Source organism: Schistocerca piceifrons, chromosome 4 (genome assembly GCF_021461385.2).
Source record: "Schistocerca piceifrons isolate TAMUIC-IGC-003096 chromosome 4, iqSchPice1.1, whole genome shotgun sequence".
Classification (NCBI taxonomy): Eukaryota; Metazoa; Arthropoda; class Insecta; order Orthoptera; family Acrididae; genus Schistocerca; species Schistocerca piceifrons.
In genome coordinates, this window is record NC_060141.1 from 825,292,257 (window position 1) to 825,436,435 (window position 144,179).

Here is a 144,179-nt window from a genome sequence, read left to right on the forward strand (position 1 = left end):
CGCTTTCGGTAGAAATGCTGCCTGGGATTTGGAATCAAGTCTTTGCATTCAACCACGTAGCTGCGTTGCATCCTGTGGAGAAGTCCTTTAATGATTACAGCCACTAGTGAATCATATTTCTGGCACTCTCATTTCTCGTAACGAGTCCCCTTTCTTGATCCTATATGCAACTGTAAAATTCCAACCTCGTTTCAGGTAGTCCCTATGCATCTACCAACTGCTGGCATTTCTGCGGCTTTACGCATGTAATCTTCCAATTTAGATCGGAACTGAGTAGAAGTCAGAGAAAACTATATCTATCATCACCTTCGGCAACCCATGCAGAAACAGGCTCAGCTGCGTTCCTGTGACAGAGCTGTGTTTTGACCTTTCAAGGGAAACGGGAAGGGAAGGAGGAGGACGAGGATTTTTGCTACTGCGCTGTGGTGCGTCCCCAGATTACAAGCAAGTACTACAGATCCGCGTCCCTCAGGGCCCATTCGCATCTATCACCCCGACTTGCTATCATCGTTACTCTGTACCATCCAACAAAGAAAAATTACAAAGTATAAAATCTCCACTAGCTTCATCTGATGGAGAACGCCATAAGATTTTCATCCCATCTCTCACCTATCATATATCGAAAACAAATACTGCATGCATCGAGCACATATGACGATCCTATGAAATATGCAGGTATCGATCAACTGCACAGACCAGTTTAAAATTCGATCACCTCTACTGTAGGACGATGATCGTATCCCGCGGACTATACTGCAAGTCGCAGGAGACTCTCCGTGTGAACATGTCTCATTGTTTGAAACATTGTTTTGTTCTGCTGTAACACGCTTTGTACACTGCCATACATTTTGTTTCTCCACCACACCTTTGAGGTCTGTGCCAGATTCTAAATTGCCATTAACACATCCTGATCCATAGCCCCTCTCCGAAAGCTATGAGTCACATGTGTAAGTCATGTTGTTACTGCTGTTGCCGTAACACACCACACACGCTGGACGATTTTGAATAAAAATCAGTTACAACATAAGGAAACTGGAAGAGTTTTGCGGCGTAGTGGAGAGTTTCCAAGCTGCCGTCCAAAGGTGATTGATGAGCTCTACATTTAAACTCATCTGTCACAGTGACAGAATAGCTGATGGCTCTGCATTTTATTTCGACTGATATGAGAGGTTCGCCATGAGCATCAGGTTTAAAAGTATGTGTTTGTATTCCGACATGTGCAAAGGAGATGACTGTCCAGTCGTAGGAAAGGTATGGATTTGACGTGGAGTACTGTGACAGCAAAGGGAGGAGCATGTCAAGTCATAAGAATGATACTGATGTTTCTGTTTCACTGAGCCACAGCTGTCAACAGGGTGTATATAAGATACTTTGCTCATTGTTGAATGTCATTCAACTGAAACCCCAATCATAATATTTAATTGTGAAAAAAGTGGTTCAAATGGCTCTGAGCGGTATGGGACTTAACATCTGAGGTCATCAGTCCCCTAGACTTACAACTACTTAAGCCAACCAGGATTCGAACCTGCGACCATAGCGTTTGCGCGGTTCCAGACTGAAGCGCCTGGAACCAATCGGCCACACCGGGCGCCCATCTATTAGGAAGTATAGCGATGAAGTATATATGTGTGACTGAGACCGTTGAATGATTCTATCTATGCATGGCCTGTGGCGGGAATGATTCGTACGAATGGAGAAGCCTGTTCCAATAAGGGAATGTAGTTGACTTAATCGTGTAGTCCTTTAGACTTCCGATTAGCGAACTAACAATATGTGTTGGACAGCTTTCGCGATCAAGTGGAAATTTGAGAAGATTCAATACGGACGTTGGTGTTTGTGCTGGGAAACTATTCCCTCCCATGACTGTTTGGATGACTGCTTCTTCACATTTCACGTCTTTTTTAAGCGACACAAGATTGATTGTGGTGTGTGGATCTTGCAGGTGGAAGACACGTTCGGTGGATCTCTAGATGTAAGAAACTCCTTATGTGACGTTGTAAGTTGTAGGGGTGATTATGAATCTCCACATCACCGGCATCGGTATTAGTGGGCAGAAATAACGGCTCCTTCTATTTTCTTTTTCGAGTTTCCACGTAAATGTCTTCGCAGACGGGACAAGTCTCTCAGTCGAACGTAAAAATCTGTATGGATTTTGTTGATAAAAATAAATGAAACTGGAATTCGTCTATTTTGGTAGAAGCATGACATTTATCACCATCGCGAATGTCTTCTTTCCCACTTGTTGATAGTTGCTTTATTATAGGAGTCGAGCTGATGTTAAATAATGCCTTGTAGGACAGCAGTTGAGTTCTCTACGAGGCTGGCTCTTGTGCGGCCCTGCCGGAGCGTCCTACGTGACGTTAAACAAAAGTATTTTCCATCCCATAACGAGTGGCCTATTGGAGGCGTTGAGGGCCTGTCTAGTCTGTGACGGGTCATTGCCGCAGCGGCGCCGCCTAACCGTTATGGGCGGCTGTGCCACTATGCTTCAGACGACCAAGATGCATTTGGGAAAGCCGCCCATTTATCTGTATACCTGCTTTTGTGTTGTCGGACGACGGCCAGCACGAGCCACGAGGTTGTCGGTGGAGTAGCTCCCTTCTTCCATCACGTAGGGTGGATTCTCAGCAGTTTGTACATGGCGGAGAACACACGTTCACCTGCAGTCTTTTAGGACAACGATTATCCCCAGTACACGTGATGCACTATGACCCATTCAGTAAAAGGGGTGTTATTTTTCACGACCATTTCGAAGTGTAATTAGAAGTGTGACGCATTTTTTCCATCAGCTGTGATAGCGAGTATTGTCTTCAGTTAGCTGGGCAGTAGGGTGAGATTTAGTAGGTGTGTGAAGTGAACTCTGACGTCAAACAGCGACAGATGCTGTATGCTTGCTGGTAATGTACTTCTTTAAACTCCTCTCTGTCCAACACCAGCATCTAGTCAGTTCAACGTATTTCCCACCAACAAGAATACAGATTTTACTTTACATCCGAGCCTTTTTTCCCCTCTGGCTTGTAAGTGTAGGGTAGAGTTTGAGTGTTTCTGTCGCTGGTCGCGAGTGGTATTGGGAAATTTTTTCCCAGCAGGATAAAACCAGTTGTATGGTATCGTCATTTTTTGAGCTGTTTTGCGATTTTAAGCTGTCCTTGTGTAGCTGTGCAATTACAACCGATCTTTGCGATAAATACGTAATTAGGATCGACATTTGAGTCAGTTTACGAGCAAAGTAAATAAACTACACTAAGATAACCTTCCTCTCCCCTATCTGGACTGTTTCCATGTGTTAGTCGGTGCACTTAGGCTTGCCATCCAGTCGAATCAGGGTTAGAGTCGCGTTTACGTTGCATTTTTGTTTTTTATTTGTACTGAGAGTGTGTGTGCACTGCATTATTCAAGGTTGTTTAATCGTTGTGCGCGTGATAGCAAGCTTTACTTTGGTGTTCTACGAGTAGATTGGACGTCTGTTTGCTGTGTACTGGATTGTTTAGGTAATTCGTGAGTTGTTTGGGTACGAATAGTTTCCAGGTCTGTGAACTGTATATTGTCAGTTCAAGCACGTCAGGGTGAGTGTTTTGTATCAGCGTAATAAATAAACTACGTGAAATCTGTACCTAAATAAATTTTTCCAAAAGTAATACACTCCTTCCTCCCTCTCTCTCTCTCTCTCTCTCTCTCTCTCTCTCTCTCTCCAGCAGCTGCTAACGGGTTGATTTCTTTTCCCACCAAATTCCCCCACCAGTCCGCCAGGGGGGGAGGGGGGGGGATAAGGAAGCTGGGGCACACATGCAGCTGGGAAAAGCACGTGACGTCATCACGATGCTGTACTCCTATGGGGTGAACCACACGATCGCGTGACCTTTTGCAGCACTCCCAGCGGTGAACACGTGAATTAGTTCTGTTCTTTTTTCTGGTCGATCAGAGGCAGTTGTCTCTTGTGTGGTGGGAGCTTATATGTAGGTTTTAGAAACGACAGACAATTCCAGCAGAGACAGAGGATTCCATGCGTTGTGTGTAATGCATCTTTAATGAAAATCATTTATTTCTCATGACCGTGTTCTTCCCCTTCATATTTCAAGCATTAATGCTCACTTCCATTTTTCATGCTGCGGATGCACTCCTCGGCTGAATGGGTGCATGTAACGCAGCTATTGAAACTCCTCCTGTCTGGCACCCGCATTTCCTCATGCTCCTTCCACACCGACAGCTCAACAAGCACTGATATCACAGCCGCTTGTGGCGCTAACACCACACTAAGCCCCTAATGCTGAATGTAGATAATAAATTTAGACAAATGTAAGCAAATCCGAACAAATTTTAACTAATTTAAACAAATCATTTTCGAATAGAATGACATCATGAGCAGCCTCTAGTGGGCGCAATACCATACCAACTCCCCTCAGCTGCAGGAATAAGCTCATAGAGCGAAATTTTCTCCAAAATTCGGAATTCCAGCCCATTTTCCAAGAGGATGAGGCGCCATCATGGAAAAATCCCTGAAAAGTGGGGCGGGGAACTTGTAGAAGCACATAATTAAATTTCTCGCCACATTTCAAGCTTCCTGCCAAGGGGGCGTGGCACTTTCATGCCAAAATTCGAACTTCCCGCCAGAGGGGGCGTGGCACTTCCATGCCAGAAGACGCCATCTAGGATAACGGTACACGCCTCATTATCTGACGTTACGTGACGACACGGCCGCCATCTTGGATGACGTCACTGGGGCCTCGCCGCCCTAGCCCCCTAAAAATGCGTGTTGCTGCCAGGGTCGGGTAGATAGTTGTCGCTCGTTGTTCAGTCAAGAGTAACGTTTCTCTGTCTCGCTATCATGTCGTCACACAACACTAATGCATTGGGGAAAGTGTTAAACTCGCAGTTGTTAACATTTCACGCCGTATTAATTGTTTATGTGGTACACTGGTTTCTTTCTGTTAGAATAATGTGCTGTAGTGCTGGTTAAATATTTGTGTCACATATATGTTAGAATGGAGGTCTGGGCATTTGGAGAAATTCTAGCATTTAGCAATGGGAGGTTATGAAGTATCATGGCATCATTCTGTTACAGAACTTTGAAATGTCAAAGCGGCTTGTCTCAGAAATATTTACTGCCATTGTGTATGTAGAATTGCTCTGCTGCTGAATTTCCATCTCACTACATTGTATAGACTGGACTCATGAGGGCGTTAAGGGTTGACAAACATTGTTAATAAATGTGATATTAAATTGTTATTATTTACAAGAAATGCCTACATCCTCATCCCAAACAAACATGCTCCTTTCCCTGTGGCATGCAGACAACTAACGATAATTGTATTTACAACGAATCTGGGGGAGGAGAAGTAGTTCATTCCTATTGGGCAGAGGATCGCCATGCACACAGGTGACCTTAGTTTTATGGAGCAACAGACCGTCTGTCCCACTACTGGCCGTGGTTCAGCGACCTCGACTCGTATTGGAGAGATGGGAGAGGAAACGAGTGGGTCTCGAGATAAGAGTGTGCCCATTGAGGTCGAACTCCTTCTGTCCAATTACTGACGTACACATTTTTTACAGCGTCAATGCCATGATTCCATAGTCGCTGCAAACGTCTGTTTAGCACTCTGGTTTGACCACTGGAAAGTGGTTGATGCATTTGCGGCACAAATAGTTACTTTACGACCATACTGTCTTTCACTGCTGGAGACGGAACCAGTTTGGTGCTGGCTCGATCTGGAGAGCGACGGCTCGACTCGGTTTTACGTGTGGTGTCATTTCCCTGAAGTTGGCAGCGGCCGCTCTAATGGTGAGGTTTATTTTAGCGGTGAGCTGGGGGGCTCACAGCGAATCAGCCCGTGAAGCAAAACAGTCAAGTTCTGCCCCTCGACTGTGACTTGTGGGCTGCATCAATGTTAATCTGTGGAACTGGGCACCGAATCTGTAAGGAGTGTAGGGGCAGCCGCCTGCTAGGTGCAAGGGGCAAACCTCATTCTCGCTCAGCTGTGGGCAGCCTGCGTACCCTCGTGCCCGCCATAACTTGTGAATTGTGGGACTCGATGGTGCCTGGGTACAGCTGAGCCATTTGTCGAACGTCGAACACACTTGTTAATTCTGGTATAAGGTGTGAGTGGTACACTAGGCGGTATGGTGGCTGCACAGGAGGGGGTCGCTCGCTGAAGCTGTTGCCCCAAACCGCTGGAAACATCGTTTGGCAGGGTGCCGTTCGCAGAAGGTGTGCATCGCGTGTGTTCGATGAGCGAGCTGTTCTCCTGAAAATAAGCTGTTTGCCTGGGCCACTTCCTCCGCATGTTATTTGTCGTAAGGATTCACCTTGAATATGATTTGTGTATTTTTTGCGTTTTTAATTATCATTTTATTTGTTCTCTGCTTAACTTCGAAGTTGTTGAACACTAATTTTGCCACGAATTGTAAGTCGAACTCCACTTTCTTTTTTACCTCGTTGTGAACTGCTGTGCACTATCACAAGTGCGTATGCCTTTTGCTATAAATAATTTATCGGCTGTGGTGCACAACAGAGTTACTGAGCATTCTATATATTTTACCTTAGTTAAATGTATGAATCTGAAGTTTTCCAGTTGGCCATTCTTATTTAAACTTTCTTACAGAGCTCGTTACGTGAAGTTGTGGTCACAAGACTTAAATTTTACTTGTAGCTGCGTTTCTTAAGGGTTTTGTTTAAAGATTTTGAATTATCTACAGCCAAACTTAAAGGTTTCATTATTTAAAGTCTTCTTGCCCAGTTGCTAAAAGGAATCTGTAGGATTTTAGTGTATAGGTTATTTGTTGCCAGTGGCAGATGGATTTATGATTTTACGTTTTGCATCTTTAACAATGTACTCTTAGTTGTGCCGTAATTACCAAAGGAGCCAGTCCAGGAATCCGTACCCTCAGAGTCCGAACTGCATGACTATAAAGTTAAGTCCAAAGTGTTCTTCCTGTTGCGGAATGCTGAATTTGGCAAACACATTTTACCTTCTTTTTATTGATTCTCTTTGCAACCTAAACCATCGCTTCACACCAGAAACCGCCAGAAGTCGCTGGGAGGTAGGTCGGGTGATGAGGGACACGAGGATTCACTCCAACATTGTTACCATAAAGCAGCTGAAGCTTCATGTTCTCACTGTGTATTGGTATTTTGTCTTGGTGAAAGAGCACATGTGTAGTGTTTACAGGCCGTTTTCCCTGCAATGTTTGAATGAGCTTGTTGCCAAAAATATCTTGGCAGGATGCGACTGTAGCCGTAGTGTCCTTCAGAATGCGATAAGAAGGGATTATGCCATTTTTTACAGTACTGGTGCTTTCCCGAGAACCTTTTTTGGTGCCTCTGAGGATGTGTGTTTCCATTGAGCTGACTGGTGCTTCGTTTCAGGATTGAAAAACGGCACACGTCCCATGCCTTGTCACAGTCGAAGAAAGTCCCATTCATTGTCCGGCAGCGTGTTAGGTGTGACTACTTGTATTCGTCCGTCAGCATACATGGCACTCACCTGGAAAACACATTTTCTGGTCTTCGTAAGGGATTGTGTGCACAGATCCCACGGAAATGCTACCTTCAGAGGTGATGTGTTCCACACTATTTCGGCGATCCTCTAAAAAGAAGTTTTCCCCACTCGCTCGATCATGTCGTCAGACCGACTAATGAAACTATCTTGGTTTTTCATCACACGACGTCGACCTTATTTAAAACTCCCGGACACACGATCGCATATCAGACACATCCACGAGACCGTTACCACTTCTTTCTCTCAATTGGCGATGAATTCCAATCTATGTCACTCCACGCAAATGGAGAAGACGAACGATTACGCGCTGTTCTGTAAGGAAAACCCGGTCGTGCACTGCTGCCATCTCCGTCACGCACTGACAATGAGTGCAAGAGTATTTTGAAACAAACCACGCGTTTCTGTCTTCTGTCGCGAGATGTCTGAGATATAATAACTGAATGCACCTCGTATACGGTTTTTGTTTTCGTCAGTCGAGTTTTTTAAGGATCTCTCTGCATCAGCTGTCCCTGGTCCCTCTGCGAGTTGTGTGCAGTACATCGGAAATAGACCTTCATACAGCTAAATGTCCATGTAACATCGAATTTACTGAAGTTTCGAACAGCCCTAAGAATGCATCTGTGGGTACGACATATGCTATCTCGTCAATCGTATGGGGGCCCAACGTCCACGTTTTTTTGGAAAAACCGATTTTGGCCGCTTTCCAGAACTTCCGTAGCGAGAGGACGAACAGGGTGAAATTCTGCAAATCAGTGGTAAACACAATTTTCTGAAGGATGTTGATTACGAAACGTTCGAGACATTATTGTTCGGTTAAGTCTTTACGAAAATCGTAGAAATCATCAAACAACGTTCTTCAGGTAGATTCAATTTTTTTCTGGCCACTTTCTAGTGAATGCCATGGGAAATTTTTCATAAAGTCTAACGGATCTCGCTTAAAAATGTGAACTGTTACCGCGGTGAAAATTGTTAGACAATACGATTCTCTCTTGGTGAGGAATATTTTATACACTGTTAATTACATAATTTCCTATGTTCATTATTTTATGGTTTCTTATGAAGATCATTATTTTTTTTCCTGATCTGCACTTTGGTTCTATGCATGAACTATATCAGTCAGTTAACAGAAGGTTTAAGTATATATTAATAACATGTCTGTCTAAAAAAGTAGACTAATCATAATTATTTGAGTTAAAGGTTTCTATGCTTCAAATATTTATTTCTGCTCAAAATAAGTTTTTTCTTGTAATTAGTATTTTCCTCCTGTTTTCAACACGTTACTATCTCAAGTCCACAGTTCTCCAAGGAGTACCCTGAAACATCCTGAAAATTTCAGATCTGTCGTTCGGTCTTCTTGTACATGAAATGAAGATAGCCGAAAAACGTAATCGCCTGGAAATTTAACTCACTTCTGTTGCCGTTAGAACATTCCAGATGCGCATTCTTCATAATTTAGATGTTGCTGCGCAGCTGATCTTTTCCTTTTCTTGCTTCTCCTTGTCTCTCTCTCTCTCTCTCTCTCTCTCTCTCTCTCTCTCTCTCTCTCTCTCTCTTTCTTTCCACTTTTGCCCATTCCAGCGCAGTAAACTGTAAGTAGTAATTGTTTCATATTGAACAGGAAATACTTGTAGGAATTCTAAGACTCCACACTTGCTTGCTGCCCCGTTATTAAAATATATTACAACATGTAACATATGTAACGGCACTGTTTAAATAAAACATTCGACAGGCGTTACCATGTCGAATGACTGAAACGGTTATTCTCATTCGTTTTCCCATGTAAGCACCACGTCAGTAGTTGTAGCTTAGGTCAGTTTATATGGGCTTCGTAGCTTCGTGTACTGCAAATGTCAACGACTAATGTAGCGTACATAAACTTCAGCATTTGAAGATGCTTTTCTGTACCCACACTAGCAGTCTACAACACTTTCACACAGACTACGTTGTGGAATGTCGAATGTAGAAGCTTCATGGACGAGGGCAGTCCAAACTGCTTTCCTTATGGCTTCTATATCACCTTGATTCCTTTTTATGCCTGACCCATAATACCTACAACCCGTCGGCTTCTTCCTTAGTGGGGCGAAGCTTATTCGCACTTGTATCCCTTATCTTTTATATAAACCTGTGCCCAGCCTCTTTCGCACATTTTCAACACACCTTTCCAGTTTTTACACTGTTTCCATAAAGTTCATTTTCTAACATATTAGTAAACCCTTTTAAATCTACATCTCACAATCAGAGGCAAGTCTCATACTGTGCATCATAATTCTCTTCTGGGCTTTGAAAGATTCTGACAGTTCCAGGACTGAGCCACAGAGAAATACTGATCACGTAGATGATCCTGGTTGCTTCCTTTGCACCCATGACAGAACTTCACCAAACATTCAATGTCCATCATCTTTCCATTTCTAAACTACGTTAGTACGACAATGCAACAACAGAAAGAACCAACCACAACTCTTTCGTGGATACGCGTGTGGCGAGCACAGTACCCCGAGCTAGTGCAGCCCTCTTTCCTTTCTGGGCTGCATACCTTCCTTTTCCACATCCTTCCCCATCCCCATCCCCCCCCCTCATCTCCACACCTCCGCCTCTTCCCTTACCCTTCACCATCTTCGGGAGTATGTTTCGTGCCTACGTCAGGAGATGGACGCTTGTAACTGTAAGACATAGGCTCTCTTCTTTGCTCTCTATGCTGGAAAGTCTCTGTCCTCCCTTTGTCCTTCTCTTTTCCCTGTCTCTTCTCTTTGCCCTCTTCTCTGCTGCGGCGTTTGAGACATCTCTTCTTTCCTTTTCTTTGTTCCTCCCTTTCTCTCTCTTTCTTCCCTGTGCGTGTCTGAAGGCCGACACACGCGTTCCGACGCATAGCCGGTGACGGGATAACGCGTAATTCCCCACCCTGGGTAGACAGGTAAGGACACGCATGTACCCCCTGGAATGGCCAGGCCCAGGGAGGGGTGATTACCCGAGCTGGTACCTTCCGAACTTGCCGATTGGTCCCTCCGTCCGTTTTTCGGGAGGTGTGACCTGAGGTGTGAACAATCACCTAAGGCGGGAGTGCCCTCAGAGAGGGCCCCCACAAGGGAGGAGTGCGCCATCGGAGACGCCGGTAATCATGGGGGATACTATCGCAATGGTTTCCTCTACAATTTCTGCTCACAAGTGAAAGTTAGATGAGTCTCAGCCACGGACAATTCTTCCATCAGTGCCACAGTTCCTTGTCGTTTCTCGATCGAACGAATGTCAAGACTACTCCACAGTCAACCCTTTCATTATTCAGAAAGGTGTCGACGCAATTGCAGGTCCTGTAATGTCTTGTTTCCGATTACGAAGTGGCACCTTGTTAGAAACAGTCAGTGCCCTCCAGGCACAAAAATTGCTGCATACTTCACTGCTTCACACCTTCCCTGCCGGGTGGAAGCGCACCGCATTTTAAATACATCAAGCGGGGTGGTTCATACAAGCTCACTCGACGGATTGTACTACGAGGAAATTCAAAACTGCTTGTCCGACCAGGGCGTAACGGCTGTACATGCAAAGGGTTGACAAGGACTTGGTACCAACCCATACTATCTTCTTGACATTTGACAGAGTTCAACTTCCATCGAACATTGAAGTGGGCTATGAAATAATTTCAGTTCGCCCTTACATACCCAACCTTACGCGTTGCCATTGGTGTCAGCCGTTTAATCATACCAGCCAGTCGTGTTCCAATCCAGCCAAATGGATTACGCGTGGCAAGGATGCCCATCAGGGTGCTTGTCCACCTCCATCTCCTCGTTGCATCCACTGTATGGGCGACCACGCTGCTTCGTCTAGAGATTTCCCCATTTTCAAAGGTGAACGACTTATTCAGGAAATCAGAGTGAAGGAAAAGGTGTCTCCATTTGCTGTTCGTAAGTTATTCGCCAGTCGAAAACCCACTGTGCCTCCAGCAGATGAATATAGCGCTGTCCTTGCATCTCCACAGCCTACAAAGGAGGCGGCCACGCAGGTTTGTGATCCCGCCTTCGGTGGCACGGTCGTCCGATCGGCCTGCGCAAAGATCGCTCGTTCAACTTCCCCACTATCACCTGCTCACTCTACGGCTCACCCTTCATCGATTCCTGCTAAACAACGAGCCCCAAAATCAGACAATCGGACTTCCAAAAAAGAGCCTACTCGTGAAGATTTTTTTTTTACGTGCCCCGACTTCACAACCATCGATTCTTCCCTCATCTCAACGTCCTGTTTCCAAGACGGCTCATAAGAAACCAAGTTTCTCTCCTTTTCGCCACGGCGTGTCTCATCTACAGCGCCACCTGGCGGTAACCGCCCGCGGCCGTCTTCCGTGTCGCCGAGGCGCACTACTGGTGGCCGATCAACCAGCCGATCGCTGCTGGCAGGAGCTGCCCCAAACAACCTATGGATCAGGATCTTCTTTCTTTTGCTGAATGCCGTTCCATGCTGTCGGCCGCTCTCAGTTGAGAGCAACCGTGGCAAGGTTCTTTCGTTTTCTGTCCACCCTATGTCAATTATCCATGGTTTATCCGCGGCATTAGAGCCAATCGGGATGGATTGTCGATCCCCTTACGATCCTACTCCCTGGTCATCTTCTGTCTTCAGGAAACAGAGCTGCGTCCCCACGTTTTCCCTAATTTCCAGTCAGTCTGGTTTGATCTCCGCTCTGTTGATGGCACTCCAGCACAAGGGGACTTACCGATTCTTCTCCATGATTCCATTGTCACCCAACCTTCTTCAACAGTTTCTTCCAAGCTGTCACTCTCCGTCTTTCCCTCTCTGGATACACCTTCTCTCTTTGTTCTGTATACATTAGATCGTCCACACCGATGGCAAGAGCTGATCTCCTTTAGCTCCTTGGTCAGCTCCCGCCGACCTACATTTTTGTCTGCCTCCACGACAAATTTCTCTCGTTTGGACCTTTCGGCCGGTACTGTTCAGCTAGCTCGGCGCTTTGAATGGTTCGCTCTTGCTGATACACACTAGAGTGACCACTTTCCCTGTGTCCTTCGATTGCAGCCACAACTGCCATCTATGCACCCGAGACGCTGGAAGTTTGCCCAATCTGACTGGACACTTTTTTCCTCTTTAGCGACATTCGATGAACGTCACTTTCCTAGCGTCGACGATCATGTCACTCATGTTGCAGAAGTTATTCTTACAGCCGCGGAACGTTCAATAACTCGCACCACCGATTTGCCCCAGCGCACCTCATTTCCTTGGTGGAACGAGGCGTGCCGTGAAGCAATATGCGTGCCGAGACGTGCTCTTCGCGTTTTCCGCCACCATCCTACTTTGGCCAACTGTATCCGCTATAAGCAGTAACGTGCGCGATGCCGTCGCGTCATCCGCGATAGCAAGAAGGCAAGCTGGGACTTTTTTTACTAGCTCTTTTAACACCTTCACTCCCTCCTCAGAAGTTTGGAGTCGAATTCGACGGTTATCTGGCGCGCTTAGTTTCTCCCCGATCTCTGGGCTCACTGTCGCGCATGATACCTTAGTGGACACCATCGCAATTTCTAACTCATTGGGTCACCCGCCAGCCTTTCTCCCGAAGAGCGTGCAGCGGAAGTGCGACCTCTAGCTTTCTCCTCTCAAAATAGCGAAAGCTATAAAACTGTGCTCTCCATGCGGGAACTCCAACACGCACTCTCTTCTTCTCGCTCTTGCGCCCCAGAAGCGGATGGCGTCCACGTCCAAATGTTGCTGCATTTATCATACCACAAGTCTGTGTTACCTCCTTCGCCTTTATAATCGAATTTGGACCGACAGTACCTTTCCCAGAAGATGGCGGGTAGCTGTCGTCGTTCCTGTTCCGAAACCTGGAAAGGTCAAACATCTCCCCTCTAGCTATCGCCCCATATCTCTCACGAGTAGTGTATGTAAGGTTTTGGGGCGGATGGTGAATTGCCGTTTAGCTTGGTGACTGGAGTCCTGCAGTCTTTTAACACCTGCCCAATGCGGTTTCTGAAAGAATCGTTCTGCAGTTGAGCATCTTGTTGCTCTCTCCACTTATATCATGAACAATTATCTCAGGAAACGCCAAACAGTAGCAATATCTTTTGATCTGGAGAGAGCTTACGATACCTGTTGGAGGACAGGCATCCTCCGCACACTGTTCTTTTGGGGCTTTTTATTCGTGAACTTATGACAGAGTGCACATTTAAAGTGCGGGTGAACACTATTCTCCCGTGCTTTCTCCCAAGAAAACGGGGTGCCCCAGGGCTCTGTGCTAAGTGTTGTGTCGTTTGCCATCGCCATAAATCCAATTATGATGGATTGTCACCTTCCCGATGTCTCGGGCTCCCTCTTTGTAGACGATTTTGCGATCTACTACTGCTCTCAACGGACCAGCGTTCTTGAACGACGTCTTCAAGGATGTCTCGATCGCCTCCACTCTTGGGAGTATCTAAACCGGCTTCCGCTTTTCTCCCGGTAAGATGGTCTGTGTAAATTTTTGGCGTCGTACGTCCTTCCGCCTTCCCTACATCTAGTCGCTGTCGACCTTCCGTTCGTGGACGTCGCTTTATTCTTGGAACTTATGTTTGACAGAAAACTATGCTGGTCCTCCCACGTTTCCTATCTTTCGACTCGCTGTCTGCGATCCGTCAACGACGTGTTCTGAATGGTACCTCCTGGGGAGCGGACCGAGTGGTCCTTCTCCGCCTCTATCGTGCCTTAGTGGGCTCGAAATTGGACTATGGAGGCATAGTTTACTCCTCTGCTCGGCCGTCTATTCTTCGGCGCCTCGACTCTGTTCACCACCGTATATTGCGTTTAGCGTCTGGAGCTTTTTACGCCAGCTCCGTGGAAAGCCTTTATGCTCAGACTGCTGAACCTCCGCTGTCCAATCGGCGAGCTGTCCTGAGTCGTTACGGTAGCCAACTGTCTTCCATGCCTGCTAATCCCACCCATGACCTTTTCTTCGACGCCTCCTTGGATTTAGGGTATGTAGGCCGCCCTTCCTCTCTACTACCACCAGGAGTCCGCTTCTGTCAACTGCTACATTCTCATTCCTTCCTCTTTCGTAAAAGTTTAACAAAGGAAGGGGGGGGGGGGGGTACAGCACTACCTTGACTTCGTCCCCCAGACCTGCCTGCTCCCTAACCTTTGTTAGCTTCACAAGGATGGCGCCCCTTCTCTCTTTTATCTTCGGGCATTTGCTGCTCTATGCGCACAAATGAAGGATGCCACATTTATTTGCACTGACGGCTCAAAAACATCATTCGATTTTGGGAGTACCTATATTGTTGGCGACACCCCGAATAGATTTCGGCTTCCCGACCACTGTTCGGTTTTTACTGCGGAGCTTTACGCTGTTCTCCAGGCTGTCGAATACATCCGCCGCCATTAGCGGATACAGTATCATATACTCAAATGTGCTCAGCTCTCATGTCAGCCTCCAAGCTCTCTACCCTGTCCAGCCTCTGGTCCACCGGGTTGAGAACTGCCTCCACTTGCTCCACGTGGGGGGCGTCTCTGTGGCATTCCTCTGGACACGTTGGTATCCGTGGAAGCGAGGCGGCCGATATAGCGACCAAGGCTGCAGTTTCTCTTCCTCAGTTTGCTGTTCGCATGGTTCCCTCCCACGATCTACAGAGTGTTTGCCGGCGTGTTGCACTTCTAGGGCACGCACATTGGTCTACAATTCCCGATAATAAAGTACGGCACATAAAGCCTCTTCCCTGTGCTTGGACCTCTTCCTCACGAACTCGTCGTCGGGAGGAGGTAATTTTAACTAGACTCCGTACTGTCTTTTTAGCTATCGACATCTTTTAAGTGGCGATCCTCCGCCGCTTTGTCCCCACTGCTCTCAACTGTGGACGTTGAAACACCTTTTACTTGAGTGCCCCTATTTTACTCCGCTACGCGCTCGTTTACAGGTTTTCTAAGCTTTCCTATGCTAATGACCGTAGCAGTTTTGTGCCCTGAAACCATAACAAAAAAACCAGAGAAACAGTGACGAGTGCAATATCTTTATTAGTCATCCAGTCTGGTTTTGTGTCCCTTTCAGGTCAGATGCTCAAGAACCTGTTGGTTAGACACAAGTACAATAAAGTATTATTTAGTGTTCCTTCGGTAAGAGTCCTGCAGTGGATTGCCTGCAAGGCTATGCGCAGTTTTTCCGCACTTCGTTAACTTGAAGTACTGATCTCTTGCCTGCGCGGCTAGCCGCGCGGTCTAACGCGCTGCTTCCCGAGCGGGAAGGCGTGCCGGTCCCCGGCACAAGTCCGCCCGGCGGATCAGTGTCGGGGTCCGGTGTGCCGGCCAGTCTGTGGGTGGTTTTTAAGGCGGTTTTACATCTACCTCGGCGAATGCGGGCTGGTCCCCCTTATTCCGCCTCAGTTTCGCTATGTCGGCGATTGCTGCGCAAACACTGTCTCCACGTTTTACTCTACCACGCCAACATTGGGGTTTCACTAGTCTGGAATGAGATGTTCCCGGGGGGTCCATTGGGGGCCGAACCTCACAATAACCCTTGCTTCGGTGTCGGGTGGCGGCGGTGTAAGTGGACAGCTGTAGCTTGTTGTGGATTGCGTACCGCTGAGGGCTACGGCGGGGACGAAGTCTCTCCGTCTCTCCGTCGTTTCTAGGTCCCCAGTTACATACATACACATACATACATACATACTTACTGATCTCTTCCGTTGTAATGTCCCAGATTAACAACAGAGCTGTATGTTAAGATGGTGGACTATGGCGTCCAGCCATACAGATAAAGTTTCTTCGTGACTTCTGTAAATCGCTTGAAGTAAACGTCGAGTTGATTGCTTCGAAAGAGCGTGGCAGAGTTTCGTCTCCATCACTGCCCTGTCAGAGCAGCTTCTGCGTCTCCAGTCAGCTATGCGCCCTCGCCGCAGTCCACACTAGCGCCGTTAGCGGCAGACGCACGAGGCTGTCAATCGAGGAATGCTGCGCTTCTCATCGAAGCTTTAGCCGGCGTCTCTTCCCCTGGCGCTAAAGGGCACCCGTTCACAAACGCTGCTTGGAAGAGGTATAGAGATATTTTTACTGTCAATCTCTCGACTGTTAGTATCCTATACCAATCTCTGCACCCTTCGGGTAGGCAAATAAAGTTCTCAAACCTCTTGGGACAGTAAACAACTAAAATGTTACTCCAGATCACTTTACAATGGCTCTTCCAGTCACTGTTACGTGTCCTCATTTTTCTTCGAACAACTAGATGGATGGTACTTGTCATATAACATTCGAAACAAATATACTCACGGCACCAAGAACATCTAATGAATGCAATCTTTCGACAGCTACACTGTTCCTCTCGAAGAGTCGGAGGAAAACGAACTTGGTTTACATTTAAAAATGTCTTTTTCGGGAACTTTGATGCGTACCACGCATACGGTATCATTGCCCGAAAAATTGGTGCTGAAAGTTCGTTATGAATTATACCGTGCCGGCCGAGGTGGCCGAGCGTTTCTAGGCGCTACAGTCTGGAACCGCGCTACCGCTACGGTCGCAGGTTCGAATCCTGCCTCGGGCATGGATGTGTGTGGTGTCCTTAGGTTAGTTAGGTTTAAGTAGTTCTTAGTTCTAGGGGACTGATGACCTCCGATGTTAAGTCCCATAGTGCTCAGAGCCATTTGAACCATGTTTTGAATTATACCGTTAATAGTTATTGCATCCGTGCGGTTGTGCAATTCCCGCTGGGTTTCCAGAAGCACACTGCAATTCTGAAGCCCGGAAATAAAGTTTTTAACCTGGCGATAGAAATAAACATCACGCGGCTGGCACACATGTGTGCAGCTTGGCGGTATTACTTTTACTGTGCACGTCGGCTGACCTACCCCTGCGGGTCCGGGGTAAGAATAGGCCCGAGGTATTCCTGCCTGTCGTAAGAGGCGACTAAAAGGAGTCCATCCCCCTCACGGGGGTAGTTAGCGCCTGCGTCCGGAGACGGACGGTTTCACGACCTATAATCGTGGTCTTTTTGGTTTTTCACTTCTCGTTTCTTCCTTCCTTTTGTTGGTTCCTTACTTTGCTCTTCTCTACTTCACTGTCTTCCTTACTCTTTCCCTTGACTTCTCCTTGCCTTCTCATTGCCTTTTTCTCCTTGCCTTCTCATTGCCTTTTTTTCCTTGCCTTCTCATTGCCTTTTTTTCCTTGCCTTCTCATTGCCTTTTTTTCCTTGCCTTCTCATTGCCTTTTTTTCCTTGCCTTCTCATTGCCTTTTTTTCCTTGCCTTCTCATTGCCTTTTTTTCCTTGCCTTCTCATTGCCTTTTTTTCCTTGCCTTCTCATTGCCTTTTTTTCCTTGCCTTCTCATTGCCTTTTTTTCCTTGCCTTCTCATTGCCTTCTTCTCCTTGCCTTCTCTGGTCTCCGCCTTGGCGTTTGAGACAGTCTGTCCTCTTTCTCCCTCTCTCTCTTCTTTTTCCTCTTCTTCCTTCCTCCCTGTGCGTGCCTGAAGGTCGACCCACGCGTTCGCACGCGTAGCCGGTGACGGGGTAACGCGTAATTCCCCGCCCTGGGTAGACATGTAAGGCACGCGCGTACCCCCTGGTAAAGGCCAGGCCCGGGGAGGGGTGATTGCCTGAGCTGATACCTTCTGACCATGCCGATTGGTCCCTCCGTCTGTTTCTCGGGAGGTGTGACCTGAGGTGTAAACATTCACCTAAGGCGGGAGTGCCCTCTGAGAGGGTCCCCACAAGGAAGGAGCACGCCATCGGAGACGCTGGCAATCATGGGGGATTCCTCCGCAATGGATTCTACTCCATCGCTTTCGACTTTGACCCACAAACGGAAACGTGACCAGCCAACAGTGACAAAAGTACTACCGCCTGCCCCACAGTTCCTCGTAGTTTCTCGATCTGAGGACGGAAAGGATTTTTCCTCTGTCAACCCTTTCGTTATCCAGAAGGGCGTAGATGCCATAGCCGGATCTGTCAAATCTTGTACCAGGTTGCGTAACGGTACCTTATTACTAGAAACTGAGAGTGCCTTTCAGGCACAAAAACTGCTTCGGGCCACACTCCTGTACACGTTCCCTGTCCGGGTGGAGGCCCACCGAACTTTGAATTCGTCTCGTGGTGTAGTATATAGTAGCTCTCTCGACGGATTGACTGACGAGGAGCTTCAATCTTTCCTCGCTGAGCAGGGCGTGACGGCTGTCCATCGGGTCATGAAAAAGGTCAACAATGACCTTGTACCGACCCGGACACTTTTCTTAACCTTCGATAGTGTTAAGCTGCCATCGCGCATCAAGGCGGGCTACGAGGTTATTTCTGTTCGCCCCTATGTCCCGACCCCTACGCGCTGCTACCAGTGTCAGCGTTTCAATCACACTCGACAGTCTTGCTCCAATGCGGCTAAATGTGTCACTTGTGGCAGGGATGCCCATGAGGGTGACTGTCCACCTCCGTCTCCTCGTTGTGTGAACTGTCAGGGTGACCATGCCGCATCCTCCCGCGACTGTCCTGTCTACAAGGAAGAACGCTGTATCCAGGAAATTCGAGTCAAAGAGAAAGTGTCCACCTCGGCTGCTCGCAAGCTATTGGCTAGTAGGAAGCCCACGCTGCTCCCAGCGGGGAAATACAGCACTGTCCTCGCCTCTCCTCGGACTACCCGGGAGGTAGCAACCCAGACATGCGATCTGACCTTCAGCACCACGGTCGTCCGTTCGGCCAGTGCTAAGATCGCCCGGTCGACGTCTCCTCTTCCTCCCATCACCCCACAGACACCAGCCACTTCCTCAGCTTCTGCTCAGTCGAAGACCCCGAAGTCAGATGCACGGGCCTTCAAGAAGGAACCATCCCGTGCAGACTTCCTCCGTCCCTCGACCTCCCAGCCTTCGACCGGTACTTCCACCAAACGTCCTTCTAAAAAGGCGCATAGGAAGCACAGTTCTCCTTCTCCGCCGCGGCGCCTTTCTTCTCCTGCGCCACCCAGCGGTTGCCGCCCCAGGCCGTCATCCGTTTCGCCTGGCCGCACCGCTGGTAGCCGAACATCTGGCCGTTCACCGGCGGAGGAAGCTCCCCCTCCCGGCCATCCTCCCGAGATGGCCGATGGCCCTATAGACCCCATGGACGACGACTGTCCGCCTCCTGCTAGCGGCGGCAGTGCTCGCTCGAAGCCAGGCCCTAAGCGGCCTTCGAGGTGACCCCTTCTCTCATCTTCCTTTTCTTACGATGGCACTTATTAACTGGAATATTCGCAGCATTCGCTCCAACCGAGAGGACTTGAAGTTGCTGCTCCGCTTGCATCGTCCGCTCGTCGTAGCCCTCCAGGAAACGAAGCTACGCCCATGCGATCAAATTGCCTTGGCACACTACACCTCTGTGCGTTTTGACCTACCCCCTGTGGTAGGTATCCCAGCTCATGGAGGGGTTATGTTGCTGGTCCGGGATGATATTTACTACGATCCCATCACGTTGCACACCGGCCTGCAGGCAGTTGCCATCCGCATTACTCTCCCCACTTTTACGTTTTCCTTTTGTACCGTTTACGCTCCATCGTCATCTGCCGTTACCAGGGCAGACATGACGCAACTTATTGCTCAGCTACCTGCACCATTTTTGTTAACTGGAGACTTCAATGCCCACCATCCTCTTTGGGGCTCTCCAGCATCCTGCCCGAGGGGCTCCTTGTTAGCAGACCTTTTCAACCAGCTCAATCTTGTCTGCCTCAATACTGGCGCCCCTACTTTTCTTTCGGACACATCTCATACCTATTCCCATTTAGACCTCTCTATATGTACTCCCCAACTTGCACGCCGGTGTGAGTGGTATGCACTTGCTGATACATATTCGAGCGACCACTTCCCGTGTGTTATCCATCTCCTGCAGCATACTCCTTCTCCGTGCTCCTCTCGTTGGACCATCTCCAAGGCAGACTGGGGGCTCTTCTCTTCCAGGGCGACCTTTCAGGATCAAACCTTCACAAGCTGCGATCGTCAGGTCGCACACCTCACGGAAGTCATTCTCGCTGCTGCTGAATATTCCATCCCTCACCCTACTTCTTCTCCACGTCGCGTACCGGTCCCCTGGTGGACCGCAGCATGTAGAGACGCTTTACGTGCTCGTCGACGTGCTTTACGCACCTTTAAACGCCACCCTACAGTGGCGAATTGTATTAATTATAAACGATTACGTGCTCAGTGTCGTCGTATTATTAAAGAAAGCAAGAAAGCCAGCTGGGCTGCTTTCACAAGCACCTTCAACAGTTCTACTCCTTCTTCTGTTGTCTGGGGTAGCCTGCGCCGGCTATCTGGCACTAAGGTCCACTCCCCAGTTTCTGGCTTGAAGGTCGCGAATGAAGTCCTTGTGGCCCCTGAGGCTGTCTCCAATGCCTTCGGCAGCTTTTTCGCCGAGGTTTCGAGCTCCGCTCATTACCACCCTGCCTTCCTCCCCCGCAAACAGGCAGAGGAGGCTAGGCCACCTGACTTCCTCTCCTCGAATTGTGAAAGTTATAATGCCCCATTCACCATGCGGGAACTCGAAACCGCACTTGGCCGATCACGGTCTTCCGCTCCAGGGCCTGATTCTATTCATATTCAGATGCTGAAGAACCTTTCTCCTGCGGGTAAAGGTTTTCTTCTTCGTACATACAATCGCATCTGGATTGAGGGACATGTTCCCGCATGCTGGCGCGAGTCTATTGTTGTCCCGATTCCTAAGCCGGGGAAGGACAAGCACTTGCCTTCCAGTTATCGACCTATCTCGCTTACCAGCTGTGTCTGCAAAGTGATGGAGCGAATGGTTAACTCTCGATTGGTTTGGCTGCTAGAGTCTCGACGCCTACTTACCAATGTACAATGTGGATTTCGAAGGCGCCGCTCTGCTGTTGACCATCTGGTTACCTTGTCGACCTTCATTATGAATAACTTCTTGCGGAAGCGCCCGACCGCGGCTGTGTTCTTTGATTTGGAGAAGGCTTACGACACCTGTTGGAGGGCGGGCATTCTCCGCACCCTGCATACATGGGGCTTTCGCGGTCGCCTCCCTCTTTTTATTCGTTCCTTTTTAATGGATCGACAGTTTCGGGTACGTGTGGGTTCTGTCCTGTCCGACACCTTTTGCCAGGAGAATGGGGTGCCACAGGGCTCAGTTTTGAGCGTCGCTCTCTTCGCCATCGCGATCAATCCAATAATGGATTGCCTCCCAGCTGATGTATCAGGCTCCCTTTTCGTGGACGATTTTACCATCTATTGCAGTGCGCAGTGTACACGTGTCCTGGAGCGCTGTCTTCAGCGTTCTCTTGACCGTCTTTACTCCTGGAGTGTCGCCAACGGCTTCCGTTTTTCTGCCGAGAAGACGGTCTGTATTAACTTCTGGCGCTACAAAGAGTTTCTCCCACCGTCCTTACGACTCGGTCCCGTTGCTCTCCCACTCGTGGAGACAATCAAATTTTTAGGCCTTACCTTTGACAGGAAACTTAGCTGGTCTCCACATGTGTCATATTTGGCCGCCCGTTGTACCCGTTCTTTAAATGTCCTCCGTGTTCTCAGTGGTATGTCGTGGGGAGCGGATCGAACCGTCCTACTTCGTCTATATCGGTCGATCGTCCGCTCCAAGCTGGATTATGGGAGCTTCGTATACTCCTCTGCACGGCCATCCATCTTACGCCGCCTCAACTCCATACAACATCGGGGTTTACGACTTGCGATCGGAGCATTTTATACCAGTCCCGTAGAGAGTCTTCATGCTGACGCTGGCGAATTGCCACTCACCTACCGGCGCGATATACTGCTTTGCCGGTATGCCTGTCGGCTACTGTCAATGCCCGACCATCCATCTTATCGTTCCTTTTTTGACGACTCTCTTGACCTTCAATACGGGTTGTATGTCTCTGCCTTGCTACCCCCTGGAGTTCGCTTTCGTCGCCTCCTTCAACACCTTAATTTTTCACTCCCTGCAACCTTTCGAGTGGGCGAGAGCCGCACGCCACCTTGGCTCCAGGCTCAGGTCCGCGTTCACCTCGACCTCAGCTCGCTCCCAAAAGAGGTCACCCCCGGTTCGGTCTACCACTCCCGTTTTTTGGAACTTCGTTCGAAGTTCAACAACATGACTTTCATTTATACAGATGGCTCTAAGACCAATGACGGGGTCGGGTGTTCCTTTATTGTCGGGGCACAAAGTTTCCAATACCGGCTCCATGGCCATTGTTCGGTCTTCACAGCTGAGCTCTTTGCCCTCTACCAGGCTGTTCTTTACATTTGCCGCCACCGACATTCTGCTTATGTCATCTGCTCAGATTCCCTGAGCGCCATCCAGAGCCTCAGTGATCCGTACCCGGTTCACCCTTTCGTACACCGGATCCAACGCTCTCTTCAGCAGCTGGTGGACGTCGGTACGCCAGTTAGCTTTATGTGGGTTCCTGGCCATGTCGGTATCCCTGGGAACGAAGCTGCAGATGCCGCGGCCAAGGCTGCGGTCCTCCAGCCTCGGACAGCTTCTTGTTGTGTCCCTTCGTCCGATTTTAGCAGGGTCATTTGTCGGCGCGTTGTGTCGCTGTGGCATGCCGATTGGGCTGCACTTACCGACAACAAGCTTCGGGCCTTAAAACCTCTTCCCGTGGCTTGGACGTCCTCCTCACGCCCTTCTCGGCGGGAGGAGGTCGTTTTAGCAAGGTTAAGAATTGGACACTGCCGGTTCAGCCATCGCCATCTGCTGACGGCTGCGCCTGCGCCGTTCTGCCCATGTGGGCACTTGCTGACGGTTAGACATATTTTAATGTCCTGTCCAGATCTTACCACATTGCGCCTCGATCTTAACCTGCCTAATAGTTTAGATGCCATTTTAGCGGATGACCCACGAGCAGCTGCTCGTGTTCTTTGTTTTATCAATTTGACAAACCTCGCTAAGGACATTTGATGATGTTGTTTTAATCTTATGCCTGTCAGTCTGTCTTTTATTGTGTTTTCCCTTTTAGTTGTTGTTGTCAACTTGTGCCTCGCGGTGCATTCTTAGAGTAGTCAGGGCGCTAATGACCATTGACGTTGTGCGCCCGAAAACCACAAAAAAAAAAAAAAAAAACGTCGGCTGACCGTCGCCATCTATAAACATTGTGTCATACATTGTAGTATTAATTTGTTCACTCCAGGAATCCAATATTAGACAAAACTTGTTATCAGAAACGTATGGTTTTAAAACATTCTCAAGAAATATTCTGTAAACCGCATTCGTCAGTGTCCCGGATTTGGAGCACTTAATGTAAAATTTTTTCTACGAGTCGGTTAAACGATTGACCTGTTCTTTAACTCGAGGACCAAATGTAACATTCGTTTCTTGTAAACACAGGAAAACCTTAGGCAACACTTTTCCAGTGGCTGTGATGGCTTATTGCACCGTGTACAAATGTGTTAATTTTTTACTACCAACTGCGACAAGGGTTCGTTTTCCCCCTTATGCGATAACGTGCGTCGAATGTTCACCCGATACTCGCATTCTGTTTGATCGGTGTTGATCAAGTAATCACGATTAAAACCGGTCATAAGTGACGCCGTTTGCGTGCTGAAAAGAGCCGCCACTTTCTATATATCTTCTATATTTTGTACCTCCTTATGAAAGACGTATTTAGTGACGTGCCGTTGACGAATTTTATACTCCATTTTGAAATTTCTTGCTAAAGATAATGACTCAGTAAACGTAAAATCCTTGTTGGCCGTATATTGATGCGCTGCACCTGCAGCCCACTTCTGAAGTATTTTCGTTGTTACATTCTCGTTACAACAAGATTCGACAAATCGGTCGTATGTCCACTTACCTATCGCCTGGTATTTGCCGTTGCTTGTCCCTCCTTTAACGATATCACTTTCCCACAATTTAAAGTCCTTCTTACTTTTCAGGGCTGTTGTTGCTCCATTCTTTTGCAGTGTTCGAAAGTTCCAATTTGAATGATTCCTGGCTAGCGCTACCGCCTTTGCTTTTGCTTCAAGGGGTATAGCGCCGTAGATCAATCGTTTAGTAACCGGTTCGTAATACTCATCGGGAACAAATGAAGCACATATTCCCAGTAACGTGGAGATTTCCACAGTGTTATGACCATTTTGCGATTCACTAGTCGGGATGTCTTCCACTGAATCACCTTCTGCGTCGTCTTCGTGGTATAGTACTTCAGTATCAACAAAAGTCATTTCGTTCGTCAGCTCCAAAAATCGCTCGACGATAGCCGCTCCTATCAATCTGGAACGCCGAGAAACAGAACTGCCTGCTTCCGATAGTGCATTCATAATGCATCTGTCTAGCAACACTTCTACAAACCAAAACACAGCGTCGGTAACTTCCCGCATGCCACCGTCTGTGACAGGCTCCCAACTATATATTACAGCGCTAGTCGAAGGGTGTACATCCTCCATTATTCGGATTACGCACTTGAAAACAATAACTAGTTACTCCGGCATAAACAGACGAGCTAATTACTACAAACTACATACACTACTCGCCATATGTTAGTTACGGAAGAACACTGTATTCATTCACAAAACGTATTTAATTCGGCGCATTAACGATGGAAAAATCACTACATGTATCCGCGAGGTTCGCGGCAGCCTAATGACGAAAAACAACTCTTTCCGATTGACTTCTATAAGGCTCGTGCTCGACACCTTCACTCTTCCAGGTTCACAACTATGATATGACGAAGAGGCAACCGGGACAACATAACTTTCCCCGCGTGCATTCTGTCCCTTGCCTCGCTGTAAACAAGCGTCGCGCGCTTGGCTATCTGTGATCCCTCGTGAGGAATTCGCAGCACTCTTACTCGGAGTTGTTTTCATGTGACAACTCACGGCGTTTGGGAAATTGGTTTGCCTACCTTATTATTGTCATCATTCCTTATTGATTTACTTACGGTATTAACCTTCCTATCCCTATCAGTTGAGATATTGAAAAATACAAACGAAAAGAATAACATCCGCTAGGTTTCTTCGAGATTCGAACGCGGATTTTTCGAATCCCACCCAGTTACCATGGCCGTTGAGCTACCGGCTCTGTCGGCGGAAAGTGTTTACCATATGGGTACAAAAGGGACAATTTCTGGAAAAGTATGCACTTGCGGGCCCCACACCTGATGATGAAAAATGCTCTATTTACAATTATCTGTCGAAACTGGCGTTCTACGGATCGGAGCGTGGAATGTCAGATCCCTTAATCGGGCAGGTAGGTTAGAAAATTTAAAAAGGGAAATGGATAGGTTGAAGTTAGATATAGTGGGAATTAGTGAAGTTAGGTGGCAGGAGGACCAAGACTTCTGGTCAGGTGACTACAGGGTTATAAACACAAAATCAAATAGGGGTAATGCAGGAGTAGGTTTAATAATGAATAGGAAAATAGGAATGCGGGTAAGCTACTACAAACAGCATAGTGAACGCATTATTGTGGCCAAGATAGATACGAAGCCCACACCTACTACAGTAGTACAAGTTTATATGCCAACTAGCTCTGCAGATGACGAAGAAATTGAAGAAATGTGTGATGAAATAAAAGAAATTATTCAGATTGTGAAGGGAGACGAAAATTTAATAGTCCTGGGTGACTGGAATTCGAGTGTAGGAAAAGGGAGAGAAGGAAACATAGTAGGTGAATATGGATTGGGGGACAGAAATGAAACAGGAAGCCGCCTGGTAGAATTTTGCTCATAATCATAACTAACACTTGGTTTAAGAATCATGAAAGAAGGTTGTATACATGGAAGAACCCTGGAGATACTAAAAGGTATCAGATAGATTATATAATGGTAAGAAAGAGATTTTGGAACCAGGTTTTAAATTGTAAGACATTTCCAGGGGCAGATATGGACTCTGACCACAATCTATTGGTTATGACCTGTAGATTAAAACTGAAGAAACTGCAAAAAGGTGGGAATTTAAGGAGATGGGACCTGGATAAACTGAAAGAACCAGAGATTGTACAGAGATTCAGGGAGAGCATAAGGGAGCAATTGACAGGAATGGGGGAAATAAATACAGTAGAAGAAGAATGGGTAGCTTTGAGGGATGAAGTAGTGAAGGCAGCAGAGGATCAAGTAGGTAAAAAGACGAGGGCTAGTAGAAATCCTTGGGTAACAGAAGAAATATTGAATTTAATTGATGAAAGGAGAAAATATAAAAATGCAGTAAGTGAAACAGGCAAAAAGGAATACAAACGTCTCAAAAATGAGATCGACAGGAAGTGCAAAATGGCTAAGCAGGGATGGCTAGAGGACAAATGTAAGGATGTAGAGGCCTATCTCACTAGGGGTAAGATAGATACCGCCTACAGGAAAATTAAAGAGACCTTTGGAGATAAGAGAACGACTTGTATGAATATCAAGAGCTCAGATGGAAACCCAGTTCTAAGCAAAGAAGGGAAAGCAGAAAGGTGGAAGGAGTATATAGAGGGTCTATACAAGGGCGATGTACTTGAGGACAATATTATGGAAATGGAAGAGGATGTAGATGAAGATGAAATGGGAGATATGATACTGCGTGAAGAGTTTGACAGAGCACTGAAAGACCTGAGTCGAAACAAGGCCCCCGGAGTAGACAATATTCCATTGGAGCTACTGACGGCCGTTGGAGAGCCAGTCCTGACAAAACTCTACCATCTGGTGAGCAAGATGTATGAAACAGGCGAAATACCCTCAGACTTCAAGAAGAATATAATAATTCTAATCCCAAAGAAAGCAGGTGTTGACAGATGTGAAAATTACCGAACTATCAGCTTAATAAGTCACAGCTGCAAAATACTAACACGAATTCTTTACAGACGAATGGAAAAACTAGTAGAAGCCAACCTCGGGGAAGATCAGTTTGGATTCCGTAGAAACACTGGAACACGTGAGGCAATACTGACCTTACGACTTATCTTAGAAGAAAGATTAAGGAAAGGCAAACCTACGTTTCTAGCATTTGTAGACTTAGAGAAAGCTTTTGACAACGTTAACTGGAATACTCTCTTTCAAATTCTGAAGGTGGCAGGGGTAAAATACAGGGAGCGAAAGGCTATTTACAATTTGTACAGAAACCAGATGGCAGTTATAAGAGTCGAGGGCCATGAAAGGGAAGCAGTGGTTGGGAAAGGAGTGAGACAGGGATGTAGCCTCTCCCCGATGTTATTCAATCTGTATATTGAGCAAGCAGTAAAGGAAACAAAAGAAAAATTCGGAGTAGGTATTAAAATCCATGGAGAGGAAATAAAAACTTTGAGGTTCGCCGATGACATTGTAATTCTGTCAGAGACAGCAAAGGACTTGGAAGAGCAGTTGAACGGAATGGACAGTGTCTTGAAAGGAGGATGTAAGATGAACATCAACAAAAGCAAAACGAGGATAATGGAATGTAGTCAAATTAAATCGGGTGATGCTGAGGGGATTAGATTAGGAAATGAGACACTTAAAGTAGTAAAGGAGTTTTGCTATTTAGGGAGTAAAATAACTGATAATGGTCGAAGTAGAGAGGATATAAAATGAAGACTGGCAATGGCAAGGAAATCGTTTCTGAAGAAGAGAAATTTGTTAACATCGAGTATAGATTTAAGTGTCAGGAAGTCGTTTCTGAAAGTATTTGTATGGAGTGTAGCCATGTATGGAAGTGAAACATGGACGATAACCAGTTTGGACAAGAAGAGAATAGAAGCTTTCGAAATGTGGTGCTACAGAAAATGCTGAAGATAAGGTGGGTAGATCACGTAACTAATGAGGAGGTATTGAATAGGATTGGGGAGAAGAGAAGTTTGTGGCACAACTTGACTAGAAGAAGGGATCGGTTGGTAGGACATGTTTTGAGGCATCAAGGGATCACAAATTTAGCATTGGAGGGCAGCGTGGAGGGTAAAAATCGTAGAAGGAGACCAAGAGATGAATACACTAAGCAGATTCAGAAGGATGTAGGTTGCAGTAGGTACTGGGAGATGAAGCAGCTTGCACAGGATAGAGTAGCATGGAGAGCTGCATCAAACCAGCCTCAGGACTGAAGACCACAACAACGACAACAATGTATGTCTCGAGTCTCTTAGACAGTACAAACAAACTTGAACACTGGTGTAGGAAAAAATTTAAAATAAAAAAGCAACGCACTGCACATCACATTTTATCGATTTTACTCTGCTCCATCCGTAGATAATGCAACCCAAGGTAAGCCCCCAACTTTCGTACGTAACCCATTGTAACTGAATTAATTTTAAAATAGCTGCAACTCCTTCGTTGCAGGCATAGGTTTCCGGAAGTTTCCTTTAGTTCTATGAAATGGCGGAACTAGAGACCCCTCTCTAATGTACCCAACTGGTTTGCTGTCTGCTGTGGCGTCCCCGCGCTCCAGCCGCGTGCTGATACTGTCGACGCCGTAGAGCTGCTGCTGCCACAGCTCTCGCAGTCGAGTTGAGACGCGGTGCGCGATGACGTAGGTCCCGGTTGGTGAACGGGAGTCAGAAATGCGAACTCGTACGGTGGATGCTGCTTCTGATTTAAGATTGAATGATTCATTGCCGGGATATGCAGTAGTTGTTAAATCTTATGTCATCCGCATGGTACACACCACCAATTGCGAGGAGAAATTGTAATTATCAGTCTTCTCGTACGTTGTTGGTTCGTTGCTATGGAATTGTTGAACCTGTATGAAGCGAAATCCACAGATACTCTTTGATCACGTCTGAGTGAACCTACGCAGTAATGTTAAAAAAAAATGTTCAAAAGTTCTCTTTTCCATTAATGAAGTAGGTATTTTGATATTGAGATTAAATTGTCCCTGCTGAACAGTCGTTGGTTAACTATCATTGATTCAAACACTTAATAATGTAGTCCACGCTTGATATTTCACTTGGAACGAACAGTTTATTGTTCCTTGGCCACTAAATACTTTATAACTTTCGCACCACACGCACACGCAGTTGTTTGTTAAAGTCAGTTCTGTTAAAATGAAGTTTCTTGACAATTACGACAACTTGACTCTTCAACATAATTGCGATATCTTCGTGAAGTCGTGTAATTGTCCTACTCGAGACTAATTGAGTGTAGTCATTTGATATACTATCCACTCTTCTTTTAGTTCCAACTATTTGAAAGTCAAGTCCAATATTCACTAGTTTCGTCAATAAAGTTCAATTAACCCGTTATGCACGGTTAACCGCGTCTATCAGTTCCTGTCTCTGCTTAGAAAATCAGTTTCCGAAGTTCGTGAATCACGTCACGCAAGAAACACTTTTGAACGCAAAACAATCTGGTCGCGTTCCGTACTCTCAATAACTAAGACAAGAATTGTTCTCGCACGTCTTTACAGGACGAGAACCAGCAAGCGACTTCTTCTATGAAAGAGTGTTGTAGGCGCATTGAATTTCTTCGTTGCGCTTACAACTCTCTTCCACATAAAAGTTATCTCTGACTAACATCACCTTGGACTTGGCTTTCAAGATATTAATTGCAATCATCATTTGGATATTTGTCCTTAATTAAATCTGAGGTTTCTTCCTTCTCTTTTCGTAACAAAAACTCTCAGTGATGTATAATGTTGTTGTTACCAAAACTTCTTGGTGTTAGCTTATCGGCAAAGATGTCGTATTTGCCAAGCTCTTCCCCACTTCATATTATGATATCCTGTCTCAATTGACTTCAAGGGGGTCGTTGGGGTGTTATACTGCTCCATTACAAGCTTGTTATTTGGCTGAAAAAAAAAAAAACCTGGGCTCTGAAATTGGTTAGATCTCGAACACTATCTTCAGTGGAAGACCATAAAACGCAAAATAAGAAACCAGTTTTAATTCTACTTGACTCTTCGCAAACGGCCACTGAATCTAAACATCTATAGTGTAATAATACGTTGTGAATTACACCATAGGTTCAGAAAAAGTGGTAATTACGTTGATGACCGTCAGTGAAGGAGTTTTGTTAGTATGTGACACTCAATTTCAATCGTTTAAGTAGACTATGCGCAGCAAAATTATTCAGAGTATTTCTCAAATTAACAGAACCTTATTTCACGTGTTTAATAACCACGAGTCGCGTCCGGTACTGGTAGAAAGATACTCTGAATAAATAGTGTACACCTCCGAAAGTGTTTAGCGGCAGTAGTTATTGATTGGCCTCGCTCGCAGCGCTACAGTGGCAGTACTTCCCTGGGAACTGGAAACAGCAGCGATAAATCGCTGTCGTGTGGAGCTCTTTCCGAGTAGCACGAGCCGGTCGCCAGCCGGATTCCTCGAAGGGAAGACACGACCGAAGGTTGATGCGGTTGACCGCGGCCTGAGGCACCACACAGCACGGTTCTCCGAAGCCGGGCGTCGCAGCAGCGGCGCGAGTCCTGGGTGGCGCTCAGAAGGTGTGGGGGGGGGGGGGGGGGGGAGGGGGCAGACGCGACACGGGGGCTTCCGTAACCAAGGCAGCCGAAGTGTTTGGTGCTACGAGGAGTATCGTATCGAAGATTTGTATAGGGAAAGTAGAAAAAATAAATACGCCAGTACACAACACGAACGAAAGTGTCTTGTCACGGATCTTGACAGATGGTCACTCAAGAGGACTTTCACGAAAAATAACAAGACGATTCCTGCAGAAGACACCGCGGAAACCAGCCGCATTCGCGAACCCCGTCACCAACAAAACGACACGAATGGAGCTCCAAAAGCAGGAAAGTAGAGGGCGAGCTGGAATGCAAAGCTCGCAATAGGAAACCGTGGAGCCGAAGCCATTAAACCTGGACTACAGAGCAACGGAAGAAAGTCTTTCTAGGCGCTCAGTTCGGAACCGCGCGACTGCTACGGTCGCAGGTTCGCATCCTGCCTCGGGCATGGATGTGTGTGATGTATTTAGGTTAGTTAGGTTTAAGTAGTTCTAAGTTCTAGGGGACTGATGACCATAGATGTTAAGTCCCATAGTGCTCAGAGCCATTTTTGAAAGTCTTTCGGTCGGACGCGTCTGGTTTCACTCCCTTTCCAACTTCTGGCCTAATTTACGTCCCAAGAATGAAACATGGCGGGGGTTCGGTGATTATTTGGGCATCGAAGTCACGGATTTTCTTTTGCTCCACGGTTACTCTGAAAATTCGTATTACTACCAAGGATTGCGTGACCATTTTGGCTGATCAGATCCATCCCGAGGTGCAGGGTTTGTTCCCCGACGGCGACGTCGTATCCCGAAATGACGGAGTCCCTGTTCACGCAGCTCTCATCGTCCACGACTGATTTGTGAGCAGGATGACGACTGTCGCATCACCAGACCTCAACGTTATTTATACCTTGCGGTCTAATTTGGAGAAATGTGTGCTTGATAGTTATACACCTCTGTCATCGTCACGTGAACTTGGCTTTATTTTGAAGGAAGAATGGTATAAGATTGCCTCGAAAGCCATATTTATCCATCCCGAGACGACTGTAGGTTATTCTGAATGCCAACGGGTTTCCTTCACCGTCTTATGCGTGGTAACGTGTATTTCTTTGACTTATCACATTTTTGTACACCCTTGTACTTCATTGCTCCATCTATTGTCTGCTCTTGTACTTCATCAAAATATCAGCTTTGTTACCCTTCAACTCCGTTTCCCACATGGGTGCAGTTGCTCCCTCCCTTCAAAACCACAAAATAATCCTCTAAAACAGAGTTGACAAAACTGCGCGGTAGCCAGCTAGTGTGACAAAGCGATAGTACTTTAAGTTCAGTGATGTTACTAATGTTTTAAAGTTAGTTAATGAATTTTCACGATTGCTTTTCTGAGAGCTGTTGCCGGTACTACTTCCTCCCTGCATGAAGAACAAAGATCATTGATTGAACAGTTTGAATTACACGTGCTATTTTTCTAGTCGCATTCGAGAGTAGATGGAAAAGTTGTTTAGGACATCCTTGTTCAATCTTCTAAAAGCATTATATACCTGCTTCATCTCGCTTGCAAAACAGCTACCCTCGTTTAGGAGTGGATAAGTGAAAGTCGTATATCCTTTTCAAAGGAATCTTATTCCATCATTCCTGCAAAATAGTGGAAAGTTAATGTAAAGATGAGGGGGACAGCCAACAGATAGCCATATCTTCAAAGCAAACACTAAAAGGTCAGTAGTATTGAGACATGGTGTCTGGTGGACAGGAAACGTGTGTCAAGCCATCCTCGTTACCACAGAACTATTCGCGAAGGATGTGACCTGTGTGAACAGGGTTCCTCAGTCTGGAAACATGGGTTCGCCATCGGAGAACAAATATTGTACAATGGAATCGACCTGATCAGCTAAAATGGTCTCACAATGATTGGCAGTAATGAGACCTTGCAGAGTGACCACGGGGCCTATGGGATACCACGATATGACGATCCAAATCACCAAAAAACCGGCCATGTTTCATTCTCGGCACGGAAAATCAGCAAGAAGCTAAAAACAGTGTGCAACAAACCTGACCCAACCAAATGGCTTTCATCCATTCCTCCATTGCGTAGGTTTTATGGCTTCGGCACCACCTTTTCCAGTTACAGACAATTGCATTACTGAGTAGTGGTTCCGGAATTCCATGCTCATGTGGTTCCCTCGGTGGTTTGGGGCTGACAGGGTTCACAACCGTGGCATTCAGTTATGCAGTGACTTCCGCAGCTGCCGTCTCGTTATTTGTCGTCAGATCATCTCAAGTGACCGTTTCTCACGATCACTGAAAGTAAACACAGATTTTCTTCCACGTTGTGAGTTACTGGATGATGTTTCTTCGCTTTCCCAATACGCGGTGTAAATTAACTTATCTTCAACATAATGCACTCTCAAGTACACAGAACACACTGATGACCACGGCACATTGCATTGATACCGTTCGCGGCCAAATACAACAGCTCAACGTGCAGAATCGGCGAGCATCTGTATTTATGTGGAAGCACACATTCCTCCCCATATTTCCGTATTGTTGTCCAGCTTGTGTATGTCGGTCACCAGTGCCGAATACTGCTATTCATCTACTGATGTCCAAACCATGATAATAAAGGATCTGTAATCTTACTCGAGCAGAAGTGCTTAAAAAAGGAATAGCAGAGTAACTACAGGATGAACGAGGAACAGCCGCGCGGAATGGCCCCGCGGTTCGAGGCGCCATGTTACGGATTGCGCTGCACCCCCCGCCGGAAGTTAGTCCACCTCGTGTGTGTGTGTGTGTGTGTGTGTGTGTGTGTGTGTGTGTTGTGTGTGTGTGTGTGTGTGTGTGTGTTGTGTGTGTGTGTTGTGTTGTGTTGTGTGTGTGTGTGTGTGTGTGTGTGTGTGTGTGAGCGCTCGCGCGCCCATCCACCCACCCATCCACATGTCGATTCCACCACCGTTCTCAGGTCTTCACTCACTTCTCGCAACAATGGTAAAGAGTTGTGTTTTGAAAATAACCGTATTTGAGTCGCTACTCTGTGTTACACAAATACTACAGAAATTTATTGTAGATGTCTTTGTGGCATTAAATTGTGAAAGAAACTACGTAATACTATTGGAAGAAATGATTTCTTGCGTGAATACTACTCCCTGCGTCATACGCGCTACAGGGATACAGCTTTCCTTAATGTGGACGTTACGTGTGTAGATAAACAATACACCACTCGCTGTTACAACGCTATCGCTGCGCGCTGTTTTAGTTTGGAGATGAATTTGTCTGACAAACAGGGTTGTTTTCTATGGACGAAAATGTGCAGGCCAGGTGAAATAAATGCGTAAATAAGTACTCCGTTGTACAGTTACTTGTAACAACGGTCGATGGACTCCACGTCTAAGGAATCGCTCGTCTTTCGGAAGTGACGTGTAAAAGCCAACTCTAGAACGCATTGTTCACTGCGTTTCGTTGATAGAAAATGTTCATTTCAGCTGTATGAATTTCATATATCCATAATGAGTGTTTCTAATTTCAACTGGGCAATAAGAACTAAATTAAACCAATGAGACGTCTCATTTTTTGATTATTGATCTTACTTATCAACGAATTACGGTTTTATGCCTATTGTCTTGAATAATGGTAAGCTTGGAAGGGTACAGTACCGCCCGACATTGGAAATAGGTACAACATTCTTCGTTATTCTTGTCAGAACAACATATTTTTTGCAATAATAATTCAGTTTCACTTAATACACCGAAGCCGGATACCAGTGTAGGAAAGAATGACTATTTATTTAATTGATCACATGTGCACTCCCACAAAATAAATCCCTACATCCAATTTGGTGAGATCTGTGAAATGAATGAATGTATGGTCGTCTGCTAACCGCAGATAGTGAATGTGAATATATGATCATCTTTGAGACGATCCTTTGGCCACCTTTGGTGGAATCAAAGAGATGAAACTTACTGGAGCTTTGAGCACGTGAAATGTGGCTGACCAATACAGTAGCAAGGTGCTCCCCCGCTTCGGCAGAGGTGCGAGAGAACCTGAAGAACGGCCATGTTTCAGCACTCTGCCGCTGGATCTAGTGTTGGTAAGACCTGTCTTAGGTGTGCTCCGTAAAGACAAAAGAGTGGAGACATGGTATGCATGTGAAATACTTAAGAGTAGTTTAGAATAATAATTTCTCTATTTCAGGAACTTTTGTGGGGAGAATTAAATGTCAGGCAGGTAATATTAAGGGGATCGTAGTAATCTTCAGAAGTGACCAACGGTCACAATGAAACCACGTGTAGCAATAAGTTGAAATACTTCCGAGTGCTTAAGTTAAGCTACTATAAGTTGGAAATATTTAAGAAATGGCGTGTGCAGGACTTGAAATTAGAGACGAGTACTTCCACGTGGTGAGTACTGTGTGAGTCTCAATCTGTGTATGAGACATAGGATAAAGAGAAGTGCTCGCCCATAGTATCAGTTGAGGACTCGCGTGTGTGACGAATATGTTCTTAATATTACTTTGCGTGTTATGTTTCCGTGTGACGCTTGATTCAAACTATAATACTCTGAGAGTGAAGCAAGGTGAGTCATCCGACTATCCAGTAACGCCACTTGGCTTGCGTTTTCCTTCGAATAGTATGTTGTCGTGATATCCAGAATTTATAATGTGTGCATATATCCACCAGAGTTCATAGTAGGAAAGAAAAGTTACGAAGTGGGGCAGTGTCGTGTGAAACTTGGATGAATACTAATTGAAGTGGGAAAGCTGAAAGTGATGTGATTATAACGTTGTGACTATTCCTTGTGTTGTATTCCATGTTGCCTGTGTGGTGTATGTCATGTAATTTAAGTATGTATGGTTTGCATGGGAGAGTAACAAGATAGTTTCAGAGGCGGTGGGTTATGCATGTTCCTTTTTGTACCACTCGGTCTGGAAGAAATTTTCGTGATGATGGGTGTGAGAGTCGAAGTGTGAGATACAGCAAAAGATCCACCATCCTATCCAGAAAGTGCACTGTAGTGTTAGATAATTACGAGACCATAAGATAGAGAATCAGCCATGTAAAGCCATGCCCTCTGGGCGGAGTTTCTCATGTGTAATTGTTGTAGAAAATGTAATTGTGTGTTTAGGTTATAGAATTTATCGGAATAAAAAAGATAGTGAACAGAAAAAGATTGGTGGCCTTTTCCTTCAAATAGTATGTTGTCGTGATATCCAGAATTTATAATGTGTGCGCCATTCATATTCAGTGCGATGGCCATGTGTTGATCAAAGCCTTTGGGTAAGAAAGAAAATGTGGTTTGCCAGTGCGTAGTGAACAGTCAGAGTTGTGTAAATTACTAATAGTCAGATATCCGTTTCCGTTGCGTAATATTCAAACAGGAGAATAATTTGTGACTTAATTGTGAGTACTAGAACTCATGTTACTCCATAAATAAGAATGAATCCACTCGCTTGGCAGACCACTCATCTTGCAGGCCTGACTGCTTGATGCCACAGTATGAGCAAGGCATGTGGGTGCCTCTCAAGCTCAAGTCCAAAAATTTATCATCCTCCGCTCCTTTCTCGTTAAAGCTGCTCTGAGAAGACCTTTCCTTTCTCATTTAAATGTTTTCACAGCCTCTGGGGTTCGATTTCGATTGTGACTGCTGTCTTAAGACATAGATCTCTAGCTGTACTGAGTGTAAGAAATAAAAAATTAATTATAATAATGTGGTGGTTGGGGTGTCAACAATACTAATAGTCTTTGTAACATCTGTAACACTTGTCTCTTGGTTTAGAGATATAAGATTATCCTACAGTAATGTCATTTTCTTTTCACAGGTCTTTGTTAATAGTAGCTGCAAAAACAAAGATTGCAGATTACCGACTTGGCCTGTTGATAGTGCAGAAATGGGAGGTAAGTGCATTACCCCAAGCCCAACACGTAATTAATAGTGTGAATAAGGAAGTACAAGAATAGTTTACATTTCTTCGGCATTCGTTGCACAAACATTTGATTTGTGATAATGATGGATGCTACTGAAATTAATTTGGCTCAAAATATGATTTCTCCTCCGCCACCCCCCACCCCCACCTATGAAACAAAGACATTGGGGAGGTGAGGCATGAGTAGGGGGACAACCTATGTGCCACCACACTCTCCATTGTTGCCAAATTTATTCAAGATGGCGGCGATGATATCATCCAAGATGGCGGCATGTAGACTTGGCAACAGTGCATGATGTCATCCAAGATGGCGGATGTTGGTGGGAGAATAGTCCAATTGTGCTACATCCACTAACCTAACCTTCAGAAAAGATGGCGGGAAGTTTGAATTTTGGCGGGAAAATAGTCCAATTGTGCTACATCCACTAACCTAAGCCTCCAGAAGAAAAAAAAATCGAGGGGAAGTTTGAATTCCAACAGGATAATGCATGCAAAGACCGTATTTGTCTTTTTATTATTGATTATCACTCATTATCATTCATTGTCATTTATTAACATTCATTGTCATTCATTGTCATTTATTAACATTCATTGGCATTTATTAACATTCATTGGCATTTATTAACATTCATTGGCATTTATTAACACTCATTGGCATTTATTAACATTCATTGTCATTTATTATTATAGGCCTACCTCCACTAGAAAATTGCGCCAAATTCAAATTCCAACACGATATTCTCTCGAAAACTGTACTTCTATGTATTATCATCATTTATTATTTATTCAAGATGTCCGATTTTCTCGGTGAGAAAGCCATTCTCCTTACATCCATAACAAAAATCTATCACAAGTTCAAATCATCAACACCACAATTAATCACATGTACGAGCTTTCTCCGTCACTTATCTTTTTTCATTGGCAGCCTATCATAATTGCGCCAATAATAAACTGCACTTCCAGTAACGTATACACGTCCTTCGATTTTGCAGGGGGGAAGGGACTGAAGATTTTATTTCAAGCAGTACGGTCATCTAGAATGAAATTTTCACTCTACAGCGGAGTGTGCGCTGATATGAAACTTCCTGGCAGATTAAAACTGTGTGCCGGACTGAGACTCGAACTCGGGACCTTAGGCTGTGGCTAAGCCATGTCTCCGCAATATCCTTTCTTTCAGGAGTGCTAGTTCTGCAAGGTTCGCAGGAGAGCTTCTGTAAAGTTTGGAAGGTAGGAGACGAGGTACTGGCAGAAGTAAAAGGCATGCAAGTAGGTCGGAACCAGAAACAGTAATGTCTTTGTGTCTAGGGGAACAGACCCAGCCGTTGTACAACACTTCTTTGAATGGTAGCTCAGATGGTAGAGCACTTGCCCGCGAAAGGCAAAGGTCCCGAATTCGAACCTCGGTCCGGCACACAGATTTAATCTGCCAGGAAGTTTTAGTACGGTCATCACTTGTTCTACAACACAGTCAGCACACATATTTTGATATCGCAGTGCAGTCACCACGACATCCGCACTCCAACTGAATTAATTCAAATCCTCCCCACCCCCTGGCCAGCACGCAGAGACAGTGCCTACACCTGTCACGTGAGGTGCCCGGCCACTAGCGCGGAGGGCGAGCCCAGCGATGGCTCCCACGTCGTAAACATGTTTTCGCTGGACACGCTGGAACTTGTCGAATTGGACGTCACAGCGGCCCCTTGTCCACTCACCATGTGTATTCATCAACTCCGCACGTTTCCCGCCAAAATTGTCTGCCTCGGAGCTGAATCGCACAACGGTCGAGCATTCCCTGAGCAAGTCCGAACCTGCAGATACCGACCTCACACAGCCGTTCGCCACGTGTCCTTGTGCGATCGAGAACGGAGTGCTACACTTTTGGCGGCAAAGTTTGCTCAACAGTGGAATCCGCCATGACTATATAACATCACGTTTGGACTGCACTAGAACGCCCGCTAATTGACTCGCTCTCGCATGCGCGTAATAACTGTACAATCGCTGCACCACCGCCCCGCTTACGTCACACACCCTCCATTCACGCGACGGACATAGCCTTCTGCAAATACGTGGGAAATGACTCTTTATTTCAGACATTATGGTCATGCAGGTGTATTCCAACTGACTTCTCCATGCTCACACAGCGAAACTCCAGAGCTCAGCTGACGTACACGCGGCCGGCTGAGCCCGCTCCCTGGCCGGCTGACGTCAAGCGGTTTACGGTGCCCGCCCAGCCCCCACAGCCAGCGCCCCAGGTAGACAGCAGCGAGCGGCGCCACAAGCGGTCGGCCGCTCAGCGAGCACTTAACACTGGACACGACGTTTCCTGTCCACCGCATGCCATACAAAGAATACGTTCAGCGCCAGAGTTTGACCGACAGTGGATTCCACCGTGACCGTATTACATCGCATTTGCTCGTCGCGAGAACACTCGCCAATTCACTCTCACCACACCGCTATATTAAATAATTCCATTTACAATTTCATATACGTATGCAAACGTGTTCAAGTTCCTAATTTCAACTACTTTTCGAGGACCAGACAGCCACCTCCGCCTCCTCCTAGGACCCAGCGCCAAGTTTGAAATCTGCCAGTAAACAAAGCTCACTTGCGCTTCCGCCACCAACCCAAGAAAATTGTTTCAAACTAAGCCACCAGCACTCAACCTCTTCCTACACGTTTCTGGTAAACGGAATGTTTTTTCTAGAGAGTTGGAAACTTCCTTGACGTCACAACACGCGATCGACCACGTGGCTCTGTCGGACAAAGAACGCTCTCACTAAGTTAACTGATCACCTGATTCTCATTATTCAGCCCACATGCTTCGATTATCCAAGCCAGGATCTTGGCGAAAACACACATCCGTACACATGAGCCATCGGGTGCACCTAGCTTAGTGCCTCCGCAAGTGAATGTAACAAAGTCCGCATGACTATTTAATTAATATGATCAATTAATTAACCTCTCTGATGCGGACAACTGCCACGTCCACCTAGACTTGGAATTAATTTTCGCCACTGCCACATCCACCTAAACTATGACCCTAATACTGTTGTTCAATCCACACGGTCTAGCACATGGCCAGAGCACACCCCCAGTACCTAAGCCGAGAACATTGCTCGCCCCATCTTTAGTTAACCGCTGCGAGACGCAGATATGCTGCAATCACATCCCTCGCGCTCTCGTAGCTACTCACCTCAGCAATTCGATCTAACAAACCCTCCAAGTAGAAAAAATAACAACCAACTCAAACTCTCTCATATTCTATATCGTCCCACAAATACTGAACGTACATTTTATTTACGCATCGAGTATACCTATCACTCTCATACAACAAACACTAGTCCTGATATACCTCGTGTCATGTTGCACAGTCGGCAGACACGCAAACAGCTCCTAATTTCAGAGCACAATATCAAACTGCTCCTAAATAATGCACTACACATAACTGTAAACACCATCAGTACTCTCCAGACTCTGGGATTACAAAACATACGTAATTTGGCATGGTTTGCCAGAATATCATACCAATTTCGTGATGCTTCTCCATATCAAGCACATAGCAGTATCCTACCGATCGCTCTCGCTTCGTAATTCCGAAGATATAGACTGGAAATTACTTCTCTAGGAGCCTGAAACTTCAGCCAAGCGGAGCATGCTGTAACTAGAAACATACCCCATCTGCGAAGACCTCTACATGAAAACTCGAAAAAAATAGAGGTGACTGATATTTCCACTCTAGAATACTGATGTCAGTTACGTAACATATTCCAAATCATCCCTATAATTTATAAAGTCGGCTAAGGTTTTTCTCATGTCTAGAGAACTAGCAAACGTGCCTTCTGTCTTTCACCTGTTAGATGCACACACCACAACCCATGTTCCTTCAACTAAATAAGGGTGCGAAATGTGCAGAAGCAGTCAATTGAACAATTTACATGGGACGGAATAACGGTCCCACACAAACAAACATCCAAATTGATTCTTGTCAAATTTCCACACCATCACGAAAGCTATCCAACACATACTAAGTATTAGTTCAGTATTCGACCGTCTAGAGGATGAGACGGTTATGTCAACTGCAATCTCGCATCCCAGCAGGCCTTTACATACTGACGGCTCCTGCCATTAATGGGAAACGTGAACCATTCCCGCCACAGTCCTCTGGCGCTGCACGCCAAGCACACATAGACAGAATCGTCCTAGGAAAAAAACCGCTCTCATATATATTTTATCCCTGTACTTACCACTGAATATTAAGAACGCGGTCTGAGATGAATGACATTCGACAACGAACGAAATATCGGAAGTACACCCTGGTGACGGCTGTGGCTCTGGAAATACAAATATCTGTACCATTCTTATGATTTTACATTCTCGCCGCTCTGCTCTCACAGTATTCCACGTCATATCCATACCTTGAGAGAGAAAAACCTACTCTCTCAGCTATTTTTCATATACAGAAAAATTATCAAAAATTGTTACAATCTTACGTATCTTGAGCGAGTCAGAAAGTTAACGGGCTGAGCAGATGTTGATGGAGCCTGGTAGGGCGCTAAACGCATGAGGTACTTTCATGGTACTTATTTCGTACAAATGACATGTTGGAAGTTTGAATCGGTTGACGGCGAGCCCATACTTCAGTAAATCTTGCCGGCCAGCCCCACAGCCATATAGGGCAGACAACGCAGCCCCTCTTCCAGACAGGTCTGCAGCAGGACAATGCTGCTATGCCTGCATTGGCTCCAGCTGAAGGCTCGGCTGGGAGCGACGGCCTGAAGGGACGCGTTTACACAGTGGAGTCTTAAACCAGGCATTGTGTGCAGAGCCACGCGTAGTAAAAATTCACAAGTTTTCATGTTCGCCGATACTGCAAATAAGCCTGTCACTCACTTCCATCGGCCACCTCGGTTCTAAAAGAAACTCTAGCATCTGAGAAACATTTAGAGATAGAAACTTTATCACACCTCATAGCTAGGACTAAACATGCTCCAAGGCACAGTCGATTTAGATAAAGATCTTTAATATTGTATCCGTTTGCTTGTTCTGTGGGAAGTGACACAACTTAAGTGAAAAACATTTTCTCCCTCTGCAAAAACTTAAAAATTGTTTTCTTTTTTTTCGGACTCGCAGGTTTTTTAAGTCTTGTGCTGATTCGACATGAGTTTGTGTTGCCTAGTGGGAGAGGAGATGTAGCGCCTCTACAACCCTGTGATTGGCTCAAGAGGTGGTGAGGTGGTGTCGTACGTGCACTTTGCGGAAAAACAATTTTTTTTTTTTTATCAGGAGTTGTGTGAGGCTTGGGTTGTGGACTTTGGTCTGGAAATGATCTTCTGGTCGAGGCTCCGGCGTGTGTGGTTGGTGCTTGGGACCTGTCCTGATTTCACTTGCAAGTAGTAAGACTGGGGAGCCTGTGGTGAATTCTTACTGTACTGACAGTGTGACATCAAACGTCGCGGACTACTTGTTTGCCGAGGGCCCACTAACTCGTTTTTGGTTTACCAATCTTGACGTTCGGTATCCTTGTGTGCTCTGTCGTATAAGTGAGCCAAAGTGGTCCTTGGTACGATCAGTGAATGGGTGTGTGACACACTGAAATGTCCTGTGATTTCAGAGCTCTGACAGGAAGTAAATTGCGATCCGTGTGCTTGATCACTAGACCACGCGATTTTGCATTTCTTTTGTGGCCGCGATCGATTCATAGGTGCCGCATTACGCCTCGCCTCCGCCGCACACATTTCGCCAGCTGCAGGTTACATCGCTGCACGAAGCAAACGTACTGCTGCTCCGGTCTTGTCAGGGCATACAGATCTCAATCACCACTTGCTCACAGCTGCACCTATATAGACGTCTGTAGATTGTCACTCAGTCTGCTCAGCATCAGATCAATTCAGACTGCATTATCCATATTTTTAGGGCTAGAGTACTTGACTCACTTCTACTTCCCAGGATCCTCGTCCATTGTTCTCTTAACCCAACTGTTAGTTGTTTACTGTATTCAATCAACTACTATAATTTATGCCTGTTTTTATTTAAAAAAGTTATTTACATTTCATTCTCAATCATTATATATAGTCAGCACCAAGGGGTAACTTTCATTCTGGCGTCCCATGCCAGGAAAACTTTCATTCTGGCGTCCCATGCCAGGATAACTTTCAATCTTCCTTACAACTGGACATAGTCATTTCTTTTGCACCGTCAATAACTAAAGGCTGCCAATACAAAATAATACTGACTGAAAATCAACGATGGTTGGACATGTCTCATACGCTTTTCTTGCGAGTGGTACCACTGTGTCTTAGAAAGAGGGGCGTAATCGTCTTACAAACCACCAGATGTTAAAAAACACAAACGGTCTTGGTTCTACAGGTGCATACAAGTATCCATGTTAAAAGCTATACTGGCTCTATAAATTTACATATGGAATAACTACTAATGAAGTGGTTTTTTTTTCAGGCAAATACCGTGACACTGAATATAGATTGTGATAGCCGAAATTGTATAATATAAGAAAAACAGTGCGGTTACACGTCGCCAATGGTGCAACCTCGTAATAAAATTACCGAATTTTAGAAGTGATTCAGCTATGGAGCGTGGTATGAAACCAGTATTTGCAACTCCCTCACACAGCAGCTATTAGATACTTCTCCAGTATTTGTAACGCATTCTGTCTCGATGCCATATCAGAGGATCTGTGGTATATCGACTGGGCTATAGGCAATCGTTGGTTGAGAATGATCACAAACAGTAGATGGTGTGCTGATTGAGGTAGTAAGAAATGTACTAGCTTTTCACATCTCTAGTGTTACACTTTCGGTAGAAATGCTGTCTGGGGTTTGGAATAAAGTCTTACCATTCAACCACATACCCGCTTTGGATCCTATGGAGAAGTCCTTTAGTAATTACAGCCACTAGTGAATCATATTCCTGTCAGTCTCATATCTTGAAACGAGTCACGTTTCTCGAATCTTTCTGCTACAGTAAAATTCCAACGTGGTTTTAGGTAGTTAATATGCATGTTGCAGCTGCTGCCATTTCTGCAGCTTTACTCAAGTGATAATTCCAAAAAAAGTCGGAACTGAGTAGAAGTCGAAACAGCTATATCTACCACCTTACGCAACTCAGGCTAAGCTGAGTTACTGCGACAGGTCTGTGTTTTGACCATTGATGGAAACGGGAACTGGGTGAAGGACAAGGATTTTGCTACTGCACTGTGGTGCACCCCGAAATTACATGCAAGTTCTATAGATGTGCGTCCTTCAGCGCCCCTTAGATGCTGCAGAATAACGAAGATCGCATGTTGGGGTGCAACATGCCATCTTCGTTATTCTGTAGCATCTAGAAAGAAAAGTTACGAACTATAAAGGCTCCACTAACTTCATCTGACAGAGAACTCTGTAAGATTTTTTACTGCATCTCCCTCCTCCCATATATACTACTGTCTGCTGTCCAGCATACAGCACATGTGACAATCCTATTAAATATACATGTATTGATCCCTCGCACAGACAAGTCTAACGGTGCATCACCTGTACTCTAGGAGGATGACCGTATTACACAATCTGTACTATAAGTCAAAGAGACCCTCCCTGTGACCCTGTGTCATTGTTAGCCACATTTTTTTTTCTTTTTGCTGTAACATGCTTTCTACACTGCCATACATTTTGTTTCTTCCACCACGACCTCGAGGTCTGCGTCAGGTTCTAAACTGTCATTTACACATTGTAATCCATTGCTTCTCACAGAAAACAAGATGTCACATGGTATAAGTCGTGTTGCTAATGTTGCTACCATAATACCCAACAAAGACTGGATGATTTTAAATAAGTCATTTACAACATAAGGACACTAGAGGACTTTTGCGGCGTTTTGGAGAGTTTCCAAACTTGTCCGATGGAGGTTGACGACCTCTACATTTAAACTTATGTCACAAGGACGGAATAGTTTCTGGCTCTGCGTTCAGTTTCGGGTGATTCCTCATATTGCAGTCATGATTGCGATCACGGTTTCGGTGCTAGTCATCCCCAGAAGGTTTTGCCTCCCCAATAAAACTCTTTCTCCAACTTAAACAAGCAGTGTTAGTCAGTCATTATATGGTAATCAAAAGCTTACCAGTGTGTGGTTTGGATGGAATGGACACTGTCGATGTACTGTAAAAATAAACATTACGGTTGATAGTGCGAACAATTTTAGCAATTTTACAGTTATTTCAACACCGAACAATGATGCAACAGCATTTTTCCTAATATCAGTAGCATCGCTAAACTGCCCATTCCTTATTAAACTTCCTGGCAGATTAAAACTGTGTGCTGGACCGAGACTCGAAGTCGAACTGCCCATTGTTTACTTTGCGAGTATCATTGCGAATGTAGGTAGATGACTTTGCAGTTGGTCCGTTCATTGTTAATTCTCGAACACATACATCATCAAAGTATACCAGACAGCGCTCTACACATTTCTAACACCTCGAGCATAGTGCTTAATTTGCGATCTATTTCTATGCCGATGGGAGACACAGAGCATTGTTGTAGTCTCAGGATAAAATTAGAGACAGAAAGACCCCCTGGCATTCTCTTGGTTTGACCAGCCCGCTCTGCAGCACCGTTACTGATGTAATCTGCAGCTGACCAGTAGTAGTCCGCTACATTCTGCATCTCGTGAATGAGTGGAGCTTGCCGAGTCCTCGGCCGTACAAGTGCACAAAATTTCTCGAGATGCGACCACGTCGAGGAGTCTAGCACCCCTTATTGGTGTATAGTAGTAGATTTGAAAGTGTTATGATGTAACAGCAGACGGTTAAGAAGAACAAGAAACAGGTAATTTTTATGCATGATAGATCTCCAGATGGATGGCGTTCCGAAGCATTTTATGGAAATCAACTATGCTATCAATTTCAAAGTATTATTCTAGTGTCTGGGATCAGTACCAGGAGGGTATTGGTAAGAGGGAACACAAACACACACATTCCTAAGGCTACACGGTTCTGCACTTAAAACAGGCTATAATGTTAGATCGCTTCAGCCATGTGGAATGCAGCTGATGTAAAATATGTATAAATTGAGGGAAAATAAGCCAAAATATGCTGAGATGCGGGGAAATTGAGGAAATAATTGCGTGTATTCTGGTTGGCGCAGAACAATTGCTGTACACGGGGACAAGTACGTGGCAGCAGGAGGAATCCGAGAAAACGTCGACATGGAAGCAAAGGGAACCAGGGAAACAGTTAATTTTCTTTCCCCCATCAATGCAAAATTATGCTGTACGTCTGTTGTGGTAACAGTGATAAAAGCGATTTGACTACTGTATTTGACGCTTCTAAGGGAAACAGAGAACCATCTGCATCTAAACTCAACATGCATCTGTGTTAAACGATAACAGAGTGGACGGGGTGATCGACTGAGATGTCGTTGTAACGAGGTACGATTTAATGGCATACTGATGATGCGTTCTAGAGAGGGAGGGAGATGTTGGCGCGGGTCATCTGGTCATTTTTATAAGCCATTCTGCCAGTATGTATCAGTCGTGTGACGTAGCCTGCTTTCGACTAGTATACAACTACGTGTTCTGTATTTGACTTACAGCACTGTCTACTTGCGATCGTTAACAACACACCTCTCTGTCATCAGAGGACTTCCATCTCATGTGTGACGAAACGTGACCATCCTGCTTAGAGACATTCCTCTAAACGAACAAAGATTTATGCAATGTACTACTCCATTGCCCTGTCGTATCTTGGGTGTAAAATCGATACTTCAGTTTCAGAAATGAATTAGCGATATGTGTTTGTGAGAAACTGCAATCCCCGTGTGTACACCTGCTTCACAGATACGCTGTTTACATAGTTAATAGCCGCATGGCTAGGAATTCACACGTCGGACGCTGCTGCTGTGCTTTTATCTGTTTCCTTGTAAGAGGTATTCTCCGTTACTAACGATCATTTTATATAGGTTTGATGCCAGCGTAGTATAATTTATATACCGTGATCGAATGTGAACAGTGGACGCTATACACTGGAAAGCTACATTGTGCACGTATCACACACAATCGATATTTTAAGGACATAGTTTTTGCATTTTACAGCTTGTTACCATAGTTTATCGTAGAGAAGCCTGCAAAAAGGATGCATGTCATGCTCTGGAGACATCTTTCTTACATTGGAATGTTAACAGCGCTGCATTCCACATGACTGATGGGTCGGAATCTGAAGCGATCTAACATTATAGCTTGTGCAGAACTGTGTAGCCTTAGTAGTGTGTGTGTTTATGTTCCCTCTTACCGATACCCTCCTGGTACTGATCCCACACACTAGAGCAATGCTTTAACATTGACAGCGTAGTTGATTTAAGTAGAATACTTCAACTTTGTCAGTCTGGAGCTCCATCATGAGTAAAAATCACCCGTTCTCCTTAAACGTCTGCTATTACAACACGACACTTTGAAATCTGTTACTACAGATCGTTAAGGAGTGATAACCTCCTCGACATGGGCGCATCTCGAGAAATCTTGTGCACTTGGGTGGGTGAGGACTCGGACAGCTCCATTCATTCACGAGATGTGGAATGTAGCGGCCCACTTGTGGTCGATTGCAGATTAAATCGGTAACGGTGCTGCAGAGCGGGTTGGTCAAACAAAGACAATGCCAGGGGGTCTTTAAGTCTCTAATTTTATCCTAAGGCTACGAGAATGCTGTATGACTCCCATCCACATATAATAGACACTATGCTCGAGGTGCTATAAATGTGTAGAGCGCTGTCTGGTATACTTCGATGTATATGTTCGAGAATTAAGAACGAATGGAAGTACTGCAGAGTCATCTACCTACATTCGCAATGATATTCGCAGAGTGGGCGATTTAGCGATGATTCTGAAATTGGGAAACATGCTGTCGCATCATTGGTCGGTATTGACATTACTGGAGAATTGCTAAAATTGTTCGCACTATCAACTATGATGCTTATTATTGCAGTACATCGGCTGTGTCTTTTCCACACCATCCATCCACTGGTACGCTGTTGGTAATCACATAATGATTGACTGATATCCTGATACCGCTTGCTTGAGATGAAGAAAGAGTTTTGGTGGAGGGGCAACACCTTCTGGGGATGGCTAGCACCGAATGCAGTCATGACTGCAATATGAGGAATCACCCGAAACTGAACGCAGAGCCAGAAACTATTCTGTCACTGTGACAGATGAGTTTAAATGTTGAAGTTGGAAACTCTCCATAAGGCCGCCAAACTCTTCCAGTTTCGTTATGTTGTAAATGACTTTCATTTAAAATCATAGGGTATCTGTGGTGTGTTACGGTAGCAGCAGTAGCAACATGACTTATACCCCACAAGATTTCGGGATTGCAGCCGGATCTCATCGACTTCTTTCCATGATATTTCGGCTGACAACCTTACAGCCATCTTCAGGCGAGTGTTTGACACTGGAGATTGCTAGTGCAAGTCGCTCTATTTATACGTAAAAGTGCCGCAGGCGCGCATGCGCAAGTTACCGTAGCATGCACGTTGGTGCATAGGGCACATGTCGTGTCTGATAAAGACAGCCTTGCAGACGAATTAGAGCACTTGAAATCGGTATTTCAACATAATAGATATTCTGCACATCAGGTCAGTACTGCTTTAAGGAGGAAAAAACGTGACCACCAACAAGATCAAGAGGATAAGGAGGTGTTTAAGTCCAGAGCATTTCTCCCATATGTCGGGAACATTTCATCGAAAGTAGGCAGAATTTTAAAGAAACATCGTGTGAAAGCAATCTTCCGGCCACCTAAAAAGACTCCTGCCCTTCTGGGCTCAGCCAAGGATGATCTGGGATTACGGAAGGCTGGAATTTATAAAATACCTTGCGAGTGTGGGAAAGCCTACATTGGTCAAACCACACGCACAGTACACGACCGCTGCGTTGAACATGAGCGCCACACTCGCCTTTTACAGCCAAGTAAGTCGGCTATAGCCCAACATTGTATTTCCACAGGACATACTATGGATTATTCGGCCACGAAAATCTTGGCCCCATCGAGATCCTTCTGGGATTCAGTTGTGAAGGAATCCGTGGAAATACGTTTAGCGGATAATCTCATTAATCGTGATGGCGGCTTTTTATTGAATAAGGCCTGGGACCCGTTGATTTCTTTAATTTCAACCAAAAGAAAACTTTTTATGGCTTCTGACACGTCGAGCGACAAGTAATTTTAATATTGAAATTTTGCATTTTATTGTTTTGGACACGTCTGCGTGCATGTTTTACTTTTTTCACGCATTCGATTGCGCTCCATAGATGCAGTAATATTGTAGAGGGCCTTGGAATCGACAGGTGGCGCGCATGCTACGGTAACTTGCGCATGCGCGCCTGCGGCACTTTTACGTATAAATAGAGCGACTTGCACTAGCAATCTCCCCACTCCCTGTCGCGTCTGCCCCCCACCCCTCTTATGGGTCCTCATCCTCCTTCAGCTCCTTTCCCGGCTCCCCCCCCCTTCGCTTTTACTCTCCTTTCCCCCCCTTTTTTTGTTTTTCCATCTTCTGTCCAGTTTCCCCCACCTGCTCTCGACTGTGGTGTCACATTTGCCAACTCTTTAGTGCAGTGTTCCAGTGACTATTGTGTTGTTTGTCTTTCTCGTGTTGCGAACAGAAACCATGCTGTCGCTAGGTGTGAATTTTATGTCCTTTGCGAACAGAATCCAGACTGTCGCCGTGTTTTTTTTTTTTTAAATTGTCTATTGTTTTCCCTGTCTGCTTCGTATGTATTTTTATTAGCGTCATCATCCCTGTGTTGTTGTTTTAAGTTCCACGATTTCTTTTCGCCTTGTTACTCTCTAAGTCTCCGATTTTATCGCCTGTTTTTTTTATTTTTTGTTCTCTTGATCTTTTTCACAAAATCTGTCGGCTGAAGAGCGGCATACTAAGCTGCTGCCAGCCCGCCCCCTTCGGGGGGAATTGAAATTCAATAAATGAAAAAAAAAAAGTAGCAATCTCCAGTGTCAAACACTCGCCTGAAGATGGCTGTAAGGTTGTCAGCCGAAATATCGTGGAAAGAAGTCGATGAGATCCGACTGCAATCCCGAAATCTTGTGGAATATTCGATACGCCGGGAAAACTTCAAGAGTCACATGACTTATACCATGTGACGTCTAGTTTTCTGTGTGAAGCAGTGAATCACAATGTGTTAATAGCAGTTCAGAACCTGACCCAGACCTCGAAGTCATGGCACAAAATAGAAAATGGATGGCAGTGCACAAAGCGTGTTACAGCAGAAAAAAGAAATGTTTAAAACGACACAGGGTCACAGGGAGGGTCCCCTCGACGTATTGTATAGTTTATGGGGTATGGTCATCCTCCAAGAGTACAGGCGATGCACCTTTACACTGGTCCATGCATTGGATTAATAGCCGTGTATTTAATAGGATCGTCACATGTGCTCTATGCTGGACAGCAGACAGTACTATATATGGGAGGAGAGAGATGCGGTAAAAATATTACCGAGTTCACTATCGGATGAAGTTAGTTGAGCTTTTATAGAACTTAACTCTCCTCTGATGGATGGTACAGAATAACGAAGATATCATGCTGGGGTGATACAGGTGAATGGGAACAGAGGGACGCGCATCTATAGTACTTGTACGTATTTTCGGGGTGCACCACAGTGCAGTAGCCAAATCCTCGTCCTTCGCCCAGTTCCTGTTTCCATTGAATGGTCAAAACATAGTCCTGTCCCAGTAACTCACTTTAGCCTGTTCCAACATAGGTTGCGGAAGGAGGTATATACAGCTTTCTTCAACTTCCAGCCGGCCGGGGGGGCCGAGCAGTTCTAGGCGCTACAGTCTGAAACCGCGCGACCGATATGGTCGGAGGTTCGCATACTGCCTCGGGCATAGGTGTGTGTGATGACTTTAGGTTAGGTTTAAGTAGTTCTAAGTTCTACTTAGGTATACTTGGAAAACGCCGGGAGATACGGGAAGATTTCAATTAGATTACATCATGGTCAGACATAGATTCCGAAATCAGATACTGGATTGTAAGGCGTACCCAGGAGCAGATATAGACTCAGATAACATTATAGTAGTGATGAAGAGTAGGCTAAAGTTCAAGACATTAGTCAGGAAGAATCAATACGCAAAGAAGTGGGATACGGAAGTACTAAGGAATGACGAGATACGTTTGAAGTTCTGTAACGCTACAGATACAGCAATAACGAATAGTAGCGCAGTAGGCAGTACAGTTCAAGAGAAATGGGCATCTCCAAAAAGGGCCATCACAGAAGTTAGGAAGGAAAACATAGGTACAAAGAAGGTAGCTGCGAAGAAACCATGGGTAACAGAAGAAATACTTCAGTTGATTGATGAAAGGAGGAAGTACAAACATGTTCCGGGAAAATCAGGAATACAGAAATACAAGTCGCTGAGGAATGAAATAAATAGGAAGTGCAAGGAAGCTAAGACGAAATGGCTGCAGGAAAAATGTGAAGACATCGAAAAAGATATGATTGTCGGAAGGACAGACTCAGCATACAGGAAAGTCAAAACAACCTTTGGTGACATTAAAAGCAACGGTGGTAACATTAAGAGTGCAACGGGAATTCCATTGTTAAATGCAGAGGAGAGAGCAGATAGGTGGAAAGAATACATTGAAAGCCTCTATGAGGGTGAAGATTTGTCTGATGTGATAGAAGAAGAAACAGGAGTCGATTTAGAAGAGATAGGGGATCCAGTATTAGAATCGGAATTTAAAAGAGCTTTGGAGGACTTACGGTCAAATACGGCAGAAGGGATAGATAACATTCCATCAGAATTTCTAAAATCATTGGAGGAAGTGGCAACAAAACGACTATTCACGTTGGTGTGTAGAATATATGAGTCTGGCGATATACCATCTGACTTTCGGAAAAGCATCATCCACACAATTCCGAAGACGGCAAGAGCTGACAAGTGCGTGAATTATCGCACAATCAGCTTAGCAGCTCATGCATCGAAGCTGCTTACAAGAATAATATACAGAAGAATGGAAAAGAAAATTGAGAATGCGATAGGTGACGATCAGTTTGGCTTTAGGAAAAGTAAAGGGACGAGAGAGGCAATTCTGACGTTACGGCTAATAATGGAAGCAAGGCTAAAGAAAAATCAAGACACTTTCATAGGATTTGTCGACCTGGAAAAAGCGTTCGACAATATAAAATGGTGCAAGCTGTTCGAGATTCTGAAAAAAGTAGGGGTAAGCTATAGGGAGAGACGGGTCATATACAATATGTACAACAACAAAGAGGGAATAATAAGAGTGGACGATCAAGAACGAAGTGCTCGTATTAAGAAGGGTGTAAGACAAGGCTGTAGCCTTTCGCCCCTACTCTTCAATCTGTACACCGAGGAAGCAATGATAGAAATAAAAGAAAGGTTCAGGAGTGGAATTAAAATACAAGGTGAAAGGATATCAATGATACGATTCGCTGATGACATTGCTATCCTGAGTGAAAGTGAAGAAGAATTAAATGATCTGCTGAACGGAATGAACAGTCTAATGAGTACACAGTATGGTTTGAGAGTAAATCGGAGAAAGACGAAGGTAAAGACAAGTAGTAGAAATGAGAACAGCGAGAAACTTAACATCAGGATTGATGGTCACGAAGTCAATGAAGTTAAGGAATTCTGCTACCTAGGCAGTAAAATAACCAATGACGGACGGAGCAAGGAGGACATCAAAAGCAGACTCGCTATGGCAAAAAAGGCATTTCTGGACAAGAGAAGTCTACTAATAGCAAATACCGGCCTTAATTTGAGGAAGAAATTTCTGAGGATGTACGTCTGGAGTACAGCATTGTATGGTAGTGAAACATGGACTGTGGGAAAACCGGAACAAAAGAGAATCGAAGCATTTGAGATGTGGTGCTATAGACGAATGTTGAAAATTAGGTGGACTGATAAGGTAAGGAATGAGGAGGTTCTACGCAGAATCGGAGAGGAAAGGAGAAGGGACAGGATGATAGGACATCTGCTAAGACATGAGGGAATGACTTCCATGGTACTAGAGGGAGCTGTAGAGGGCAAAAACTGTAGAGGAAGACAGAGATTGGAATACGTCAAGCAAATAATTGAGGCCGTAGGTTGGAAGTGCTACTCTGAGATGAAGAGGTTAGCACAGGAAAGGAATTCGTGGCGGGCCGCATCAAACCAGTCAGTAGACTGATGACCAAAAAAAAAAAATAGTTCTAGGGGACTGATGACCTCAGAAGTTAAGTCCCATAGTGCTCAGAGCCATTTGAACCATTTTTTTCAACTTCCACTCAGTTCCGACTTAAATGGCAGCAGTTGCAACATGCTGAGGAACTACCTAAAACAACGTTGGAATGTTACTGTAGCAGATATGATCGAGAAACGTGACTATACTCAAGATACGAGAGTACAGAAATATGATTCACTAGTGGCTGTAATCATTATAGGACTTCTCCATAGGATCCAAAGCAGGTATGTGGTTGAATGGAAATACTTGATTCCAAATTCCAGACAGCATTTGTACCGTAAGCGCAGCACTAGATATCTGAAACCCTGGTGTATATTTCTTATGACATCAGTTAGCACACGATATACTGTTCGTGATCCTTCTTAATCAACAATCGCCTATAGCCCAGTCAATATATCGCTGAATCTCTTACATGCATCGAGACAGAATGCGTTACAAATACTGGAGTAGAACCTAATGGCGGCGGTGTGAGGGAGTTGCAAATACTGGTTTCATTACACGCTCCTTAGCCGAATCACTTTCAAAATTTGGTATTTTTATTACAGGGTTGCACCGTCGGCGACGTGTAATCGCGCTGTTGGTCTGAAACTCGTACCATACACTCCAGTGATCACCATCTAGATTCAGTATTACGCGATTCTGTCTATGCGTGCTCGGCGTACAGCGCCAGAGGCCTGTGACGGGAACGATTCACGTTCCCCATTAATGGCAGGAGCCGTCAGATTGGGATGCAGGAATGTAGTTGGCCGAATAGTGAACTAATACTTAGTATATGTTGGACAGTTTTCGTGATCGCGTGTGTTTTCGCTGGACCGTTACTGCCTCCCATGTAAATTGTACGGCTGGCTGCTGCAGCTGCACATTTCGCACTCTAGTTGAGGGAACATGGGTTGTGGTGTGTGCATGCAGCAGTTCAAAGACAGGTGGAAGACACGTATACTGGTTCTCTAGACATGAGAAAAACCTTAGTTGGCTTTGTAAATTATGGGGATGATATGGAATATGTTACATAGAAGACATCGGTATTCTCGAGTGTAAATATCAGCTTCGTCTATTTTTCTCGAGTTTCCATGTAGAGGTCTTCGCAGATTGGGTAAGTTTCTAGTTACAGCATGCTCCACTTCGCGAAGATTTCGGGATTCTAGAGAAATAATTTCCAGTCTATATGTTTGGAATTATGTTGCGCTAGCGATCGGCAGGATACGGTTATGTGTTTCGTATTGAGAAGTATCGTAAAATGGTATGATATTCTGCCAAACCATGCGAAATCACAGACGTTCTTGCAATCCCATAGTTTGGAGATCGGTGTAGAAAAGCAGGCACGTAAGAAGGTCGGGATCAGAAACAGTAATATCTTTGTGTCGAGAGGAATCGACCTAGCCTTCGAACAACAGTTTTGAGAGTGACTTCCGTCCACTGAGGGCGCTCTGGTCATAAGTTGGGAGTGGATAACCGCCCGACCTTGCGGGAAATATCTACTGCAGCGAGCTGTACGCCTACAGTGCATGTGCTCATGCTGTCTGTCTTCCCGATATATGTAAGAGTGTCTGGCGGCCGATAGATATTGGAGTGATGTATAAGGGGCGATTTGGTATGGTGCAGGATACGAATTGCATGTTTACTATATCTACAGCGTACGTGGTGATATGTTGCTGGGTTGGAGATTATTCAAGCTCCTGTCTTCAGTGGCAGAGCAGTTTGAATATGAGTCTTACCATACTTGACGATCTGTAGGCCACTTTTCAAGGTTTAATTGTTGGTCCAATATGGTGATCTGTGCCAAATAGCTTTTTTCCGCTGAAAGTCTCGTCCTCAGAAAGGAAAAAAAAGCGGACAGTGCTTCCACATCGGTGGTTCCAGTAATTCGGCGGATAAATTTAATAAGAGTCAATCATAATGCTCCATTTATCCACAGGATATGCTTTGTGCTGGAATGTAAGAGCATCTACAAATTTATTCAAACTAGATGGAGGCAAGGTATCTACGGGAAGTTCTGAGAAAGAAAGTGTTCAAAGACAAGTTGAAGCAGACCAACCATCTCTGGCGGGGATGCCATCACTCGTACGCCAATGTTGCAACAGGACAACACCAGACCTGTAGCTGTACGATAGCGAAAACTCCCGCCATTCTTCTCTTCTGTAAGACAGTGCTTCGAATTCTGTTTGTGTAACTGTTCTGATTTCCCCCGTCTGTACTTAGACAGTGCTCTCCTTCCAAACAACAAGAATTCTTTTATGATTAACGTTGTTTTAACCAGCATGCACAGACATGAAGGCTTTCAGCGGTCAGAACGTTTAACGTTTCTGAGACGTATATTAACAGCAGGACTAACATTTCACTGCGATGGGTCAGCCCGCTGGGTACGCGTGCACGGATACACACAGCTCGCATCTCCCTTTAGGATCGCTGGGAACAATGCACCGTGTGCTAGTCTGGAGCAAATTTCTACGTGTGCTAGTCTGGAGCAGATTTCTATAGCGCGACTTGTGACGTCAGTATCCACATCTATCGCGTCATCGACGGTAAACACATGTGCTGCCCAGAGACGTCTTGTGTATGGGACTGGCGTGAGTGAGCCTTGGAGTTCTGTGACGTCAGTACAACATTCGAAGTAGTCTTAACTGTATGCTAGAAAACAGATGGGACTTTCACCTGCTTGCTGTAGGCAGCAGCGGCGTGAGAGCGATGGCACGCGCTGGCTTGCGTCCGGTGGTGGCTCGAGGTGGCGTCGACACACACGCGTCCTTGGAGCCTCTGATGTGTTGACGATAATTTAAAGTGTTTTCATGTGCAATGAGTGTTAGTACACTACATTTTTTCCCTGTGTAAGCGTTGTAAGCGTGTTAGCAGAGGGTTATATATCCATTATTTCAGTACTTCACGAATAGTTTGCAGGTCTGTAGGCTGTATGGCGTGACCCCAAGCATGTCAGAGCATGTGTTTTGTATCAGAGTAATAAGTAAACTATGTGAAATCTATCCCTAAATAAATTGCTGTAAAATGAACGAAGTTCACTCCTTCCTCTCTCCAGCAGCCCAGCACAGGCTGAGTCATTTTCCTGTCATTTTTCCACCTCAACCGCCATCTTGGATTACATCAGGGAAGGGACGACAGTGCCTTCTGGTGGCAGTACTGTGTACTAGGTCAGTTAGACTCTGGACCTCATGGCGAACACACGTGATGCTGGTACTGCTTCTAATTGCTTAAATAAAGACAGAAATTAAAGACTCATGTCTATCCTACCCAGCACACGTTGAGTCCCTTTCCCACCAATTTTCCAAGTGGATAATGCGTCATCACGCAAAGAGTGGCATAGGGGGGCAGGGGACTGCCTGGTGACCTATAGAAGCACATAATTCAATTACCTGACAAAATTCAAACTTTCCACCAGGGGGGCATGGCAGGGGGCGTTGCACTTTCCCGCCAAAAGCCGCCATCTTCGATAACGGTACTCGCGTCATCAGCTGACGTCACGGCCGCAGTCTTGAATGACGTTATGTGCTGTTGCCAAGTCCACATGCCTCCATCTTGGATGAAGTCATCGCATCCATCTTGAATACAGCTGGCAACATTGGAGAGTGGGGTGGTGCCCACTTTGCCCCACTTTGCCCCACTACTAATGTTGTCTACTACCAAGGCTTTGTATTGTGCTCTGTCAAATTCTTCATTTTTTATCATATCTCTCATCTTCGTCTATGTTCTTTTCCATATCCATAAAATTGCCCTCAAGTACATCACCCTTGTATTGTTCCTCTGTATACTCCTGTCTTCTGCTTTCCCTTCTTTCCTTAGAACTGGTTTTCCATCTGTGCTCTTCATATTCATATAGGCAGTTCTCTTTTCTCCAAAGGTGTCTCTAATTTTCCTGTAGGCAGTATCTGTCCTACTACTACTGATACATGCGTCTACATTATTACATTTGTCCTTTAGCGATCCCTGGTTAGCTATTTTGCACTTCCTACCGATCTCATTTTGGAGACGTTTGTATTCCTTTTCCCCTGCTTCATTTACTGCTTTTTTATATTTTCTCCTTTCATCAATTAAATTCAATCTCTTTTGTTACCCAACGATTTTTGCTAGCCCACGTCTTTTCACCTACTTGGCCCTCTGCCGCCTCAACTATTTCATCTCTCAAAGTTGCCCATTCTTCTTCTGCTGTATTTCTTTCCCTGATCTTGTCAATCGTTCCCAAATGCTCTCTCTGAAACTATCTACAACCTTTGGTTCTTTCAGTTTACCCTGGTCCGATCTCTATAAATTCCAACTTGTTTGCAGTTCTTCAGTTTTAATCTACAGTTCATAACCTATAAATTGTGGTCACAGTCCACATATGCCCCCCTGGAAATGTCTTAAAATTTAAAATCTGGTTCCTAAATCTGTCTTACCATTATGTAATCTGTCTGAAACCTTCTAGTGTATCCAGGCCTCTTTCACATATACAGCCTCCTTTCGTGATTCTTAAACAAAGTGTTAGCTTTTATTAAGTTATGCTCTATGCAAAATTCCACAGGTGGCGTCCTTTCTTTCTTTCTTTCTTTCTTTCTTTCTTTCTTTCTTTACCCCCAGTCCATATTGAATACTTTTCCTTCTCATCCTTTTTCCACTATCGAGCTCCAGTCCCCAATGACTGCTTAATTTTCATCTCCCTCATCTGTCCGAGTAATTCCTATTTTTTCATCATATGAGGGTCTTTGAATAAGTAATTCCCCACGTTTTTTTCCTACTCCTGCATGACCCCTGTTTAATTTTGTATTTATAGCCAGGTATTCACCTGGCCAGAAGTTTTTTTTCCTCCTGCCACCGAATGTACTAATTCTCACTATATCTAACCTTAACCTATCCACTTCCCTTTTCAACTTTTCTAGCCTATCAGACCGAATAAGCACTCTGACATTCCACGCCCCAATCTGTAGAATCCCAGTTTTCTTTCTTCTGATGATGACGTCATCCTGAGTAGTCTTCGCCCAGAGATCCGAGTGGGGGACTATTTTGCCACTGGAATATTTTACCCAAGAGGCCGTCATTATTTAACCATACAGTAAAGCTGCTGGGCCCTGGCTGGTTCGTGTTATGCTTTGCATTAAACCTTGGTTGCTATTCTGTGATTAGTCTCCTACAGTTATTGTGATTATGTTGTCATCCTCTCTCTCTCTGAGTCGCAGCAGCAGCAGCGTGTATTGATTTTCACACCCTTGTACTATCTTTGGCCTCATGCTTATAGTTTCCGGCTATCCCGTGTGCAGTCTCTCCAGCAGAGAGCTGAATTTAGATACTAAGCTCCAGCTGTATCATTCTGTTGTCCCACCCTCACTAATGTATGGTTCCTCTGTGTGGGCCACGATTAGTAAGTCCCGGATGCTGACGCTCCAGCGCCCACAGAATAAAGTTCTCAGATGGAGTCTTCACGCCCCTCTGCTCACCAGGATTGTCACTCTGCATGAGAAGACACATACGGCCCTTCTCAAAACGACCATTCGCCATAAGGCTCTCCAGCTATACAGTAAATCGGACGCCCTCCGTGACACGCTTGCAGGACTACAAATCATCGGCCCCACAATTCCATGGCGCTGGCACCGACACCCCATTCCTCTCACCATCCTGGAGGACTCGGATTCGGGCTATGACTGACGGTTGGCCCAGCACGACCACGTTTTTCTGTCCATTTCGTACAGTCACTATCGGTGGCCTGTTCTCGTCCAGCCACTTTTTTCCTTGACCATAGAGTTGGCGCATTACTGCACCCCTGCTCTGTACTTTCACCGTCGGAGGGTGGCACGGAACTGGAAGTTCCACCGCTACACCGTCAACGTGTTGTACTCGGCTGTTATTTAGCTGTTGCATTGAGTGTCCTCTCACTTGTCCACCGAGACAGTAGGACCGAATCTGAACTGGTGACGCTTTGTATTAGTCAACTGCCACAGTTAAAAAAAGTGTGCGGACAGTTGGTCGGTTGTCGTGGAGCAGCGAGGAAGTCTCTGTGGTGTGTGTCCGGCCGGGGCCGCTGGCAGCGTCCACGCGCGGTCAGTGCGAGGGGCTGCTCCCACCGCTACGAGGTCCCTGGCTCACCGATCCCAGGCACGGAAAGTTGACTCTGTAACTACCAGCCATCCCTAACTGTTAACAATGTGTCGTTTGAATTTCGTTGTGGGCTATTGGGGCATTCCCGCGAGCAACAACATGTGTTTCCAAGTTTGCGAAATTCTAGCTGTGCTTCTATAGAATTTAACTTTATTATTTTTGAAATGATGTGCACCAGCGGAATCTTCTGCCTTGTGGCCGTTAACATTCTGGTTACCTACACTGGCCGCTGAAGTAAATTCAGGCAGTTTCTTTTCCTCGTCGTGTTGTGGCAGCTGAATGTGTAATTCGTTGAGTGCGTCGATACCTTCTGCGTTGTTCCGTTGAACTTCCTGGTGTGTGCTGGTCGGGTGGAGCGGAAGTTATCCTGTCGCTTGGTCCGTTGACTGACTGTCGGTTGTGTTGCCGTCGGATTGAGAATTGTTGGGACGACTGCCTGTCTCACCTAAGCGAGTGTTGGTATTTGATTTCCAGGCTGACCCTTGGAAACCTCTGAGCGCCGTTTCATGTGCTGCCTTTTCTTGTCGTTGTTTGTTTATGTATGGCTTGTAGCCAATTTTAAATTGAAGTTGTTTTGCCCTTACGGTGTGAGATTCTTTGGGCCTTCAGCCAAATTTAGAGAAATGTTGCAAGACGAGGTCTTCTGCCTTTTAAAATTCAAATTCTTGTATTGAGCCTTAAGTGACTGGCTTTCAGCTGGTTTTAAATTAAAGTTGTTTAGCCCTTGATGCGTGACATTGAATGGCTCATTTAGCCCGGAATTAAGCTCTAAAATTAATCTTTGGCTTGCTCTGTTTTTAATCTTTTCTTTACTCGTGTATTGTTTGTCAAATGAATAAAGTAGTATGTTCAAGTGCAACTGACAGCCACTCATTTCGGCCCGTTTCCACAAATAAAACTATCTGTCCTGTCCTGCGGGTATAGCAGGGAATATCAGCTGCATACCCCCGGGAAAAATTACGGCTGTAGTTTCCCCTTGCTTTCAGCCATTCGCATTACCAGCACAGTAAGGCCGTCTTGGTTAATGTTACAAGGCACCTGCCGCTACTGATAAAGGCGCTGTCCCTCTTCAGGAACCATTAATAAGCTAAAATTAGGGTAAATCGGAGTGCTAGCAGTCCTTGATATAGGAGCCTAGTGTGAGTCGTTTACGATAAACCATATTGTGCAGTTTACACACACACACACACACACACACACACACACACACACACACACACACACACACTTGTTTGTGCCATTCACCTTGCGAAATTGCTAGATACGATGTTGTTATATTTGCTGGCTGTGTGCTGGTGTGTTCCTTGAGTGCACCGTGACTTCCTACCCAGTGACAGTACAAGCAGTAGGCCGTGACTGGACGATGTAATTTACGAATGTAGAAACAAACATACATGCTCATGGTGTATGGCGAGTGTAGGTAGAATGCAGTTTGTTCAAGTACAGTGTATACGGCAAGATATCCCCATAGACGTAAACCACGTTGGCAGTCACTTATCAACGTCTTCAACCAGTTATGTGAAAGTGGTAGTGCAGCTCCTAGACAACGAAACAAGTGACGACACAAGAGAAAGATATTAATATTCTCGTTGCTGTTGATCGACACTTTAGCTCCTTAGCTCTTGGGCAATGACACGAGGAAGTGGTATGAATCAGGCAAGTGCCCTACTCAATCTCCACTGATAGGGTTACCATCCCTATCACATCTCTCTCTCCATCAAGTAACGCACGGAAACGGTTCGAGGATTTTGTTAACTTCTGTAAATGGGCATTACGACAGGATACTCCATATGTACCACATATTTCATTCAGTGATGAGACCATATTTACCAATCATGGCCAAGTAAACTGCCGAAACATACTATTGGTCTGTTGACAATCCCCATTGTCTTTGTCAGGTGGTACATCAGCGTTTGTGGAGTGCATACATGTGGTGTGGGATAGTGAACAATCAGCTCGTATGCCTGTTTCTCGTAGACTGAATCCTGCTGAACAGCTACAAACAGCGTGGACTCCTAACGCACCATTCTCCACAGGCTAGGAAGGACCTGTTGTACTAACATGATGGCTTTCCAGCCCATGGCGCACAAAGTACTACAGTCTCTCTTTACTAATTGTTTTCAAATCGCTGGACAAAAAGGACCTGGCCGGTCCATTCTCCAGATTTGACGCCGGTAGACCTTTTTCTGTGGAGATACGCAATGACATATTACTGAAGCCTGCTAGGAAATGTTGGCATCCGTGCAGCAGTCATTGCGTAGCAGATTGGAAGTGTACATTTAGACTGCCGGTGAACATTCTGTGCATAATCTGTGATGGTCAGTTGTCTCGTTACTGGGCAGAATCGACATAACTAGTGGAAGCGCTTTTTCGTTACTGTGTACCATCACAGGTATTGTATAAGTGTTAGTGTGGGAGCTTTTCAAAACACACCTCGCACCAGACTTCTGACTCTCTAATTTACTCTACTTTTAGTTAACGTAAATACGCATCGTTCCACTTAGAAAGGTGTACATTTGCACAAAAAGTACACTTTATAAGTATTGTTACAAGCTGATGATTGGCTAAGAAGACAACCCCCTGACTACCAATCCACTCCATGGAAACCAAACAACAGTACCACTTTCCATTTCTGAAATACTCGTACTTGCAGTGCAAGTCTACGGTTACACACGCGCACGCAGTCTTCTCACAAGTTGGTAACACGAAAATTACTCATTTTCTGCTAGACACTAGTCGAGGGTGGAATGACTTTGAAATGGATTTCGGCTAGAATACTGTGTTTCTCTTCACCTACATGAGCAGTGCACATGGTGGTAATTATTTTAGATATCTTTTAGGTCGGTTATTCCTACGTATCTTACGGTAGCTATTGTTACCCTTAGTTCAACACAGCTTTTAGCCACCATAATGCTGTCGCTAAACGGCGCTGTAATTGGCTTGAGACCATTTAAACTCTTCTGACAAAGATCCATACCGTTTTCGTTACAGTTCATGCTGCCAGTAGCAGTAAAAAGTGTATCCAGCTTCCTAGTTGCTAACTACCAACCGAAGCATTTGTCAGTTGGTTTCATCTTCCTTCCTAATAGCTGAGGGCTATTTAGCATGTTAGAGGAACCCTTGTTGACACTTTCCGCTACCGCAGGGGGGTGATTAGCTGCGGCTATCCGTCCCCGTTAAATTAATGTTCAAACTTCATGGTGCTTTCTCTCATATCATCTACCCAGTTTATCATGTCTTCTAAATTTGGTTGTACTTGCAATCCAGTTGCCCCAGTGATAAGTAATGATGTTCTATTCCACCATACAGACGGTAAGCATCTGCGGCCACATAAAGCTTTGTCTGATGAGGACTGTTGCGGAAATCTAGTAGATAAGTGGTGGAGAGTGTTTGTATTACTTAGCCCTCGTCGTACTTGCCTGTTAGGTCAATCGGCTCCCTTCGATTGCCTTCGTTTCGGAGAGGAACGTTTTTGTAACATCCACTGAGACTTATCACCGACGCTAGCTGTGAGCCTTTAGTGGTACTTGTAACTTCTGCACCTCATGCCAGACACAATGCTCCCTATACACACATTACGATACAGTGACCTCCCTCCTGCAAAAGCTGAGGCACAAGTGTACATTAACTCTGTGGCACACATATTACACAGCTCCCAGCCACAACAGTGCAGGAAATTGTGCTGGACTATGGATCGAAAGGCCTTGCTTTTCAGTCCGACATGTACCTGTTGATTCCTTCAACTTCATAAATGATTTTTGTGTGTAGTCAAACAGTGCAGTTAGAAATCGAGGTTTGATATTATCTGCGTCATCAATTGGGGCCACTGGGCAACCTACTTCCCAGTGTCCATATCAGTGCCGGCCACGGGGTGCCGGCCGCGTGTGAGGGCTGTCTCGGCGCTCTCGGTCCTTTTCGGAAGTGCTCGGTACCTCACGACACGTCTCCTAGTAGTGAAGCGTGGCTCTGCTTCGATCGGCACAACACTCTCCGAGGTCGGCAGGATAGTGGTGACAGCACCGTTCACTATTTGTTCGTAGTTTAAGGACATTCACAGTCGCAGTGGCTGCTTGCACAAAAAGAGGAAGTCTAGACATTCGTCGTCACAAGCCTTTCAAAGTGAATGGGAATGACAGAAAAGAGGGATGAGAATTCTCAATAGATACTACTCAGTCGCATAAACGACGGGTACTGCAAATTTGCTATGAAACCATATTATACTATTGTGGAGATATTATTTAAAGATTTAGTTGACAATGAAAGAGCAGAAAATTACAACGATTGAAAAGCGGGATTCGTTTTTATGAGTCTCAAGTAGCACGTTCTGCTAAATTTGCAGGCATGTGGCATGTGAAAAATTGGCGGTACAAATAGTAGAATTTCTGATGTCGCACGAATTATTCCAGTGTCAATTGCAACAGTTTTCGATGGAATTGAATATTAACATAAAGTAAAATAGTCAAGTGGAACGATTTTTCGATTTAAAACTCGGTAGTGCTGGATTTATGAAGGAAAAAGGAGGGCAGAAACGAAAATTATAACATCTGAAATCGATGCAGTGGAGTTGACTGGAGAACCACCATTGGTGACCCAGGCAGCATTTCAAGGTGAGAAACAAATTATTTCCGATTTGATGGGGATGTGTCTGAGAAGAAATTCGCGTTATATAAGCGACACATTCTGATAAATGAAATCCAGTTTCCCAAGCCCACCGGTTTGAAGAATTTATTGTGGCCTTGAAAGAAGCACACGGACAGTTCCCTGGACGTTTCCAGGACGTCACCAGCCTCATGCATATTTACGAGTCGTTTCAGAGACAATTCGTTGTTTCTCTTGAAAGCGCAAGGTAATTCCCGTTTTAATTACAAATCCTCCTACATTAAAATTGTACAGGTAACCCATGTAATTTTTCCACGCCTCCCTAATGAGGTTGCAAAAGTGCTATGATACTTTGATCGACATGCGTGTGTGAAAGGTATCTTTTCGATTATGAAATTAAATAAGCCAGAATTAAGTGGCAACCAGAGTGCGAATATCTCTGGAATTATCTCCATCTGTCCATATTCCCACTGTTCGTACCAGATAAAAATTGTCTTCCATGCACCAAAAATAAAGTTATACTGAAAAATTTGTTTGTGATGCATGTTTTGCGAAATGTGAATTATGAAATCGCTGTGTGCAGCCTGTCCCTCTTCCCCCTGCTCGAGATCAGACAGTGTGGCTCGGCGGTAGGGGAAGTGTGCAGCGAGGCTGAGCGCTACGGCACTGGCCTCTGGCCACCGCCCACGAGCTGAATTCTCGGCCGTCCCTGCTCTGGATGAGTTACACAACATAGCACAAAGTGGCAATCTTTACAGAAATATCACGATGCGAAGAAATTCAGCGAATCGGCTAAAATAGTCTCCTATTGCACATAAAAGTGCAAGAGCAGATACCCCTCACAAGGGGAACTCTCCATCGCACCCTCATAAGATTTAGTGGTAAGAGGGCCCATCGAAAACTGAACACAGATCAGGCATGAAAACAGAAACAAGGTGCACTGGACTGTGGAAAAACAAGCAAAATAAACGGTGAACAGTACAAGCTCACCAAGTGCAACTTTGAGCGAAGAATCTCGATGGCTGTTGTGGTTAAGAGGTCACAGTGTAGGAATGCAAAGTGGGCGATCCGTGTTCGAAACTCTGCCGTGCTCTTTTATTTTATTTTTTCGCTGTCCACTGTATTGAAATGTATGTCTGTGTGTGTCGTGTTGTAACATCCGTTTGCAACAGCGAGGTGTAAGTAGGGGACGTGTAATGAAAGTGGATAAAATTTTTGGAAACTTTATCAGCGATCTTATATTAATACAATATTTAAAAAAACACAGTCTTGATCGCAAATTTCTTTTAATCGGAGTTACCGGTTTCAATCCTTAAAGATCATCGTCGGTCTCTGAAATAACATACGTACAGATAGAGGGATCCTTAAAGTATCGTATATACACTGAAATACAATTACGAACTACATATACCCATAACGGCAGGTGGACTTCCATGGAGCAAGCTGCGCCGACCCGCGACGCTGAACTGACTGCTGAATGGATAGGCAGGCAGTGGTCTTGAACAGCACTAGTCCCACTTACCGTTCTGTGTATGACGTCAGTGCTAACCAATCAGGGGTAAAGTGTGTGCTATTGGTATAAAATGTATTACAGTAGTCTGTGTTACTAAGATTTGTAGAAGAGTTATAGTTAAAATACATTGTAAAGTTGCTATGAAATAGCTATTCGTCAGAAAATATAAACTGTAGTAAATAATTACCTTCAAATAAAATAGTCTAGGGTGCCCTCTGTTATCCGTTCCGTAACATACGTGCTGCTGGCAAAGTTATATGGAATAGCTGTCAGAGGTTACTATAGCAATAGAGAGAAGCTACTAGCAAATATTATCTATATAGACGTTGAGGGTTGCCGTAGAAACGGCGTCCTATATCGATGCAGCATTCTGAAAAGCTGGCACAGAGTGCTGTAACGACAGCAAGACATTAAGGGTTACTGTAAAGACAGGGTCCTCTATCGATGTGACATGTCAAAAATAAATAAGAAATATAGTAGAAATTATAATAGTCGTTAGAGATTATTCATAGTAATATAAATGGGAGAATAGCGAAAGATGGGGCGTTAATTAACAAGCAATCTTGCCTAATATGTAGGAGGGAAACATCGATACAAAGGTCATCCTAAGGTTTTACATATACAGAGCTCTGTTGTATCTCGTGTTAAAGACGAAATGGATATAAATTCATATAATAGAAAATATTATGTAAAGTATATGACGGTAGTGTGTGTTTACGAAAGATCAGTTACCGTTGATGACCATTCAGCTTTCGTTAGACTGAAATGATGATCAAATGGACACCCCAGCTGCAAACAGGTGTTGATATACTTCATGCAGGAACTTATCTCTTGCACGCTCCCCGTGAGAGCCATGTTAAAATATGGCTTCCTGGCCATTGACCTTCTTGTGCGAACGCACACGCTATGCCCAAACTCTTACGGGAATTTGTAGATTAATCTGCCACGAGTAATGAGTATGATGGGCAAACATCTACTAGGCGCACTACGAATGTAGTAGTGTGGACATGCTGGGAATGTGGGTCTCTCGGGGAGCGTGCAAGAGATAAGTCCCTGCAGGCGCACTATCCTCGGTGCTCTCGGTGGCTCAGATGGATATAGCGTCTGCCATGTAAGCAGGAGATCCCAGGTTCAAGTCCCGGTCGGGGCACACATTTTCAACATGTCCCCAATGAAGTATATTAACGCCTGTTTGCAGCTAGGGTGTCCATTTAATTATCATTTCATTATGTAAAGTAATGGTGATGAGGAAATAATCCATGCAGTATTAAAGGATATAAAATCCGTTAAAAGGAGACTGTTAGCGAAAACAGTTTTTGAAGAAAAAAAAGGGGGGCTGAGTGTTGGGAACAGAACATTATGAAAACTAACATAACAGTAGTGTTAAATATGAAGGATCTATAACGTCATTAATCATAGAAAAATGCTAATGATAAAATTACGAGTCAGCATATTTGTATAAAAAGAAGGTAAACTAAAACATAGACTGGAGAAAAAACGAAAGCAGCCAAAATTATAACAAGTCTATTTTTCCCTAAAATAAAGCTGCTCGTTCAAAAAAGCTACAGGCTCGTTTTTAAGGACTGCGTAAATTTCTATTTCTTCTAGCGAATTTCATAAAGGTCCTTTAGAGGGAATGTGGAGAATTTTTAAATTATTTTGGATTGACTCTTCAGAGTGATCGCAGTCTTTTAAATGTTGGCCCAATAAAGTTTTATCTTGACTAGTACCTGAGGTGTGTTACTTAAAACGTACGCAAAATTGCCAGCAGCACGTATTTTACGGAACGGATAACAGAGGGCACCCTAGACTATTTTATTTGAAGGTAATTATTTACAACAGTTTATATTTTCTGATGAACAGCTATTTCAAAGCAACTTTACAATGTATTCTAACTATAACTCTTCTTCATAACTTAGTAATACAGACTAATGTAATACATTTTATACCAATAGCACACACTTTACCTCTAATTGGTTAGCACTGATGTCATACACACAACAGTGAGCGGGACTAGGGCTATTTAAGACCACTGCCTGCCTATCCATTCAGCAGTCAGTTCAGGGTCGTGGGTCGGTGCAGCCCGCTCCATGGAAGTCCACGTGCCGTTATGGGTATATGTAGTTCGTAATTGTATTTCAGTGTGTATACGATACTTTAAGGATACCTCTATCTGTAGGTGTGTTATTTCAGAGGCTGAAGATGATGTTTCATTGAAACCGGTCACTCCAATTACAATAAATTTGCGATCAAGACTGTTTTTTTAATTATTAAAATGAAAGTTGATTCTACACAAACTAATCTATTAGCAGCCGAAAAGAAGCGGCCCTCGAATGGGAACCATAAGCATATGATGACAAGGCGACAAGTCAAATCCTCCACCGGAATACACGTGTGGTGTGTCACACACGGCATTAGTGGAAGAACATGAGTAATACGATACGACCCAATTTGTACGCTTGGTGAGTAAGATACGCCTCCTTGACCGATTTAGATGTTCATATGAATTTGAATGTGATCACTCCAAAGGAAATTATGGAAACATAATAGTTTCTCACATGAGCTGCAACAAGTGAACGCAACTGTTTCACAATCTCACAGTTTCTCCGTGTTCCGTCAAAACGTATGTTTTTAACGTTTTTGAAGTTGCCTTCCATTTTGGAAGTGTTTACTCTATTTTTCCTTTGTTGCAACACAGTTCACATCTCGCCTGCTCTCACTGTTAATCACATTTGTGACGCTAATGAATTATTACCAAATGACTTACATTCGGTAGCCAGTGTATTATATGGCAACTGCAAAGACTACAGAGAGAGACCAAATATTTGAGTGACCGCACGGACAGTTCATAAAGCTGTGAAAACAATAATAATGGCAGGAGGGGAATCAGAACCAGGCTCACAGGCCTTGCAGTCCAACACCGTACCGCGTAATCACGACGCCGTCACTTCTTCGCTCACTGTTGCACTTGTTAAGCTTGGACCGTTCACCGTTTCTATTTTGCTTTCCTTTTTCATAGTTCAGTAGACCTTCTTCCTGTTTTCACGCTTGATGTGTGTTCAGTTTTTGCAAGGTTATCCACTGAGGCATCTTACCAGTAAATCTGAGCGGGTTGCGATAGGAAGGTCCCCTTGTGAGTATTAAGATTCCAGAGAGGTAAAAGGTGAAGGTGAAGCAGCGGAATCTATTACAATAATGTAATATAATGTATCGAACTGAGGCATGGGCACAATGGAAAAATGTGACAGCACCTACACTACAAAACGTATGAGAAGATGATTATTTTTATAATATTTTGGTTACTACCACCCTGAATGATCTTATAATTTCACTGGGCTTAATCATGACTTGAAAAAAAGCAAGCAAATGCAAAAGAAGAGAATTTTCTCTTGAGCTGGGAACATCTCTAGCAGAGAAAAATAAGGGACGACGACATTTAAACGTGCTTACTTTGACCAATGTTTGGCATGCCTCATTGGCAAGGAGTATTATAAATTCCTGGCTTTCGTAGGCCGAGGTCGACTTCGTCACTTTCCAGTAGCGCTCTTACTTTGGTAGTTGGGACAGGACACACATTTGATCTTGTGCATACTGGGAATCATTTTGTCAGAATCACGTCCTGCATAGGGCAGGTGGGTCACAATCGTCACGTCGTCTTGCTCTTCCTCTAGATTGTGTGGAGGAGTGGTTAGTTGAAGGTCCTTTTGAATCTGTTCGGCCATGTATCCAATGTTCCAGAACACTGATCGTAGATGCTCCATTACTACTGCCAGTTTAACTGCTTCTGTAAACGTCTTCAGAATACCGCACTTCTGCACTACATCTACATCTACATGATTACTCTGCAATTCACATTTAAGTGCTTGGCAGAGGGTTCATCGAACCACAATCATACTATCTCTCTACCATTCCACTCCCGAACAGCGCGCGGGAAAAACGAACACCTAAACCTTTCTGTTCGAGCTCTGATTTCTATTATTTTATTTTGATGATCATTCCTACCTATGTAGGTTGGGCTCAACAAAATATTTTCGCATTCGGAAGACAAAGTTGGTGACTGAAATTTCGTAAATAGATCTCGCCGCGACGAAAAACGTCTTTTCTTTAATGACTTCCATCCCAACTCGCGTATCATATCTGCCATACTCTCCCCCCTATTACGTGATAATACAAAACGAGCTGCCCTTTTTTGCACCCTTTCGATGTCCTCCGTCAATCCCACCTGGTAAGGATCCCACACCGCGCAGCAATATTCTAACAGAGGACGAACGAGTGTAGTATAAGCTGTCTCTTTAGTGGACTTGTTGCATCTTCTAAGTGTCCTGCTAATGAAACGCAACCTTTGGCTCGCCTTCCCCACAGTATTATCTATGTGGTCTTTCCAACTGAAGTTGTTCGTAATTTTTACACCCAGGTACTAAGTTGAATTGACAGCCTTGAGAATTGTACTATTTATCGAGTAATCGAATTCCAACGGATTTCTTTTGGAACTCGTGTGGATCACCTCACACTTTTCGTTATTTAGCGTCAACTGCCACATGCCACACCATACAGCAATCTTTTCTAAATCGCTTTGCAACTGATACTGGTCTTCGGATGACCTTACTAGACGGTAAATTACAGCATCATCTGCGAACAACCTAAGAGAACTGCTCAGATTGCCACCCAGATCATTTATATAGATCAGGAACAGCAGAGGTCCCAGGACGCTCCCCTGGGGAACACCTGACATCACTTCAGTTTTACTCGATGATTTGCCGTCTATTATTACGAACTGCGACCTTCCTGACAGGAAATCACGGATCCATTCGCACAACTGAGACGATACCCCGTAGGCCCGCAGCTTGATTAGAAGTCGCTTGTGAGGAACGGTGTCAAAAGCTTTCCGGAAATCTAGAAACACGGAATCAACTTGAGATCCCCTGTCGATAGCGGCCATTACTTCGTGCGAATAAAGAGCTAGCTGCGTTGCACAAGAACGATGTTTTCTGAAACCATGCTGATTACGTATCCATAGATCGTTCCCTTCGAGGTGATTCATAATGTTTGAATACAGTATATGCTCCAAAACCCTACTGCAAACCGACGTCAATGATATAGGTCTGTAGGTCTGTAGTTCGATGGATTACTCCTACTACCCTTCTTAAACACTGGTGCGACCTGCGCAATTTTCCAGTCTGTAGGTACAGATCTATCGGTGAGCGAGCGGTTGTATATGATTGCTAAGTAGGGAGCTATTGTATCAGCGTAATCTGAAAGGAACCTAATCGGTATACAATCTGGACCTGAAGACTTGCCCGTATCAAGCGATTTGAGTTGCTTCGCAACCCCTAAGGTATCTACTTCTAAGAAACTCATGCTAGCAGCTGTTCGTGTTTCAAATTCTGGAATATTCCATTCGTCTTCCCTGGTGAAGGAATTTCGGAAAACTGCGTTCAATAACTCCGCTTTAGCGGCACAGTCGTCGGTAACAGTACCATCGGCACTGCGCAGGGAAGGTATTGACTGCGTCTTGCCGCTTGTGTACTTTACACACGACCAGAATTTCTTCGGAATTTCTACCAAATTTCGAGACAATGTTTCGTTGTGGAACCAATTAAAGGCATCTCGCATTGAAGTCCGTGCCAAATTCCGCGCGTCTGTAAATTTTAGCCAATCTTCGGGATTTCGCGTTCTTCTGAACTTCGCATGCTTTTTCCGTTGCAACAGCGTTCGGACCTGTTTTGTGTACCATGGGGGATCAGTTCTATCTGTTACCAGTTTATGAGGTATGAATCTCTCAATTGCTGTTGCTACTATATATTTGAATTTGAGCCACATCTCGTCTACATTTGCATAGTCAGTTCGGAAGGAATGGAGATTGTCTCTTAGGAAGGCTTCTAGTGACACTTTATCCGCTTTTTTAAATAAAATTGTTTTGCGTTTGTTTCTGGTGGATTTGGAAGAAACGGTATTGAGCCTAGTTACAACGACCTTGTGATCACTAATCCCTGTATCAGTCATGATGCTCTCTATTAGCTCTGGATTGTTTTTGGCTAAGAGGTCAAGTGCGTTTTCGCGTGGGTTCGTGGACTAACTGCTCGAAATAATTTTCGGAGAAAGCATTTAGGACAATCTCGGAAGACGTTTTCGGCCTACCACCGGATTTGAACAAGTATTTTTGCCAACATATCGAGGGAAGGTTGAAGTCCCCACCAACTATAACCGTATGAGTGGGGTATTTTTTTGTTACGAGGCTCAAATTTTCTCTTAATTGTTCAGCAGCTATATCATTGGAGTCTGGGGGTCGATAGAAGGAGCCAATAATTAACTTAGTTCGGCTGTTAAGTATAACCTGCACCCATACCAATTCGCACAGAGTATCTACTTCGACTTCACTGCAAGATAAACCACTACCTGCAGACACAAACACTCCACCACCAATTCTGCCTAATCGCTGGGTAGTGTTAGCTACTGGGCTGCAGGATTAAACAAACGTGTGTAGCTTTGTGATACATACTGTGGCCAAATGAACCATCTTGTCTCATTTCAACAAGTACAACCAGAAACTGCAACTGGCCATCATTTTCCTGCTCGAAGGCGAACTCACACTGAGGTGACAAGTCACGGGTTATCTTCAAATATCGTGTGGGACCTCCTTTAGCCGGACGTAGTGCAGCGACTCGCTGAGGCACGGACTCACAAGTCGCTGGAAGTCCCTCTCATAAGTACTGAGCCGTGGTGGCTCTGTAACCGTCCGTGACTGCACGTGTTGCTGATGCAGGTCTCTTGTGCACCAACTGACCTCTCGCTTACGTCTCAGAAATGTTCGATGGGATACATGTGGGGTGACGTATCATTCATTCAAATTGTCCAGCATGCTTTTCAAACCAGTCAAGAACTGAGACCCGATAAGATGATGTATTGTCATTCATGAAAATTACATCGGAATTTGGAGACACGAAGCTTACGAATGGCTGCAAATTGACCGGAGGACCCCGTCCATTCCATGTAAAAGCAGCCCACACAATTTTGGAGCCGACACCAGATTGTACAGTGTCTTCTTGACAGCCTGGTTCCATGGCTTCGTGGACTCTCTGCCACATTCTAACGCAAACATCAGCTCTTATCACCTGAAATCGGGACTCGTATCAGCAGAAGACGGTCGCCACGTGCGTCTAGGATCCAGCGAGCCCAGGGGCGGCGCTGCAGGCGGCGTCGCGCTGTTGGCAGAGGCTGCTCGTCTGCTGCCGTAGCCCACTGACGTCAGATTTCGCCGCACTGTCCTGACGGACATTGGTTTCCGCTGTTATTTCACGCAGTGTTACTTGTCTGTTAGCAGCGACAACTCCACGCAAACGCTGCTGCTCTCGGTCGTTTTTTGGCCACGGCGTTGTCGGTGACGAGAAGTAATGCCTGAAATCTGGAATTCTCGCCACACTGTTGATCTCGGGATGGTGAATTCCCTAACGACTTCTGAAATGGAATGCCCCATGCGTGTAGTCTGTTAATTCCCGTCGTGAAACCAAAATCACGCTGGAGACGTTTTCGCGTGAATCACGCTGTCTGCTAATGAGAGCTAAGCCAACGTACTGACCTTTTTACCCTGGGTATTCGATACTACCGCCATCTGTATCTGTGCATATCGCTATCCTATTTGTTTTCACCTCAGTGTTAAATCTGAGTGCGGGTGTTCCGGAAACTCATTCAGCTTACCCCTAACATGAGTAAGATCACAAAGGTATCATGCAGTACCTGGAAAGCATGTCGTATTGTATCTAGCTGTCTCTAATGCCTTCCCTAAAATCTCTCCAGCAACATATTGGCAAACACTGGAGCAACAGCTTCCCATGATTCCGTCTGCTCTGAACATCGGCCCCCATACACAAAGTAAGTTGAGGTCAGTATACGCCTGAACAGGTGCAGCGGAGCACCGTAAAATTTCTCTTTGGACCTGCTAGAAGATGGGCGTTACATTGTATTAAATGTGCATGATGTTATTCCGTAGGCCTTAAGAAAAGGAGCACCATAAACTATTCCTGATTTAAAAAAAAACTGTGGTTCGCCAGATGTTTAGAAAATGAGACAGTATATCACTGACATAGATCGCTATTGAAGAAATTACTTCGAGATTACTGCAGTAGACGAGAGAGAGACACACTATTGTTGTTTTTGTTATTGTGGTCTTCTGTACAAAGAATGGTTTGATGCAGCTCTCCATGCTACTCTATCCTGTGCAAGACTTTTCATGTCCAGGTAACTACTGCAACCTACATCCTTCTGAATCTGCTTACTGAATTCATCTCCCTCCAATACTGAAATGGTGACACCTTGATTCCTCAGAATGTGTCCTGCCAACCGACCTCTTCTTCTAGTCAGGTTGTACAACAAATTTCTCTTCTCCCCAATTCTATTTATACATTGTATACACTCTACCTCACCTTAAATCCGGTGTCAGTCATTGCACTTCTGAATAGAATATGGCAAAATGAATTGTGCGCTAAATCCTTACATACTCTTAGACAAAAGACGTCACATCGCAAACGAATAGCCTGGAAATCGATAGGTGTAGTGTACATCTACAGACAAACATATGATCACCGTTTCAGAAAAATTGCATGATTTGTTCAAGAGAAGGAACTTTGCAAACTGAGGAAGTCAGTAAGACATTGGTCTGCATTCGGCCCTTACACAAGCAGTTATTCCGCTTCGCACTGATTCGTAGTTGCTGTGTGTCCTCCTGAGGGATATAGAGGCAAATTCTGTTCAGTCGTAGCGTCAGATCGTCAAAATCCAGGGCTGGTTGGAGTGCTGTGTTCTGTGCTACGCTCCAAGCGTTCTCCACTGGGGAGTCATCCGACGACCTCACTGGCGAATGTACGGTTTGACAAGCACGAAGGTCAGCACTACAAACTCTTGACACGTGCTGGCGGACATTGTCTTCGTGAAAAGTAAGCCGAAGAGGGCTTGCTAGGTTGCGGAACAGAGACGGCAGTAAAATATCGTTAATGTACCGCCACGCTGTAAGGGTGCAGCGGATGACAACCAATGGGGAACCAATGGGCTTCTGTTAGGAAATGGAACGGCACCCCAGAACCTTCCGGTTGTCTGGCAGTCAGGTTGGAGTCCCACCGCCATCCGGGGCGTCTCCAGACACAACTTCGGGTCTCAGGTCGAAGCGAAACTCCTCACCGGAGACAATATTGCTCAAGTGCTCAACTCAGTGAGATTACAGGTCGAAGTCGTACTAATTTTAGTGTTATTCTAATGTCCTATACGCATGTTGTACAGTGGAGCAGTGTTTGTATACTGATGAAGCAAAACATTATGGCCACCTGTTGAATTGCTTGTCTGTCCGTCTTTGGAACAACCTACGTAACTGATTCTGCGTAAAGTTCCGCAAATTATTTGGTAGGTTTGTGGCATTGGATGTCATGCAATTCGCGTATATGACGGCCAGCTGATTTGAGTACGAGGTGATGGGGCCCGATAGCGACCCGGATGGGTTCCAAGGGATTTACATCAGGCGAATTTGGTCGCCGCGTTATCAACGTGAGTTCACTATAATGCTCATCAAACCGCTGTAGTGCGGTTCTGCTCCCACACACGGGCAACTATACTGCCGGGACATGATATCGCCATCGGGAAGCCATCAAGAATAAAGGGATGCAGGTGGTTCGCAGTTTACTTCGAATAATACCACAGGTCCCACGCAAGTGCGGAGAACGTTCCCCGTAGCATTGTATTGTTCCCACCAGCCTGCGCCAGCGGCGCGCTGCACGTTTCGAGCCGCCCTCCACCTCGCTGGCGGCATTTGTGGACCTAGTGTAGCAGAAATGTAATTCACCTGGTGAGCCGACACGTTTCCATTGATCGACGGTCGAATCCCTACAGCCGGTGTGCTCACTGCAATCGCAACTGAAGATGTCGTTTGGTCAACATGTGAACACTCTGAGGTGGTCTGCTGCGGAGCTCCACGTTCATGTGTACTCCGAAACACTTGTGCGAGCACCAGCATTGTGCTCTTCCAGCAGAGATGAAACAGATCGCGCCATCTGTCCTACTTTACGGAGGAGACAAGCCTCCTGACCCCACGTTCAGTGAAGAGCAGTGGGCATGGAATCACTTAGCGCCTGGTGCTGGCTCCACTGTCCTCCTATCGCTTTCCCTAGGTGCTCACGGCAGTAGCACGTGAACATTCGACCAGCTTAGCCGTTTCTCAGATAATCGTTCGCAGACGCTGCCTAATAATCATCATCCCTTTGCAAAGTTGCTTACCTCAATGGATTTTCCCATTTGCAGCCCATATCTTCGTAAGGGTGATCCCCCGTCCGTGTCAGCTCCACTTCTTTTTCGCCGCTTCACTTGCCCACAACGTCAACATACGGAATCCGACGTCGCGGTGGCAGTGGTAATAACGTTCTGGTTATGTATGTAGGGATGTTACTGTAAGAAATTTCGAAATTATAGTGTTAAATTGTTATTGGGTATTAAGTTACAATACTTCATTACACCACATTTAAAATGCGTTTCAAACCCCGTGCGCATGTCTCAACCTCGCTGCACACGATTTTCTTTATCTCTCATATTTAAAGGTATGTGATTCGACCAGTAGGCAGGTAATGGGTGTCCAGTAGTAGATGTCCGGATACTTCTCACTGCATAGTTTCTGCAGAATACACATTGCTAAGAGTGTCGCAGATTGGCTCCAGTAAATTTTGTTGTTAGCCTGGTGGCCAGTGGGAAGAAAGAAGACGTAAGCGTTGCTTCTCACAGAGATTTAACTGACGATGGGTACTTTTGCGGAAGACGTGGCCCTCGCGATAACGACGTACTGCGTCTTGTGGCGGGGGGCGATGCGCGATGGCAGTGGCTGGCAGCTGGGACGTGCCTCTGGTCTGGTCTTTTCTACACTTCAGCTCTGACAGAGGCGAGGGCAGAGGCGGCAGTGGCAGCCAGCTGACGGCTAGGCGGTGGCTCGCCTGTCGTGGTGTGGCCGGCACCACAAGTAGTGTCCACTTGTGGTGCGGGGCAGAGATTTTTTCTTTCTCTGTTCCAGCACACACACACACACACACACACACACACACACACACACACACACACACACACACACACACACCATGTTTGTACACATCCAGCCGTTGTTATGTATAGATTTCACAGACTGCAGTAGGCTGTCAATTGTTTATCTGTGGGATATCATGGAATTTGTTTAAATAATGCACTGTGGTGAGTGTTGAACATTTCAAATCTCGTATTTACGTTTGTCTTTGTATGGCGATCTCGAAACGTGGGGGCTTTTGGAATACTGGGCGAAAATCGAAGGCGGTCATATGTTGGAATGCTTATAGAAATACCACAGTTCACAATACTTCGATGGAAACAGCAAAGAAAGAAATAAGACTGAACTGCTTAAAAGGTTTACGCAAATATCAGTTGTGGGCAGGTAGGTAAGGAATGCAGACGGAATGAGAGAGAGAGAATGAGCTACGAGAAATAAGTCTTATGGTTAGTGACACCTTGGGAGTGGCGGTTTTTTCTAGTAGTGCTGGGACAACTTCTTTTCGTTTTTGGTAATCACTTAAATTGCCTAATAAATAATATGTAATAACTATAGTGTTTGCCTCCCGCCGGAGGTTCGCGTCCACCCTCGTGTGTGTGTGTGTGTGTGTGTGTGTGTGTGTGTGTGTGTGTGTTTGTGTTGTTCTTAGCATAAGTAGTGTGTAAGTCTAGGGACAGATGACGTCATAAGTTTGGTCCCTTAGGAATTTTATCGCACATTTGAACATTCGTCTTTAACGAAAGTGATGGGTCGTAATTTTTAAGTCACTCAGTTACCAAATCGGCGTTCATCCAATGCGCAGGCTCTTATGTGTCCTGCCACTTTCGTCACACAACTATCACGGTACGAGAGGTATGAGGTCACGATATTGATCCTTAACCTTGGAGGCAGGGCTTTTGATCTGACCCTGGAAATATTGGAGAACGGTGGGCCCATTATTCTGAAACCCACACTGGTCTACTGGTGCAGTTGCATCGATGACGAGAATTCAGATGGGAAGCCAGTACTAAGCAAGCAAGGAAAATCATAAAGCTGGAAGGCGTGCAAAATGGAAATGATGACATCAGAAATGAAAGTAAATGGCGAGTCAGTGGAAGATACGATACTGCCAGATGAAAGTGAGAGTTGTGAAAGACATTAGTGAATGTGAGATACTGAGTAGACGGTATTGACAATGTTGACTGGACTGCACTCCTTGAAATGTTGAAGAAAGTGGGGATAGAATGCAGGGAAAGGTTCTGTAGAACTTGTATGGAAACCAGACTAAACTGTAATAGTTGAAGACGGTGAAAAGAAAGCTGCAGTTGAAAAAGGAGTGAGAAAATGTTGTACCCTATCGACAACGTCGGTCTGTACATTGAGCACACGGTAAGAGTAACGAGAGAAATTTGGAAAGGGGATTAAAGAAAATCGGAAATGCGATGAACAGTTAAAAGGAATGGACAGTGTCCTGAAAAGCGATTTATGTGAATATCATCAAAAGTGAAGGGTAGTGGAATTAAATGAGGGTCTGCAGTGGGAATCAAGATAGCGAAGTGGCAGTGAAAGCTGTAGACGAGTTTAGCTATGGTCAGTAATGGCCGTAACTGAGAGGATGTAAAGTGAAGAATGGCTTTAGCTAGAAAAACATTTGTAAAAAAAAAAAACTATCTCTTAAGAGATTATACCAATTTAAGTGCAAGTAAGTCTTTTCTGAAGTTAGATCTGGAGGGCAGAATTGTATGGGTGTGAAGCTTGCACGATAAGCAATAACAAGAAGAGAGCAGCTTTTAAAATGTGGTGCTATAGAGCAATACTGAAGATATGATTGGTAGGTTACATAAACAAATAATGAGATGGTACTGAATCGAACTGGGGAAAACATTGTGGCACAACTTAACTAAAGCGAGGGTTCGGTCGGCGGGACACATCGCTGGGCACGGAGGTACCGTCAGTTTGGTAACGGAGGGGTCTGTGGGGTGGTGGCCAACCGTAGAGCGTGGCCGAGACTTGAGTATACGGTGGATCTGGGCTGCGGTGAAGGGGATTACACAGGATATCCTAGCACGGGAGGGGCATCGAATCAGTCTTTGGGCTGAAGGAAATGGTAAAACTATTACTTCCGAACACTGACTCTTCACAAGTACGATGTGTTACAGATACATGACCTCCGTAAGAAGTAATTTTAATTCTGTGTTACTAGTTCGGGCTGGGGTAGTTGCCCTTGCGGGAACACGCTGTCTTAATGACAGGTACGTGGGCGCAGTGAGAGGACGAGCAGGTGTCGGCGTGCGCAGAGAGTTTGCTTCCGCGATCGACGGTGGCAGTTGTGATCCTTGGGTGTTTGTCTCGGTGTTTCCGGCGCTGTTGACCGTCTGCTGGAAGGCCGTGCGCAGAGCAGAGGCCGGCCGCCGCCCCCGCCGCCCCCGCCTCCTCCAGGACGAGTCTCCGCTGGAGCTGCGCCGCCTGCCCTGCGACCTGCCCGTCCAGCAGCCGCACGCCGACTGGCAGCCGCTGCCGCTGCCGCTGCCGGGGCGCTCTCCGCCGGTGCCGTTCTCGCCGCAGCGCCGCCTCGGAGAGGCGCGTGCGCGGGGCCGCGGCTGCAGCTCGCAGTGGCGCCGCAACACACACGTCCTAGGTGAGCCACCGGCCACTTGCTGTGCAGTCTGCTGTTGCTGTTGACCGAGGCAGGCTGCGGGGTGTCGGCAGGGTGCCTATTCTCTATCTTACCGCCATTGTGCCGATCGTTTCGGTACTCAAGACCACCGAACGGTCTAGTACTCGAATTAGAGCCCGTGCATTACTCAGTATGCATTTCCGTAGCGATATCGTTGGCGCCTAGAGAACCCAAGCGCTGTTGTCGGTTCGTGTCGCTCAATGCAATCAAAAGCAAGCGGCCGCAGATCATCGGATACGCACTGCAGCGCACGCAGCGCCACGAACACAAAGCGGCTAACGGACGACACAGGCGTGCTGTTCTTCCAAGTACAGAAAATTGCGTTTACGTTGCCATAAGGCATGACGCCGCATTCCATCGAGCTGACGTGCCCGCTTTCATCGCTCTTGCCTCCTCCTTAACGGTATCAGGCGCAGTATATCCATTTCCATGATTCCCAGCTGAAATAATAATAAATAATAATAATAATAATAATAATAATAATAATAACTAAACCATTTGTGGGGAAAACGTACACAGTCACTAGTAACGTCAGTTCACACTCATTTAATATAAGTAAGCAGAGGCGATGTCTTGATACTTAATGATCTTTAAACTCTTATTTGCTTAAAAATAACACGTATTTTGAGAGAATATTGACCGAAAACGTTTTTTTTTTAATGTAATCATTCACAGTAACAACCTAATAACCTAACTATATTTCTAACAAAGGAAAATACTCTATTATGAACTCGCTTTCCAACTGGATGCGTCTTCTGGTGATTAGTAACACAATCACTAAATCCAAAGCTAAAACCGCTAAATATGTTTAAAATAACAAATTATAGGTGTACGTAAACCACAGCTCACCGATCGATAGGGCCACATCGAAATCCAAAACCTCTCGGTACAATTGTCGTAAAATCAGTGGGAGAACCGTTCGGTAACAGGTCTCAGAAGCTTACTGAACAGGATACTTCGATAAAGAACCGAAAATGACGTCACTACCGAGACTAAGCTACTACACCGATCGATATGAACGATACCGAATAGAGCCCCAGGCGACAGGGCCGTGTTAACCGACACCGAACGGTTCGGAAAGACTCGCACTGCAGTAATGCGATATGCGATACAATACGCGACAGGACACGAGATACGATGCAGAAACAAAGCCCACTGATGGAGCGTATATGAACGTAGTCGAAGCGACCTAGCTGGTCCACACTAGGATGACAGCAAAGCAACATTTTTGTCGTACCGCCACAGTTGGGGAGGAAAATTTCAAACCACCTGATGTGCCTCGAAAATAATTGCTTTATGTAGGTGAAAAATCCGTCTCTGTTTAGTCCCTCAGTAAATCTTTTACTAGGTGCGTAAACAATTAAAAACCGTGTTTCTCACGTTCAGATGTGTTTTCTGCTACGCAGTCTCTAATTAGAGTCAAAGCAAATTACTTGACAAACTTTTTTCGACTTAGTCTTACAGCACAGCTTAGCAACAAAATGGTTTTCTTTTCGCTGTTGCCCATAGTGATTATGTTACTTGGACTCTGAGTAAACCATCACGCTTATTTTTAAAAGTCTGCAGCGGAAAACGTGCTCGCTGCCCAGTTCACGTTTGGTGCATTGTATGTCACACGCTACAAGGAATGCTAAAACTGTTTCCACTCATCGTTAAAAAACTTATACACATTGTACGTCGCTAAAAAAGTCAGTACTGACGGTGCACATGCGAAGCTATTACCGTCCGAAGTGCGGAGGTTTCTGATGCTGATTTTCTGCTTTTTTGTGTGTGTTTTTTCGCATACTGTTGATGTGACCTGATACTTCCTTCCCACACGTGTCGTTTCAAGCTGCAAAGACAGTCATCTCTGCTTTCATTCAGTGCTGCGTGTGGCGCATATGCCATTGATGGAGGATGACTGTTCGAAGATCATACTACTTCAAGTCTCACAATACTTCTTACAAATATGCCTTTCGCTGAAACATATTCTGCCTTAAAGCATTTCTAACACGTATCTTGTGGTGGCCATTTTCGCAGCAGCTGTATACAAATTGCGGTTATTTCAAAGGAAATGCATCTTTTGCGTGCTGCACATCGAAATTTTTATTTTTATTTATGCACCCAGACGCGTTTCGCCTTCTTTACAGTGCATCTTCAGTGGGTGTCCTGAAATATTACATGATTTGGCCATTTTTACATATAGGTTATGGTTTCACATCTAGGTTACAGATTTAAAAACAGTTCCTTAACGTACTTTTTATGAAATGGAAAGGTACTTAGACCTAACTTCTACTTCATTGCATCTAACCAAACTGCTTTTTCTCATCTGACAACCAGGTGGATATCTTACAGTTCACTTTGAGTTCACTGTTTACGTTACACATCACTGTAAATACCATCTTTTTTAATACAGAGTTTCATTTTCGTTTGTTTTTCTAAGTGTTACGAACATTCTCAAACTGTTTTGTGGCTGTGTGTGTGTGTGTGTGTGTGTGTGTGTGTGTTAGACAGAGACTGAGTTTTTAATAAAATAAAAGGTATTTACTTTTTATTCATTTACTTATTCTTAAGTGGTTCATGGTGGAGGTTCCTGTAGTCATGTCCTAGTTCACGAACCACGGGCAACGTATGAGTGGCCAAGTCAGTGGTCCCGACAGTCGGGATACCAGTTACCTTGGAATAAGGCTGGGCATCTCGGACATATTCTGAGTCGTGGTCACCTTTGTGCTCATACGGCAAAGACTACCAAATCGACCGGTTAGTCCCTCAACCGTTAGGGGTAAAACCCAATGGGACTCGGGGCAAGTAAGGCTAGCAACCTGCTTCCCTGGTACTTTAAATATGATGCTGGCAACAATCAGAGCAAAATGCCTCGGACCTTTGGAGGTGACGGAGTCCCACTTCTAACTGACAAACCAGGGAATCCTAAGATACGACTTGGCAATCAATTAGTAATGGGATGGGGAGCTATTAATATCAATGGGGGCTACTATGGGAAGAAGGTAGAGCTGGCAGAGGCTGCAAGTAAGATGGGGCTGGACGTTTTAGCTGTTCGTGACTTTCGGGTAAGGGGTGAGAAAGAAGAGGAAGTGGGAGAATACAAGGTCTACCTGTCAGGAGTCAAAGCAGGAATAGCACAATGGGGTGTAGGGCTTTACATCAGGAAAGAAATGGAACCTAGCGTAATTGCAATAAGGTATGTAAACGAACGACTGATGTGGATAGATTTGACAGTGTCTAGCAAGAAAATTTGGATGGTGTCAGTATATTCGCATTTTGAAGGGACAGATCAAGATAAGATGGATAGTTTTTATGAGGCACTCAGTGATGTAGTTGTTAAAGGACAAGGACAGTGTTCTGCTCATGGCTGATTTTAATGCCAGGATTGGAAATCGAACAGAAGGGTATGAAAAGGTTATGGGTAAATTTGGAGATGATATGGAGGCCAACAGGAACGGGAAAAAACTCTTGGATTTCTGTGCCGGTATGGGCTTAGTAATCACAAACTCCTTTTTTAATGATAGGAACATTCTCCGGTATACTTGGGAAGGCAGGGGAACCAGATCTGTCATTGACTATATAATAACAGATCAGGAATTCAGGAAGGCTGTGAGGTACACACGTGTATTCAGGGGATTCTTTGATGACACTGATCATTATTTAATCTGCAGTGAAATTGTGATTGTGAGGCCGAAAGTGCAGGAGGTCAGGTCCATATGTAGGAGGATAAGAGTGGAGAAACTTCAGGATAAGGAAATCAGGCACAAGTACATAAAAGCAATCTCAGAAAGGTACCAGTTAGTTGCATGTAGTCAATTACAGTCATTGGAAAAGGAATGGACAAGGTACAGGGACACAGTACTAGAAGTGGCTAAAGAATGTCTTGGAACAGTAGTTTGTAAAAGTAGGATGAAGCAAACAGCTTGGTGGAATGACACAGTCAAGGCAGCCTGTAAAAGAAAAAAGAAGGCGTATCAAAAATGGCTACATACTAGAACTCAGGTAGACAGAGAAAGTTATGTTGAAGAAAGAAGCAAAGCCAAACAGATAATTGCAGCATCCAAAAAGAAATCTTGGGAAGACTTTGGAAACAGGTTGGAGACTATGGGTCAAGCTGCTGGAAAACCGTTCTGGAGTGTAATTAGCAGTCTTCGAAAGGGAGATAAGAAGGAAATGACAAGTATTTTGGACAGGTCAGGAAAACTGCTGGTGAATCCTGTGGATTCCTTGGGCAGATGGAGGGAATATTTTGAATAGTTGCTCAATGTAGGTGAAAATACGATCAGTAATGTTTCAGATTTCGAGGTAGAATGGGATAGGAATGATGATGGAAATAGCATCACATTTGAGGAAGTGGAGAAAATGGTCAATAGATTGCAGTGCAATAAAGCGGCTGGGGTGGATGAAATTAAGTCGGAAATCATCAAATACAGTGGAATGTCAGATCTTAAATGGCTACACAGGATAATTGAAATGGCCTGGGAGTCTGGACAGATTCCATCAGACTGGACAAAAGCAGTAATCACACCAATCTTTAAACATGGAAACAGAAAAGATTGTAACAACTACAGAGGTATCTCTTTAATCAGCGTTGTGGGTAAAATCTTCTCAGGTATTGTAGAAAGGAAAGTGCGAGTATTAGTTGAGGACCAATTGGATGAAAATCAGTGTGGGTTTAGGCCTCTTAGAGGTTGTCAGGACCAGAACTTTAGCTTACGGCAAATAATGGAGAAGTGTTATGAGTGGTACAGGGAATTGTATCTATGCTTTATAGATCTAGAAAAGGCATATGACCGGGTTCCTAGGAGAAAGTTATTGTCTGTTCTACGAGATTATGGAATAGGAGGCAAACTTTTGCAAGCAATTAAACGTCTGTGCATAGATAGTCAGGCAGCAGTTAGAGTTGACGGTAAATTGAGTTCATGGTTCAGAGTAGTTTCAGGGGTAAGACAAGGCTGCAACCTGTCTCCACTGTTGTTCATATTACTTATGGATTATATGTTGAAAACAATAGACTGACTGGGAGAGATGAAGATATGTGAACACAAAATAAGCAGTCTTGCATATGTGGATGACTTAGTTGTGATGGCAGATTCGACTGAAAGTTTGCAAAGTAATATTTCAGAGCTAGATCAGAAATGTAAGGACTATGGTATGAAGATTAGCATCTCCAAAACGAAACTAATGTCAGTGGGAAGGAAATATAAACGGATTGAGTGCCAAGTAGGAGGAACAAAGTTAGAACAGGTGGACGGTTTCAAGTACTTAGGATGCATATTCTGGATGGCAACATAGTGAAAGAACTGGAAGCGAGGTGTAGCAAAGCTAATGCAGTGAGCGCTCAGCTACGATCTACTCTCTTCTGCAAGAAGGAAGTCAGTACCAAGACTAAGTTACCTGTTCACCGTTCAATCTTTCGACCAACTTTGTTGTATGGGAGCGAAAGCTGGGTGGATTCACGTTACCTTATCAACAAGGTTGAGTTTACGGATATGAAAGTAGCTAGGATGATTGCAGGTACTATTAGATGGGAACAATGGCAGGAGGGTGTCCACAATGAGGAAATCAAAGAAAAACTGGGAGTGAACTCTATAGATGTAGCAGTCAGGGCGAACCGGCTTAGATGATGGGAGAAGCAAGGCTACCCAAGAGACTCATGGGTTCAGCAGTAGAGGGTAGGAGGAGTCGGGGCAGACCAAGGAGAAGGTACCTGGATTCGGTTAAGAATGATTTTGAAGTAATAGGTTTAATATCAGAAGAGGCACCAATGTTAGCACTGAATAGGGGATCATGGAGGATTTTTATAAGGGGGCTATGCTCCAGACTGAACGCTAAAAGGCATAATCAGTCTTAAATGATGATGATGATGATGATGATGATGACTTATTCTTAAAATAATAATTATTATTATAATTTATTATAATTATTATAATTATAATTATTATTATATTTTACTGTATATATTTGAGAGGAATCAGATGTGTAATAATTTGTTGGGATTTCTGTCTATTATATGATCAATCAGTCTAAACAGTGAGTTGTTAGTCATATTTATTTGGTCATTTAGTAGTTGTTTCTTTTCGACCTTTGTTTTGTAGATATGTTAATTCTCCTGTAATGTTAGATGTCTTTCATTATTTATTGTAATTATTTTCATATCTTTTCTCTTGAAGTAGGTTTGTGGTTATTTTCTCTCAAATATTCTGCAAAAGTTGAGTGGCTCGTTCCATATTTCCATGCTCTGATATGTTTTTTGTACTGGGTGTCAAATGTTCTCCTGGTTTGTGCTATATGCCTTCCATCAACATGTGTTGCACTGTAGTTGGTATATTCTTACTTTTTCGTAGATATCTATGTTGTTTGTTACTTTTGGAATGTACCTTTGGATTGAATTGTCTGTTTTTAATACTATGTTTATTCCTTGACTTCTGAAAATGCTCATTATGGCAGTCAGTTCAGATGTAAACTAATACCGCGATACAACAAATACTAGAACACACGTTATTAGAAATGAGAGAGTCCCTAACGCTACATTTAACTTCGTTACAGTAAGTGACATTTCACAAGTCTTATTACACCCATTAAATGACACGAGGATTTTTTGCTCGTGTTCTGAATTTGAACACACTGTTACCCAAACAAAACTTGCGTGCCTGATTGAGAATCGACTAGGCAAGATATGTAAAACATCGAAGTATTCACCAGTACTCATGTACAAGATAGAATGTCCGAAACTGGAAGTAAATGACAATACGTTCATCACTGCTCTGTGAAAACCATGTCTCTTATGTCGCCCCTGACAAGTAACTGCGAAAGATACGTAGTAAAGTGTGAAACGCCATGAAGTAAAGTTGTGGTGATGGACGGGGAGTAGAACTCAGTACCTATATGAATTGTTAACTAAGCACAGTCAGATGTCAGACAGTAAATATGTTGCCGGCCGCTGGTGGCCGAGCGGTTCTGGCGCTACAGTCTGGAACCGCGCGACCGCTACGGTCGCAGGTTCGAATCCTGCCTCGGGCATGGATGTGTGTGTTGTCCTTAGGTTAGTTAGGTTTAAGTAGTTCTAAGTTCTAGGGGACTTATGACCTCAGCAGTTGAGTCCCATAGTGCTCAGAGCCATTTGAAACATTAAATATGTTCAGGAATAGCGTGATATTGGAACGACGATAAAAATTACTTTTGCCTGGCAGGGATTCGTACCAGGCACCTTTAGCTATCGTCTTATTGCTGCAAATAGTGTAAATAGACATGAAAAATTTGTTGTTTCTTCACGAGCAGCGAGATGTGCACATCTTCCCACAGGTTACGCAACGGACAGCTCTCTGTGCTGCCTGGGATTCCATCCCCTCGCGTATCGTCGTTGATGATCCCACACGAAGATGTGTTAACTACCAGATCCACTTTCACTAGTAGTCAGTATCGCGCCTTTCGTGCCTACATTTTCAAAATCTTAATCACTTAAATCATTTAACATGAAAAATGAAGGTCTATGAGCTAACGTGACAACTGGCTCGTGGACTAAAATAAGATTACTAATGTAATAAAGCTGACTAGAGACGGAGGTTCTGCAAGCAGCGACTTCCGCCTCTGTCAGCCAAAAATTATCCAAATTCTGTTCCATTCTGTAGTGAATACACATGTTTAATGTTGATTTGGAACCACGGCACAGTCATGCGTTGTTTATTTGGCATTTAGAGCGTATGTTTATGGCTATTAGAAACTGGTATCCCCGGCGGTAATCGAACGCACACCTTAGCCATTACAAGCTATCCTCAGTCCAACCAACCACCGAATTTCACATGTTGGTATCATTTTTTTTGTCATAACGGGGCACGCAGCATACGGTACGACAGCTGTTGACTTCCACTTGAGCTGCTTTTGTGAATAAACTCCTCAGAAGAGCAAAGTGAATTACGAAATGGTGTTAAAAAAATATCTTCACGGTGCAAAACGTGACAATCGACCCTAAACAAAATCTGTGAGGTTCACATTAATGCCAAAACAATTCCTTTAAAGTTCACTCGCACGATAAATGTCAGATGTAAACGTTGTTGACTTAACTACGTATCTAGAACCTACGATCACGAACAACTTAAACTGGAACCATCAAATGAAAAATGTTGTGGGGAAGGAAACGCAAAAATCTTTCTGGCAAGTCATCAAAAGAGTGTTAGTGATGAAGGCAGATTTGGAAGATAGCCCCATACCCTGTTAAGCGCACGAACTTGCACAGGAAGACTGTATATGTGAAATCTGTCAGCTGACAGACGCACTCTAGAGCCCATCGGATTTAATTCCAACACAATCACATTACCACAAAAATAAGAAAAACTGACAAGTCATCATTGCTGCCAGTATAGCAGTATGACTAACACACCCATACACTGAAACATATAGAAGTTAATCTATATGAAGGTCAACGCATTTCCACTCTCCGAGATGTGAACACGTGGATCTCTTATATATATTTCGATTTTCGTTATAGGTAACAGGATTGGACAGTATGTTACAGATACCAAGATGTGGATAACGAGGAGTAGCATTGTCATCAATCTATCAAAGTTTTTTTTATTACAGTTAAATTAATAATACACACGTTACTTTGAGACACCTTTGCTACTATGTATGGGGCTAACACAGCTTCATTTTTAATGATACGTCTCATGCAATTAAAAATTTTTAGAGTTGCACTCTGTGCAGTGCTTGGAGCTGAAACTCTTACCACCGCGCGAGATTAGCCAAGCGGTCTAGGGCGCTGCAGTCATGGACTGTGCGGCTGGTCCCGGCGGAGGGTTCGAGTCCTCCCTCGGGCATGGGCGTGTGTGTTTTTCCTTAGGATAATTTAGGTTAAGTAGTGTTAAGCTTAGGGACTGATGACCTTAGCACTTAAGTCCCATAAGATTTCACACACACAAACTCTTACCAACATTCTTCCAATCCATTAATTATCTGAACATCCACTCAATTTTCTGCCAGCAAGCACCTACTCTCAGATGCATGCTTGCACAGGTGGATATACCGATATTGCAGTCTGTTATTCTCATGGAAAGAATGTCAGAAATGCACACAATATTTACATTCCAAGCACAATGACTGTCTCATTTCACAAAAGCTCTACAGCAGGCCTACACTGGTTCTGTCGAACACATATATACATTGGACTGATACATGACTATTAACAAACCACTCTATAGCATAGCAGACAACTGCACTAGGCTATGTACCAGAAGGTGCATAGAGATACACTTTCACACAGCATCAGAGTTACCATCACCCAGCAGTGTCATCTGTCTGTCAGTCAGAGCTGGCCTCCTCTTATGGTTTAATGTTTAACACAATGATCATGCATTATTACATTTTTAATGAAAGAATTACTCTTGATACAATGTGGAACTGGTCAGCATAGAAAAAAGGTTTTTACTGTAATATTTTAACAGCTTTGAATGAGCGATACATGTATTATACACAAGCACCATATCACTATTAAAAAGATGCAGAAACACACCACAGTTCGTAAATCATTTATTAGATATGAATAAGAGGAATCTGATGAGTGGGGATCTAATGCAAACTATTACCTGTTTATAGATGTGACATAATGAAATTTTCATGTAGACATTTGAGTTTCATCTGTATCTACAATAATGATGGAATCTGAAGTTTGTGCCATGGCCGACACATGAGCCTGAGTCTCCTTGCTCACTAGGCAGGTATGCTGGCCAATACACCACCATGGAACTATAGCTACCACAGTTGCACAGCGTACCCTAGCCCAGTGCCCTCCATAACACAAACGTCCTATCTTCAGATTAGTTTCCGCTTCTTATAGCAGATCTATAGATCACCTACACTGACGTATAGGCAGGAGTTCTCCATTATGTCCAACTCTGGAGTGCTATTCGAATACCGAGAGCCTCAGCAATAGTGATGATCAAAGAAGGGGACAATAAGCTGAAGATCTGAGTTAAAGTTTGTGTTACGGACGGCACTAGGCTACGGTAGATTATGCGGTTATGTTAGTGTAGTGCTGTGTTGGTGTAATGGGTAGCATACCTGCCTAGTAACCAAGTCCTGGCCTTTGCACAAATTTTAATTCATTTCTTCAGCTTCCGTCACTACTTCCAGTTTGTCTATAGTTTTAACTGCTTAACACGAAATCGAGATTCTGGTGCATGCATGTCTGCACTTCTGTTTCTCAAGATTGTTCGTATTATTTTGTCATAACGCTCGTCTTAATTTGAGTTAAAATGATGAGTCATCAATAAATTACGGTGACCCTCCATGCTGGGTGAAAACTTCCAAAGCTATCATTGTCTTGTTTCTTTCTTTACTTCTACTGTACAGTGATATTTGCATTTTAAAGACATCAGGGATCATACTTCAATAAATATAAACCACTAAATTTTTCTCTCTTAGTATTCGGTTTTGGCATGTAGAATAACACTATGCATACCATAAACACATGTGAGTTGCTTGTCACAGTTCATGAACCCACACCTGCATCCTACCACTGCCACATTGCAGCACACACAATAGTGTCCTTGGATTAGGAGTTCACAATTAGAATGCAAGTACTACCAAGTCTTTGGAGTATGAGATGCATGTGTGTGACAAGTCATTCTGCAATTCTGTTTATGAGTGGAATTTCTCTCTGCCTATACTCTTTTTTTCCCCCATAAGCTAGGAGAAGAGAGGTATTATATACACAGACACGAAAAAATGTCGACATCTTTCAGAACTTCAGCTCGATTTTTATCCTGTGCCGACCTGACAACTTCTATAAAGACCGAATGCCTTACTGTCAGTAGACAAGTTATCTGCTACATACACATCCCTTTGCTCCATCGTTGTAAGCAGCTGTATACACTGATGGAAAAAAAATCGCAACACCAATAAATAATAAATGTACAGTAATTACATATCGGGAATACATTTGTCTAGGTACCTTATTCAAGCAATTAACATTGTAGGATCACAGTTTAATATACACGGGAGATACGCCATTGCAAATGTGAAACGCTTGTACATTAATCAGTGTAGCTGCCAGAATGTTGAATGCAAGCATGCAAACATGTCTGCATTGTTTTTATCCATACTGGATGGGAGGACGTGGTTGTGAATGTCAATGTTAAAAAATATATCGGCTCAACCATTTGTTTATAGTGTAAAACACTAAGATTCTTCGGGTTTTACACTATAAACAAGTGGTTGAGCCGATATATTTTTAACATTGTCTGCATTGTGTTGTATAGGCTCTGGATGTCAGTTTGTGTGATGTAGTTCCATGCCACATGGCTGTCTGGAACACAATCTTCTTGCAACCATACATTCTCGTGACCACTGCTCCCAGCAGCCATACACAGTGGCTACATCCCTGCCAAGTCTTTCCGCAATGTCGCAGAAGGAACAACCTTCTCGTAGCACCTATTATTACACCTCGTTCAAATTCTATGAGGTGTTAATAATAGCCTCTTTGTCTCCTTGACTGACATCGACTCAACACGTCCAATCTCATGACCGTTCTAGCGTGTTTCAAAGCAATGCTCAAAGTGACGCTACTAGAACCACTTTTACACGACTGGCTCGAAATTTGAGCAGACATCGCCTTTCAGATGCAGATACACGCCTACTAACATTCGTTTATATCGTGTTGGGAATTTTTCCGTCAGTGTAGTACTGTTGAATATATATATATCCAGGTTTCGTTGGTCATGGAGGACAATTCTAGGCAAAACCACTGAAGATCGTTTCACGTGGTAAGTATCGCAAAGCACATGGAAATTTCTTTATGTGGGGGTGGAGACCCAAATACCTGCTGACCCAGAGGACCCACATGTTAATTTGAAGGGGTGGGTGGAGGATAGACCTCTGGGTATGGAGTGTTTTTAATATTCTGGGAGACAAATGGCGGCTTCTAACTAGCCCTAAGAAAGATAAAACACAGTTTTATACAATTGTCTGTTTGTCTTCATAGGCAACAGGATTTGAAAGTACATCATAGGAACCACTGCGTTGACATGTGTTGCGCAATTACACGGGATATCATGTCATATACGATCATTGTCATTGTACCATAATGTTCTTTTTTAGCACTATCGGCTGAAAAATGTGCTTACTTTACCGGTCAGCTTCAAGTAGTGTGTGTGGTGTTAATACTGCTTCATATTTAAAGTAGCTCTCTGTGCAGTGCTCAAAGCTGAAACTATTAAAAACATCTTTTTCGTAGATTATCTGCACAAATACAGAGCGTAACTAATTTACGTTTTTTTCATATATTTCAATAATTTTCAAACTATGGCATGTACACACCTTATTCAAAATGTAAACGCCACTACAGATATTCGGATTTAGGTTATGACATGTTCGATATGCCCGCTATCCTTGGTTACGGTGTGGCACAGACGAATAGAGAATTCTGAAAGACCTGCTGAAGTGTCGGAACATCGATCTGTCGATGACCTCCTGAATGGTTGTTTCGGCTCTGCAAAGTGTTTGGGGTTACTGCTGTACTCCTTGTCTTCAATATAGCCCCACAAAAAAGTCACACGTGTTCAGATCCAGACAATATGGCGGTCAATCGAGGCCCATGCCATTGGCATCTGGGTACCCCAGAGCCGGAATGTGTCCCTAAAGTGTTCCTCCAGAACATCAGTCTCCTGCTTCGATGAGGTCAGGCTCCGTCTTGTATGATCCACATCTTGTCGAAATCAGGGTCACTTAGGATAATGGGGATGTAATCATCTGCCAAAGCCTTCACACACCATTTGGTAGTCACCGTGGCATTAAGGAATATAGCATCGATTTTTACGTGACTCGACATTGCATACCACACAGTCACCTGTTGAAGGTGATGAGACTTCTCGATCGCGAATTGTGGATTCTCAGTTCGCCAAATGCGCCAATTTTGCATATTGATGAACCCATCCAAGTGAAAGTGGGCTCTGTCGCTAACCCAAACCATATTCACATCAATCGTCAATCTGTGGACGATAGTATTGGCGAAACACAACCGCTGTTCCATGGTCCGGAGCTCAATGGCTGATGGGTTTGAATTTTGTGTGGGAAGAGACGCTGGTCTTCAACAATAATTTGTTGCAGTGTCTCCCGATTGATTCCCACCTGTTGTGCAGCTCGTCTGATCGATTTCCTGGGGCTGGTTTGAAACATGGCGTGTGTCTTCACGATGGTTTCAGGCGTTTTCACCTTTTTTGGACGACCGACATTGCCAACGCTGTCGCCAGGAACACTACCTGTTCTCTCAAACTTGGAATCAAAATCTTGACTGTTAGCACAGTTGGACAGGTTGTCTACAGATTGAACTCAGTCGCAAACTACTTTTGGGCCGCAGCTGGGCTGTTTATTGCTCGCGTAGAAGGCCTTCACAAACGCTATACTCTCAGGTGCACTGTACCGCCAGATTTTCATGTGCAAATGGCCGACAACAACATGGCGTGTGCACATGTGCATACTAATTCCCATCATGTCCCGTGTCCAAACGTGCAATTTGAACATGCTAACGAACGCAAACTGTTCAGAAGTTCTGAAGATATTATTTCATATAGTTCAATAATTGTCACCCTGTATTTTCTGTGTCAAGCACACGCACACACACACACACACACACACACACACACACACACACACACACGTGCAGTGGTACACAGGCAGGCACACAGTTACTCTGATTTGTTGTTCGCACGGGCAAGAGGCCTTTGCTAAGTGTGCTAACTTGCAGCAGTGTCTTCTCTGCCAGCTGCCTATTTGGCTGCGACAGAGACGATTGCATGTACGTTGTTTAGTCTCTCTGTTTTAAGTGCAACGCAGTTCTCTACCATTCTTATCATACGCTTGAGAGATGAGCGCACTGTAGAATGCCTTGTCACCTGCTACAGCAGTGATGGCAGCAGCGCGAAGTGTTGGATACCCTGCAGGCATCTCAGTTGGCGAGTTCGACCAACACCACCTATATCACAAGGCCTTATAACTCTCTGCCAACATGTGAGTGACGTCATCAACTTCAGGTATACAGCCAGTACCACCTACCGTTAGCAACGCGACCTAGATGCCTGTAGAAATGCTATGTGTAGCCATGTAAACAACCGTTTCGGAGCTGTAGTCTTAGTTGAATTCCCTTGTGAAATCGCTTGCTTTTGTGCTCTTTGAAGTGTGCACTGCCTGTAGCAGTTCAGAAGTGATCATCACCAAAGTAAATAAGAGTTGTGTTCCTGGTTGTGACGGTAATTACTACGAGAAGAAGAAGGGTCACATTTTTAAAATTACAGCCGATGAGGATACGCGAAGGAAATGGTTATCTGCTATCAAAAGAGAGAACTTCGTTCCTAGCAAGAATTTGAGTATCAGTAAAAGTTTCAGCGACATATTATTTTTCACTTCGTAGGTCTGCCATTAGCACTTATGTGGAAAACACAAGCAGTAGACTGTAAAACTGGGGCTACATTGACCACACCACTAATCAAGCCACAACTCTAACAAAACGCAGTCCGAAGCAAATTTCCTAACTGCCCTTCTTATATTTTGAAAGTGATGCCAACAATCAGAGAATCTCCTTCTGAAAAAACAGGAGAAGAGGGAAACTGCTGCACTGACAACATCCACAGAGGACACTATGAAATCTCTAGAAGAATAAAATAAGTTTCCCTCCAGTTCATTTGAAGAACTGTTAAAAAGCTTCACTCTGTTACTTGTAGTGAAAACAGGTGAAAAGCAGTGAAAGATTCACATTTACTGTATTTGTATGGAGACACTGAAAGAACACCACATCATATTTTGTACATAATTATTAATCAGGAATTCTGTGTAAGCATTTATGTTAAGGATTGTGAAATCACTTCCAAGAAAGTTTCAAAAACTATAAGTAATATTCATAATCTAGACAATATTACAATATTTGTTGAAAGTTTAGTGTGCATAAAGGAAGAAAAACATCCTCAGTACATCATTGCTGAGTTGTTAGACAACTCAGAATGTGAGGGGAAACTAAACTTGCTATTTAATGAATAAGAAGCCAGTTTCAGTTAAACTTTTCGCCTCCTGAATGACATAGGTCTCCTCCTCATGTTTTAGTATTTGCTTCTCTGTTGCTTTTTATTTCAAGCCATGCTTACAGATTCATACCAAGCACTGGAAGTATTATTCTGCCTCATTCTAATACTATCAAAATCATCTGTGCAAATATTATTGTTGATCCTAACAGTCCAAACTTTCTAGTTTACATTGAGGAGAAAGTATCAAACCTGAACCATCATGATTGTTTTGTGACACTCATGTTAGATGAAATACACATTAAGCCAGCCATGGACTACAAAGGAGGAAATTTAGTTGGTATGGCACATGATACCACCACTCTTGCAACAAATGCTCATGTGTTTACGGTGCAAGTTGTAATTCCATCATTTAAACATGCTGTCCATATCTTGCCTGTAAATGAATGACTTCTGACCAGTTGTTCAATGTAACAAAAGAATATTGACTGGGTTGCAAGACTTAGGTTTAAAGGTTATTTGTAGTTGTTCTGACAATAATTCAATTAACACAAAAACTGTTAGTAATTTTGCAAATCCACCGCAACTTACTGTTGCTTACCCACACCCTTCAGACCATTCCAGACCCTTGTTTTATGTTATAGACTCAGAACACATTTATAAATGCATCAGAAATAACTGGGTGAATTTTAAAGATGAACTTCTGACACGTTGCTTCCTCAGGTCTGAAAACACATCTGTGAGAACGCAAGCTTCATTTTCTGCTATTCGATCCATATTTTGTTTATCAAATTTTCAGTGACATGATCAAGTGTAGTTTACTGGAGTTGGGTCCTACAAATGACATTAAAATTTGGGAAGGAACTGCTGAATTTATTAAAATAAGCACATTGTGGAAAATTGTTAATATTAAGTCCTCTTTGAAAGGCCTTAGAGAGGAAATACAAAAGCCACTAACAAGGCACAAGGTTGATGAGAGGTGTAAATTTCTAGAAAATTTTCTAAATTGGCAAGACAACTGGAGTTCCATGAATTTAAGTGGTAAGCTCAGTTATGAAACACACTCTGCACCCAAGCATACAACATGTGCATTATTAGAATTGAAAATGTATTGTCTGTCAGAACTTAAAATGTCATACTTGCTGCCTGGAATATTTCAGACTGATGTCTTGGAAGCCGGATTTGGATTTTATCGACAGCAATCTGGATCTCAGTGCATGTCTCATTGAGGCAAATATTTGAGACAGAGAAAAGGCTGAGATTATCAACTTTGTTAAAGCTTTCTTTACAAGGTAACTCAGCTAAGAAAATTCTAATGAGAGCTCTACAAAGCTGTGATCAGTCTGACTGTCTAGCTGTTTCCTGTGATATTCAGCATCAGGTATTTGTAAATTGTTACTGTGATTTCGAACTTATCGGTCCAGAATTACCAGTGCTTATATTCATTGCTGGATAATATTGCTACAGCACAATGAAGATGTTAAAATGTGGTAACTGTGCTCAGTTTTTAACAATAGATAATCAGCTGGCATGTGGTGCTGAGCACAAACTAATTAAAGATCTTGATAGAGGTGGCTTGCGATATCTACAGAAAATGTCATTCTGATAGTAGTATATTCTTTTTGTTCCATGTGAAAACTATTATCATATGAACACTGTGATTCCTTTCACAAGATTCAAAACCAACAGCAAACTGTGTGTAAATTAATTCTTGTTTGTGTCAAGGCCAATGTTGATTTTTCAGTAGATGTCTGTGACAAACATTCAGCACTGGAATTGGAAAAGTCTGTTGTTTGGACAGGTGTTAATATTTTGCTTAATAACTATTTTAAAATGAAAAATGACAGGGTGCATAGGTCATTAAACAAAAGGAAACTGAAACTGCAGTGGAAGGACAGATTTTAAACAACGAAAGTAAAAAGAAGTGTACATAATTTTCATTAGTAGTTGTCCGCTTTTGTTGACTTCACTAAGCAAGTTTTTGGTACTAACTACAGTATATGTAACCTCTTCCTATACATATTTATTTCTTGAGCTCTGATGTTACAAAACTTTCACCATTTTCAACATAGAGTGAATATACTTTGTATCTACAATGTTACGGTAATGAGTATTACTTGCTGTAGTATTCGATGGTGAGTGAGCTGTTAGGTGTTAAGAGGAAGGACTGAGAGGTGTATCTAGCCATAACCGTTTGTCATGTTCCTCGTATTACATATTCTCAAAGTGATTTAAAAATTTCGCTGACTCATGTCTCAGATGTAAGATAGTATCGTTTTAGATACTATGCAAATGTGAAATACTTAGCATGGGTGCAGGATGGTGTGAATGAGCAGTTAGGTGATTAGAGAAGGGGGAGATAAGTGTCGTTAGTAGTCATTGCTTCCCTTGTTCCTCCTATCATTTTAGAGTTTTTTGAAAATATTTGGTTTCTGATATCCAACAGGTCATTTAAGAGTTTTCTAATTTCTGTTGTTCTTTCAGTGCTGCTTTCCTTAAGTATGAGGTGTGTGCTATTGATGACACTTTTTATCCAATTCCTTTGACTCTTATACTTGATGTGAGGTGATGTGGTTTCAGATAGTATGCAATTGTCAAATAGTGTGGGTGTGCAATGGTGTGAGTTAGTTGTTAGGTGGTAAAAGGAAGGGCAGATAAGTGCATCTAACCATAATTGCTCGTCTTCCTCCCCCTGTTGTTTTCACTGTGGAATATTTGGTTTCTGATGCCCACCAGTTTTTTATAAGATGTCTATTTTCTATTATTTTTGAGTTTTGCTTTGTGTTGTTATTCCCATACCTTCGACTCTTGTCCTTGATGTGAAGTGATACAGATTTAGTTAGTTAGTTAGTTTCATGTTCCAGGGATCATTTTGGGTGTTAGACCATAATGGTTTGAAATGAGTCATTTTAAATTCACATTGCAAGTTAATTTGTACATATGGCTACATGCTGAATATTTTTCAGTGTACTTTACCACGCAAATGTGAAATGAGCTCTTGCACACTTGTGACCTGAGATGTCTGCTTTTCTGTGAAATATTGTGCTGGTCATATGCACGACTTTTCGTTTTGACATTTGAACTAGGAAATTCCTGGATTCCTAATGTTTTATCCCACTAAGTGCCATGACCCCCATTTGGGGATTTGTCATTGTAGCGGCAATTGTGCAATTCTAATAATGCTGGCAGCGAATACAACCACTTTCCATTGTTGTCCAGATCTTCGTCGAGCGCTTGAAGTTTCGTCAGTTGTTGTAAAACAAGTGAGGTGTACACATTTATTTCTGTGAAGAAACTACGTTTCTCAGCGTTACAAGAGTTGCACATTTACAAAAAAGCGTAAGTTATATTTTTATGTAAACAACTTTCAGTACCAGTGAAAGTGAAAGCTATTACCACTTGTAACTGGACAACAGAAGATGCTACTTACTCTAAAACCTATCTCGATACAGCAGAAACTGCACAGCAAAACTTCTATAGGGTAGCAGCACTAAAAGGAAAATCTGCTGTTGAGTGCTTTGAAGAATTTTTTCATGAACATGTATTGAACTTGATTGTCAGTGAAACTGTCCATATGCTACACACAACAATAATCGCAACTATGATCTATCAAATGGGTGTATAAAAAGATTCGCAGGTATGCTAGCCTTCACTGGATACCATGCTCTCCCACAGGAAAACTATAATGGAGTAAAGATGAGGACTTTGATATAAGGTGTGGACGACACTGTATGAGTCCCAACAGATACCTGGAAATAGAGTGCCACCTTCATTTCAATGGTAACACACGTGTGAACAGAACCCCACTTGACGAAAGAGATAAACTTTTTAAAAGTCGTCCGTTGATGGATTTACTGAATAATAATTTCAAGAAATTTCAAGTTCTTCCAAAAACCTGAGCACATGGTACGATATTATGGACACCATTATCTAAAATAGTTAATTCGCGGGAAACCAGCGAGATTGGGATTCAAACAGTGGGCTATGTACTGTTCTCAAAGTAGTTGCTGTTACGATATGTCTGTCTATGAAGGAAAATCGAAGGATACACGTGGTGTTTCAGTTCAGGGACTTGGCGGAACAGTTGTGTTGAATATAATTTCTTTTCTGCAGACTCCTGAATTTCAAAAAATACATTTTGTAGCTTTTTCACGAGCTTCCGTTTTCTGAAAGATATCTCTGAGAAATGCAAGGGCAATTGGAACTGCCCATATGAACCGAATGAATAACTGCCCAATGGAATCTAAGAACAGTATGAAGAAAAAACAAAGATGAGCGTGTGACTATAGATTTGACAAGAATATGGAGATAATGGCAATAATGTGAAAGAATAACAATTGTGTAAGGCTCTTGTCAAATCATGAGACAGTGCATCCAGATATGAAAGGAAGCTGATAAAAAAGAAGTGCAAGTTCCACAGCCAAGAATGAATTCGGAATATAACAATTATGTGGGAGGTGTGGACAAATTTGACTGAAATATGCAGAAATATTATATGAGAATTCGAGGTAAGAAGTGGTACTACCCATTGTTCACCAATGCATTAGATACTTCGTTGGTCAAAGTTGAGGTCATCTATTGTCTCTCGAATGAGAATATTCCACTGCTTCAATACTGCAGGATGATAAGGGCATATTTCGTTCAATCATTTGTTGCTTTCGATCTGAAAAGGGCAGGACATCAATCATATCCAAAATCATCCCTTTCACATGTTCCAGTTGAACTCAGGACTTCTGGAAGCGGACTTGTGATTGAACGAACAACACTAGGGAAACAAAGGAAATTGCAGTTTGCAAGAAAAATGTGAGGAAACAGTGTTCTCTGTGCAATTTGGGGCTCCATATTGATTGTTTTGTTGTCTGGCACACAAAAAATAAAAGAAAATGTAAAAATAGTGTGGCATGTGCCATGATCCCCATTTGGGATCGAGTAAAATAAATCGTTTATTTCAAGATTACTGCATTTTTTATTTATTCCTTTTCCGCATCTCTATATCAATCAGGCAACACAGAAATAAATGTAGATTGAAGAAAAGAAATTTGGTACTGAATGAGAGATGTACTTTTTGTTAGTTCTGGTGCTTTTTTATTGCTGCATTGTGTGTTTTCCGAATATGTTACTTACTGTGTGTACTCACCCTAAGATTTAGATAGTCTTTTTCTGCTATATAGCATACCTTATTAACAAAAAATAAAGCAGTTTTATCCCACCACCAATCTGCTTGTAGTTTTCCACTGAAAGCAGCAAACTCTTGTTTCACATTCAAGATGCAATGATAGCAACTTTACTGTCTCTAAGATGGCTCTCATTCATGTTGCTTACTATCTGCACAGCATTCTTTGCCACATTGCCATTTTGTAGAGTTTGGTGAGAAGTATTTGCATGTCTTTGACCATGTGTTATGTTGATCCTGCTTTGAAAGTTAATTGTGCTTGGACAAGGGTGTCATGTATTTCCTTTATGTGTCAAGAATTTGGATTGTCTTGTTCTTCTTCCTCTATTTGTGTGAAAGTTATTTTCGTGTAGAAACCTGTTAGTGAGATGTGATCTCCCAATGGAAAACTTAAAGCTATTATCTTCCCTACATATTGTGCTGTTCCCATTAGCACAATAATTGAGAACCACACTGTTGACATTTAAGATGTTTTGTAGACGAAACTTTGCTATCTAGATATGCAAATGTGATATAGTTTGAGAAATTATTACCATCTGTCCTACATTAACTATTAAGAGGCTGTGGTATCAGTCATCGTGTCTGTGAGGCGAATATAGCAAATGAAAACAATGTTACATTCATGAGGACTGCTACTTTGTAACTCTCTGAAACGCTTCCATAAGTGTAATGTAGAAGGAATGCTTTCATTGTTAGAGTATTGCTGAGCTGTTTCATGCAATTCATAGTTACTTCTGTACGTTTTGGTTGTGCTCATGGGTTTAGTGAGAGTTATCAGTAACCTTTTTTCCACTTTTATTGTTTACAATTTACTTCAAACCATATATTTGATGTATGTTAGGGATGTATGTTATTATTTATTGAACATCGTTTAGATGTGTAAACTGTATGCTCCACAATTTTGTTTCTGTCAATAATAGGAGAATATCTGTGTCAGCGTAAATAAAAACTTTGATACAATTGAAGGGGTCGCTGGAACAAAATGCTAGCCATCAATTACGGATTAAACTGATACTTTTAACTGTTGTTGCCCAATACACAACTTTCTAGGTGGTGGTAGTTTCATGGGTACCGTCAGAATGCACTGCCGTTTGTTTTTATCTTCAAAATTAACGAAACATATGACATACCATAACACAAAATACGCTGTTGTTAATTAGCATTTCAGTCCGCCATCTGCTTCAGTGTCGTATGTTATTTTACACCTGACATACATTAGAAAAAAAAGAAAGTGCTTTAAATCTCAGTAATGTCATTTCTTAGAGATCCAAAGATTTTAGTGTCAGGAATTGCTAAAGTTGTGTTAAGCGCAAAAAGTTTTCATGATTCTATATCTGACACACTGAAAACAGTAAATGTTTCCACCTGTCCCCCAAGAAAAAACTCGCAGTAATTTCATTAGATCGCCCTATCGTCTTTTATGCTGTTTTATATTTATCTGTTTATAAGGAGGTGTTAGTGTCAACCCCGCCTTTCGCCAAATAGTTGCACTAAGTGCCTGGCCTGGATTGCGTGACGTCATAGTTAAGTTGTGGTGCTCTGTCGTTTAAGTGGCGTTGGTTCGACACGCTTTATATGGTAGAGTTTAGTGGGCTTGCTGGTGGTAGCGCCACCTCATGTGCCGCTGTTTGTCTGTAGAGTGATATGTGAGCACAGCGAAGTTCTCTTCCATTTTTAACTATTTTGTTTTAAATAAAGTTTGGTGGCGGTGGCGATGGAATTTTTAAAGTTTAAATTTAGTGGTGTGTGTACATACTTGAGTTTCTTCATTATTGCAAAAGTCTACTATAATCCTACAGTGGCATTCACCCCATAGTGCAACTTTAGTGATGTCACACACAATTAATGCATGGGTGAATTCTTCACAATCTAGGTGTGTGATTGTGGCAGTGTGTTATCATTGGATGTGTGTATATTTGTTAATTTGTGCACAGTGCTATTTTTGATGTATACCATTACTATAAGCATATTTTATTGACAGTTTTGGAGATGAAGGAAAGCAATAAAATTGCAAACAGGTGACTCAGAATGTGTGCATAGCAATGGGTCGTATGAGTGCTTATAGAATTTGTTATGACATGATTAAATTATAGTAACTGAGCCATGCCACCATCTTGCACTGCTCTATGAATGTATCTTACATCATTTTTAAATATTTGCCTAGGTTTTGCAAAATATATCTTGATGTCATAAAATTTCAGCATTTCTTCCAGTACCTTGATGCATTCATTTTAACACACAGTATGATGTCACACACATAATAGTAAGATATGAATTGTGCATATCTGGTATGTAGGAAGGGTTATTCACTTGAATACTATACCGTTTAAGGGCAGTTGCTTGACATTTAAAGTCTCAGCAAGCGTGTATTTGTTGTTAGCAGTGAACTGAGGGAATTATTAAACATGAAATATCAGTGTTTTTGTTTAAATATGGTAACTGTTTAACATTATATATAAAATCTTCATATGGAGGTATAGGTATTTGGAAAACAGGTAAAACAGCAACAAATTACCTAAAATTGTAAATAGCAGTTAATTATGAGAGGAAGGGGTCCACTGTTCTGATATGCATTTTTATTCTTTCTATTCTGCCTGGACGTCGTGGCTGGGCTTTGTTGGTACTTCATGATGAGGCTTGCACTACAGTGCAGAGACCTCAATTGACATTGCCCATACGTTTGTTCGTGTAATAAAGGAAGCTGGACGTGGAAGCGGGAGCTCTTGAATCCTACTGGTCCAGCAGAGAGGGAGGGAAAACGTGACCTTAAATGTAACACAAAGAAGTGTCTGAGCAAGTTTACCAGAAGTCTTACTTATGGATTGAAACAGCAATAACGAGTTTGGAGCCAGAACCTGAAGTACCTCAGGTGTGTCGACAGACCTGGATGGTCTGTGAGGTAGGGCTGTTGGGGGGAGGGGGGGGGGCAGCCGTAGGAGGAGTTTGGGTGACCTTGAATATCTCGAGCAGTTGTCTTAAGTGTAAACTGGCACCCCTCAAGGTCAGTGTCATCTGGTAAGCTCAACTGCATCAGTCATAACCTAACGCTGCAACTGTCGATCGATACCCCCACTTACCAGTGACCTTTGAGATGAGGTTCGGATGAGTACGAAGATCAAACCTGTAACGTTCTGGTGCAGTATTACTAGTGTCCTGCTTGATAAAGTCAAGTCGTTTAAATATCTCAGCATAACATTGCAAAGCGATATGAGGTGGAACGAGCAAGTGAAAACTGTGTTGGGGTTTATTGGGAAAATTTTAGGCGAGAGAGAGGTTCGCCTGTAAAGGAGACCGCATGTAGAACGCTGGTGCGACCTGTTCCTGAGTAGTTTTTGGGGTCCTTACCAGGTCGGATTGAAGGAAGACATTGAAGTAATTCAGAGGTGGACTGCTGGATTTGTTACCGGTAGGCTCGAAAAAGACAGAAGAATTATGGAGATGGTTCCGGAACTTAAATGGGAATCCCTGGAGGTAAGGTGACGTAAGAGAACTGGAATTTGGAGCCGACTGCCGAACGATTACTGTCGCCAACATCCATTGCGCTTGAGGGGAGACAGAAGGCAATTTTTATCCCTATTCTGCCCTTGCTATTTTACCCTTTGAATACGTACGCTTATCAAAAGAACTATGTGATGAAACAATGAAATTTTTGCTGTATATGCATGCCTCAATTTACAAGTAAAATGAAGATTATTGTTTTGAAGAAAACGTTTATTCTTTCACTAGTTAAATTTAACTTTTTTTGTACGTTAATTATTATAAAACAGTTTGATTGGTGGTGGCTCTCAATCTACTTGTAATAACTTACTACCATCTGCAGTACAAATTGAACAAATTTCATGTTCGTAACCCCATTAGTTTAACAAATAATGGTGCCTGAAAGTAAAAGATGTAGTTTTGAGAAAAATCCATTTAAAGTTTAACATTGCAATTCCAGTATAGTTATTGATGAGAATTACTTACCATTAATATTTTCCTGCACCATACCGAGCATCGTCTGAATCATACTGATCTTTTCTTCTTTTGGTCCCTCTTCTTTTCAGTCTGGCTTCTTTTTTGCATTTTAAATTAGCAATATCTGCTTTGCGGATTCTCTCTTTATCTATTTGCACCAAGGATTTCGCAGTATTTCCAATAGATTTTATGCCCAATAATTCCAAAACATCCAGTTTTCTAATTACATCATCACTGAAGTGTAAAATAGCGTCATAAACACCAAATTTGAATGTTGTAAACTGAACAAATACAGTTTTCGATAACCAATTTCAAATGACAGAATTCACACATTCATTTAAATTTTGGGTTTTCCCCAAAAAAATTTCTTCAACAAGGTATGTTTACAAAGGTCTCTAAATATGGGTCTAATTTCATTCATTACTGATGCACTTCTCCTGTACTGGCACCAAATGTCAGGATCATTCGGGCAAAGACCGTGGAAAGCTTATTGAAAAAGATAGCCCATACAGTTTTTTTTCATGTTTTCTACATTCCCTACATCTCTTCTTATGGTTAAGCCATAATAATTCTGTAATCTATTTCGATATTTGTCAGGCGACCTTTAGCACCTATCTTATTACCATCTTCCAAAACTATTTTTTACTTTTCTTTCAATAATCTTCTCAAGACTGCACTCTATTCTCTTCTGGACGTGCCAATTGCACTGTAATTTAGAAAATGTGACATTAAGACCACAGGGTTGTTCTGCGCATGCCCGGCCACATGCCTCGCTGTCGCCATCCCCAGATTGCGCAGATCGTCAGGAAGACCGTCATATCCCACGACAAAATTGTCTTTTTTATATAAAACTAAAACTGTTTCACGCAGGAAAGACCAGGAATTTCAAATATGCTAAAATCTAAAAATCGAATTTTTGAAGCCCACTTACCTTCCGTCTCCCCTTAAGGGCCACGAAGATAAGATGCGAAAAACTGAGGCTCCTACAGAATCATATAGACAGTAGTTTTCCCTCGCCCTATTGGCGAGTGGAACTGGAAAGGAAGCGTCACGTAGTGGTACAGGGTACCCTCGGCCACGCACCGCACGGTGGCTTGCAGAGTATCTAGTAGATGTAGATCCCAATAGGTGATTGAACAGTCCCTCAGGGTATCCCAGCTAACCATGCAACTGTAAACTGTTTGTACCATGCTGTCTAATAAGTGAAACAACGCATGCTATTTAGGCACTTTTTCTTGTGATATCCAAGCTATGCAGCTGTCTCGATCTCGTTTCTTTTTCGCAGATTGTGACAAGTTTACACAAAATCGAGCACTTATGTGGTAGCAGGAGATATGTGTGTTCAGCTGGTGGTGGCTGAATTCGGACAAAGTGAAATTCAGGCCCACTCACTCTGTCCCCCCCCCCCCCCTCCCTACCCCCACCTCCGCCCCCACCTGTTGCACATCGCTACATGATGTTTCAGCGCGCGGTGCCACAGAAATGTGCCGATCAATGGGAGAAAGTAATGTAGGCACGTGCGGCCTCCAATGTTTCTGCTGTTGAAGACTAACCGAACACATTTGATAGGTACACAAGTTCTCGTTATTTTGTATTGGATCTGCAGACGCTCGGTGGTAGGTAATGGGCTGAAACTTGACTCTGAAGGTACATACACGTAATTGAAGCATATTGTGCATAATTAAGTGAAGCTACTGCCTTGTTACTTTACTGTTGAAAATTCCCTGGGGATAGTAATGACGACAAAATATCAGGGAGTGAATAGCTGGACTGACGAAACCAGAATGAGCGCACAACAAATTTCAGGAACCCTGAACTGTGACCATTCCTCCTAGGGCGTCCCGTATTACAGTCTCAGATACACAACTCGTGACGTAACCACAATAATAAAATCAGTCAAATTAAAGCTGGTCTGCTTTTCCCTCACGCCATTCGCGAAAGGATGGGGAGTAGATGGTCGTGCCCTCCAGTTGTGGATACACTGATGGGGACAGGAAACGGAACCCCTGGAAGAAGTTGCGCAACATAAAAGCAACTTGGTAGGCGTGTTTCTACATCTGAAAGATGTCAATTACAGTACTCCAAGGACAGCTCCGAACCAGGCGCTCTACACTGGCGCCATAACAACGCCATTTGCTACTTGAGCGGTGGCAAGCGAGAACTGATTGGAGGGCAGGGTGGAGATGTGCTGACAGCTGGTTCTGCCACGGTGCCCCTGCGCTGGTTAGGAGGAAGCCGGACGAGGTCCTTGTGCTGGACCTTCATCTAGAGTGTAACTTCGTATGACAGCAGCAGCCCTCTCGAGGTTATCCCTCGCAAATTCACTGCAAATTTTACACCAGGTTCATAATTTGACCCTTTGTGCTGCTATTCATGAACAGCATTCCAGGAAGTACTTTCCAACAGCATAACGCTTGCCCGCATACCGCTGTTGAAACCCAACACGCTTCACAGAGTGTCAAAGTGTTTCCTTGGCTTGTTAGATCATCAGATAGTGTCCAGTCGGACACATACCTCATAAAATCGGACGACAACTCCAGCGTTATCCACAAACAGCATTAACCGTCCCTGTATTGACCGACCAAGTGCAACAGGCAGGGAACTCGATTCCCCAAATTGACATGCAGCACCTATTCAACACGGGACATACATGTTTGCGAGCTTGCACTCAACATCGTGGCGGATACACTGGTTATTAACGTACGAGCATTTCACTTTTGCAGTGGCCTAACTCTTTTTCACATTAACCTTTGATCAGGTAATGTTAATCACTTAAATATGTTCCGGAGACAAATTTATTTCCGAAATATTATTACTCTAAAATGTTTATTGGTTTTGCGATTTTTTCCGTCAGTGTACATAGCGGTTTACGAGAAGGACCCAAAGGGACACAAGCTACTGCGGCGGCGCGGTTCTTTCCGTCCCTTTACGAAGGAACTGCACCTACCTGCGAACATTGTCTCAGCAGATCATCAGTAGGAAAGCCGAGTGAAACCTACTGTACTTCGACGTGAACCAGGGTGCAATTTAAGTCGCTAATCTACGTTTCGGGAGAAACACGAAATAAAAATTTGGAAATTTTTTCCTCAATTAATATATTCTGAAACTTAGGTGAAAAAGTATGACTGCCAAGCCTGTGCTAGTCTTAACAGAGTCACTCAGAATCCCTTTCACTCACGTTAGCAACTTTCTGGTTAGGCATTTCCCGAAAACGTAATAGCTACAAAAATACTGATTGTTTTTGATTGATAATGCTCGCCAAATATTAAGTCTGTCGGTACCAAATGCAGTCACAGTTTTTAGCCACCGACCTGCTGAATACGCCACGTGGAATATATCTTTCCTCGTCACAAAATTCATTTAAAAATTGCAAAATTTGTTCACACCCATCGGAATAATTATGCCGTCACTTTCCAACACTTTTGATGTATGAAACACTGCCAGATTGGCAACTTACAGTTTCCATCGGAACTACTGCTACACACGTTCGATCTGTTTCATGGCTAGGCTTCGAGTCCTCCCTAAAATACTCTGGCTTCTCTACCAGCAGAGAAAGGCGCACGAAGAATATTACTTTACCATTGGTCAGCACATTCAACAGCCAATAGCAAAACAACACACTCTCGCGTCAGTCCGCGCTTTTCATCCATAACCGATCGCAAAATAGTAAACTTCACGACTGCACTTTTTACCGACGTAGTTATTTAATATGCTGAAGTTTTGCTTATGCATAAAGTTATTTACTGTTGTTATTTATACCTGAATTAACTTTCCCTTTACCATAAACTTACTTTACAAATCTATTCTGCAAAAATCCCCTTTGTCCATATCCATACTTCTTCGAAATTTCCCGCGCTATATCCTACTACATAACTCGTTAAACAATTATCTTAAGCAATTACCTTAAACCACACTTACGCATCATTAATACTGCTAAAACACATTTACAACATTTCACGTACATAAAGACATACTATCAATTTAATAAGTCACAGCTGCAAAATACTAACGCGAATTCTTTACAGACGAATGGAAAAACTGGTAGATGCGGACCTCTGGGAAGATCAGTTTGGATTCCGTAGAAATGTTGGAACACGTGAGGCAATACTAACCTTAAGACTTATCTTAGAAGAAAGATTAAGAAAAGGCAATCCTACGTTTCTAGCATTTGTAGACTTAGAGAAAGCTTTTGACAATGTTGACTGGAATACTCTCTTTCAAATTCTGAAGGCGGCAGGGGTAAAATACAAGGAGCGAAAGGCTATTTACAATTTGTACAGAAAGGAGATGGCAGTTATAAGAGTCGAGGGGCATGAAAGGGAAGCAGTGGTTGGGAAAGGAGTGAGACAGGGTTGTAGCCTCTCCCCGATGTTATTCAATCTGTATATTGAGCAAGCAGTAAAGGAAACAAAAGAAAAATTCGGAGTAGGTATTAAAATTCATGGAGAAGAAGTAAAAACTTTGAGGTTTGCCGATGACATTGTAATTCTGTCAGAGACAGCAAAGGACCTGGATGAGCAGCTGAACGGAATGGACAGTGTCTTGAAAGGAGGATATAAGATGAACATCAACAAAAGCAAAACGAGGATGATGGAATGTAGTCGAATTAAGTCGAGTGACGGTTAGGGAATTAGATTAGGAAATGAGACACTTCAAGTAGTAAATGAGTTTTGCTATTTAGGGAGTAAAATAACTGATGATGGTCGAAGTAGAGAGGATATAAAATGTAGACTGGCAATGGCAAGGAAATCGTTTCTGAAGAAGAGAAATTTGTTAACATCGAGTATAGATTGAAGTGTCAGGAAGTCGTTTTGAAAGTATTTGTATGGAGTGTAGCCATGTATGGAAGTGAAACATGGACGATAAATAGTTTGGACAAGAAGAGAATAGAAGCTTTTGAAATGTGGTGCTACAGAAGAATGCTGAAGATTAGATGGGTAGATCACATAACTAATGAGGAGGTACTGAGTAGAATTGGGGAGAAGAGGAGTTTGTGGCACAACTTGACAAGAAGAAGGGACCGGTTGGTAGGACATGTTCTCAGGCATCAAGGGATCACAAATTTAGCATTGGAGGGCAGCGTGGAGGGTAAAAATCGTAGAGGGAGACCAAGAGATGAATACACCAAGCAGATTCAGAAGGATGTAGGTTGCAGTAGGTACTGGGAGATGAAGAAGCTTGCACAGGATAGAGTAGCATGGAGAGCTGCATCAAACCAGTCTCAGGACTGAAGACCACAACAACAACAACAACAAAGACATACAACACTTCATGAAAATACTAGAACAGTTTAAGAAAAACATTCAATTACTTTAGTGCACTCTAGTGGGCACAATCGAAACTAAAATCACAGTCCCCCTATCCAATACTGTCCTCTATCGACTGATACGTAAACTACGTGCGCGTCCAGTCCCGCGTCACAATCTGTCACTATCCAGCTCTGAGACACATCTCCCACTTAAGCGCCTCCAAGGCAGGATCGTTATACGGCGCTACGCCTCACTATGTCACACTATAGGCCTACTACTAAAACCAACAGACACAAAGCCACACTTGACGGGTTGCAAGGCTCCAGCCTATGCGCTGGCTAGGCAGCACTAGCCGTAGCATCCGCCGCACGTGTGTAAACTTTGCCGACAACCGTCAAAACAGCCGTCAGTATCCCTTGCAGCAGCCGTAAGAAGGCCGCCCGCACTGCCGGCAAGCGAGTCACGTGGTGCACGCGGCTGTTCCGCGGCCTACCTGCTCGAGATGACTCAGTCACTTGCAGCCGCACCAGCTTATTCTCTGGGTTCCAGCACGTGATACTGAGTTTGTGTTTCTGGTCATCGAGCATCATCAGTGAATCCTACGAACATGGTTTAACCTTAGTTATCTGTTCCAAGAAAAACTTTTAGAAACCTGATTCCACCGAAAGTGTTAAACAGACACGATTGCTTTGCTAACCGTATTGTTACTTTTGAAAGAACAAATCTTCTAACAACTTACGAGGGAACTGTGATGTGTTTATATTATTACTAATAAAATCTTTATTAATAAACACTTTGTCTGATACGTACTGTGCTGGTCATTAGTTTCTTGGTAGCGTTCGCCATGCCTTTTCTTTCGGCTGAAAGTGTAAAATTTAGTTGAAAATATGCTGCTGTGGCTGTTCTTTTTTTTCCAGTCCAAAGAATAGTTTTTTCTTACTCTCTTCATTAGTATCTTTATTTCTACATAACTACTGCAATCTGCATTCTTTTTAATCTGCTTACTGTAGTGAACTATTTGTCTCCCGCAACAATTTTGACCCATTGCACACCTCTCCATTACCAAATTAAGTACCTTTCCACGCCTAAAGGTGCGTTGCGAAACCGATCCACTGCTTTAGTTAAATTGTTTAACAATTCCCTCTCCCCAGTTCGGATACATAGTGCTTAAACATTTACTTGGCGTATCCTTGCAGATTATCTTGTCAAAACACAATGAAATTTGGACGTTGTTTCGCAGGTTACAATTTTGCTGACACCGTGAAGCAGGTCATGCACATAAAGGTGGTAGCAATGCCAAATATGGCAGTCTCAGCGGTTGCAGTTTCCCGGTAATATACCGGGTGGTTATAAGTAAATTTTCCCTATTTAATACGTTATAACACGGAAACTAATTACCGGACGCGTACCAGACTTAGCAGCATTAATGTCCAGGCTATGGGGCGCATGATTCCCATGCGTCACAGCCTCAGCAGGTGTCGTGATCAGTCATCGTGATTTGTAGTCCCTCACAGCTGACCAGTCGCAGTGCAGTTGCTGACGTATCGACATCGGCTTGGACGAAAGGAGCAGGGCATTTTTGGTGAAGCTCTATAATCAAAACAACAGCAATGCTGCAGCTGCACTTCGAGAATATCACCGACTGCAAGAACTACGGAAGCGTCTTCTCCCTCCACCAGCTGTGCGGGGCATGATGTAATAGTTCCAATCAACTAGAGATCTAGGCGTCGCTCCCGGAAAAAACCGAAAACCGGTCGCTCCACAGGTCGTTGATGAAATCGCTGTCGTTATGGCAAACAAGGGTGCGCGCAATTCCCGATCGTCAGGCAGTCCACGTACCGTGTCACGGCAGTTGAACAGCCAGTGGTCCACTGTACGGAATGCGCTTCGAACCACTCTCAAACGGTAACCGTACAAGATCCGTATCGTAAAGCAGCTTGCACCACAGGATCCACGACGACATGTTGAGTTCTCTGTCCACTTTCTCTCAAGGACTGAAGTTGAGGAGAGCCGGCGCATGACCATACCACGGACAGACGAAGCTCATTTTTCTGTGACGGGTGAGCTGAACACACAGAATTGCCGAGTGTGGGGATCTTCACCTCCAGTCACGGTGCATCAAGTTCCTCTGTACGGTGAATGTGTCACCGTATGGTGTGGCTTCACGGCTACGTTCGTCACTGGGCGCCTATTCTCATTTGAACAGTTTGGCGCTCAAGAACCAAAGACGTCCAGTGTGACAGGCCAGCGTTACTGCGATATGCTTCGCCAGCATGTGATACCCGCCCTACATGAGAACGACCCATTGAACTAAACAGTTTTCACGCAAGATGGGGCCCCACCACAGATCCCTAGTGAAGTTCATCTGCTTCTCCGGAACGCATTTGGAAACGATCGAATTATGAGCCGAGCGTTTCCAAATGGTTGCCCGGTACGATCACCTGATATCACTCCCTGTGATTTCTGGTTGTCGCACTAGCTGAAGGACAGGGTCTACCAGATGAACGTTAACACACACGCTGATCTGAAGGGCAGCATATCAAGAGAGGCATCCAGCATACCTACGGACATGCTTCGTTTTGCTGTGCAGAATTCAATCCGGCGCTTTCAGACTGTTCTGGGCACTGATGGCAGCCATATTGAACTCCGGTACTGGTACCGGTATGCAATGTACCATAGCTGCACATTAAAAGTGTTTCAGTTGAACTAATTCTGCATTATTTCTCTTCCCCATGTCCTTAACGTTAAGGCTAAGCAGTTTGGTACTCGTACGGTAATTAGTTTCCATGTTATAAAGTGTTAAATAGGGCAAGTTTAATTATTACCACCCGATATGTACTGGAGTTCTGGCAATGGGTGTCAGTCACAACCTTGCGGACAGCAGGCTATTAACTGTTTTACTGTTTTCGCCAACTAGTACAGATATGATGTAACACACACACACACACACACACACACACACACACACACACACACACACACACACACACACACACACACAGACAATTCACGTAATTCCCGTAAATTCCGGAGACGGGGCGATGAGCTCTGACGCCACTTGCAATCACGTCCCAGATGTGTGTGACTGGGTTCAGATCTGGAGAGCTAAGTAGCCAGCACATCAATAGGAACTCGCCACTGCGTTCCTCGAACCACTCCATCACACTCCTGACCTTTCGACATGACCCATTATCATACAATGAAGGCTTTCACGACCGGATGGTACTGTTGTTGATAATTCTTCCGGGTTATATGGCCGTGGTCCATGGAATACTTCTATTCCTAAAGTTTCGTCCAATACGAGATGTCCAACGTAGTATTGGACGAAACGTTAGGAATAGAAGTATTCCATGGACCATGGCCATATAACCCGGAAGAATTATCAACAACAGTACCATCCGGTCGTGAAAGCCTTCATTGTATGATTAGAAGACTCTACGGGGAGAATGTCTCTAAATCAGTTAGACTTCTGGAAGTTTCACGTAAGAAGAAAGCACGTTTACTTTGCACTTTAACTGTTTTGTTGCGTTGCAGAGACTCCTCTTCCATACCAAATTTTTTAAAATTTAGAAGAATGTTTCGGACGGCTCGTGGGCAATGGATTTATGATTACGCAGAAGCTGCGTTGCTCCGTGAAAGAATACATTTTACCAGACGAGAGATGGACTCTGTGGACTGTAAGTTACTGCAACTGCGTTTATTTATTGCTAACACTGTATTTGTAGGTCTGTGGAATAAAATAGATGGTTTAACGTTCAAGTCAATGGAATGTTTAATGGAAGTGACCACCAACAGGCATAAGAAGTAGTTCAATATAATATCTAATGTACAGAGTACTAACAACACTGTAATGGCAGAGACTGTTATTAACAAATCGTCGAGAGCATCGTCTCAGGATGAGATTTCAGTTCTCGCAAATGGAGGTAATTATGCTATTACTCCTACGCATGTACCAGTGGAAGAAATTATTGCGAATGTGGAAGCAGGGATTCGAACCCTCCCTAAGGCAACTGATAATGCAATTCGTATTGAAATCACAAGGGTCTTAAGCCATAGTCCGCAGCTCGTGGTCGTGCGGTAGCGTTCTCGCTTCCCACGCCCGGGTTCCCGGGTTCGATTCCCGGCGGGGTCAGGGATTCTCTCTGCCTCGTGATGACTGGGTGCTGTGTGATGTCCTTAGGTTAGTTAGGTTTAAGTAGTTCTAAGGTCTAGGGGACTGATGACCATAGCTATTAAGTCCCATAGTGCTCAGATCCATTTGAACCATTTTCTTATGCCATAATAAGCCATTGGAGAGTAAAACTTCCTGGCAGATTAAAACTGTGTGCCCGACCGAGACTCGAACTCGGGACCTTTGCCTTTCGCGGGCAAGTGCTCTACCATCTGAGCTACCGAAGCACGACTCACGTCCGGTACTCACAGCTTGACTTCTGCCAGTATCCTGTCTCCTACCTTCCAAACTTTACAGAAGCTCTTCTGCGAACCATGCAGAACTAGCACTCCTGAAAGAAAGGATATTGCGGAGACATGGCTTAGCCACAGCCTGGGGGATGTTTCTAGAATGAGAGGCTGTGGCTAAGCCATGTCTCCGCTATATCCTTTCTTTCAGGAGTGCTAGTTCTGCATGGTTCGCAGAAGAGCTTCTGTAAAGTTTGGAAGGTAGGAGACAGGATACTGGCAGAAGTCAAGCTGTGAGTACCAGACGTGAGTCGTGCTTCGGTAGCTCAGATGGTAGAGCACTTGCCCGCGAAAGGCAAAGGTCATGAGTTCGAGTCTCGGTCGGGCACACAGTTTTAATCTGCCAGGAAGTTTCATATCAGCGCACACTCCGCTGCAGAGTGAAAATCTCATTCTGGAAGCATTGGAGAGTAATTTAACTAAGGGGGAGAGAAAGGCCCTCAGGGATTTAAATGCGGACGAAGGGATGGTTGTTCTTCCATCTGATAAAGGCAATGCCACTGTGGTGATGAACAAAGAGGACTACAGAAGTAAGATTTTGGATCTATTAGTGACGGGACATTACAATAAACTTAGAAGAGACCCGAAGGCTGTTTTTTGAGGAAAACTAATACGTCGATAAAGTCTTCTACTTCCATTCCACAGAAGGATAAAAAAGTTTTGCTAAGGAGCGAAGCTAAGTGTCCCAAACTTTATGGTTTACCTGAAGTTCACAAAATAAACCTCCCTCTGAGACCCATTGTTAGTGCGATTGATTTCCCTACTTACCAAATATATAGGTATCTAGCTACTCTTCTACAACCATACATTGGTAAGACTGATTCTTATGTGAGGGATTCACGTCATTTTATTGAGAAAATATAAGGTCTAACCTTGGCTCCTGAAGACATTTTGGTCAGTTTTGATATTGTATCTCTGTTTACTAAGATTCCGTTATGTAAACCATAACTTCACTGACAGGAAGTTTTCCCTGAAGATTTGACCGTTCTGTTTAGACACTGTCTCACATCTAGTCAGTTTCAGTGGGATGGGGAGTTTTATGAGCAAGTGGATGGTGTTGCCATGGGTAACCCGTTGAGCCCTGCGATTGCCAATTTTTACATGGAGAAATTTGAACAACTAGCGTTGAATAAAGCAAATAAGAAACTATGTTGTTGGTATCGTTATGCAGACGACACATTCTTGGTTTGGACACACGGTAAAAAAGCCTTAGAGGAATTTTTAAATTGTCTTAATAGCACAAACCCTAAAATTCAGTTTACCATTGAAGTGGAAAAAGGCCAGGCTATTTCGTTTCTCGATGTGTTAGTCATGAGACAGACCGATGGCAGTCTAAAACATAAAGTGTTCCGGAAGAGCACACATACTGATAGATATTTACATAAGAACTCCAATCACCACCCACCACAAAAAAGGTGTAATCAAAAGTTTAGTGGACAGGGCAAAACGGATTTGTACGCCGGAACATCTGGATACGGAACTGAATCATCTGAAACAGGCCTTCGAAAAGAATGGGTACTCCAACAAAGAAATTAATGGAGTTTTAAGACCTAATTACAGCAGGCCAAAGGACAAGGATGGTACACAACAATGGAAGATCACGGTGTCTTTACCTTTCATTAGTAAGGTTACAGATCGAATCGGCAAAATTTTGCTGAAACATAAAGTGAAACCGGTATTCAAACCTAACAGAAAAATAGGACAAGTACTTCATTCTGTTAAAGATAGGCCACCATTATCATCTAGCGATGTGTGTAAAATTCCGTGTACCTGTGGCAAGGTCTATATTGGTACTACGAAAAGAAGTGTGAATACGAGGGTAAAGGAGCAAAAAGTCTTTGCCGACTGGGTAATATAGATAAATTAGCCGTTGCGGAACATGCACTTCAGTCCGGTGACCATGTAGTTAAGCTTTCTGAAACTACAGTTTTAAGTGCTATCACGAACTATTATCCACGACTGTATAGGGAGGCTATTGAAATTTATAAACATGAAGATAATTTTAATAGAAAAGAAGAGGCCTTGAAATTAAACGAGATATGGACAGTGCCGTTACAGAATCGATAAGTGATTTTTATGTATGACTGACTATTATCGATAGTTACATTTTATCTTTGACTAGTTTTCTCTCTGCTACTATGTGCAAGCTAGACCACGCCCACTTTCCTCGGTATTTCGGCCGCTCTCCGACGCCCGACTCGTCAGTCGGCAGGACTCAGCAGGACCAGCCATACCTCTGAGGATGTCCAGCGTGGTGTTGGACGAAACGATAGGAATAGAAGTATTCCATGGAGCACGGCCTATAACCTGGAAGAATGATCAACGACGACCCATTATCTTGTTGAAAAAAATGCCACTGCCCTCGGGGAACACGATCGTCTGGTCTGCAACCAGTGTACGATACTCCTTAGCTTTCTCAGTGCCGTGCACGAGCTCCACTGGACCCACGGACGCCCACTTGGATGTTCCCCACAGCACAGTGGAGCTGCCGCCAGCTCGTCTCCGTCCCACAGCACAGGTGTGAGGGAGCTGTTCCCCTGGAAGACGACTGGTTTGCGCCCTCCCACGGACATGATGAAGAAGATATCGGGATTCATCAGACCAGGCAACGCTCTGCCACTGCGCCAGCGCCCAGTGCCGTTTGTAACGCGCCCATGTCAGTCGTGGTTGCCGATGCCGTGGTGTTCACATCGGCACAGGCGAGGGCCGTCGCGTGCGGAGGCCCGACGTCACGAGTGTTCGGTGCTCTGTGTGTGTCCAGACACACTCCTGCACTCTGCCCAGTCTGGCCACCTGTCCCGTTTTACCAGTCCGCCTAGCCTACGACGTCCGACATCGGCAACGAGGGGTGGTCGGCCAACCCCGTGACATGAGGACGTGGTTTCGCTTTGGCTTGAAGACACTTACCACAGCACTCCTGGAACGGCCGACTACTCGTCCAGTTTCCGAAATGCCTGTGCCTGACAACGGGGCCATCACAGTCTGGTCTCCGTCAAACTGAGACAGACCGCGTGCCTTCCCCGCTCTACACGTGGACAGCACGCTCACTGGTGCTACAGTCACCTTAGGTATGCCTGACTAGCGGTCACTCCTTGCCACGTGACGCTTCTGTCGCGTGGACGCGTTCAAATCGATAGTAGGTTGGTGGTCGTAAAGCAGTTGAGACTTTAGGGCGGCTCACTTCACAACACCACACCGATGCCCACGCTAGTATACACTCACAGTTGCAGTGATTCGTACTTCACACACACACACCCACTCCTGTCCTCGCTCAGATTATAACACATTTATAGTCTCCGGTGTATGAAGGGTTTTGTGACACGCGTACCCAACGTTCCGAAATTAATGAAAACAGGACATAAATTCCAAAGGACAGGGTTTGACGAAAGAATACACGTTGTTACATCCTGATATCAATTAAAACTACGAGGAAAAGGTGAAAATGATTTGGTTAATGTCTGAGGTGACTTTAAAATCACGTAATAACTGGCAGTGAATAGTCATGTAGCAGGTGAACAAAACGCACTCGCACGAACTTAGATGTTACAGATGTAACACGAACAAAACGATCATTTGGAATGCACTGACATTATTTAAAGCTACAAACGCCAATGGTAGGTAATGACAAGCAACGTTTTATGGAAACTCTACTGAATTACGTAACTCATGGTAATGCTAACTTCTTGAAAACTTGCAGAATTTTGAGCAATACTAATTACCTCCTTTTTAAAGGTTACTGCTTCAAATGGCTCTGAGCGCTATGGGACTTAACATCTGTGGCCATCACTCCCCTAAAACTTAGAACTACTTAAATCTAACTAACCTGAGGACATCACACACATCCATGCCGTAGGCAGGATTCGAACCTGCGACCTTAGCGGTCACGCAGTTCCACACTGAAGCACCAAGAACCGCACGGCCACACCGGCTGGCTTTTAAAGGTTACTTCTCAAATTAATTTCGTGAGGGTTTTATATATAGCAACAACCATTTAGCAATGCCAACATACAAGGATATAAAAACATGAAATTATTTGTAAAACACGACATAAAATCACAAAATTACTATGGCTGCAGTAGCGTCAACATCATTTTGTTATTAAAATATGTTTCTTTTTAATAACCACTGGTTTTACTGATTGTCTGCAGCAACAGTAGTACAACACACTCTGAAGGTCTGTAATTACTACTGCCTCTGATACCAATAATTAGTTTATGAAACTTAACTGTAAAATTAATTGGATCCATTTTCTTTTAATTATTATTTCTTTCAGTTGTGACGAATACGTAATATCCTAGTGATTTGTCTTAAAATAGGCTCAATCGGCGTACAGATACTTAATGCTTTATTAAGATAGACTGCCGTCGTGATGTTTCTGAAGTAAGCTGAATTTGTATTAGTACAGTGAATATTTTAATTACGAATATTTTAATTGTGAATATTTTTGCGGTAGTTGTGTTCAAAGGATAGCCCCCTTGCTAATGGTTAATGACTTTGAGCAATTAGCTTCACTCACCAAGTGTGTGATTTGACTCAACAGCACTTCGCCGGCAAGCCGTGTACACAATTACAAAGTAACTGGCTTAACCTTACTTTGGCATGAGGTGCTTTTGATGTGACGTTTTATGGTATCCATTATTGGTAGGAGATTCTTCGCGGTTAACTAGTAGTTTGAAAGCTTCGGGCCACGCAGTAGTCTTCTTCTATTACCAAATCTTCTTCCAACCATCTAGTGTGCCAATCAACGTTCTCGCTCGCTTACACACACTATGGGATCAAAAGTATCCGGGCACTCCCAAAACCATACGTTTTTCATATAAGGGAGCATGCTGCTGCCACCTACTGCCAGGTACTCCACATCAGCGACCTCAGTAGTCATTAGACATCGTAAGGGCGCAGAATGGAGCGCTCCGTGAAACTCACGGACTTCGAACGTGGTCAGGTGAATGGGTGTCGCTTGTGTCATATGCGAGATTTCGACACTCCTAAACATCCGTAGGTCCACTGTTTCCGATGTGATAGTGAAGTGGAAATGTGAAGGGACGCGTACAGCATAAAAGCTTACAGGCCGACCTGAGACAGACCGCCGACAGTTGAAGAGGGTCGTAAAGTGTAATAGGCAAACATCTATCCACACCATCACAAAGACCGCACCGAGCGAGGTGGCGCAGTGGTTAGACACTGGACTCGCATTCGGGTGGACGACGGTTCAATCCCGCGTCCGGTCATCCTGATTTAGGTTTTCCGTGATTTCCCTAAATCACTCCAGGCAAATGCCGGGATGGTTCCTTTCAAAGGGCACGGCCGACTTCCTTCCCAGTCCTTCCCTAATCCGATGAGACCGATGACCTCGCTGTCTGATCTCCTTCCCCAAAACCAACCAACCAACCAACACCATCACAAAGGAATTCCAAACTGCATCAGGATCCACTGCAAGTACTACGACAGTTAGGCTGGGAGGTGAGAGAGCTGGGATTTCATGGTCGAGAGGCTGCTCGTAAGCCACACATCACGCCGGTAAATGCCAAACGACGCCTCGCTTGGTGAAAGGAGCGTAAACGTTGTACGATTGAACAGTGGGTAAACACTGTGTTGGGTGACGAATCACGGTACACGATGTTGCGATCCCACGGCAGGGTGTGGGGAATAGCGAATGCCCGGTGAACGTTATCAGCCAGCGCGTGCAGTAAAATTCGGAGGCGATGGTGTTATGGTGTGGTATTGTTTTGATGGAGGGGGTTTGCACCCCTTGTTGTTTTGCGTGGCACTGTCACACAACACGGCCTACATTGATGTTCTAAGCACCTTCTTGCTTCCCACTGTTGAAGAGCAATTCGGGGATGGCGATTGCATCTTTCAACACGATCGAACACCTGTTCACAAATCGCTGCCTATGGCAGAGTGGTTACACGACAACATCCCTGTTATGGACTGGCCTGCACAGAGTCCTCACCTGAATCCTATAGAACGCCTTTGGGGTGTTTAGCAACGCCGACTTCGTGCCAGACCTCACCGACCGACATCCATACCTCTCTTCAGTGCAGCACTCCGTGGAGAATGGGCTGCCATTCCCCAAGGAACCTCCAGCAACTGACTGAACGTATGCCTGCGAGACTGGAAGCTGTCATCAAGGCTAAGGGTGTGCCTACACCATACTGAATACCAGCATTACCGATGGAGGGCGCCACGAACTTGTCACTTCCAGCCAGGTGTCCGGATACTTCTGATCACATAGTATATTTCGCCTAGCCACATGTGACAAAACCAACTTTAGAACAACCTCGACTTGGCAATTGCGCACCACCACCACTACCACCACCACCACCACTACGTCCGTGTCCCCTCCACAGATGATTCGCAACAACTTGTTTGCCTCCGCCACTAGCACTGCGCGCGCTCCCACCAACAGTGTTATTGTTAGTAGATATTCTTTGGGTTCTGTGAACATACTTCTGACTCTGAAATATAAATTGCTTTTAAATAAATTCTGGTTTTACTGTCTGCAGTAGCAGTGCAACATTGTATGAAGAACTGTAATTTCCACTACCTAACCATGCCAACAAGTTTACCACGAAACTTTGATGTAATTATTTCTTACTTGTTTTTCTAGCTTCTTGCTGCAGTGTCATAAACTCTAATTACTGATAAAAGTCGTAAGTACATGAAATTACAAAAATGGTTTTAAAATGGTAGCATCAAGTGGCTTAATATACGTGAGGTATAGTAGTGTAAAGAAATAAATGAAATTAATGATATTTAGCAGAATTCTTCATGTTAATAAAAGGAAATAGCTGTCGAAAACGGTGTGTTTTCCCAGAACAGGGACTTCATATTTTATGTAACGATAAAATATTCCATCAACCTGCTTCCACACGGAACATCATAATATGGCAGCATCTTAATGCAAGTTCTAAATTCCGTGTTTTATGTTATTTCATGTACCTCAAAAATTATTTTATATATTAAGCTGGAATTCATACTGTATATTATTAATGTTAATAATAGTAGTAGTATTATTATAGTAAATGGTTGACGAAATTTTCATCTTACTTGGTATATGGCAAAGGTCTGTTTTAATTTACACTAATGAGTGTTGTTAGCTGGCCGCTCTCCATGTAGCATGACGCAGCGGGCATTGAGATGCCGGCTGACTCATGTATGGACGTGTCTCGGTGAAGTCATGACTTGTTAGGTGTAAGAAGTTAGCTACCGTCTTGTTTTATATCGACGGTGTGCGCTGCTACGCAGCGGGATCACTGACTAAAGCCTCAAAGGGATGGACTCAACATTGCTGTGCGAGCGAGCTTATAACTTTGTGGTGTTTGTTTCATGGTTTGATGACAGTCATCCAAATCAACTTCCGCGTTTCACAATGGGGTCTTGTAGTTTGTTCATCTGGTGTCATCAAACTCAACCACATTTAAAGCAATATTGCATGATACACCACACTACTATGCTCCGCTTATCCTTTGCATGTCGGTGAACCATTCCCCGTGTTAAGATGGTATATTTGACGAACGGATTGTGATTTAAGATAGAATCTACTCAAGAAATCATAAAAAATTGTTTCGAGACTCTACATCCGTTCCCCAAGGGATAACCCCTAGTTTGTCTACGGACTTACGGTAGAAAATCGTGAGACCGAAAGCTAAAGTCCGTGCTCAGATGATAAAACTACTGCTGGCGACAAGCAAGAGATTTAGGTTAGAATATTGTTCACGTACAAATTTTCAGTTGTCAAGGCAGATAAATAATATCGATGTTAGGGAAGTACTGTATTGTTCACGTACAAATTTTTAGTTGTCAAGGCAGATAAATAATATCGATGTTAGGGAAGTACTGTATTTCCGTGGGTAATCCGCAACTTGATTTACACTTAATGGCTGCTGGGACAAATTTTTCAGTTATTGTAACTTTGTAGACTGTCTGACTAGAATTAACGAGACCGAGGACAAAGGAAAATGGCTGTAGCTCCCAGTTTCCAGATGCTGAGGGTGAGAAATCGGTGTAAGACATGGACAGAAGACCAAGAAAGAATACGAGGGTAAAGAAAACAGAAAGTGTTGCGGGGAGGAAAGTTGGAATAGTCGACAGCAGGCAGCGAGAGGGAGAGACTGTCCCCCAGGCAGAATTGTAGGAGTACTGAACGTATTTTGCACGCCCCCCCCCCCCCCCCCCCCACACACACACACACACACACTACACGAAAAACACGGGAGTTGATGGAGCGGTAGTCACCTGCACCTGCACCTGCACACACCCTTCGCCTGACGACGATGAGACTACTGGGTCCGCCGTACAGCAAGTCTTCTGCACGGAGCAGAATGTTTCAACGCACTTCTGGCAAGCAATACCACTCGGAGATGCTGATTTAAAACAACAGAGCGCTCTGGCCATGCACCAATCCAATGCTGGGTGTTCAACGTAACTGACTGACAAGCCTGGCATACGCCTACCAAATGTATTTTTAATCTCAAATTCTGTGACATGTTCCATTTCTTACCCGTGCCATTTATTTTCACGTTCCACCTCTTCTCCTCCAGTTTTCTCTCGGTCCATGATTGACTCTTTCCTGTGATGCAGACCTGGATTCCCAGAAAATTGGTCCTCAAATTAACGTCTAGTAGACTTGTTTATGCCAGGAATGCCCTTTCTGCGCTAGTCTGCCGCTTATACCCCGCTTCTTCCTCTATCACACGTTACTTTACTTTCAAGATTGCCGAATTTCTTCATTTCGTCTACTACGTAGGCCTCAGTTTTGATGCATTTGTCGTTAGTCTGATTTCTCAGCTTCTCAATACCTCTGTCCACCTTTGCATTCAACCGTTTCGGATGAAGACTGGTAACATTGTTGACATGGAAGGCTCCTACTGTACTCGTACATAACATAAACCCGTTCCGCGCACGAGCCGTGTGTCTGAAGCATGTTCCGTTCCTGGTGTCTCATATCCTCTAGGGGCTTTACAGACAGTTGTTTCAAATGAATCAACAAGTTTGCCACCATCTACCGTTTATCTACATCCACAACGCGTTTCGAATGTTTAAATCTCCATCATCAGGTCGATTTGTGTGTGTTCGTATGACATACATGCGTGGTGTGTTACTATTTTGGGTAATTTGAGGCACTGTTTATTGCAGAAACAAAAACACTATTTCATAACATCATTTTGGGAGGTTTTTGGCTAGAAACTAAACGTATATCTAAAGGTGAAAATAAAACGAGTAAAACAATACCTCCAGTTGTCACAGGTTCCTTACTCTGTCGTAATAAATTACATGTAAACTTTTATACAGGGTGTATCAAATAGACATCCGATTTGGCAAGTCTATATTCCTGAAACCAATAAACGTATACTATGAATCTTGTTTCGTTTCTTTTTTTATTTTTTTTAACGCGATACTTAGTTATTTTTCCTACATTTCATGTGTGTTCAATATGCCCCCCTTGTGGTATTCAGATTGTTCCCACACTGTGCAGCGAGCATGCCTTAAGTTACAGCTTCCACAGCTGCTGTTATACGACATCTCAGTTCATTCATCGTTGTTGTTAGTAACAGAGGCACATAAAAAGTCTTCTATAAAACTCCGCAAGAAAAAATCAGTCAGGTCCGGTGACCTTGGAGACCACTAATGTAAGGATGAATAATTTGGTCCAATGCGACCGATCCATCGTTCAGTAATCCTTTGATTTAAAAACTCCCGCACTTCAGATACTAGTGTGGCGGTGCCCCATACTGTTGGTAAATGAAGTCGTTCGAATAAGCCTCCGACTGTGGGAAAAGAAAGTTCTCAAACATATCGAGACACGTGCTTCCTGTAACAGTGTTCTCGGCAAAGAACAATGGGCCACACCTTTTCCTGTGCAACCGCACAAAACACATTAAATGTTGGAGAGTCCCTCTCATGTTGTACACCTTCCTGCGTTTGTTCCGTACCCCCACATTCTCACATTACAACAGTTCATCTTCCCATTTAAATGGAACGTTTCCTCGTCACTAAACACCAAGCAAGGAAGAAGACTGTCATCCTCCATCTCGCCAAGAACGAAATTGCAGAGCTCCACACGATGTTGTTTGCCACTTTCACGAAGAGCTTCGTGTAGCTCGATTTTGTATGGTTTCGTGTGTAAAGTCGACGCAGCACACCACAGACGGACGTCGGGGGCATGTTGAGCTGTCGTGCTGCACGGCGAACGGATTTCGGCGGACTCCTTGTTAAACTATGGCGGATGCGTTCCACGTCTGTGTCAAACAGTATGGGATGGCCCAGCGATTTGCCTTTACACAACCTATTTCTCGAAACTGTTCATGTTATCATCTAATGCTCTGTTCTGTAGGAGGATCCACAGGATACCTAGTACGAAAGTCACACTGGACACTTATTACTGACCCGCACTGCGCAAAACGTACGACACAAAACGCTTTCTGTTGTCCCGATCCTGTTTTTACCAGAACTGAAGTGGGCACACACTGTTGACACATAGCGGGATCCATGTAAAAAACTCAAGAATTTGCTCTTTCCAACAGTACGTTGTTCACGCACATATCTCAAATAATATAATGGTAACGATTTTTTAAAAAATCGGATGATTCTTTCTGATACACCCTATATTTTGTAACAAAGATAATGTCTGGAATGTACTAGATGCAAAGAACATAGAGCAAAAAAGAAGAAACATTATTTCGAAAGACAAAGAATATATCAAATTGTTATTTCAGAATAAGTTTTAAAAGGATTGTGGAGCTTCGAGTTGCTGAATAGCTGCGTTAGAATAATTATTCCAAGTGGTATTAAAATCCGCTTCTGTCGAGGTTATATAGCTAAAATTTATACACGTTTACATAATCATGTGACATTTTGTGAACTTTAAGTCCAATAATTATATTTCCAACAGTGGTAAAATTATACATAAATAACCATTTCGGCTGGGATTCAGAGATAGGGATGGAAGGATGGAGAGAGAGAGAGAGAGAGAGAGAGAGAGAGAGAGAGAGAGAGAGAGAGAGATGACTGGCTGGAGGAGAGCGAACTTTTCAGAGTAGGGACCTCTTATGATTATGTCTATTGCATGTAGTAACTAAGTAAAGAACAGATATTACATTGGTTAATGCATTAAAATATCCAGATAAACAGAACTCGAACAAAGATCTCCAATATCCTTCAAAACTTATTCCGAAATAATAATAATAATAATGTTGTTATGATAATACTCATTTTGTAGCTCGAGGTAATGTGTGTGTGCTCTGCACCTAGTAGTTTCTGGACATGATCCTTAAGTTACAAAGTATGACCTTTTACATGTGTCGTGATACGACAGCGAAAGGAGCCGGTGACCACTCGAGGTATTAGATATACGTTTAGCTTTTAGTCAGTAGCTCCCACAGCCATGCTCGGAATTAGTACTTTCGTTTCTCTACTAGACAGTTCCACAACTTGCCCCAAAGTCGTAACACAACACCCACACGTCATACTAAATCATGCAAATCCATGTGATGACGGAGGTTTAAATCTTCTAAACACGTCGTGGATATAAAGAAACAGTGACTGGTAACAGTGAGCTTGTTTCGTTCGATATTAATAATTCATCGCAAAGCCTAACCTAAATTGTTCGTTTTTAAAGATATTCGTTTCTCGTGCGTACCGTAGTCAAGTTGGAAGGGAAAGGGAGGAAAGTTAGAGTGGTTAGCGGAGTACGCTCTGTCACAGACACTGAGGTAGCTTGTCCGGTTACAGACGTCAGTACTAACGACCATCTCTTATCTGACGGTTACGAAAACTCGAATCCTGATACACCAAATGTATTAAGCTCAATATATCTTAAACAGATTTAATGACTGCCTTTTTCCCGAACCCAGAATTTCTACCACGTTTTATACATACTTCTGAAGATAACCGAAAAAACCAAGACGTTTTACAATATCAAAAGGAGCAAGTGTTTCGACTAAAGTCAATATGATAATCCTTTCTTATTTACACCGAAACAACCGGATTTTCTAAATTTGATCAGTATGCAGCTTTAACAACATTCGAAATGTCGTTAAAACGAAAGCATTGTGTACGAGAAGCTACATAGCGAATGTCATTTTGATATGGAGTCTTTCCTCCCCACTTTTCGAATAGCAATGTCCTTTGTGGCTTAGTTCCCTGGTTAAGTTTCCAAAACTGTGTGGGGACGGAGGATGTCTGCACAGACCTAATGGCCCGTTTGTGATAACCCATTCAAATCCAGTATGAAGGGATCTTTCGTTTGCTTGATACTAGTGCTAATCCTGCGGCTAGAGTTCCGTAGTGTACGTCGCAAGTGGGATGTCAGCACCTGCTTCTACGCTGGTGGCTGCTTGAGAGTGCAGCGAGCCTCTGCATCGCGCTGTCGCTTCCTACTCACGTCCCTGCTACCCTGGGGGTTAGAATAGACCCGAGGTATTCCTGCCTGTCGCAAGAGGCGACTAAAAGGAGTGTCTCACCTTTCGGCCTCTATGTAATGGTCCCCTGTGGGGTTTGACCACCATTCTTCAAAATTTTCCCGATGAGCGATCCAATTGGGGAAGGGCGCCTTACATGGTGCACTATGTCCATCGTGCATTGAGATATTTAGCACACTTTCTCGTCGTCGCATTTCAGTCCCGCTCATTCTCCATTTCTTGGGCGAGGACAACTTCTTGGAGCATATTCCACCACGCACTATCGCTTTTTACGTTGACGATGACCGTGGACTTGCTTGCACCTGATATCCAGCATGGTAGCCTGTCCGTTGTGGTGGGGCCGCCATGTACCCTGTTGGTTGTAACCCCCGACCACACAGGGATCGCTCTGCTGATGCCTGGGCCGTTAACTCCCCGTGTATGCCAAGAGGTAGATGCTCATCTCCCTCAGGACTCAGGATTCCGGGCAATGGCCATCCTGCCAGGTGGCCCTTGCTGCGACTGGGTGGCGCCTGTGGGGAGGGCCCCTGGTCAGAGTGGGTGGCATCAGGGCGGATGACATGCGATGGAGCATAGTCCATCGTCTCTTGCTGGTGATGAAACACCAGCAGTCTCTAAGCATTCACGAGCTCAATTCAACGCACAGAAATACGACACCTGTCCACACTGTGGGAGGAACGTCGGGTTAAAGATGGCAGTGGATCTTATTCGCCCCAGTACCTTGCACGTTCGAGAGCTGATGGGGAATCTTTCATGACAACGAAGCCTCAGTTGTTTTTGTTGAGCATTTAGAGAATAATTGTGGGGAGGTGGAGGGCTCGCCCAAAATGAGATCTGGGTCAGTCTTGATCAAAACAGCATCCTCTGCCCAGTCACGGGCGTTACTCGCTTGTGACTAGCTGGGGGATGTTTCTGTAACCATCACGCCACATAAGGGTATCATATTTCACACGGACCTTCTTCCGCCATCTGACGATGAGCTGCTCGCCAGTCTACAGCGGCGAGGTGTACATTTCGTCCGGCGTGTCCACCGGGGTCCGAAGGATAATGAGGTTTCCACCAGTGCCTTCATCTTCATCTTTCCCTTTGAGGGTGATACATTGCCCGACAAGGCCATTGTGATGGTCTACCAGAGTGGTGTAAAGCCCTATATCCCTCCCCCAATGCCGTGCTTCAACAGCTTTAAGTTCGGCCATATGTCTTCCCGCTGTACTTCCAGCCCCACCTGTCGAGATAGCGGACGCCCACCACATCCCAATACTCCATGTGCCCCGCCTCCCATCCGTGTCAGCTGCGGAGAGCACCATTCGCCTTGCTCGCCGGACTGCAGGATTCTCCAGAAAGAAAGGAAAATCATGGCGCATAAGCCCTCGGCTGACTGATCTACACTGAGGCTAAGAGAAAATTTGAACGCCTGCATCCTGTGCTTATGACATCGTCTTACGCCGCCACTACAACAGTTCTGGCACCGTCAGCTCAGGCCAGCCCCAGTCACCTCTCAGAGCTGGAAGACTACACCTGCCCCTTGATGGTGGGGGCATTTGCCTCCCTGTTGCTCCTGCACCACCTACTTCGGGAGCAACACCGCACCAACCATCGGGGATGTCTGTCCCCACTTCTCAGCCAGAGAAGAGTAAGTCTTCTTCGGCTTCTCTCGCTAGGAACGGGTCCCTTGGATAACTTCCTTCCCAGGTTTGTGCTAGTGGGAAAGATCACACCCACCAGTGGCTCAAGAGCCAAAAAGCAGCTGGTTGTAGGGCTTCACGCTCATACTTATTCCCGGAGAATGAGCCAGTGAAGTCCTCCCAGCCAGGGAAGTCCAAGAAGCAGCGAGAGAAACCCAAAAAGAAAACCATTAAGGAAACTGTGGTGCCACCAACACCACCGCTACCTGCAAACTCTGTGTCTGAGGATGGGGTGGAGATTTCGCCGTCCCCTGAGGACCTAGATTTCGCCAGACCCTCAAACACAATGCACACTGCTCGGGCAATAATTCGGTGGCAGTGGGTGAGTCTGAAGCGTAAACTACCAGCACCGAATGTTCAATGCAATCCCAGTCTCACGATGACGTCATTATCCAGTGGAATTGCGGCAGTTTTTTGCACCACCAGGCTGAGCTACGGCAACTGTTAAGCTTTACACCTAACTGCATTGCCCTCCAGGAAACCTGTTTCCTGGAAATGCGGACTCCTGCGCTCTGCAGCTATAAGGGACATTACAGAGACTGTGGCGACTATAAGCGAGTGTGAGATGGAGTTAGGGTTTATGTCCTAAAATCAGTCTGTAGTGAAACTGTGCCCCCCTTCAAACCCCTCTTGATGCTGTGGCTGTGAGAATAAAGACGAGGCAGGAAATAACTGTCTGCAGTGTATATCTTTCTCCAGATGGTGCAGTACACCGGAATGTATTAACCCCACTGATTGATCAACTCCTTAAACCTTTCCTACTTTTGGGAGATTTCAACGCCCATAACCCCTTGTGGGGTGGACCGTGCTTACTGACTCAGTTCGACCTCTCAAATACTTAGGCCGCCACACATTTCAGTGTGACTCATGGTAGTTACTCGGCCATTGATTTATCAGTTTGCAGCCCAGGACTTCTCCCTTCTAACCTCTGGAGAGCACATGACGACCTGTGTGGTAGTGACCACTTCCCCATCTTCCTGTCACTGCCCCAGCGTAAGGCGCACGGACGCCTATCAAGATGGGCTTTAAACGAGGCGGACTGGGAAACTTTCACCTCTGCTGTTACTGTTGAATCTCCCCCACACGGTAACATCGATGTCATGGATGAGCAGGTGACTACAACAATTGTTTCTGCGGCAGAAAATGCGATCCCTCGCTCTTTAGGGTGCACGAGGCGTAAGGCAGTCCCTTGGTGGTCGCCGGAAGTCGCTAATTAAGGAGCGTTGGCGAGCTGTACAGCGGCATAAGCGGCACCCTTCCCTGGAGCACCTCATACCCTTTGAACGGCTCCGTGCCCGCTTTCGCCAACATACCAAACGACGGAAGCAGGAGTGTTGGGAGATATACGTCTTGACCATTGGGTTCCATACGTCATCTTCCCAAGTCTGGGCAAAGATCAAACGTGTTTCCGGGTGTCAGACCCCAACAGGTGTTCCTGGTGTTACCATAAATGGTGTGTTATTTACCGACGCAAACGCGATTGCCGAGCACTTCGCTGAGCACTTTGTTCGAGCCTCTGCGTCCGAGAATTACCCCCCAGTCTTTCTTACTTTCAAACGGCGGCGGGAAGGGAACGTCCCCTCATTCACTACACACCACAGTGAATCCTATAACGCCCCATTTACAAAGTGGGAGCTCCTCAGTGCCCTTGCACATTGCCCCGACACAGCTCCTGGGCCTGATCGGATCCACAGCCAGATGATTAAACATCTCTCATCTGACTGCAAGCGACATCTCCTCGTCTTTAACCGGATCTGATGCGATGGCGTCTGTCCATCGCAGTGGAGGGAGAGCACCGTCGTTCCGGTGCTCAAACCCGATAAAAACCCGCTTGATGTGGATAACTATCGGCCCATCAGCCTCACCAACGTTCTTTATAAGCTGCTGGAACGTACGGTACGTTGGCGGTTGCGTTGGGTCCTGGAGTCACGTGGCCTACTGACTCCATGTCAGGGCGCCTTCCGCCAGGGTCGCTCTACCACTGATAATCTTGTGTCCCTCAATTCTGCCATCCGAACAGCCTTTTCCAGAGCCAACAACTGGTTGCCATCTCTTTTGACTTACATAAAGCATACGACACGACCTGGCGACATATCCTTGCCACATTGCATGAGTGGGGTCTCCGGGGACCATTCCCGATTTTTATCCAAAACTTCCTGTTTCTCCGTACTTTCCGTGTCCAAGTTGGTGCCTCCCATAGTTCCATCCATATCCAAGAGAATGCAGTCCCGCAGGGCTCTGTATTGTCCAATTTTTTTTTTTCCATCAGTCTGCTGACTGGTTTGATGCGGCCCGCCACGAATTCCTTTCCTGTGCTAACCTCTTCATCTCAGAGTAGCACTTGCAACCTACGTCATCAATTATTTGCTTGACGTATTCCAATCTCTGTCTTCCTCTACAGTTTTTGCCCTCTACAGCTCCCTCTAGTACCATGGAAGTCATTCCCTCATGTCTTAGCAAATGTCCTATCATCCTGGCCCTTCTCCTTATCAGTGTTTTCCACATATTTCTTTCCTCTCCGATTCTGCGTAGAACCTCCTCATTCCTTATCAGTCCACTTAATTTTCAATATTCGTCTATAGCACCACATCTCAAATGCTTCGATTCTCTTCTGTTCCGGTTTTCCCACAGTCCATGTTTCACTACCATACAATGCTGTACTCCAGAAGTACATCCTCAGAAATTTCTTCCTCAAATTAAGGCCAGTATTTGATATTATTAGACTTCTCTTGTCCAGAAATGCCTTTTTTGCCATAGCGAGTCTGCTTTTGATGTCCTCCTTGCTCCGTCCGTCATTGGTTATTTTACTGCCCAGGTAGCAGAATTCCTTAACTTCATTGACATCGTGCCATCAATCCTGATGTTAAGTTTCTCGCTGTTCTCATTTCTACTACTTCTCATTACCTTCGTCTTTCTCCGATTTACTCTCAAACCATACTGTGTACTCATTAGACTGTTCATTCCGTTCAGCATATCATTTAATTCTTCTTCACTTTCACTCAGGATAGCAATGTCATCAGCGAATCGTATCATTGATATCCTTTCACCTTGTATTTTAATTCCACTCCTGAACCTTTCTTTTATTTCCATCATTGCTTCCTCGATGTACAGATTGAAGAGTAGGGGCCAAAGGCTACAGCCTTGTCTTACACCCTTCTTAATACGAGCACTTCGTTCTTGATCGTCCACTCTTATTATTCCCTCTTGGTTCTTGTACATATTGTATATGACCCGTCTCTCCCTATAGCTTACCCCTACTTTTTTCAGAATCCCGAACAGCTTGCACCATTTTATATTGTCGAACGCTTTTTTTCCAGGTCGACAAATCCTATGAAAGTGTCTTGATTTTTCCTTAGCCTTGCTTCCATTATTAACCGTAACGTCAGAATTGCCTCTCTCGTCCCTTTACCTTTCCTAAAGCCAAACTGATCGTTACCTAGCGCATTCTCAATTTTCTTTTCCATTCTTCTGTATATTATTCTTGTAAGCAGCTTCGATGCATGAGCTGTTACGCTGATTGTGCGATAATCCTCGCACTTGTCAGCTCTATTGTCTACTTTTAGTGGCCATTAACGGTCTAGCAGCAGCTGTCGGGCCCTGCGTCTCGCCTTCTCTGTATGTAGACGACTTCTGCATTTCGTACTTCTGCTCCAGTACTGGTGTTGCTGAGCATCACCTACAGGGAGCTATCCACAAGGCGCAGTAATGGGCTTCAGCCCACGGCTTCCAGTTTCCAGCCGCAAAGTCGTGTGTCATGGCCTTCTGTCGGCGTCGTATCGTTCATCTGGACCCAGAACTTTACGTTCATGATGATCCACTTACTATAGTGGAAATACATCGATTCTTAGGACTGGTTTTCGACGCTCGATTGACTTAGCTTCCTCGTCTTCGTCAGCTTAAGCAGAAGTGTTGGCAGCACCTCAATGCCATCCGTTACCCGAGCAACACCAACTGGGGTGCAGATCGCTCTACGCTGCTGTGCTTCTACAGAGGCCTTGTTCTATCCCGAACTGACTACGGGACTGTGGTTTGTGGTTCGATAGCGCCCTCAGCGTTGCATTTACTCGACCCAGTGCACCACTGCGGGGTTCGACTAGCGAAAGGAGCTTTTAGGACGAGTCCGGTGACCAGCATACTGGTGGAGGCTGCGGTTCCCCTGTTGCAGATCAGACGTGCACAACTGCTCACCAGTTACGTTGCACACATTCGTATTTCTCCCGAGCTTCCGAATTACCGCCTCCTTTTCCCGCCCGCGGCAGTCCATCTCCCGCATCGGCGGCCCAGGTCGGGGCTAACTATTGCGGTTCGCGTGCGGTCCCTTCTTTCCGAACTGGAGTCCTTCCCTTTACCTCCTCTGCGTCTTCATGGTGTACGCCTCGGCCGCAACTTCGTGGCTCTAAGGACTCCGTTAACCCTGCGGCTCTCCACTGTCACTTCCTCTCGATTCTTGACGTGTTCTCGATGGATGATGGTCGCGTTGGCTTTTCCTACGTTCACGGCGGCCGTATTGAACAGCATTCCTTACCCGATGGCTGCAGTGTATTCACTGTCTCCGTTCATGACGTGTGGAGTCTTTTACGTACTGACCCCTTGAGGAGCCTGAAAACGACGAGTGCTACCGTCATCATCCTTTGGTAGCGTCCATTCAGAAGTCCATCTATGCCCTGGAACGGTCCAGTCATTCATTGGTGTTCGTCTGGACCCCTGGTCACGTCGGAATCCCAGGAAATAAACTTGCGAACAGGCTGGCCAAACAGACTACACGGAAACCACTTCTGGAGATGGGCATCCCCGCAACTGACCTGCGTTCGTTATTACGCCGCAAGGTTTTTCAGCTTTGGGAGAAGAAATAGCAAAATCTCAGTACGCACAACAAACTGCGAGCCATTAAGGGGGCCACGAATGTGTGAAAGACCTCGATGAGGGCCTTTCGCGGGGACTCCGTGGTTCTCTGCTGGCTCCACTCTGGCGGTCCGGCGTCCGGTTGACAGTGGCCCATATTCTTCTGCTCTGTCCATCTTTGGCTGCTCTGCGACTTCATCTCCGGTTGCCGGACTCATTATCATTGATTATGTCTTTGCCCCTCTGTGTCTTCCACCCTAGTGCTGTTAGGGTGGAGGTTTTAATGTGTTGCGGAGTGGCTGGGTTTTACTTTATATTTTCGTGGTCGGCCAGCCACTGTAATCTGTTTCCTTGTTTTAGTCTCTGCTAAGTGTATCTTGCATCTCTGTTTTCTTCTCTTCTTTTGTATCTTTTAGTGTTCGTTGCCTTTCCTTTGTCCTTGTGGTCTTCCCTTTCTTTCCGTTTTGTGTTATATGTCGCGCCTGTTTTGTTCTCACACTTTTGGAATTGTTTCCTTTGGAACAAGGGACCGATGACCTCGTAGTTTGGTCCTTTTCCCCCTCTTTTAAACAAACCAACCAATCAATTTACTTACGTCGGTGGTCCAGTGGCTACTCCCAGCATGTGAGCTCTACTTGGCTGCCGCTAAAGGTCACCTGACACTCGTCCTATTGAGCACATCTCCTTGTAGTGGTGCCGATACGGGCATTGCGTCTCGATTGCTGCATCAGTAATACTTCAGTCGTCGGGTAACCGTGAAGTGAAGTTCCCACCATTCTGGGCAGTCTGGACCGTAACAGAAACGTACTATGCTAGCAAGTTGGTGTTGGTGGTGGGGTGAGAGAGAGAGAGAGAGAGAGAGAGAGAGAGAGAGAGAGAGAGAGATATTTATATTGAGATTGAGTGATTGACTGTTGCAGATACCTTTTAGTGAACGCACGGTTTCCTAGTGTTGTTACCCAACTCATGGCGATAGTTCTATTACTCATACAACTTATCGGCCTCACTGAATGTTGTTAGAAAGCCGGTATCGAAATTGGTGCCCGAAGTCCATTAGATTTTTATCTGCGGTCTTAATCAAGTCTTCCACTCTAATCTGCTCGTTGAACCGATTTATTGTTTTCTAATCTCACCTTATGATTCAAAATATCCGTTTCTCTATCACTCACTCACAAACCTTCAGATTTAGAGTGGTTTCCGGATGTTGTAATTGTAAGTGTTCCCTACCTTATTGGCTAAGTAGACAGGACAGAAACGCTCCTTCCGCGACACGTTACTGCGTCCGGCACTCTCAGAGCGCCAGCTGCTCTTCGTGAACTGCTGCATACGAGAGCTACGTTGAGTACTCCGTGAGAAAGTCCTTGCGCGTTTTCCCGAGGTCGCCTCCTAGCGTACGCTTTCCTCGTGTGTCTACAGCTGTCTCGCTCTCCCCATTAGATTTCTTCTTCGTCTACGATGACAAAAATTTAAACTGCTGGAATGTCACTTGATATTTATTACTTCCATCAGAAAATCGGGAAAGGAAATGTTACAATGAACATGTTCTAAGAGCCAGTCTAGCATCGAAGTTCACATCAACGATAGCGAAATTTTATCAGTTGTCGAGTACCATAGTAATACGTGATCACGCGAGGTTGTTCGCGTACAGGAACCACACACAAATATTTGAGACCCATTTCTAATTACCAATTCAATTTTACGCGAAATAACGTAATATCCTCCACACGGACGTATTGCCTCTGGAAAAACCAGTCGCGGAGTGGTGAGTCAGCGTACGGTTTCGCGGCTGCTCGCTCAGTAAACCGTTGATGGATGACATTAAATAAAATCTGTAAGAAAAATTGGAGTCTGAAACTAATTACTGAAACCACAATAAGAAAGCCACTGGTGTGTATATTGTCATTAGTAGAGTTGGAACTATTTTCAAACATGTAGAATGCAGATACAAATAATCAACGTTACGCGCTCATCGCCAATGCTAAGAATAGAATCACAGCCGCCTTTATGGTACGTTTGCTTGCATGCAGTATAATGGTGGTTTGCAAGCCCATCCACTAAACAATTTAAATGACTTAGTACGTGACAAAACAGTGTCTGCAGAACATTGCTCATACACTGAGTAAATGGAAGCAAGTGTGACGATCATGTCACAAATTAACAGTAAAATTGTAGGCTGTGTTCTAAAGCAATGGGTTTAAGACGTACCAGTGTGAACATATGACCACCACACACACACACACGCACACACACACACACACACACACACACTCACTGTCGCGAATATCGCAGCAGAGGAGCGAAAACCACTGCTCACCCGGACACTGCGGGGCCGCCACGTATTGCATTAGGTGTGTACTTCTTACATTAAGTGGAAACGTTGTGTGGAGCGAAATACGTCCAAATCATTACCAGTCTAAGCAGTGCAATAGTGTAATGTTACACAATAGCTGTGCAATCGTACCAGAAACGTGAATGAATCTTAGGGACTCCAGCATGAAAAGTCTGTCACATGGTTATCACACCGTAACGACTAATGTGAAACTGCCAACAACCCATGCAGGCTGTGGAGTCCGTCACAACAAACAGCGAGGTACACAAGTGGGAGAGCAGAAGATATCACTCGACATCAGGTTCTAACCACACACTGCCGTTCGCCACCCCCTCCCTCTCCTCTCCACCCCTCCCCACCCCACCCCTCCACACCTCCTCACCCCTCCTCTCCCCACCCCTCCACACCTCCTCACCCCTCCTCTCCCCACCCCTCCTCTCCCCACCCCTCCACCCCACCCTCCCCACTCTCCCCTCCCCTCCACCCCAACTCCCCTCCCCTCCACTCCCCTCCCCTCCACTCCACTCCACTCCACTCCACTCCACTCCACTCCACTCCACTCCACTCCATCCCCTCCACCCCCAACTCCACTCCCCTCCACTCCCCTTGCTCCATCCTCTCCCCTCCCCTCCCCAACTGCACCCCTCCACTGAAATAGCCTCTGCAGCAGTAGAACTGTGAACAAAAGAGTACAGTATGTTAATTTAGATTAAAAACTTCCTCCTTCAGTAAGACGAGTGATGATGAGCAAAACGTTTCAAACATGTTAAAATATGTTCAACATTAAATAAATGTACCACAAAACTAGAAATAACTAAGGAGATAAGCAACCTCACTTGCATCATTACAAAACCTGACGTGAATGGCCTCTGACAGTACTTTTCAGTTCGTGATCGCTGAAATTAATAAGCGGCGAGGCAATATGAACGCACGGCAGACACCGCTTTTCCATTTCCAGGTGCGGGCCAGCCGTCGGGGGACGCGGGCGCCGTCCTGCACGCAGACTCGCAGTGCGACCACATGCAGCCTCTGCTCTTCTACAGCTACATCCAGGACAGGATAGCGGCAAATAAAATTGTTTAGTACGAACAGCAACGAATTTTCAAACTTTTTGAAGCTATATTTGAAATACACTTCTTGCATGTAAATATTCGTACTGTCTTTCTTTTACGATAGTAAATGAGTAATTATTCGACAGAGAAGTGCAATAGGCCATACCTCTGGAAAACAAAACAAAAACAAAAAATAATCTCCAGATTTCATTAGAGACTGCCTCGCTTTGTCAGTGATAAACGCAGATTGATGAGGTCGATGTGCCACAGACGCAAGGTCATCAGCCTGTTAGTCAGTTTATATCCCGACCTCTTGTCAAACCCCTGTAGTAGAGAAACGTCTCCAGTCAGAAGCACCGGCACGCGTCATAAAAATCTTTTTGTTCTGGGGTACTCTCTTAATCCTTGGTAAAATTGTGTGTTGTGCCACTCAGTGTTACTGAATATTGTCACAAGTGTTGGTGGTGGTGGTGGTGGTGGTGGTGGTGGTGGTGGTGGTGGTGGTGGTGGTGGTGTGGGAGGGGGGGGGGAGGGGGGGAGGGGGGAGGGGGAAGGGGGAAGGCACTCAGCCCACCCGAACGCGTCAGACTGTGGAGGAGCGCCTGGGGTGCGCAGGAGTGGTGGGCGAGCGACTGGCTACGCCGCGGCCGCCTGCGGCTGCAGCGGCGGAGTGGCAGAGTGCGTCGCTAGAGGCCAGGGGACGAGGGACCCACAAGTGAAGCTGCAGTCCCCGCGCTGGACTTGTGGAAGGCTATCCAACTGGCCACCGGCCGCCATTTTGGATCTGTCCGGTTGCTTGGACACGTCTTGCAGTTTCTGTTCAACGAGCGAAGTAGACTGCCTAACGCGTTCCAAAAGTAGAGCAACGGTTTCAAACTGAACATCTTCAATAAAGTGTATAGAGAACGTGTTTCCAAAATAGGCTACACCCTAGTTTTCGTTAAGACACAGAGTTCAGGTACCTGCTGTTGCAGTCTACAGCTTTTTAACTGATACTTTCGCGTGCTCAGCATCATCGAGGTATCAAGTATCAAAAGCATCGCATTCGCGACAAAATCAGAGCTTCAGAAGAGGAATACCAGAATACCAGAGCAGCTTCCGTTAGTGAAATAAAAATAAATTGGGTAAAACAAAACAAAACATATACGAGTTCAGAAAACAAGTTTCTTCAGTAGGAAGGTTCAGAAGGGTCGTCAGATTATAACACTCCCTCTCTGCTACTACTGTACCACAACCTCTATGCTAGAAGCAGGTTGTAACATAAAGCAATTTTGTAAAAGCAACTATGGCACAAAGCAACAGAGCAGTGTTATCCTCTGAGAGGAATTTTGTTAATTTGACCGTATTGTTCCTAATGGAAGTGGCTTATCGGAAATGAAAGTCAGAATTATGTTAATATTGGAATAGTGACAAACAAAATTTTGCCTAGCTATACTGTTTATAGAATAAGGGAAACGGTCGCCAGCCTAATTAGGCAAGAGAAAGATTAACATTCTCGTTTATGAAAGTAGGTATAAGTAACTATAATGGACAACACAACACACACAACCTAGACTTAACAACACGCGAGTGCAATGAACTCTAACACACATATGTTTTAAGATTGAAGCTAACAGTTAGAGCAGCAGGAACTATTTTCAAAATTATAACAGGTACAGAAAAACACTATCACTTTCAGGGTTTACACAAACTGAGTGGTCTTTATACTGTTAATATGCACACAAGAGAGACAAACACTTGGCATACATGAGAATGTAACGTTTCACAACTGCAGCTTTCTCACTTTTACTACAACGAAACACAATGTTGACAAATTTGCAAGGAACTGACTCTCCTTTTTAGAATTTGCTACAGACAACAACGTGATCATTTACTTTATAAGACTCAGCCTAAAGTTTGAAGTTAGTAACAGCACTTTTAATAGCAGTTTCAATAGGAAGATTATTATTGGACAAATAACATTTGCTTTAACTCACTCTGTTACCACATTAGCTTTAACTATCTTTTTAATAAGTTCAAGAGGCATTATTTAACAAAGCTCTAGGCTTCAACGTACTTTCAGTAAGGACACTCGGTAATCACTTTACTTCAAACGGAGAGGACCCTGAGAGGTGTTATGATGAGGAGTAAAATCAAGGTAGGTAAATAAATTCCGATATGAATTACCTTATATTTCAGCACACTAACACATCCATTAGGCTGATCCCTCACTGTACATCAATATAGTATTACGTTACAGTGATTGCGCAATGTGGTGGCAACTGCATGTTGGTAGGTGGAATTACTGGTAGAATTGCCGGACTTTATCGTATCTTCATGGCGATGATTCATACAAATTCCAGAATAGATCCAGCTATTTATCCACCCATCCGAGGCATTGGAAAGAAGCAGTAAAAGCCTCTCTCTAAATCAGCATGATATGCACCTTTACACTGACAGTGCACAGACTGGTAGCTCCTTTCCGACTGGTGGCTCGTCTCCGACTATCAGTTCCACCTTTTCCACCTATGCCAATCACAATTTGCGCGCACTACAGATTTCCGTTCCTGAGGGGAACCACTACACCTTTTATATACAGAATAACTAAGAGCCCTAAGTGAGGATCAGCAATTTACATAACAGCAAATAAATACACTAAATAAAACAGAACATTTTCACATATTGACACTTCAACAAAAAATTATTCACACAAAATTACAATTACATATAATAAGTTCTGTTCCCTCCAAATGGGACAAAGAATATAAATTGCAGATTCACTACTTTGCATAGAATCAAATCACGACATCAAAGGTTTGACAAAGAAAAGAGTACACAATTTTATGTTATCGATTCAGTCACACTTACAGAAAATCAACAACGTAACATTAAATAAAGGAAAAGCAAAATAAATTCATACAGCATAAGAGCTGTGGTGTTACACATGCCCCATGTTTCGTTGAAGTTTCCTGTAAGGGATACTTCAAGGAAACTTCTATAACACCTAAGTGGTGTTGGCTGCAAAAAAAAAAAAAAAAAAAAATTCCATCCAACTTCAGTTGGGAGAAAAAAAAACACACATTACAAACATACAGTATATACACTAAGAAATTGCATGTATTTCTTCCAAAAGATTTTCAAAGAAAAACATCTAAAGCAATTTTCAATTTCACACTGGTTTAAGGAAACTAATTTTCATCATTACACAAAATATCTGTAAGCATGTTCATTTCATACACACACAGTTCAATTAATAGGCAATCAGTACACAAAATAAATCTGCATATTAGTAGCAAAGGTAGAGCCTTCAACAAATAATAAAAGAATAAACACATATACTATAACACAGAACATTCTAACTTAGCAGAACAGAAGTTTGTCTCTCAATAATTTTAAAAGGAATGTAAGTTTCAGACACACAAGTAGAGTCATGATCACAGTACATTTTACAAGGTTCAGCAATTAATGAAATATTGAAAATATCAGTTTGCATCCACATATGTACAAAAATTTACACAAACAGCTATGGAAACCTTTTCCAACTGAATCCTTAAATACCAAAGTAACTTTGCAAGGGTTTTTTTTCAAAATAATTAACTTTAAAGCTGCTCTTCATTAATAGCAGTCCAAAATATTTGTTGCACATAAACACACTAACATATTCAGAGCCTATCTTTAATCATCACTGCTGTGTTTTAAAACAAGGCAGTCCAAAACTTTACGTTATTTCAAAAAACCTAGTATCAAAAACATCTACATCCATTTAAATAAGATTCCTTATACATTTTATAATAACTTTTCACTGACTTCAATAAGAATAGTCAGTTTATAACATATTGCTCAAAAAAAAACCTAACCTAATTCACTGCTTGCCTCAGCACTAGCAGTCCATGTTACACATTCTACCCATTATTGGTTTGGCAGTCTTTTTACATACACATTTAGGTACAAATACACAATTTAGATAAAGAACACTAAAAAAAAACACATTTTTAAATTGACACACTACCCCATCCTCTAGGTTTGGCAGTTCATGACCACTTATCAGCTTCTTGCCCCACAATGGCAAGTCCTTTTGCTACTGCTCACATAGTATATTTTGTAGTCCTTAGCTTCAGGACAACAGCATTTTTATTATTTTGTCTTGTTTTACTGCCCATCAACACATTTTTGAGCAGTTTATTGTCATCATCTTTAGGTTTTTTCATCTTTGTCACATCTTTGTTACCAATTGCATTAATGGTATAAAACATAAAATCTGCAACTTTGAAACAGTAATTAGACACTGGCAGCAAAACTATTTCTTTTCAAACGACACAATCAGGTAACATATACATAAATCGAGAAAAAAAATTAAATGTCATATTCAGGATCAAGTTAGGATAAAGTATTTCTTACTACTCCTTTATCATTGCTCTTCCACACACACAGTTAGGTCATTACATACATCAAGATCAGGACAATAATTTCATATCCTATTGCAAGTGATTTCTGCCACCTTTTTGTGGCACAAGACATATACATCTCACATCTATCTTACACACATTAGCCAGGTTCATTTCCACAGTTTTTCAACACCATATTTACCCCTATTTTCAAAAACATTTACATTTAATTATATTATGGCATTCATTTACCTTTTCTTTTCAATATTCTTACCTTTTCTCATCCATATTTCTCTTTCCAATTACTTTTTAATTTCATTTTTCCTTCACAATACCCACTACTTTCATTATTCTTGGTCATTTTCTAGTGTACCCAATTTAACTAATCATTTAATTATCCATAAACAATACACAGTATCTGACATTATTTCTACACTTTTCCGTTTATTCTGATAGAGAAGAAGGAAAGAAGATAGTAAAAGTTCTGAATGATGAAGAGGAAGGCTGGCAGCACGAAAAGAAATGGAAGTAGTGCTGGCAACGACTCGGGTACCTAGTGCTCGTCAGACACTTCACAATGCAAAGAGTGCATGTCCCCTGAGGCTTAACAACCCTCATCTGAGGACATGTACCTTTAAATAAACAACATTGTGGAAACATAAGCCCTTTCTGATCTTTAAGTATATCAGAAATAAATTATTATTTTATGGAGTTCCTTGCACTCCCGTTAAGTTACCATAATCATCATTAGTCTTACAGTTTTCAGGTTTCTCACACTACATGGCCCTATTTCATAATTAGGCTGGCAACAATAAGTATTCAATTGAAATAAACAGCTCCTAAGCAAAGTCAAACAGTACTCTACAATAAATAAACAACCTGCCCCAGGCCTCAAGGTCAACAAAACAATAATCAACTTTCAGGTAACACTCAGATACAATAATAATAAAGTCATGCATTATATTAAAAGAGTATATACATACATCCTGCCCCCAGTCTCTTAATTAACAAGGCAGTCTTTTAGGGTTCAAAAAATAGTTACTAAGTCTGGTGGCTTTTTAGGCCTCCTATCTTCTACATCTTTCACTATGCTATTCAGATCTTGCCAACGTTTTGTTTCATCAGGTGGCTTTTTAGGTTGTGGAATTTCAAAGTCTTTAGCAAGGTACATGATCTCCTGTTCTGCTATTATCTTACCAGGTGGTTCTTTTTGTTCCTGCAATTCACACTCCTTCAAAACATTTGTTAAGGCTTGCCCTAGTATAGTATCATCTGGAGGTTCCTGCCAACTATGCCCCTGTGTTACACTACTGAATAATTCATCCGGTTTTGGACCAGTTTCACTTTCTGTATCTTGCTTTGGTAAAATGTCACTAATTTTCTCATACCCTCTTTTAGTAAAAGTATATTCGCTTTCGTTTACACCTGAGAATTCATCTTCACTGGAGTCATCGCTACTCTTTTCCTCACCATCAGATTCACTTAAGACCTCGACCTTTGCACAATAGGGAAAGTTAGTATATTCATTCTTATCTGTATTCATATACCCTTCATCATCTGAACTATCACTGTTTTCATTTTCGTCATCAGATTCTAGCAGGAAAGCAACTTTTAGACAGTGGAGCAGATTATCACTAGATGTTTCAGCCACTTCGTTTTTCGACTCATTTTCTACCCACTGCACATCGTTTGGAGACTCAGGCACTTCTGTTGCATCACTTTGAACGATTTCAGCCTTAACTTCATACTTAGTATAATCGTCACATACTTCAATAACTTTCATTTCATTTTCTTCCATGCTGTCATTTTCAGGTAATCGTGCGAAATTCTTACTAGACCCTTCTGCATCAAAACTATTAAACACCTTTCCATCAACAATAATTTCATCTGCACTGCTCATAATGTCATGATTACTAACGTCCTCCTCAACCTCATTTTTGCCTATTATTAATTGTGCACACGTCTTTTGCGTGGCATATTCTACCTCCCTTTCCTCTTTATTCATCACAACCTCCCCCACATTTACGTCTTTTACTTCATACACATTATTAACAGTACAAATGTTCTCCTTTCCACTCGCCTTTTCTGGCTCCCTTGCATTCTTTAAAAAAGTCTTTTCACACGATTCCGATACCGAGTTATCATTATCATATGACATATTAACTTTATTTTCATCTCTACATTCATCTACTACTGAAACCGGCCATCGGAAGTGTCCGATCCCGCCTCTTCTGTCTCTCTCTACGGCATCCATCTTGTTCTGACGTCTGCCATTTGTGCCTGCTGCCAAGTGCAATGTACGCTGCTTCGGCAACGGCTGGCCCGAGCACGAACGGTCACGTGACTTCGCACTGGGAACGCCACTATGTATCACTCCGCGCCCGTCTGCTATAGGCGCGCCCTTAACCTTCCTGCCCCGTAGTTCACGTCTTTCCTTCTCGAATCTAATATTTGGCATCTTTTCTTTGGGCCCAAAACCGGTTTCCGCGTGAATCCGGCCCGTAACACACGCGGTTTTTAGTTTTCCATTTCGTCTCTAGTTTGGGAATTCCGTGCTATGTATCCTCTGCCGCGCGTCGTATAATTTCCTCTACCTCTCGCACGACCTCTTTGAATCGTGTTTACACGAAATCTACCGTTTTCCTGTCGTTCAGCTTGGTCATTACTTTCTCGCGAATAATTATTGCTATTATGGGGACGGTACTCGCGATTTCTTCGCCAATGATCTTCATCTTCTACCCTTTCCAAGAACGCAGAAAAACTACTGTGTGTACTCCCAACATATCGTTTCGAATCCTCAGGCAGTTTCTGCCAAAGAACCCAAACGATCTCAGCTTCAGTTCTTCTAGCCTTCAAATGTATCAGTTTTCTGTACCATGATTCGCAAAATTCTTTCATGGTTTGCCTACCTCTGATGTCATACAACCTGGCCATTAGAAATTCACGCCACAATTGGTCTTGTTTTCGTTCTGACCAGTATTCGTCAGTAAATTTTTGTTTGAAAGTTTCAAAAGACATCTGGTTAGTATCAAGATTCAACCCCCACCTTTTTGCTTCTCCTGTTAATGCACTGATTATGACATTAATTTTTTCCTGATCAGACAAATATTCAGGAAAATTTCTTTCGCAATTCTTTACAAAGTCTAGGGGGTGCCATCCGTTATGCCTCTTTGCAGGGTCGAATTTCTCTTCGCCCTCTAATATTTTACTGAGAGGCATTCTTTCAGTAAAATGTGTAGGTCCGGTTTGTATTTTCCTTTCCAAGTCATACACTTTGCCTTGGATTTGTGAAGTGTTATGTTCACACTTCTTTTCGCAAGTAAGAATCTGTTTGGTTAGAGCTCTGCTTGTTTCTGTTACAGATTGTTTAATCTGTGCAAATTCCGCGTTACATTCGGTTTGTATTTCGGATTTAATACCGAATACCTTTTCGTCAACCTTAGTACAGACTAATGGTTCTATTTGATCTTGAATTTTAATTATTTCAGAGTCAAATCTTTCGTTAATGCCATCAATTTGTCCTTGTACATTGGCAATATTGCCATTGATGACAGTAATTTCGCTTTTAATACTTTTGATTTCATTACTCACTGTTCCTACCCTTGAGTTGACTTCTTCAATTTGTTTACTAAGTTTGGTACCCTGCATTTCGATTTGTTTACTTTGTTCTACATTTTGTTGCCCTAGTGCTGCGATTTGTACCTTAATACTGTCATTTTCTGCTGCATTTTGCTGTCCCTGTGCTGCAATTTGTGCCTTAATATTGTCATTTTGCGCAGACAGTATTCTAAGCAAATCAGTCAGATCTAGTGTCTTTTTCACTTTTAGATTCTACTGCCTTTTCGTGTTCAGATCCTACACCCCTTTCTGGTTTTGGTGATTCAAACATATCCCTCGATACATCAGCATAGCCACTGTCTTCGACAACATCGCTTACATTGTCTTGCTTAGTACGCGCTACACACACAGCTTCGATCTGGTTATTAACGTCTGCGTGATAACGTCCGTAATTTAACTCGCGCGTCATGCCATCTGTTGATGTGCTGCCTGAACTGCTCTCGGTTGCATTCTGCTCTCGTGTGTCTACATTTATTTCTAATTTCTTGTCCATTTTAGCTATTATTACGTACTGATACCTTTTATTTTTTTAATTTAAACTGAACTTTCACTACTAGTTCTGTCCAGTTATGTACAGGTTCGTGCCGCTAGACGTTTTATGTTCACTCAATGTGTGTAAAATGCTAACTACTTATAATTTTTTCCGTCTGTAGGTGCAAACTGAACAACGTCCTGTCACGCGGCGCCACGTATAACACTCCCTCTCTGCTACTACTGTACCATAACCTCTATGCTAGAAGCAGGTTGTAACATAAAGCAATTTTGTAAAAGCAACTATGGCACAAAGCAACAGAGCAGTGTTATCCTCTGAGAGGAATTTTGTTAATTTGACCGTATTGTTCCTAATGGAAGTGGCTTATCGGAAATGAAAGTCAGAATTATGTTAATATTGGAATAGTGACAAACAAAATTTTGCCTAGCTATACTGTTTATAGAATAAGGGAAACGGTCGCCAGCCTAATTAGGCAAGAGAAAGATTAACATTCTCGTTTATGAAAGTAGGTATAAGTAACTATAATGGACAACACAACAGACACAACCTAGACTTAACAACACGCGAGTGCAATGAACTCTAACACACATATGTTTTAAGATTGAAGCTAACAGTTAGAGCAGCAGGAACTATTTTCAAAATTATAACAGGTACAGAAAAACACTATCACTTTCAGGGTTTACACAAACTGAGTGGTCTTTATACTGTTAATATGCGCACAAGAGAGACAAACACTTGGCATACATGAGAATGTAACGTTTCACAACTGCAGCTTTC